At 50.4% G+C, this 141,977-nt stretch overlaps 1 protein-coding gene and 2 long non-coding RNA genes across 3 annotated transcripts; 2 read left to right on the top strand and 1 right to left on the bottom strand.

Moving 5' to 3' along the window:
* Positions 1 to 465: 465 nt before the first annotated feature.
* On the top strand, positions 466 to 5,239 carry LOC143442601 (uncharacterized). Its single transcript, XR_013110889.1, has 3 exons — positions 466 to 1,281; positions 2,568 to 2,713; positions 4,781 to 5,239. It is a non-coding gene; the product is annotated as an uncharacterized LOC143442601 (long non-coding RNA).
* A 32,069-nt stretch (positions 5,240 to 37,308) lies between these two features.
* Positions 37,309 to 102,494, top strand: Mgat5b (alpha-1,6-mannosylglycoprotein 6-beta-N-acetylglucosaminyltransferase B). The gene is made up of 18 exons (XM_034507501.2): positions 37,309 to 37,814; positions 41,520 to 41,632; positions 50,591 to 50,738; positions 61,390 to 61,505; positions 62,031 to 62,104; positions 62,999 to 63,169; positions 63,745 to 63,909; positions 64,675 to 64,844; positions 80,300 to 80,431; positions 81,763 to 81,896; positions 86,245 to 86,375; positions 87,105 to 87,110; positions 91,598 to 91,753; positions 93,477 to 93,623; positions 93,784 to 93,900; positions 99,167 to 99,241; positions 100,461 to 100,717; positions 101,023 to 102,494. The coding sequence occupies exons 1-18, from the start codon at positions 37,747 to 37,749 to the stop codon at positions 101,219 to 101,221; spliced, it is 2,379 nt and encodes a 792-aa protein (XP_034363392.1). The 5' UTR covers positions 37,309 to 37,746; the 3' UTR covers positions 101,222 to 102,494.
* LOC143442600 (uncharacterized) lies at positions 48,804 to 59,023 on the bottom strand. Its single transcript, XR_013110880.1, has 4 exons — positions 58,978 to 59,023; positions 54,182 to 54,280; positions 50,508 to 50,728; positions 48,804 to 50,068 (listed from the first exon to the last, which is right to left on the bottom strand). It is a non-coding gene; the product is annotated as an uncharacterized LOC143442600 (long non-coding RNA).
* Positions 102,495 to 141,977: the final 39,483 nt, after the last annotated feature.

Raw genomic sequence — 141,977 nt, 5'->3', positions numbered from 1 at the left:
AGCCTGTCTCCCATTAACCAGAGCTCAGTAGCTCCTGAGGCCTGTCACAGAGATTTCTCGGATTTGCATTAACCCACACACTTCATATTTCCACTGGTGTATTTAAAAAGTGCCTCAGGCTTTAATGACGGCGCTTACCTTTAATCCCAGTGCTCAGGAGGCAGAGGCAGGAAGAATTCTGGGTTTGAGGCCAGCCTGGTCTACAGAGCAAGTTCCAATGGATATACAGGGCTATACAGAGAAACCTGTCTGGAAAACAAAACAAAAAAGAAACATTAAAACATCTCTCTTGGCTGGGCGGTGGTGGTGCACGCCTTTAATCCCAGCACTTGGGAGGCAGAGGCAGGCGGATTTCTGAGTTTGAACGCAGCCTGGTCTACAGAGTGAGTTCCAGGACAGCCAGGGCTACACAGAAAAACCCTGTCTCAAAAAAAAAAAAAAACAAAAAAAACAAAAAAAAAAAAACAAAAAAAAAAACAAAAACAAAAAACAAACCAAAAAAAAAAAAAACCACAAGAAAAAACAAAACACAAAACAAAAAAAAAATCTCTCTTATAAATAACATTTTGTTATTCATATTATTGCTGTTAACACTGGAGGTGAAATCCAAGACCTGAGGCATGCTTTAAAAAAATACTGTACCACTGAACACTACCTCTAGCCAGTAATACTAAATAATTTACTTACGTATGTGGTGGAAGGCACGTGCCACAGTGTATGTCTAGAGGTCAAAGGTCAGCCTGTAGGACTTGGTCTCTCCTGCTCTGCTCTATGGGTCCCTAGGTCCCCTAACTTGGCAGCAGACACCTTTATCTATGGAGCCATCACACTGGCCCCTACAGTTTATTGTTTAGTTATAGTTGGTGTGTGTGCATGTCTGCATGTGTGATCAAGTACCTGGCGAGGTCCGGATCAGACCCTCTGGAGTTGGGCTCCTCACATAGGAGCTGGGCATTGAACCCAGGTACTTTGGAAGAGCATCGAGTTCTCTTAACCACTGAGCCATCTGTCCAGCCTCCCACACACACACGTCCCAGCTCATTCAATGGTAGGAAGTGTGTGGAGTCCTGGCGGCTGGCCCCACTTGGCTTTCTCTTCGGCTCTGCTGCAGGTCGTTGCGTACACCTCCCTGTGCATGAGGTGGTGGCGCCTGCCTGGCTTCCTTGGTTTTTCTGAGCTAGTTTTAGGTCTGGAAGGTCTGATGTTCCTGTCAGAACCAGTTCTGCCCAGTTCTGTGTGAACCAAGCCAGAGAATTTCAAGCACTGATTGGGAGCTAGAAGGTATTAGAGGTTCACCTGTGCCTCTCCCTTAGTTTCTACTTCGTCTCTATTCAAAGGTCCCTTTTCCTCCTGAAATCCTGAAATTTCCTCCTGAAAATCAGCTCCCCTCATCCTTCAGTCTTTTTTGTTTACACTCTCGGGCGGGCGGATTGATTGCCTTTTTCTTTTTTATTGGATTAGTTCTCAGGGTTTTGCATTTGAACGAGCTCTGCTGGGACACTTGTCACACCAGCTGAAAGCCAAGTCTCAGTGACTTATTTTAGATGGAGTGGGAGAATGGGAGCATGTGGAGTCAAAACAGGTGTGTGTGTGTGTGTGTGTGTGTGTGTGTGTGTGTGTTTTCTCTTGGTTCTCATTTCTGTGAACAAATAACTCAAAAGCAACTCAAGGGAACAAGGGTACATTTTGGCTCACGGTTTTAGGTTTAGCTTGGCCTTTGGGAGGCGCTCTCAGGCGTGCATGTGCTTGCTTACAGCCGGTGGATGGGGGTCAGGAGGCAGTGAAGACCATTTGTCCACTCTGGCTTTCTCCCCTCCCCCACCCTTGGGACCACCCTGCCCACACTCAGTTTGTCTTCTCTGGAAGTGTTTTCACTGAGACACCCACAGTCCTGTCTCGCTAAGTAAATACAGGCCTGGGGCATTTACTGATTCAGTCAGCTTGACAAATTAACTGTCAAACGTGGGGTGTCAGGAGACATTCACAGGGTCTCTGTTATCATGGCGGTTCACACTGTGCGTGCACACTGTGTCAGGCCTGGGCCTGCTCCCGTGCAGAGTTTGTACTAGGGCTGTACTGGGCTCGGGTGTGCACGCTTGGGGGGGCAGTTTGTTTGGGGTCAGAGTGCGTTTAGCGAAGGCTGTCCTTGTGGCTCTGGCTGACCTTTCACTTAGAGAGCATTTGGCTCATCCGTTAGCTTGTAGGATTGTCTTGGGGTTGTGGGCCGTTCAGTTTCTTTGGTTAGTGAGTTGGTTAGCTGGTTGTTGTTGTTGTTGTGTCTTTTCTGTGTGTGTGTGTGTGTGTGTGAGAGAGAGAGAGAGAGAGAGAGCGCACGTGCACATGTGTACCAGTGTGTTTGTGTATGTAGATCTAGGTCAAAGGTTAACCCTGGGTGTTACATAAGTGTCATCCACCTTGTTTTTAATAAACCCCTTTTCTGTCTCTCGACCACATTTTTTGGATACATACATACAAATGGAAACATACAAATAATACATTTATTTTATGTTTTACTTATTTTGAAAAAAATAATCTTTCTGAAATTTCTTTGTTTGTGTTTTTTCAAGACAGGTTTCCTCTCTGTGGTCCTGGCTGTCTGGAATTTGCTGTGTGGACCAGACTGGCCTTGAACTCTCCTCCCGAGTGCTTAGATTAAAGGGATACACCACCACATTTCCCACCTGCCTCTGCCTCCCAAGTGCTGGGATTAAAGGTGTGTGGCACCACCCCCTGACTTGAAATTTTATTTTTATTAGGTACACTTAGTTTACGGGTATGAGTATGAAGGTGCACCATGTTCGTTCATTGCCCACATGGGTCAGAAGAGGGCATTGGATCCCCTGGACTGGAGTTATGGATAGTTATGAGCCACCATGTGGGTGCTGGGGAATGAATCCCAGTCCTCTGCAAGAGCAACAAGTGTTCTTAACTGCTGAGCCACCTCTCCAGCCCTATTTATTTGCTTGTTTGTTTGTTTGTTTGTTTGTTTGTTTTTTCTCTTCAAGACAGGGTTTCTCTGTGTAGCCCTGGCTGTCCTGGAACTCACTCTGTAGACCAGGCTGGCCTTGAACTCAGAAATCTGCCTGCCTCTGCCTCCCAAGTGCTGGGATTAAAGGCGTGCGCCGCTACTGCCTGGTTATTTATTTTTGAACAGGGTCTTACTCTGTGTCTCTGTCTAGCCTGGAACTTGCTTTGTAGACCAGACTGGCCTTGAACTCTGCTACTGAGTGCTTAGATTAAAGGGATACACCACCACATTTCTTTCTTTCTTTCTTTCTTTCTTTCTTTCTTTCTTTCTTTCTTTCTTTCTTTGTTTTTGAGTCAGGGTCTCAGGTAACCAGGCTGGCCTTGAATTGTTTTTGTACTCTTGGAGTTCACTGAGCTTCTGAGCCTCCTGCCTCCACCTCCCTAGTGCTGGAATTATAGGCATATTCCGCCGTGCCTGGTTTTAGGCAGTGCTGGGGATAAACCCAGTGCTTCGTGGATGCTAGGAAACCCCTCTGCCTACACAGCTCCAGCCCAGCCCTCCTACTGTCTTTATGAAAGGGAGAAAGTGGGTCAGAAAGAGAGGAAATTTGACATTGGTGGCAAAGATCAGAGACGGGTAGAGAAGACAGAGACGTGACTGAGGACTGAAAGAGAGGACCTTCCAGCTTTGAAGATGAAGGCTCCATGAACAAATGCGTGCAGGTGGCCCGTAGAAGTCAAGGAAGCAGAGCCCCTGAGCCTCTAGAGGCACAGTCCGCTGCCTCGGTGTTAGCACAGAGAAGCCTACCCTGGTGTCTGAACCATACACATGTAAGAAGGTATATAATTTTTTAGACAAGATAATTTTCTCAGTAACCCTGGCTGGCCTGGAGCTCTGTGTAGTTCAGTACAGCCTTGACTCTCAGCAACCCTCCTGCCTCAATCTCCTCGGTGCTGGGATGAAGACAGGTTATACCCCACCTAACCATTTTATGTTGTTTCAAGCTTTTAGGAGTTTTGTGGTAGTTTGATACAGCAGTCACAGATTCATACAGTGCCTCTGTGTGCATATGGGTTCCTTTTAAAGACGAGGTCTCATTATGTAGCTCTGACTGGCTTTAAATTCACATGTAAACAAACCAAGCTGGCCTGGAACTCAGAGAGAGCCACCTGCCTCTGCCTCCCAAGTACTGGATTAAAGACATATACCACCGATGCCTAGATGAAGGAAGTCTTCTTAAAACCCATGGCAATGCCGGGCAGTGGTGGCGCACGCCTTTAATCTCAGCACTTGGGAGGCAGAAGCAGGCAGAATTTCTTGAGTTCAAGGCCAACCTGATCTACAAAGTGAGTTCCAGGACAGCCAGGGCTACACAGAGAAACCCTGTCTCAAAAACAAAACAAAACAAACAAACAAACAAACAAACCCGTGGCAAACATTGCCCATGAGCCAGATTGCTGGCTCAGAGGATAAAGGTGCTGCCGCACAAGCCCGGCAGCCTGGGTCCGGCTTCCTGAACTCACACACAGATGGAGAACAAACAATATACACATTTGGCCTTCACACACGCCACGGTACAGATACCCAATAATATTTAATTTTTTAGATTTATTCATGCATGCATTTCATTTATATGAGTGATCTGTCTTTGTGTACACCAGAAAAAGCAATCAGATCTTATTACAGATATGAGCCACCATGAGGATGCTGGGAATTGAACTTATGACCTCTGGAAAGCAGTCAAGTGCTCTTAACCACTGAGCCATCTCTCAACAAGCCCATATTTAAAATTTTATTTTATGTGTGTTTTAGTTCTGTGCACCACATGCATACCTGATGCCTACCGGGAACAGAAGAGGTTATCAGCTACCCTGGAACTGGAATAACAGATAACTCTGAGTGACCACGGATGCTGGGAATTGAACCCTGGTCCTCTGGAGGAGCAAATCAGTCCTCTCAGGTGCTGAGCTATCTCTCCAGCCCATAAATAAAACTGCAAAAGAAAGAAAAGAGCTGTTCCTGTCAGACCAGAACTAGGATGACCAAGATGCCCCCTGTCTTGTACTCTGAAATGTGGTGGGCATGCCTGTCCTGTAAGGTCTCCATGCACTTTGAGACCCCTTTTTTCTGGACTGACCCTGCAAGTCGATGGATCTAGATACCCAAGATAGTCTCGAATCCGGGCTGCAGAGTGCTTGCCTAATAGGCTCAGATCCCGGGTTCCAATCCCCAGTGCTATAAAAATTAAAAATAAAAATAAAATAAAATTGGGCATTGTGGCACATAATTCTAGTCCTTCACTTAGGAGTCAGAAGCAGGACGATCAGGAATCCAAGGTCAACCTTGGCTATGCAGCCAATTTGAGGCCAGCCTGGGCTATAGACTCCAACTCATATCCAATTTATTTTAAATGTCGGGGGGGGGGGGGGGGGGGGGGGGGGGGGGGGGGGGGAGGGGAGTCTCAGCCAGGGCTGTCCAGCTCTTGAATCCTCACAGAGTGCAGAAACCAGTTCTTGGTACAGAGGCTGGGTGCATAACCTTCCATGCCCAGCAGAGGGCAACCGACTCGAGATTTTTTTTTTTTTTTTTTTTTTTTTTTAAGGTATGGACCCAGGCTGAGACTGAACTCCAGGCCTGGGATGCAAGAAGTGTGGAGCCTGCATAGTAAATACAGATATAAACCTTGGTTTGAGGAAAACCTCTGGTGTACTTCAGTTTCCCACGCTTAGGTCTCCAAGGTGTGGCTGTCCTATGTGTTCTGTCGTTCTGACATGAATCTCTGAGTTTATTTGTTGACTTTCTGAAAGAAAAGCTAGTGAAATGGCTCAGTGGGGATTGTCCTGAAACCCTGTGTGTGTGTGTGTTGTGTGGAGGGGGAGTGGGGTGCAGCGTTCTGGGGGATTCCTGGCAACCTTTGACTCTGCTCAGACACAATTGAAGACTTAGGCTCCTTCACCCTGAACTCCTCCATCTTCGTGTACAGGGAACCTACTGCCCTCAGTGCCTCTCCAGTGGCACTGGAGTTTGGGTGGGGGGCGGAGGGGCCCAGGAGAGGAGGGGACCGGGTGAGGTGGGGAGAAGAGGAAGGTGACTGATCCTCTGAAAGGTAATACAGGAGACCTTGGCTGGCCTCAGCAGGCTGCTAAGGAACTCGAGGCTCTGCAGGTGAGTTGGATCGCTTGCCGGCTGTCTGCTTTTGAAGTTTCTGTTCCCCTTGGAGCACAGGGTGGGAGGTGCAGCAGAGGGGTGGTTACTCAGATCTACCTACTTCTGTAACAAACTGAGCACCTGCCTCAGGCTGGCTAGGGCCCAGGTGGGCATCAAGTTTACTGCAGCTCAGTTCTTCCAAAGTCTGAGGGTTTTTTTTTTCTCCCTCTGAGACGCTGTCTCTCCCATCTCTGTGTGGGCTGGACTTTGGTTTTATGTAGGTAGTGGTTGAACCAGGGCCACTGAGTGGTTGAACAAGCACTCTGCCACTAAGCCACACCCACAGTCTAAAGGCAAGTGGATAGTTGTTATTTGTTGTTGTCGGGCATGTTGGCACACAACTTTAATTCCAGTACTTGGGAGACAAAGGATGACAGATCTGTGAGTTCAAGGTTGGCCTGGTCTGCATAGCAAATTTCAAGTCTTCCATGAATGCAGTGAGACCCTTCCTCAACACAAAAGATATTCTTTGACAGTTTCATATGTGTGCACAGTGTAACAAAATACTTACTGAACCACATCCTCCCCCAAAATCCAAAATCCCCTTACTTTCCTGTGGTGTGTGTGTGTGTGTGTGTGTGTGTGAGAGAGAGAGAGAGAGAGAGAGAGAGAGAGAGAGAGAGGAGAGAGAGAGAGATGCTGCTGCTGCTGTTGGGAGCCGGGGTTTCGGCCCTTACCCAGAAGAAAAGTGAGCACCCACTCAGAACTGCAGACACAATGATCCTCTCCCCTGTGGTTGGAATGGGGACTTGGGGACAGATAAACTCTGGTTCACGTTACAACCTGTCGCTCCTCGGGTGTCATTGTGGATGAGAGTTCTTAACAGTCCTGGGGCTCACTTTCATCAAGTTAGAGTCTGGGAGAGATGTCTTGGTGACAGAGTCCTTCTGCCCCTCACTTCAGGGAACTCCGACCATCATGGGGCACCAAAGACATGGGCACAGAGGAAGCTGTGCTCAGTGAGTGGACACTTCATCTCGCCTCCTGAGCGGAGGGTCCCACTGACCAGTGTCCACCCAGATGGAAGTGCTGTACATCCTGGGTCCCAGGAGAGTCATGAAGAGAGCTGGGCTCAAGGCAGGAACAGTGGGAGGGGGTGTCTGCTGGTCCAAACCTCTGCATCTGCACCCACCCCATCCTTAGATCTACAGTGCAACCAAGCAACAGGGCGGAGTAATCTGGTTCATCTCCTGCGTCTGCAGGTGCAAGCTCTTGCTGGTGATATAGATGGAGCTCTGAGGTGGGGAAAGGGAGGTGGAGCCTTGCTTCCCTGAGGTGTGGACCTAGGTGTCAGAATGAGGCAGAGGGGAAGGAAATGGTGGGGGGAGTTCAGGACACTCACTTCAAGGCCTTCCTGGGGCAGGTGCATCTCTGTTTTCATGACCTCAACTTCCACTCTGCCCCAGTAACATCTAGGGTAAAGAAAAGTGAATTTGCATACAAGGGGCAGTAAATGGAGAGGGACAGGAAGCCAGGCTTCTCTGAGGGGACCCAGGACTGCTGTCAAGCCAGGTCCAAACCTCTGTGTTGTTTGCACTGCTTGGATATAGTGGATTCTTACTGTTCGTAGATATTAGTTTTGTAGATGTGAAGAAAATACTCAATTTTCAAGATTTCTCTGCAACAAAACATTACAGCTGTGCTGAATGCCACTGGACTGCAGGCATCACAGAGACACTCGAGAGGGTATGGGCCAACTCACCCTTTTCTCGTTCTTGCCTGACTCAGCCTCTCCTCCTCCTCCCTCCATCTAATTTACCGTCTCTTCCCATGATCCCTGCACCCTGAGCGGCCAGTACACGTGGCCCTCCCTCACAGTCCTGGGTTCAGCAGCCTTTGACTGGCCAGAGACCCCTCTCCTGACATTCGTCATCAGCCACGAGTGGAAGAGTCAGGCCGGCTTGATCAGACTTATGTGTGCCAAGTAACCTTTCTGCAAATGAGCTCTCATTCACAAGATCTGCAATGTGGACATGGGTTGTTTTTTTTTATGGGGGGGGGGTGTTCTTATTGATATAGTACAGGGGAAGGCAGGTATGTACTGGGGTGCAGCTTGAGTTTCTTAGCTGTATCCCCTCTGGGCCCCTTTGTCCTTTGTGTGTGTGTGTTTGTGTGTATGTGTGTCTATCTGTCTATTAGTATGTATGTATGCATGTATGTATGTGTCTCTCTATAGGTGTGTGTGTCTGTATCTCTGTAGGTGTGTATATGTATCTGTCTCTCTGTGTATGTGTCTTTCTGTAGGAGTGTGTGTCTGACTGTGTCTCTCTGTAGGTGTGTATGTGTGTCTGTCTCTATGTATGTGTCTCTCTGTAGGAGTGTGTCTGTCTGTCTGTCTCTCTGTGTATGCGTCTCTCTGTAGGTGTATATGTATGTTTGTCTCTCTATGTATGTGTCTCTCTGTAGGAGTGTATGTCTGTCTGACTGTCTCTCTGTGTATGTGTCTCTCTGTAGGGGTGTGTGTGTGTGTATCTGTCTGTGTCTATCTGTAGATGTGTGTCTGTGTGTGTGTTACTGGAGATGGGACACAAGACTTCACATATATTAGGCAAGCAATCTATTGTTAGCATGTGTGTGACGGGTGTGTCGTGCCATGGTGCACATCTGGTTGTTAGCACGTGTGTGATGGGTGTGCTGTGCACATCTGGGAGCAAAGAGGATAACCTTAGGTGGGACAAACTCAGATCATCAGGCTTGACAAGCACCCTGACCTGCGGAGCCGTCTACTGGACCCTTTGCTTGGTTTTAAATTTTGAGATAAAGTTGCCTAGGCTGACACTGGACTCAATCCTCCTGTCTCAGCCTCCAGAGTAGGTGGTAATCTAGGCCTCTGCCACCAGGGACAGATATCTCTAAAACACGGGGTGACTGTCTTCTCTTGGCCGCAGCCCTCCCACACACCTATACTCTCCCCCTCCAGCACCTGCTCACTTTATAAGCCCCTAAAGCAGACTCTTCCTAGAACCCCATCCAACCATCTTCCTTAGCTCTAGAACTGGCCAGGCGAGCAAGATCCTCCTTTGATGCTCTAGCCTGAGGCTCCCCCTATACTGTGGGCCACTGGTCTTTGAGCATGTCTTCATAGGGATGGCCTGGCCATTCAGGTGCTGTAGAGCGCTATTCTGGCTATCCCTTACTGACTTCTGCGTGATGAGCAGTCTTTCCCAGCTGGAGCGCACGAGTATCTCATCTGGGCAGTGTGGTAACTGAGGCGGGTTCCCCTTCTCTGAGTCCCTTGCTGTACTTTGAGGAGACCAAGGGAAGGTTGCAAGGACAGAGCATCCACTGGGGCTTAGTTGCAGGATTGGGGTAGCCATTTCTTCCTCACTACCCAGGATCCAGGCCTCAGGTACCTGTTTGTGTGGCTGATTTTTTTAAATTTTACTATGAATGTGGGCCTGCATGTCCGTCTGTCTGTGCACCATGTGCATGCCTGGTGCCCACAGAGGCCAGAAGAGGGATCCATCTGGTGTTTCAGATAGTAGTGGGCCTCAGTGTGGTTGCTGGGAATTGAACCTGGGCCCTCTGGAAGAGCAGCCAGTGTTGCTCTTTCTGGTACATGGTGAGTGGTACCATCTTTCACCTTGCAGGCAAGCAGGATAATCCTTTTCTCCATGTTCTGCTCTGAGGAGGGGAGGTGGGGCAGGGCCTCAGTCTGAGCCTTTCTCAGCCCTGGTCTGCTTGCTCAGTCCAGGCCTCATCTTTTTTTAGATGCTGAAATCTCCATTAGCAGGCAGTTCGCACCCGGCTGGAGACTCTGGTTAACGAGGTGCTCATACCTGCAGAGGCCAGGCTGGAGAGAGTGTGCATATCTGCTGCTGGAATTCTATGTGGATTAATTAAAACTGTAGAGAGCATTTCTCCTGAATTATTTACAACTTCATGGAGACCAAACAGCTACCATGGAGTCTAGTTACAAATGCATGTACCTTTCCTTGGTGGGGGTACAAGGCAGGCTCCAAGGCTAGGGTTGGGGAAGCAAGGGGAGCCTTCCTTCCAGGGCTTTGAATGGCTTCATTTCAGGAAGCCACAGGAGCCGTGATGTCCATCATGCGGGAAGCCAGCTTCAGAACGGTTTAGAAAGTTCTACCCACAGAGAAGCCAGAGCGCATCACCTTTAAATTTTCTTTCCCTTTTATCCCAGGAGTAAGGCTCCTGTCTTCAGAAAGGTCCCAGGAGATTCGTTTTCTGTCCCAGCCTTGCTCCAGGCTCTGGCCTGTCTGGGCCCTGCTGTGGCAGATCTGGGGCATGTGTTATTCTTTGTGTGCACCCCCTGGGGGTGTTTGTTGTGCTTTTCTGCTACAGATGAGGGAGCTGCCATTAGGCCAGAGTTGGACCAACCCCTCTGGACGTGGTACCCACCATAAAGGCAATGAGGAGCAAGGATGCTGGTCTGAATTGCCAGGAGAGCCTGCAGCCCCTTTGCTGGTGCCTAGACAAGGGGGTCCCCCTCCCCCAAAGGTGATCCTGGATCCATACTCTCTTGTACCTTCTTGATTTGGACAAAAACTCCAAGTTTTCCCTCCCAGAGTTCTTGGTCTCCTATCTCTGAGCATAAAGTCCAAACTACACTGCCAGGTTTTCCTTTTCAATGATGGGCGTCACTGTAGCCCAGGCTGCCCTTGAACCTGCTAGGAAGACAAGGATGACCTTGAACATCTGATCCCACTGCATTCTCTTCAGAGGACTGGAATTACAGCGTGTGCCACCATATTCTGTGTATGTAGTACTGTGTGTTACAGAAGCAGTCTCCCACCTCAGCTACATTCCTGGTGGATGCCCTTCTTTTTCTTCTTATTTTTTTTTTTTTTAAGATTTATTTTATTTTATGTGTGTGGGTATTTTGCCTGCATGCATATGCATGTGTGCCACGTGTGTGCCTGGTGCCAGGGATCCCCAGAGTTACTGACAGATGTAAGTTGCCGTGTGAACCTGGGTCCTCTAGAGGAATTCCCAGTGCTCCTAATGGCTGAGCTGTTTCTCCAGCCCTGCTACTTTTATTCTTACTATCTCAGGTCAAGCCAACTTCAAAGCTGTCTCTGAGCTTCAAGATAAAGTAAGTGATGGTGTCACTGGTAGCCTCTGCCTAAGGTGCTGCTGCTTTTCCTACGCTGGGCTATGGCCTTGTTACACCGACCCCTCCCCATTCTTAAAACATACAGTAATCTCTTCTTTGTAGGCTAGGGATCTGTCAAATGGCAGTGCTAAGCTGGGTATGGTGGTACATGCTTTGAATCTCAGTCCTTAGGAAGCAGAGGCAAGAGGGTCTCTGCAAGTCCCAGGCCAGCCTGGTCTACAGAGCAAGCCCCTTTAATTGTCCGGTGGCTGTCCTGTCTGTGATGAGGGAGAAGTGTTCCAGGTCCAGGCTCCACCCACCGCTGTTTTTATGCAGGAACCAAATGAGACGTCAGCTGCCGGCTTCTTCATCTCAGTCTTGCCAAAGAAAGACTAACTGTGTTTAGTATGGTGGCTGACCTCAGTTTCCTTAATTTTCTTTCTTTCATAGAGAAAGGCACCATAGTAGGTCCCTAATTTACCAGCATTGAGACCTTCTTGGTGCGTTTAGTCATGTTTCTAGGACTCAAGCTGTATCAGAGGTCACTCCTTCCTTTTAAAGAAGCACTTTCAGGGAAATAAATATTCATCTGTATCCTGCAGAGAGGGGACCAGGTGAGACCTCGCCCGAGGGAGGGGTTGGTTCTTAGAGCCTGTAGTAACCACTTTCCACCTGGGGAAGAGCAAATGTGGCCAAGTGCCCCTGTTGACACCTGTGCCCTGAGACCAAGAGAAATCAGGCTGCATGCTGGGTAATCTGTCTGGGAGCTGAGTTTAATGAGACAGTGTCTTGTGGAGTCTCTTGTGAATCGATTCTTTGCATGTAGTTAAGACTTTCAAATTAAATGATTAGTGATATATTTTGTTTTACTTTTGACAGGGTCTCACCATAGCCCTGGCTGGCTGGGAACTCAGAGATATCTACTTGCCTCTACTGGGATTAAAGGCGTGCACCCCCATTCTCTGCTAAAGTGATTCCGAAAGGGGCTTGGATATAGTTTAGTGAGTGCATGCTTGCCTAGCACACAGGAACCCCAGCACTCTAAGGGGGAGGCAGGAGGATTAGAAAATTTGGGAACCTGTCTGGAAAAAAAAAAGTAAAGAAAGCAAACCATGATTCTTAAAAGCTTGGCTTAGAAACAATAGATTCAGACACAGTGGTACATACCTGCAATCCCAGCACTGCTTCGATAGAGGCAGGAAGGCCATCCTAGCCTACACAGTTCAACACAGCTTTTTGAAAATGAGCTGGATGCAGGATAACTTAGTGGGTAGGGCTGCTTGCTGACAAGCCTGAAGACCCAAATTCAATTCCTGGGGATGCATCATAGGCTAGAAGAAGAAATGTACTGACTCCTACAAGTTGTCCTCCTCTGACCTCCACAGTCATGTGGTGACACAGGTACATGTGCACATTAAATAAATGTAAAAAATAGATAGATAGATAGATAGATAGATAGATAGATAGATAGATAGATAGATGATAAGGATAGATAGATAGATAGATAGATAGATAGATAGATAGATAGAGCCAAACGAACTACACACTACCCAATTCAACCAAACCAACACCTTAGATGAAGGAATTGTAGCATACAATAATAATATATAATAATTGTGCAGGTGGTAACTGTCCACATCTATAGTTTACTGTCAGAAGCAAATCTTTAAGTCCAGTCCACACCAAGGGGGCGGGGCACTTAGGTCCTCCCGGAGGCTGCCTGCTGCCTCCGCCTATGCAGGCACGTATGTGTACTTTGTTTTTTGTCGGAGCAGTGAACTCTTATAGATTTATACATCAGGCGCACTCTCCTTTTGGCTCTCTGGAAGGGAGAGCCCCCTTTAATGGCCCATTAATTTTCTTGACTTGTACATTTTACAAACACTTGCTTTTGCCTCTGATGGAGCATCCTGTTGAAATCCACAAATTACGGGTTCCTGTAGCAGCAGGCAGTGGCCTACATATGAAGATGCCAGCTATAAAATGCCAGCATGCCAAGGTGTTTTGCCAATGGCTGTGAGTTTGCAGATGGGGACGCTGCCTTAAAGGTGGGTGCGCCTCTGCCATCCTGGCAGCTGGGCCAGATCTGTAGTAAGGAATGTGCACCTTCCTGCTCACCGGCAGACAGCCACGTCCTTAAGTGAAGGGTGGGGACGGGGCCTCCTCTGTGTGAGTGACGAGACAAACTGGAGTTCTGGCTAGAGTGACAGCCCCTGGGGCAGAGCACAAGTGGAGGGTGAGAGGGACCAGGTCATTGTCTGGTCCTGCACAAGAGCATACTTTATGTCGGGTAGAGTGACCTACCTCTGTCATCCCCACCCCTCAGGGATTGAGGGGGAGGGGCTAATGCAGGAAGGTTGCTGTGAGGTCAGGGCCAGACTGGACTATAGAGTGAGATTCTGTTTGAAAAAAACAAAACAAGGGGCTGGAGAGGTGGCTCAGGGGTTAAGAGCACTGGCTGCCCTTCTAGAGGAACCAGGTTCAATTCTCAGCACCCACAGGACAGCTCACAGCTGTCTGGAATTCCAATTCCAGGGAATTTAACACTCTTACACAGACATACATGCAGTCAAAATAACAAATGTACCTAAAATAAAAATAAATAAATGGAAACAAAACTGGATTGAGGGCTTGTGATGGTTTGCATATGCTGGACCCAGGGAGGGGCACTGTTAGAAGGTGTGTCCCTGTTGGAGTAGGTGTGTCACTGTGGGCGTGGGCTTAAGACCCTCACCCTGGCTGCCTGGAAGTCAGTCTTCCACTAACAGCCTTCAGATGAAGATGGAGAACTCTTAGCTCTGTCTGCACCATGCCTGCCTGGATGCTGCCATGCTCCCGCCATGATGATAATGGACTGAACCTCTGAACTTGTAAGGCAGCCCCAGTTAAATGTTGTCCTTTATTAGACTTGCTTTGGTCATGGTGTCTGTTCACAACAGTAAACCCTAACTAGGACGGGATTGAAGATGGTTCCTCCAGCCCATGAGATTGTGTTGTAACACTGCAGAAACTGTGATTGCTGCACACCTGTGATCCAGCACTTGGGAGGTGGGAAAGAAGAGACCAGAAGTTCAAAGTTATCTTTGGCTACATAGTGATTTTGCTGCTAGCCCGAGCTACACCAGACCCTTTTTTCAAATAAACAACAAGCAAGAGAAGACAAGAATAAAAACGATTCTTTGAAGCTGGGTATCGGACGCCTCTGATTTCCCCTACTCGGGAGGCAGAGGCAGGAGGATTTCTGAGTTTGAGGTCAGCCTGGTCTACAGAGTGAGTTCCAGGAAAACCAGGGCTATATAGAGAAAACCTGCCTCAAAAAACAAAACAAAGATACTTTGAGCGTGGCGGCGTACCAAGCTTACCGAGAAAACAAGACAAAGACACTTTGAGCCTTTGTACCTAGCCCCAGTGCAAGTCTTGGCATGTTATCTCATCTGTCTGTGGACATCTTCAGAGTGACCATTTTTAGTCAGGTGTCTGTTGTCAGCCTGCTATTACATCTGTATTACTTGTCTGTAAGTTCCTATCCCTTGAGGAAACCCCTCTTAGTCTGGAAGACCCCAGTACCTCTGAGCATGTAATATGATCAAAGGCACATGGCTTTGGAACAGGATGACAGGTTAGGGCAAGCTTCCCAGCCCTGAGCCCTCAGTTTCCCCTTCTGTCAACTGGGGATTGTACTGCCTACTCAGTGGGATTGAGCCCAGCCATTATAGCAGACAGTGCATGGTATCTCCCTTTCCTCCATCCCTTCTCAGACCCAAAGCCAGCTTTCCTTTCTTGTGAAGCTAGTATTTCCATACGGGTGTTTTCTTTTGGAGTATGTGCAAAGGGAAGAGCATAGAAGTCGAGGAATTAAGGGGTTCTGCTCAGGCTCACGGCAGAGCAGAAAGGCCTGCGGACATGGCTCTGCTCCACTTGCCAGCCTGAGAAAAGCAACAATGTTGCTATCGACTGGCAGGCGCTCAGTTGCAGAAGAAGCCACTCCATTGATCCAGCCCTGCCCAATAACAGCGTCAATCTATTCCTCTGTGGGAGGCTTCTTGGCCCAGCAGCTTCCTTTGTTCGCGCGCCCGTGCGTGCGTGCGTGTGTGTGTGTGTGTGTGTGTGTGTGTGTGTGTGTGTCTGTGTGTGTCTGTGTGTGTCTGTGTCTGTGTTCTGTGTGTGTGCGTGTCTCTGTGTTCTGCGTGTGCATGCGTGTGTGTGTGTGTCTGTGTTCTGCGTGCGTGTGTATGCGTGTCTCTGTGTTCTGCATGTGCATGTGCGTGTGTGTGTGTGTGCGTGTGTGTGTGTGTGTGTAATAGAAAAGGAACCTTGGATACCACCATAGACTTTATCTCTTTACTTTATCTCTTTTAAATTCATATGCAGAAATCCAACTCCAGGGCCTGGGGAGAGGAGAGGGCTCAGTCTACAGGCTTTGCTGGGCAAGCACGAAGACCTGAGTTTCCATCCCAGCAACCACATACAAAGGCAGGCTTGGTTGGTGGTGTGTACCTGTAATCCCAACACTGGGAAGCAGGGACAGTCAGAGACAGTCAGAGACAGCCAGAGACAATCAGAGACAGTCAGAGACAGTCAGAGACAGATGCACTGACCAGCTGGTCTTGCCAATTGGTGAGCTCCCGGTTCAGTGAGAGATCATGTCTCAAAACAGAAAGGTGGGGGAACCCATGAGACAGCTGAGTGTAAAGGCTCAGGTGGGGGAGGGCATGAGATGGCTCAGTGTGTAAAGGCACTTGCTGGCAAGCCTGATGATATGAGCCTCATTCCCAGGACTCCAGAGAAGCAGGAGAGACACAACAGCTACAGGTTGTCCTCTGACCTCCACACATGCATCATGGATGTACGGGGGGGGGGGGGGGGAAGGAGGGAGGGAGAGAGAGAGAGAGAGAGAGAGAGAGAGAGAGAGAGAGAGAGATGCAGTGCACACCCGCCTCAGTGGCCATCTGCAAACCAAGAAGCCTCATCGAGAACCTTGCTCTTGGACCCACCAGCTTCCTGAACTGTGAGCATCTAGTCTGCTGTTTGAGCCCCAGGCTGTGGCATTTTATGACAGCAGCTGGAGCCAGCTCATTTGGACAGCTTTCTGGACTGAGGCTTCTGTCTTCTCTGCAGCTCCAGCTGCCTGTTGTCTGTTGGGAAGATAGCTGCTTCTCTGACGGAAGAAGGGACAAGGGGACGCCTGCCGGTCTCTGCAGCTCTGGCAAGGCTCCCTGATTCCAGTAGACTGCTTTTAAGTCTCCCTTTGTACCTCAGGCTGGGGTCTGCGACATCCCTACCTTGCCATCTGGGAGCTCTGTGGACCCAGGGCCAAGCACGCCTGCAGACTGCGTCCTGGGTGTGCTTGTCTTCCTTGTCGAACGTATTTTTCTCTTGTCTGTGCCCTGAGTTAGGCTTATTTATCTCTACTGCCTGTTCTAAATCAGGAGTGGGCTGGAGACGGGGTGAAGGGCTGGTATCCGCTCATTGTATCTACAAAGTGCACATTTTCTTTGTGTGGCTGGAAAATGTCTGAGCTTTGAAAGTGCGCCTTAAATGACCCAATTGTCTGGTCTCCATCATGGCTTGGTGTCCCACATCTGGCTCCTCGTGGATTTGAATGGGAGGGGGCACTGCTAGGACACCCCTAACTTGGGGATACTTTTGGCAAACCATAGTTTGCTTCTTGGGGTCAAGTCTGTTTTCTGTAGCAGGTGCTACCTGCTGCCTCAGATCTCGAAGCCTTTGTCTCTGGCTTTGGATAGGAGACCTGCCCTGAGCTGCTGAGTTACCACCATGTCCACCACAGCCTTTGTCATACCCAGGCCAGGGTACCTCATCCAGCCCTGTCCACAGGAAAGAGAAGGGGTGCAGCTTGGACCCTGGATCCATTGAGCCCCAGGATGATGAGGACTGGGGAGTCTGGCTCAGTTGGTCGAGCGCTTGCCTAGCATTCAGGAAGCCCTGGGTTTGATCCCCAACACCATATAAAGCAGACCCGGTGATGCATGCTTATAATCTCTAAGTTTGGGAGGAGGCAGGAGCTCCCAGACAATTGTTTCAAGCTTGCTGAGTAGACCAGGCTAGACCAAAACCCAGAGATCACTTGCCTCTGCTTCCCAAGTCCTGGGATTGAAGGCATGCACCAGCATACATGGCTCCTCAAACTGACACTGGCATGGCTGTGCGGCCAGGAGAGCCATGGCTCTCACTGCCTACAATCCCACCTGTGGCTGGAGCAGACGTCAGCTTCCTGCAGCAGCAACTGATTCCATGTCCATATATCTAGCAGTCTCGGGTAGCTATTCCTATCACAAGGTTAGATATTGGCTCTACAATTCTGATTGTGTGGGCATCTTGTGTATTGAGTATTTGCTCATATATAAATCCATTGGATAGTCTTTAAGCATTAAGAGTCTTCATTCTGCAGATGACCATGAACATGGAGGGTGTTGTCTGGGGATTAGTTGAGCATCATGAGGGTGGTGGAGTTGAACCAGGGGCCATGCTTGGAGCCATGGAGTCCACGGAGCTGGCCTTCGTGACAGCTTTCCAGGGGTCCCAGGTCACGCTTCTGGCTAACTGGTGCTGTGTCAGAGCGGGGACATAGAGCACTAACATGGCGGGGGCTCCAGAACTAGCACCAGCCGAGCCATTCTAGTTCTCCCACTACATACTCCTTTGATCCCAGCACTCAGGAGGCAGAGACAGTGGATTTCTGTGAGTTCAAGACCAGCCTGATCCCAGTCTATATAGTGAGTTCCAGGACAGCTAGGGCTACACAGTAAGCCCTTGTCTCAAACAAACAACCCCCATTCCCCAAGATCTCTCTCTCTCTCTCTCTCTCTCTCTCTCTCTCTCTCTCTCTCTCTCTCTCTCTCTGTGTGTGTGTGTGTGTGTGCGTGTACCCACAGGGCCCAGAGACATCAGATCCCCTTGGAGCTGGAGTTGCACATGGTTCTGCGCTGCTGGATGTAGGTGCCATCCTTCCAAGCCCCGGCTCCCACTTCTTGTTCACTGAGCTCCTGGCTGCTCTGACCCTCTACTCCAGACTTGCAAGTTACCTTGGCTGCCCCATGGGTCCCTCCCATCTTTACATGGAATCTTCTCCTACCTCCCTGAGAGTGATTTTCTCCCACCAACCCCCAGCACAGCCCACAGTAGTTGTCTTCCCTCACCCCAGTACATGGTTTTCATGTACCCCAGGCTAGCCTCCAACTTTCTTATATAGCTAATGCTACTCCCGAACCTCTTGCCTCTGTTTCCTAAGTGCTAGTTTTATAAGTGTGCAGCACAGCACCTAGCTCCGAAGTCTTCTTTGGGGGAGGGACATGCAGTTCCTGAAATGTGGATCCCCCCAGGTGGAAGATGAGCCCCTCCAGTCCAGGACCTTGTCCTTTTTTTAAAAACAAACAAACAAACAAAAAAAAAAACAAAAACAAAAAAAACACTTGGTTTGTGTATTTGTGTGTGTGTTTGTTTGAGGCAAGGTCTTATTCTGTTGCCCAGGCTGACCTAGACCTCACCATGTAGCCCAGGATGGCCCGAAACTCATAGCAATCCTATCTCAGCCTCCAGAATGTTGATCACAGGTGTGAGCCCCGACACCTGGATCTGGACCATATTGTGTACTGTGTTCCCTGAAAATACTTGGTGTCCCTGAGTCAGGGCCCCTTTCTCTCTCCATTCTTCCGTCTTTGCCTCCTCTTTCACACAGCTCCCTTTTTTCTCTTCTGATTTTTTTTTTCTTTTTGGCTGGGGGAGGGCAGAGGAGGAAGATAAGGTAAATTCCTGAACACAGGAGGTTGGCATCATGTGGCTGTGTCCCCCAGCTGGCTGGCTGCTCCTGCTGTAGCAAGGCAGGGGACTTCTGCCTGGCTCCCTTACCTGCCTGACCCACCCCCACCAGGAGTGCCCATGGCCTCAGCTTGAGTTTATTCTTAGCCAACCACTGAGCACCTGGGCCAGAGTCCCCACTCCTCAGCACACATGCTGACAGTGTGAACCCAGACCTCCCTGCTTAGAGTCAGCAGGGTCCTGCTCAATTTAGGAGGCAGGGGAGCTGCAGCTTCTCAGCCTGACTGTAATTTCACTAATTATAGCTGAGGCCTGGAGCAGCACTTCCCCATAATCTGTTTAATTCACAGACTCCCCTAGTGCAGCCCAGTGCAGCCCAGCACACCAGGGCTTTAATCCTCCTGCTGCTGGGGAGTGGCTTTCTGTATGAGTACCTGCCTTGGATTGGATATGACCCTTCCATAGCATACAATGAAGCCTAAACTTCCAGGACCAGAGTGTGACCATATTGGAGACAGTCTTTAAAGGGGTGACCAAGTTAATCCCAGGTCTTTAGAGTAGGATCCAGAGCTGCTGTGTGCCCTGAAGGGACAGAGAGGTGGTTGCTTCAAGCCCAATGCCTGGGTTCGATTTCCGGAACCCACTTACCTCTATGACCTCCACACGTGTGCCCCCATGGCATGGGTACACTCTCCCCTCCCCATAAATTACAAATAAAAAGAAGGGGCTAGAGAGATAGCTCAGTGGTTAAGAACACTGGCTGTTCTTCCGGAGGTCCTGAGTTCAATTCCCAGCAACCACATGGTGGCTCACAACCATCTGTGATGGGGATCGGATGCCCTCTTCTGGTGTGTCTGAAGACAGCTATAGTGTACACATATGTGCATTAAATAAATAATATAAAAAAATTACAAAAAAAAAACCAAAATAAAAAGAAGCACCAGTTTTGGCTGGGCATGGTGGCTCACACCTTTAACCCCAGCATTCTGCAGGGTAAGAAAGGAGAATTCTAAGTTGGACTTATGGAGTGAGACCTTGTCTTAAATAAAAGGGGGAGGAGGAAGCAAAAAAAAGACCCCAGAGAAGATCCTAGAAGGACTTACAAGCCAATGTGGGAGTCCTCAGAAAAAATCTGCCCATGGATTGACATCAAACTCCCTGCTTTGGGAATTTTATGGAAAAACTTCATTTCTGTCCTTCAAGACACCTGGTTTGCAGTACTGTGACATGTCAATCCCATGAGTTGTGATGGCAACACCCTTGGGTGAAAAGCCTGAAGCACAGCAGGGGGCCTGTGTGCACAAGTGTCCCAGAAGAAGCCACGGAGGGGTCCTAATCCAGCATCAGCCAAAAGTCGTCAGTCCTACCTCATGAGTGTCAATTCTGTGCTGGCCTGGCCCTGGAGTGAGTGTGAGAACATTCTGGGGTACCCTAGCTGCATCCCCCATACATGTCTTGGCAGGTGATTATGAGCAGTGCTAGGTATGTAGCAGAGTGTGTTCACGTGTATGTGTGTGTGTGTACCTGTGTGTTCAAACAGGGTACCAGTGACTTCAGTGACGCACAGACTCCCACCTCAATACCACGGAGCACACACTGTGCCCATTCTGCAAGTGTGTTTCCTGAGTGTGTCTGACCCACAGTGTCTGTTCTGTGGCCAGAGGAAGAGAAACTGAGCGCATGCAGACTCATGGTGACATGCAGCCCAGCAGGCCAGGTCTGAAGGACTCTGAGTGACATGATAGCCACCCTCCTGCGCCACTCTCTGTGGGAGACCGCCTGAAGGGCATTGTTGGAGAATGTAATCTGATGAGGAGGCCATCTTCATCAGATCAGCTTGCAGGCGACTGGCTGGACCTGTTGACTGTTGCCTCAAAGAAGGAGAGGCTCATTAGACCCTCACCTGAGATTCCAGCCATTTCCTGGAGCTATGTCTACCCAATTCTGCCCTAACTACAGGTGGCCTTGGTCTTAGGGCATGATATAGGCTGGGGACAGTTACTGAGGGGAACATTACCAGGCACGATGACGAGGAAGCCATCATCATGTTGAGTGAGACTTGCCCATTGCAACAGCTACTCTGGGGTCCCCTCTGTCCTGTGAGCAACCCCCATCCTGTGCACTGGAAGTGAACCCAGGAAACTCATTTGTTGAGGTCTGCTCTGTTGCTATGTATTGTAACACTACATTCTGTATCAGAAGGTCTAGGCCTACAAGGGACTTCTCACATTTACGAGCTTCCGTTGTGCAAACCTCGTTCCTTGATTTAAAACTGTTGGTTAAATAAAATCTACTATAGCCAGTCACTGGAGGGATTAGAGGGAGGTGTGTTTTGAGTTGCCTAGTCAGGGGCGGAGGAGAGGAGAGAGGAGAGACCAGGAGGAAGAAGGAGGAAGAAAGAGAGGAGGAGGAGGCTGCCTTGAGGGGAGATGGACCCTGAATACATGGCCAGGAGAAACAGCAAGTATCTGGGGTACACTGCTGGGGAGGTAGCCAGGCCAGCAGTTAGAAAAGTAGATTAAGGGTGACCCCCAGTAATTGTCAAAGTCAAGTAAAATAACCATAGCCTGAGTCTCGTTTATCTCTAAGCTAGTTGGGGATACGTTTAAAATGGTTGTACCACACTACTCATTTGTTCCCAGGGTGCACTTGGGTGGGTTTCTCCTTTGGCTTGTTCTTAGGACCTTAGGAGGAGTGGGGAGATGTTGTTTACGTCTTCCCAGGGAAGGGATTCTCCCAGCAGTCACTGTCAAATTATCTCATCCTGAATGCTCCTGTGCCAAGGCAGGAGGCAACCTACTGACTGTGCACAGCAAAGGACTGGTCCCCTTGGAAGGAAGAACACCAAATGCACTTTGTAGAGCAGATGGAGTTGGCACCTCACCAGGAAGGCCTACTGGACAGGATGGACTCTACGGCTTGCAAATGGGTCAGGTCATCTGTCCTCCCGTCCCTTCACGGTGTAATCGATTGCTGGCTACAACAGGCGATCAGAGAAGGGCAGTGAGGTGTGAACAACCCAGGACCTCACCGGAAATGGTCATGTTAGCCATCTACACCCTGCAGCAGTCCAAAAGAACGCTCCCGGAGAAAAGCATTTTGGACCCAGGATGCCCCCGAGTTGGTTGAGTCCTTACCTGAACCATGCACAAAGTCCTGGGTTTGGTGTCCCAGCACTGATTTTCCAAACAGTGGGGGTAGGTGCTCGACCAAGTTAGGGAAAGGATCCTATAGAATTGTGTACTTCATTACCGCCGTTCATTTTACCTCAATAAAAGAAAGAAACGAGAAGAGTGTCTGCCTTGAGTCCCAGCTCAGCACTAAGTACATGGGTACAGTTGGCTCCTCTAAAGGGACAGGAGTGTTGGCTGTGCCAGCCTTGTGCATGCAGCCGTCTGCCTCCATTCTACCCAGTCAACACCTAGCTTTCCTAGATTCCAGAGACTGCGGAGGGGGGCGGGGGGGGGGGGGCTGTCAACAGCGTACACTGCCACCGTGCAAATTAAATGTGACGGCACACACCTAACCGGCAATCAAGCAAAATAGCACTTGGGGGCAAACTGCAGACAATGCCTGACAAATAACTGTGTTTTCAGAATGGCAGCCAACAGCAAGATCTGCTGTTAACCTCTGAGTTTGGTGTCTCAAGGATGTGAGGCTTGAGTGGATTGTGCTGAGGGAGGTGTCAGGTGCCCCTCCCCCCCCCGCCTCCCCCCCCCCCCCCCCCCCCCCCCCGTGAGCCAGCGGCAGGCTCACGCTTTTAGTTGGTTGTTTAGTGTGTGCAGGTACACCTATTGCCAGTGACTCCGCCTACAACTGAGGAAGAGGTCCTCCAATTACATACAGTCTACAGTATGGTGTTAGTCAGGACTCACCCAGGCCGGAGCTGTGTTCTATTCCTGTATTTACCAAGGCTGGGTCTTGATCCCAGGCCTCATTCAAAGTCTGTGCTTTTGTACTGAGTTCCGTGCTGGGCAGGCCCAGGATGCTGACCTGAAGGCTCACATTCTGCACCTGTGTACTAGTGCACACCATCATTCCTTGAGAGGCAGCAGATGAGCTGCCATCTTGGTTTTTGGTTTCAACCTCCACAGTGGTGAAAGGTGTATTCCTATTGTTGAGCCCTCCAGGTGTCTGTGGTTTGTCAGAGCAGCTGCAGCAGGCCTACATTCTGAACCTTTCTCTCAGCCTCTTCAGGCAAGCATTTGGTGTGGTTCCCAGTTTCATGTGGAGTTGTCAGCAAGGCCCAAACAGGCTTGCTGGACCAGAGCAAGCTTGAGCCATCTGGAGCCCCTAGACAGAAGCAGAGACGGAATGTGTACAAGGTACCGGAGGAGCTTAGGGGATAGCCTCCATGTGTCTGGGTGGCTCTTACCTGTATAGATCTAACTATTCCTTCAGGATAACAGCCGCAAGACATAGTTGGAGAATTACAGCATGTAAAGCCCTGAGGGCTGCCTGTGTGGAGGCCGCATTGTGAGCCAGGTGCTACCTGGGTCCAAACAGAGGACTTCTCACTGTGTTATTGGCAAATTATGCAAAATCCCTCCTGCTTTGTGAATAGACATTGAGGCAGGTCCAGGGGTTCTACCAGGAGGTAGGAGTGGTGAGCTGGCCAGAGCCCTGAGGAAGTAGGAGGAATTGGTGGGATGTTTGGAGATGGGGCCTGACCATCAGTGGGGGCTGCAAAGAAGGAAGTTGGGGAGGGGGCACCCTGGGGGTCTGTAAGTTAGGTCTGGGAGGTGTGTCCCATTAATGTTCTCTTTTAGGTTCCCTAAAAGCCCTGTCTCAGTGTCATCTTACAAAGCTGTCACTTTCCCTGCTATTCCTGAACAAGACCCAATTCATTATCAGCCTAAAAATTGATTCAGAAAAAAAACCAAGTAGCGTGTCAGCTGAAAGAAGCACCGAGCTTGCAGATGATGGATGGACACATTAGCAGGCTTCAGTTTCATACTTATCAAATTAAACCTGCAGCCGAGGGACACTTACTTAATTAAGAGACTTTTTCATCAGCCAGAGATGAGAAGATGGGGAGAAAGAGTTTCTGCCCTACCTCTAGGGAGAAAGTGCTGAGTGCTGAGTACCCCACGGGGCTCAGGAGGGTGACATGACGGCAGGAATGAGGGGCCTTGGGGTGGGGCAGGTCTTGGCTACTTCACAGTTGTTCTCTGTAAACTCTCAGTCGGAGATGCAGATTTTATTCAGTTTTAGTGCCCCCAAGGATCCCTCTTCACACATCTGCAGATACAACTCTTAGAGAAGCTGCAGAGGTGGGAGGGAGTGGGGGGAGCATCTGGGAGCCTGAGCTTGGGGAGGTAACATGACTTTCTCACTGTGGACAAGTTTCTGCATTTAAGGGGGCAGGGTGGGGGAGAGCTCAACCGGAGGCCCTGGCCTCTATTCCGGCATAAACCAGCAGAAGCTTCTAATCCCAGCAGTTGGAAGAGGGAGGCAGGAAGATCCAGGGCTGAGGGCCATCCTTGGCTATTTACTGAGATCCAGGGCTGAAGGCCATCCTTGGCTACTTACTGAGTTGGAGGATGGCTGACCCACAGTGCTACATGAGACTCAGTCTCTCAAGACAAACAAAACAGAGCGAGCACCTACCCTCCAAGCCTATCATTTTTAGTGTATTCCTGTTTTTAATGTGCATCTGATTATTCACACATCCATCCGTCCATTCCTGTCTAGTTTTACAGTGTTTCCAACACAAGATCCCATGATCCTCAGTTGTCACCCTCAGCTCTTCCCTCAGGCCCCAGTGGTCATCACCATACTTTCTGGCTCTGGGCATGTGCCTGCTCTGGACAGATCTTCCCCACTAACACACACACACACACACACACACACACACACACACACACACTCACTCACCATCCCTGCACACATATACACAGTCAACACCCTTGCACACACCATCCTTGCACGTATTCAACACCCTTGCATACATACACACTCACCACCCTTGCACACACAACTACTGCACACATACATACAATCCCTGTGGGGAGCCGACAGAAGGCGGCTATCATCCTTGCAGCCATCTTGAGCCATATACCCTGACAAGAGACTTGATTACAATAGCCTACAACAGCTGAGCACACTCTGATAACATCTTGTTTTAGATCCCCAGGATCTTCCCTTGGGTGTGTGAGACTTAAATGCATGACTTAAAGGTGTGATTTAGAAGTGAGACATATAAAAGGTGAGAGGCAGACGGAAGAGAGTACTTGAGGCTTGAGACTTGTACTCAGAACTTGTAACTGGGAAAGAGACTAGCAACTTAGAACTGGGATTAGGACCTGAGACTTGGTATTAGGAACTAGGGACTTGGACTAGGAAGAGAGACTGAAGAATATACGGGATTGAATCACACTCTGTCTGGTCTCCATTCCTCACATCCGTCCTCACTCTCTTGCTGAACCCCCGACCTGCAGACTGGAGCAGCCTGGGGCAGTGCCGGCTCTTACAGTTTAGGCCCCAAGGCTTTTGGCAGTGCGGGTTCCAACATTGATAGAGTGGTCCATGACATTTTGGCCCCCAAGCGTGGGGCAGAGCTCTCGACAACTCCCCATCCTTGAACACACCACTGCACACATACATACACTCACTACCCTTGCACACACACACACACACTCACTACCCTGCATGTACTCACACACACCTACCTTCACACACCACCCTTGACACTCACAACCTTTGTACACACAGAAGCACACATGACACCACCATGGCATACACTCACAACTTACCACCCTTGCACACACACACTACCACCCTTGCACACACACACTACCACCCTTGCACACACACACTCACCACCCTTGTACACACACACTACCACCCTTGCACACACACACTACCACCCTTGTACACACACACTCACCACCCTTGTACACACACACTCACCACCCTTGTACACACACACTACCACCCTTGCACACATGCACTACCACCCTTGCACACACGCACTACCACCCTTGCACACACACACTACCACCCTTGCACACACACACTACCACCCTTGTTGTGCTTAGGATGGACCTCAGATCCTTGCCCAAGTTCTGGATTATTGGTGTGTAAGACATGCCCAGCAGAAATCCTTTCCTTTCTAAGGTGTGTTCCCCATTAGAACATGGTTACACTTTGCAAGTCATTCCAGAGTCTTACTGCCTCTGTCCTGGTGTCCTGAGGTATTGACTTCTCCAAAAGCTATGGGAGAGAAAAAGTCTTTATCCTGGGGCCTGATCTCTCTGGGCACACGGCACACCGGTCTGTGTTTGCCCCTGTTTGGCCCTAGGACCCCTGATTAAAGTCTGAGCTCAGTGACTGAGCAGACAGGACCTGAGTTTGGAGTCCTGGCATGAATAAGCTTCTCTGTGTAATACTGTGTTTCTGGAAGCCTCAGTTTCCTCACCTGTGAGATGGGTATATAAGCCAACACTTGGAGCATGGTGTCCAGCAATGTTTGCCCTCTGAGGGCATGCTGTCAGTTTCCTGAGGCTTCTGTAATGAAGACAAAGAAGCTTGAAGCCATGGACAGTTCCCAGGTCTCCAGGGGCTGCAGCAAGGAATCTCTCCAAGACCATTTGTCTTCTGTCCCATTTTCCAGAGTTCAGAGGCTACCTGTACTTCCAAGCTCTGGGTGTCTCCCTCTATCTGCAAAGCCCACCATGACTGATGGAGGCTTCCTTTGCTGCCTCCCTGCCTCACATTCTTCTGCTTCCTTGTTCTATATAAGGACACTTGAGATTCCATCAGACCCCTCTATAGAGAGAATCTCTTATAAAAATCACCTGTCAATTAAAAAGCCAATGGCCAATGAGCAGAGGCAGGAAGTAGGAGGTGGGACACTGGCAGGAAGAGAGAGGATTCTGGGAAATAGTAAGAGATGAAAGAGTTAGGGAGAGCCATGAGAGAAGATATGGACCGGAAGGATGGACATAAGCCAGCAGGTAGATGAACTCGGGAAGATGCTGAGATGATGAGGGAGACAGGAAGGAGAAGCGGGCAGAGACTGAAGGAGAGGTAACCAGCCAATGGTAGACACAGAATCATTTAAATGGACTAAGTAAGTTATGAGCTAGTCAGAGAATGAGCCAAAGCTTATGGCCAAGGCATTTAATAATAGCTAATTAGTCTCCATCATTCCAGGAGCTGGGGCTGGAAAGGAAAAATAAATTTAAAAATTATTTTAACAGATGGCACCCACTGTGGGCCATAGAATTCAAGTTTAGTAAAGTCCTGGGTGAGAGGCAATGGGGTGGGTTATGTTGGCACTAAATGTCAGGCAACAACGTAGTCATAAATCCAAACTTGAACAGAGCAAACAAGCACTTCTAAATTTCAGAATGGTTCCTAGTCCTGTTCCTTTAAACCCAGGAACAACTGGGCACTCATGAGGCTAGATGCAGCTGCTGCGGAGGTAGAGAAAACAAAAGAGAAAAACAAAAAAACCTCCAGCATTTTAATAAAGAGCCCGAGGCATAAAAAACAGACACTTCTAAAAAGCCCAGGCTGAGTAGAAAGACAAACCCTATGGACAAGCACTTCCCAAAGCAGTTTCCTAGTCAGGTGGGAGGCCAAGAGAGAGAGGGAGGCCTGAGCTGAGGGCCTCATGCTGGAGAAACTCAATAAACTCAAGAAACTTGCTGGCAGCCCGAGGCTCAGTCTGGTGGGTTCAAGACAACTTCTCAGAGGCTGGAGGAGTCAGAACCAGAGAGAGAGAACTCAGGAATCAGACCCAGAGAGAACTCAGGAGTCAGAACCAGAGAGAACTCAGGAGTCAGAACCAGAGAGAATTCAGGAGTCAGAACCAGAGAGAGAACTCCAGGTGATGCATGGAAGGTGGAAAGGTCTCTCCTGGTGAATGAAGAGAGTCAGGAGCAGGCAAGTGACAGCTCAAGGTCTGAGAAGAGTGACAGAAAGAATACAAGGAAAAAACTCCAAAGCATTGAAGCTTCTGATCAGATAAAAAATGTTTAGAGTGAATTTGAATGTTCAAGAAGGAGGGAGACTAGATATAGAAAAATTATAGAGAGGTAAAAATAATTTAAAATTAATAAAATTAAAGGTAATAAGACAAATGAGATGGTTATTATGCTGATATTTATTACCTTAATCTTAATAACCATAATATGTTTTATACCTTCTTAAAGAGTGTTATAGAGATACAAGAAAAGGAAAAATATAAAAAAACAGATACAGGCCACAGAAGAAAAATTAGAAAACATTATACATAAAAATAAGAAAACCACTAAGATAGAGATAGAAGAAATCAGGTTAAAGCCTATGGCACTGCCATATAATAAAAATCAGAAAAGTAAACCAAAGGTTGTTAGAAAACCAACCTTAGCTTATCCTGTTAGTGTACGACACGTGCCAACAGTTAATGGTCACCTCAGGAAAAATGTAAATGGCATCCAATAGGAAGGATAGATTTAAAATATTATAAGGATGCAGCTTTAATAGTAAAAATAGTCCCTAAAGGCTTTTTTAAAAGCCAAACTTCCAAATGTTTTGACTATGGCAAGCAAGGTCATTTAAAAAGGGATTGAAGCGGGCGATGGTGGCGCACTCCTTTAATCCCGAGGCAGAGGCAGGCAGATTTCTGAGTTCGAGGCCAGCCTGGTCTACAGAGTGAGTTCCAGGACAGCCAGGGCTACTCAGAGAAACCCTGTCTCAACCCCCCCCCCCCAAAAAAAAATGGGATTGAAGGCAAGGCATTCCTAGAAACAATGTTTCCTCTATAGATGATACAAAAAGACGGTCCCACACTTCTGGGATACTTAGAAGGGTGGTAAAGGCCAGATGCTGGACTAATGAATGTAGATCAACAAGTGACAAACAAGGTAACTCCCTTGACAATAAATGAAGAGGCCCTAATATCAAATTCAAGTCCGTCATCTCAGGTCAACAGCAGAAAAAATCGTCTGCAGAACAGTCATACAGTTATACGCTGCGCTGGGTATAAACATTAAGAACCCAGATATCAAAACCAGAGCAGCTACAACAGATAAAGCAAAAAACTCAAGAGAGACAAAAGACTTGATCAGTACAGTAGCAGATATGAGAAAGAGATCTATGGGGCTGGAGAGATGGTTCAGTGGTTAAGAGCACTGGCTGCTCTTCCACAGGACCTGAGTTCAATTCCCAGCAATCACATGATGTCTTATAACCATCTATAATGGGATCTGATTCTCTCTTCTGGTATGCAGGTGTTCATGCAGATAAAGCACTCATACGAATAAAAATAAAAAACGCATAAAAATTTTTTCGAGCCTGGCAGTGGTGGCGCACGCCTTTAATCCCAGCACTTGGGAGGCAGAGGCAGGCGGATTTCTGAGTTCGAGGTCAGCCTGGTCTATTGAGTGAGTTTCAGGACAGCCAGGACTACACAGAGAAACCCTGTCTCGAAAAACCAAAAAAAAAAAAAAAAAAAAAAAAAAAAGAAAGAAAAAAATTTTTTCGAAACAGGGTTTTTCTGTATAGCCAGTAAATATTTTTTTTTTAAAAAAAAAGAAATAAAAAAGAAAGAGAGAGATGGCCAGGCAATGGTGGAGCATGCCTTTAATCCCAGCACTTGGGAGGCAGAGGTAGGCAGATTTCTGAGTTTGAGGCCAGCCTGCTCTACAGAGTGAGTTCCAGGACAGCTAGAGCTACACAGAGAAACCCTGTCTCGGGAAGAAAAAGGAAGAGAGAGAGAAAGAGAGAGAGAGAGAGAGAGACAGCGAGAGACACGTTTAACAAATAAAAAGGGATAGGAAACCTCACAGACAGATAAAAAACGTTGCATGGGGGAAAAGAATATGCTCTTGTTTCCACAAGAAAAGAAAACTATGAATCGGTACAAATTAATAAAAATCAGATTTGACAGGGGGAACCCCCTGAAGATCTTAGCTGCAGAAAGAAAGAAAGAAATCAAAAAGAAAAAAGGTAAAGTACGCACGGATCCCCCACACGAGAACAGCTTTGAGACTGGTTGAGACGAAAATGTCTCCAGTCCAGAACTTCAGCTAAGCATAGCCAATAAATCTTGTTGGCTACAAAATCCTCAGGACGTGGCACGATATTGTGGCATAGATAAATGAAGAAATGTGTATTACCTGTAAAAGCTTATATGTTCACAGAAAAAAACAAACAAACAAACAAAAAACAAAACCCAAAGGACAGCCCTGACAAGATTCCCCCCTGAGGATGCTGAGACACATATTGTTTCAGCATCCTGTCTGATGCTGCCTCAGAGTGCCTCATTCCTGTTTTATCAAAACCTGCTTCCAGGACAGTTTCACAGAAAGCCACTGACCCCAGATGACCTCAACTTATCCAGTCTTACAGACTGATCTAATCATGACTTCATTTAAGCCTGAACTTTCTCAACAGGCAGAGACTGGACAATAACTTCGACAGCTAGCTTTCTTTTTTCTTTTTCTTTTTCTTTTTCTTTTTTTTCTTTTTTTCTTTTCTTTCTTTCTTTCTTTCTTTCTTTCTTTTTTTTTTTTTTTTTTTTTTTTTTTTTTGGTTTTTCGAGACAGGGTTTCTCTGTGTAGTCCTGGCTGTCCTGGAACTCACTCAGTAGACCAGGCTGACCTCGAACTCAGAAATACACCTGCCTCTGCCTCCCAAGTGCCGGGATTAAAGGTGTTCACCACCACTGCCCAGCAGTAAAAAAAAAATTTAAGATTTATTTTTATTTTATGTACGTGAGTACACTGTAGCTGTAGCTGGGAATCAGACTCAGGTTGTCAAGGTTTGGGAATCAGACTCAGGTTGTCAGGTTTGGGAATCAGACTCAGGTTGTCAAGGTTTGAGAATCAGACTCAGGTTGTCAGGTTTGGGAATCAGACTCAGGTTGTCAGGTTTGGGAATCAGACTCAGGTTGTCAGGGTTGGCGGCAAGCACCTTCATCTACTGAGCTCTCTCACCAGCACACCGTTTATTAATACAAAAAAAATTGTGTATAAGTGTTTTGCTTGCATGTATGTCTATGCACCACTTGTGTGCCTGGTGCCTACAGAGGACAAAAGAGGGTGTCAGATCCCAGATGGATCACAGATGGTTGTGAGTTGCCATGTAGGGTGCCGGGAAGTGAACCTGGATTCTCTGGAAGAACAGACAATGTTCTTCACTACTGAGTCATCTCTCCAGCCTCAACGCCTCTGTGTTTTAAGCAATGTTGATTAGCAACTGAAATCCCACAGGCAACCTTGCTCTGATCTTGTCATGTGTGATAGCATGTTTATAGGCTCCTGGCCAGCCCACGACTGACATGCACTGACATGTACTGGTCTCTGAGGTCCCTGGGGGACTACTTAGAGCAAAAGAATTGTTCATTTTACAAGTTGCCATGCTAATGAATGTATAACTATCACACCAAAAAATATAAGGCTGGAAACACATTTAGAGTCCCTGATCATTTCCTGACAGGCTGCAAGGAGAAAATTAATGAATCTCAGACCATAGTAAATGAAATGCTTGCTTGTGTTTGCAGTGTCCAATCAGGGTTCACCCAGGAAGGGCTGTTAGTCCCCCTAGCACTCTCTCTCTCTCCCCCCACCCATACACACACTCTCTTGTCTCTGCCTCTGTCTGTCTCTGTCTCTCATTCAGGGATGAATTCATGTGTAAGTACACACACAGCTGCTACGTTCCCAGCAGAACTACCAAGGTACAGTAGCTGTGTTCTCAGCTCCCACGAGCTGTGCAGCAGAAGGGCTCTCTGACATAAATAAAAATAAACCCCAGACGCTGCTTTTCAATCGGAGGATTAGCCTACATGTTGTGAAACAGAAAGCATGAAATGTGCATTGGAGAAGCAGCCCTCCCTGATTGGTGGCCTCCTGACTGGCTCTAGGCGCAGGGTGTAGGGCTGGTTTTCCCGCCAGCCGCCGTTGATGATTTGTGTGCAGTGTCGGTAAATGCTGTTATGACATTATTAATGTTCCGCACTCCAGCAAAGGACAATGGCCTATTGCCTCGTAATGTGCTGTCTGCTGCTGCATCGTGAGCACGTGAAATGGGGATTTCAAACTCCGTAAACTGCTGGCTTCCTCCTGCCCAGCTCTATGAGCTGCAGAAGCTTCTTGAAGCCCTGGGAAGGCAGGAGAGAAGTCAAAGCTATGATGACCAGATAGAACCCTGGTATGTGTGTGTGTGTGTGTGTGTGTATGTGTGCGTGTGTGCGCATGCGTGTGTATATGTGTCTGTGTGTGTATGTATGTTTGTCTGTGTGTGTGAGTGTGTGTGCGTGCATGCGTGTCTGTGTGTATGTGTGTCTGTCTGTGTGCGTGCATGTGTATGTGTGTGTCTCTGTGTGTATGTATGTGTGTGTATGCGTGTGTGCGTGTGTGCATGTGTGTCTGTGTGTGTATGTGTGTCTCTGTGTGTGTGTCTGTGTGTGTATGTCTGTGTGTGTCTGTGTGTGTGTCTGTGTGTGCATGCGTGTATATGTGTGTGTGTCTGTCTCTGTGTGAATGGATGATGGATGGACAGGAAGCTCCAGGGAACAATTTACCCTTCGGCTTCCAGATTAAGCCCAGTACTTACATTCCTTCCTAGGCAAGATAGGGGATGTGTGTGTGTGTGTGTGTCTCTGTGTGTCTGTGTGTGTGTGTCTGTGTCTCTGTGTGTCTCTGTGTGTGTGTGTGTGTGTGTGTGTGTGTGTGTGTCTGTGTCTCTGGGCTTGAGAAGAGAAAGAGGAAGGCTTGACCCCAGGAAGCTGGCCTTGCTAAATTGGTGGGGCCACAGATCCTGTTCCGCCTCTGGGTGGTGACATTCACAGAGATTCTGTAAGGCAAGCCATCAAGTGGATTTTACTGGCCTTACACAATGTTCTAAAAATATTGAGCCTACACTTTAAAATTATGCAACTTCACAGATTTTTGGCTTTGTTTGAAGTAGCTGGGCCCATGGCCACACAACGCAGTGATTGTCTGTGCAGTCCTCAGGGGATACAGGTCCTCAGACATCTATAACCACTTTGTCCTCTTCCATGAAGTCCCTGTGAAGGGCTGGGACAGCATCTCCACTAGAACTCCCAGAAGGATTCAGCCCCTCTGATTCCGTGAGTTCAGAGTTCCTTCTTCCAGAATCCAGAGAGCACATGACTGCAGATTTAAGCTTTTCTTCTCATGCTGATGAGCTATGGTAACCTAGGCAACGATTTCAGTGGCTTTACTGGTAGGTTTTAACCACTGGTCCAAGACCCTGAATAGGGGTACCTCCCTTATTCCTTAATATTTTCCAGGGGCCTCTTATACTTTTTCCAGTCAGGCCTGCTGCTGCTGAGTCTGGATTTCTCCTGGTGCCTTTAGCCTGGGATGCCAGGGAGAGGGGCTGCAGCAAGGCAGATCTCCTGCAAGAGAAGGAAGTAACTGAGAGAAAGACAGCTCAGGTCAGAAACCCTCTTGAGCTGACACATCCTTAGATGTGCCCTCCAGCAGGCCTGCCTCAGTTTCTACTGCCTGCTCCAAGATGGCTTACATAGGGACCCTTCCCATTAACATTAAAAATGAAAGGAAGAAAGCATGGTGGTATGCACCTTTAATTCTAGTACTTGGGAGGCAGAGGCCGGCAGCCCTCAGTGTGTTCAAGGGTAGCCTGGACTACCTGGTGAGTTTCAGGCTAGCCAGGGCTTTATAGAGAGACCCTGTCTCCAAAAACATTATGATGAGTATGGTAGTTTAGGGCTGTGATCCCAGGACTTGGGGAGCTAGAGGCAGGAGGATCAGGACTTTAGAGTCAGCCCCAATATATAGAAAGTTCTTGACCGCCTTGGTGGGGAGAGGGTAGCCTGAGAGAACAGCCTCCACAGGCTCATGTGTTTGTATGCTTAGTCCTCACGTGCTGAACTGTATGGGAAGGATTAGGAGGTGTGGCCTTGCTCAAGGTGTGCCACTCACTGGGAATGGGGTTTGCTTCAAAAGTCCTGGGCAGGTCTAGTGTCCCCCTCTTTCCGACTGCTGTCTGCAGATCAAGATGTAAAGCTCTCAGCTACTGCTCCAGCTCCATGCCTGCCTGGATGCTGCCATGCTTCCCACCATGATGATAATGGACCCCCTAAAAGTGTGAGCAAGCCCCCAGCTACATTTTACAAGTTGCCTTGGTCATGGGGTCTCTTCAAAGCAATAGAACAGTAACTAAGACAGTGGGCTATATGAGACCTGGCCTCAAGAAAAAGCACAGATGTGTCCCCAGTATCACATCGGGGACCTGAATAGAATAAAGCTTTGGTCTTGCTAAGTTCCACAGCTGAATCTGCTGTGGCCCAGTGGTGAAAACTCTGGGTCCATTTGGCAAGCCTCTGGTTTGGGGGTTCTGAGACAGGGACTCAAGTGAAATAGTTTGTCTGGAAGCTGACCCCAAGAATATTGGCTGAAGAATGACAGATGTCACAGGGAAGAGAAGGTGGCTATTCCCAGGCATGTGGCACCACAATGGCCAACTCGGCAACCAGATGGCTATCTTACCAGGAGTGTATGGGGCACGTGGCTCAGAGTATCACACCTAAGTGGGACACAAGTAGGGTATCTATCTATTGCTGCAGGGTGTTTCTGGAGGCACCTCAGTCTTCCCCCTGAATGTGGTCATATCCCCACAGCCATCAGGCAAAACTGAAGGGATGTAGCTTTAGTGTGAAGAAGCAAATGTAGAGGAGATGTGGGCACCAGTGGTGCCAGCTACAGCAGACAATAACCATGGCAGGCATCCACCTAGCAACCTTGTGAAGCCAGTGCTATAAATAGCCCAAGTCACAGTGGGGGAACTGAGGCACAGAGTTCTTGTGTTCAGGGTTTCATAATGCGAGATTCATAATTTCTCTTCTACTGTGCCCAGCAAGGGGGCCATGTGCACTGAACTGCACTGTAGAGACAAGGCTGGCAAAAGCAAGCGCACGGCTAGACAACCTGTCACAGCAAGTAACCCTCACTCTTCCTCTGCATCTCCCCTGCCTGCGAGTCTGCTGCTCAGTGCAGAGACGGGCAATCCCTCTGCTGCCTGTATGGGCAGGCCCAATGGAGCAAGACCCAGAGGAAGAGGGCAGTGGGGAGCTACCTCCTTCTGAAACAGAAGGTCTCGTGTAGCCCAGGCTGGACTCAAAGTCACTGTGTAGCCAAGGCTAGACCTGAGTTCCTGATCCTTCTCCCTCTATCTCCCAAGTGCCAGCGGGCCAGATGTACACCACCACACCTAGCTGGGAGTGTCCTTTCCATCTTCTAAGCCCAAGTTTCTGGTTGAAGGAAGGCTACTTCCCCTGATGGTACACGGCAGTCATCCCTCAGGGCTGTCAAATAGGTGTAAACAAAACCCCTTGAGCGTGGTGAGATGGGAGATGACTGGTCAGAAGAAATATTTTTTTGTCATGTGTGCACGTGTGCGGTCACATGTATACCGTGATATGAGTGTGAAAGTTAGAGGATGTGAGGGAGTGGGTTCTTTTCTTCTGCCTTGTAGATCCTGAGGTCATCAGTCTGTGACAGATGCCTCTCCAGGCTGAGCCATCTCCCCGGACCACATTCAGAGTTCTTGACTTTGAAGCTGGCAGAGCCTTCATGGCCTTAAGGTACTCAGGCTGGATCAACACTACCCAGGACCAGGCAGATGTGACTGTTGCCATCAGGCTGGATCAACACAGGACCAGGCAGACGTGATTCTTGCCAAAGCCTTGCGTACTGAGTATAAAGATAGTCTGTGAAGGGGGCCACCCTCCCCAGCTCAGGAGAAAGAAAGCCCTTTGCTCTGGCTAGTTTTTTGTTGTTATTGTTGTTGACACAAGCAAGAGTTACCAGTTTAGGCAATGCCTCTATCAGATCAGCCTATAGGCAAGCCTGTGGGCATTTTCTTGATCAATAATGAAGGAGGTCCCAACCCACTGTGGCGGTGCCATCCTGGGCATGTGGTTCTGGGTGGTGTAGGAAGCAGACCCAGCAAGCTTTGGAGAGCGAGTGGGTAAGCTCCTGCCTCCAGGTTCCTGCCCGTCAGCTCCTGCCTCCAGGTTCCTGCCTTGATTTCCTGCCCTGACTTCCCTTCATGACTGATTGTGATGTGAAAGTGTTAGCCAAATAAAGCCTTTCCTCCCAAATAGCTTTTGGTCAGGGTGTTTATCTCGGCAATAGAAACCTAATTAGGACACCCCTATTCTCTTCCATCTTAACTTGGTTCCATCCAACAACCCTGGCATCCCCAGACTCTTTGCAACCTGCTCTGGCTCCCTGGAGCCTTTTCTTACCAACAGTGACTGCTTTGTCTGCGTCTCCACCAGAGTTCACCTGTCCCGAGTTCTATTTGCCTTACTTCCCGCCAATGAGAAAACGGGCGATAAATCAGTGTTGGCGAATTGATGTGTTCCCTCAGCTAGGTAGCACATTTGCATTGAGCAAGGGCAGGCTGACCGTGCCTCAGTGAAAGAGTGACGGATGGCAGAGGGAAATTTGGGCACTCCAGCCGGCTGGCTCAGGAAATGTTTGAAGGCGATGGGGTGTTTGCTGGGCCTCTAAATCATGCCTCTTGTCTGGGTGCCTCAGCTGCCACAAGCCTGGGTGATAATTTCATTCCTGGCTGTCAAGACCAAAGCCACATCAACTCTAAGAGACTAAGTGACAGGACAGCAAGAGCTTTTTGGTCACTAGTTGTATACTAGAAAGCCCATTAACTCAGTGATTAAGAGGATCCGAGGCTAGACCTCAGGCACACAGCTGACGGCTCCTGACACGAATGCCACAGCCCCAGTTTATTATAGACAAGTGAGAAGTGGGAGGACTCGGGGAGTTTCTCAGGGTGGGTGGATGTTGCCGAGAGAGAATCAGCGGGTGAGAAGCCGTAGGTACAGAAGCTCTTGGGAGGGTGGCTCGTAGGAGAGACAAGGGTCCCCTCTCCGCGCCCATCTCCCCTGTGCAGCCTCGACTCTCCCGGGCTGCTGGATGCCCTAGGAAGTTGCATGGTCCAGGGAGGGGCGCAGAGCCATGGCTCCCGCTCTCGGGTCCCCCTCCTCCTCGCACAGCCCGGGGAGGGAGCGCTGCGAGGCCGCGGCCACCAGATGGCGCCCAGGCGCCGAGGAAGCGCGAGGCCGCTCCCGGGCCGCCTCCTCAGAGGGAACAATGCGGCGCCTCGGGTTGTAGCGCCGCGCGGGACCCCCGGAGCCCGGAGCCCGGAGCGCGGGCGGCCGAGCGAGCGGCCGAGTGAGCGGCCGAGCGGGAGGGCGAAGACGAAGGCAGGCGAGCGCGCAGCTGTCCCTCCCCAAAGCCATGGGCGCGGCGCGGCGCGCGGGTGCAGAGCGGAGCGGCTGGAAGGTGCGGGGGGCCGGGGTGAGGGCCTGGGGCCGCCTCTAGCCGGCTCCGAGGGCGCGGGCCCCGGGAATGAGGGCGCCCGCCGCGGGAAGCCCGTCTGCGCGCCGCGGCGCCGTCCCGCCCAGCCAGCGAGCCTAGCAGGCAGACGCGCGGCCGGCGATCTGGGGGCGCGCCGCTTCGCCTTCCCCAAAATGTGAAGCGGGGAGGGCGGAGACGCAGAGACCGCCCGGCCTGGAGCTCTCGCCGAACCCCTGCCCTGCGCTCCCAGGCCGCGCCATCCCCGGAGAGGGGCTGCAGAGCGGCGAAGCCACCGTGCCTCGCGCACCCCCGGCGCTGCGACCCCCGGCTTCGGCCCGCAGCGGCTTCGCGGTTCCCCAGGCGGCCAGAGCCGGGCCCAGGACGGTGCGTCCGGCCTCGCCCCCGGCTTCTCGCCCAGACAAGTTTGAACAATGATCACAGTCAACCCCGATGGGAAGATAATGGTCAGAAGATGCCTGGTCACCCTGAGACCCTTTCGGTAAAGTTCTCTATGGTTGGCGCGGGGAGGTCAAGACCTCCCCAAGGGGGCTCTTGGTGGAGCTGGGCGAGGTCGGTCCCCTCAGGGGGTGCAAGTTTCGGTGGCAAAGGAGGTCTGCGAGTCTATTCTGGATGAGGGCCACAGGGATGGAGAAACTGAATTAGATGGGGTTGGGGTATGTGTATGTGTGTGTGGGGGTTGCAGGTCTGGATCTTTCTTGAGTTGACCAGGATTGGAACGATATCATTTATACAGAGGTGAACATGGAATCAGAAAACACCAAGATCAAGGTCCTGGGCTCCAAAGTGGCCCCAGCCAGCAAGTCCCTTTCCTGCCCCTTGAAGTCTTTTTCATCTCGCGTCGGTCCTATCTGAGCTGTGGAAGTTACTGTGGGGTGCCTAGGAAGCACCCCTGGTGTCCCGCCTGTCTTCTAGGTCGACCCGCCCATCCTCTGCCTAGTCCATCCCCCTTCCACCTCCCCCCACCCTGTATCTCACTCATCTTCGGGCGGGGGACAAACCTGGGTCTGACAGGAACATCCCCAAGACTGGGGCAAGGACTCCTTCTGCTGGGGAATCACTATCAACCGCGGATCTCCAACAGGCTAGACAGGCATAGCAGGTGCGAGAAACACGGACGCCTCCCTCCCTTTCCTTCCCGTGGACAGTCCTGGCTAGGTAGGGGTGCAGTTTGTGAGAGACTCACTAAGACCTGTTGGTCCTAGGAAGGGACCCCACTTCCTTCTCCCAGACTCCAGCAGAGCTAGACCCCGAGGCCAGGCTGGGGAAAACAGTGGTAGGTGTTGGGAGTGGGGTGGGGTGGGGGTGCCTGGAGTATTGTCTTGTTTGGCAACTGGGCCCCATAAGACACAGGAGAGGTGGACACCATAGTGAGGGCAGGACTCAGGACTAGGCCACAGGTGGAGTCCGGTCATAAACCTTAAGGCAGGTGCCAAGCTTTGGATTGATCCCGGTGCCTCCAGACAACCTTCTGTACCCAGCTGGGTTGGGGGTGGAGAGATGTGGCCCATCTGGCTCTTGCCATCAGCATGCTGGGCTGGTTCTGTGGGGCTGAGATGGCAGCCTCTGGGGACAGCAGCAGTCGGGTTGTCTATGTGAATGCAAAGGTCTGTAGAGCCGAGGACTGAGGGCAGGGTTTTGGAGTGTCTCAGAAATCGCTGGCCTAAGGTGCCCAGGGAAAGACTCTGGCTCTTCCAGAGATATGCTGGATTCCTGCCCCGTCGGGCAACTTGAGAGGATTCTGGCTGGTCTCAAATCCCAAGTTCCCTTTGTAGCCCGCTGGAAGCCCCGCTTCTGAAGTCGGACCTGGTGTGATGATTGCAGGCAGCGGTCTCCAGCACCACAGACAGCGCCCTCGCCCAGGCCGGGGTTTCCCAATCCTGTGGACGGGAAGACAGTATTCCCAGAGCAGTTGTAATCCCCTCCTAACCCTTCAGCTTCACCTCCTGGTTTGTTTAGGCTGGTGGAAACCCGCAGCGACCAGTCTTCTTCAGGTCCCCTCAGAACTTTAGATTGGAGGCCAGAGGCAGCTCTCTGATTACATCACCCTAACTTGGGGATGCTGTCTCTAGCAGAGCTCCTGGCAGGACCTTTATTTTGTAGATGCCCCTGAGATGTTGTCTGTGTGGATGAGACTATCGTATCTACTATAAATGACCAACCACTGCTTTTGGGGGGCCCTGGACCCCAAGTGTGGTAACTGGTAGAGAGAGATGTTAAGGAGGTCTTTGGGACCTCCAAGTCCAGGCTGAGGGTGTAGAACTTCCTCATGTCAAGCATCCTGTATCTCCAACCTGAAATACAATCTTAAGGCTGAGACAGGGTGGGAATTGAGAAACTGGAACTTGGGAAGTCCCCCCACACACACACCCTTCTTTTTTTGTCCTTAGGCTGAGAGGATAATATTGAGTCTCCCACAAGACCTCCCTGAGTGTGCTCTGAACCCCACTCTGGGCTTAGAGGGATTCAGTGAGGTACCTCTGAAGTAAGAGAAGTGTCCCTTGAACCATCTTTTCTACTGTAGGTCACCACGGTCCCCCCCACCCCCACACACAAATCAGGGGCACAGCTGTCCCTGAGGCAGATCTTGGGACCTCTGAGTCTAGGCCCTCTCTCGGTGACTCAGTTCCTAACAGCGTCCCTTAAATACAGGCCCGGAATTTGCTTTGTTTTCTTCCTTTCTTTGGCAATTATGAGTTTTCCTTAGTGGACCAAGTTTTAATTAAGCACTACTCTGTCGGCTTAAAATAATGGAGATTAAAATGTGTAACGCAAGTCTTGTAGAAAGACGACAGACGGGCACCAGGGTTGAGGACAGAGCGGAGGTGGAGCAGGTGAAAACACCTGGCATGACTTTTGGAGTCCCCTGGTTCTATATGAGGTGTGGTTCCTCACCCTGACCTGGGGGTAAGGGAGAGGGTCCCCTTTCAGCTCTGCCAGCTTATCAAGTCCTCTGATGAATTAGGGGCCTCAAACCTCCTCTGCCCCTGCCTCTCTCTGGGCTGTGCAGCCAGCTCAGTCTTGTTTGGAGCCCAGCATGGAGCACTGGGGCTGGCAGAGCTTGGGGCACGGACTCTGAGCCTGGGTTCCAGCTGTCAATTCAGGTTACTTGAGTGTCTGGCACCTCTTAGATAATGACTGTGTATTGAAAGAATGCATGATGTCATGTTTTGGCCCGCTCCCCGTCCCTGCATGACTGCAGGCACACTTGTGTGACACTCCTTACTCCTCGGTGGTGCAGGTTGACAAGTCAGGGTGTGTGTGACTGATAGAGAAGTCTGTGGGGAGAGTGGGGGGCAGAGGGGATGCCCTACCTTGAGACTGTATTGCCTAAGAGTGTTGGGGGCATGTGGCACCTTGTGAGGACAAGTGAGCTCCTGGCAGATGGCGGAGGCTGTGTGTGTAGTGCCAAGGGTGGCCGAGGTGATTGATGGGAGCCAGGTGGGTCTCACTGTTCAGTCTGAACCAGTGTTTTTCACATGTTAGTGTGGACCAGAGTCATTGGGGGGCTGGATAAAACAGATGGCCTGCCCTGTCTCAGCATCTCACCTGGGAAGGAAGACCTATAATGTCCTCTCTCCCTGCCTTCCCATCTCTCTTAATATTGACCGTGCTGGAGAGTGGATGTAGGCTCTAGTGCATGCTAGGCAAATGCTCCACTGTTGAACAATATCCTTGGCCCCGGAACACCCAGTTCTAATCGTTCTTGGGAGCCAGTGCTGATCCACGCACTGAAGTTTGGGGATTTGCTACTTCAGACGAGCTGGCCTCTATCTTGAGACTGGCCCTTGCTCAGATTTCTACCTGTGTGCAAATTCTTATTGTTTATTTTTATGTGGTCAGTTTCTTTGTCCCACCTCCTGATGGGACCTTCTGAGCCTGGGAGCTCGCTCCCCACCCCCCCACCCCTCACCCCCCCACACTTTGGTTCTTCTGTGTATCCCCAAGCTTCCTTCTCTCACTTGCTGATTCTTTGTTGGCTTGAGATCTCTCAGCCCTAGGCTGGGCTGGAACTTGCTATGTAGCTGAGGATGACCTTGAACTCCCGAGCCTCCTGAACCACCTCGCCCAGCTTGTTTGCTCAAGTTTAGGACTTTTTTTTTTTTTTTGTGCTTTTCCTAGCTGGAAATGGGCTGCTGGATTGCTGTGTGTTGTGCTGACCCACCCTGCTCCTCTCTCCCTGCAGGCTGTTTGTCCTGGGCATCGGCTTCTTCACTCTCTGTTTCCTGATGACATCTTTGGGAGGCCAGTTCTCTGCCCGGCGCCTGGGGGACTCACCCTTCACCATCCGCACAGAAGGTATCTTGAGGGCGAGGAGAGCCAACAAGAAGTATGCATGTTCTCAAGTCAGAGCGGGGGATGCCTCCAAGCTTAGCCCCTTAAGCAGGTTTTTTTTTTCTGGGACCTTGGCTTCTGAACATGCAAATATGTGAGAGAAGGGGGTCCTGAGTTTGTACTGTGATGTACACGCTGCATGGGCTCTGGTCCTACACATGCCACCAAGATTCTCAGGCCAAGAAGGAGGATCTCGAAGGGTCAGAAGGGTCCTGTGTTGTTTTCCTGTGTCTGGGTTGGTGTCTTTGAATACAGCACCTATCTCTTTGAGACCCACGTTGTGTGTTTTTCACCAGGCAAGGCTGTGGTAGAGGGCAGGCTTGCAAAGGCTCACACGGTTCCTGTCTGGGATGTTGGTCTCGCCTGGTCCTTCTCTGTCCCTGGCCTGCATGACTCTTGCTAGGTGTGGAATGGGTATACAGAATGTGGGCTTTTGGGATCAGACAGGCTGGAACCTGAATCTCTAGTTTCTAGCTGTGGACTGTTGCCAAATTCTTAAGTTACAGAGAAAGGGGGAAGGGCAGGGGAGAGAGTGAAGACCCTCTCCTATGCTGGACCAAATGGGTTGGTATGCAGAAACCACAGGCATTGTGCTGGCTGGCACACAGCTTGAAGGTAACTAGGAAACCTCAGCCCTGCCCCTCCTACGGGGCTGCTGGGAGCAGACAAATACCAGGGTTCTGCATAGTGTACCACAGGACCCCTTTGAGTCAGTAGTGTGAAGGAGGAGCATGGCATGGAGGGAAACTGAGGCAAGCGAGGCTTCTGGAGCTGTTTTTGTGAGATTTCTGCCTGTCTAGAGAGTCTCTCTTGGAAGTCACCTTCTTGAGCATGCCTGGCTCTTGGTTCCTGGTAACGAGCGCCGTAGGCATCCTGAGCGGCTCAGGTTGTCTGTTTAAGTGGGCTCCGGGTGGCACTTACTGTACCATCTGGTAGCCATCCGCCAGTGCATTCCTCGGCTTCACACACGAGTCTTAAACTCGTGAAAGCTCTCAGAAGCCAGCTCATACTTAACCACCAGCGGCCATTCCAGCCAAGCATAACTGTCTGACTTACAGAGACCCCTCAGTATCTGAGCCTTGGCTCCCCATCTGGTAAGTGGGATAGAGAACTGGCTCTACAGGGTGGCCATGAGCCGGTGTTAAGACACCTGGAGAGGAGATCCTGTGCTGGGACCGCAGAGGGAAGCTTCCATGCACACTTAGTGCATGTGCTGTGTGGGGGAGGGAAGCTGCTTCAGAAAGGGGGAGAGAGTGGACAAGGAGGACCCATGAGGTGTGTGGGTCTCTACCCAGGAGATGCTCAGGGGTTGAGGTTAGAAAAGGGGTGGGGCAGTTGTGAAGGCTCTCAGGGTTAGATGGCTGGGGGCTCAGGACACAGAAGGATGGGAGGCTCGCTGGGAATGTCCTTAGATGTTGGTTATGTCTGTCTAGGTTTCAGGAACCCAGACCTGCAGGAGTCTGACGGGGAGAATAAAGACATTGCAGAAAGAGACTGTGCCTGGGCTCTGGGTCCTCCGCTCATCCCCCTGAAGGGTTCTGGGCCACCTCACCTCCTGTCTTGGCTTTAGGAAGGGTCTGGCTCAAACCCTAGATCCTGTACCATAGAAGGAAGAGAACCTAAGTCACACATATAGTTACAACAGAGATGTGTGTGTGTGTGTGTGTGTGTGTGTGTGTGTGTGTGTGTGTACATGCATGCAGGTGCTCAACTTTCTTTCTTTCTCTCTTTCTCTTCCTTCTCTTTCATGTATGTGGGTACACTATAACTGTCTTCAGACACACCAGAAGAGGGCATTGGATCCCATCACAGATGGTTGTGAGCCACCATGTGGTTGACCTCTCTGGAAGAGCAGTTAGTTCTCTTAACCACTGAGCCATCTCTCCAGCAGTAGGTGCTTAACTTTTTTTTTTTTTTTTTTTTTTTTTTTTTTTTGAGACAGGGTTTCTCTGAGTAGCCCTGGCTGTCCTGGAACTCACTCTGTAGACCAGGCTGGCCTCGAACTCAGAAATCCACCTGCCTCTGCCTCCCAAGTGCTGGGATTAAAGGCGTGCGCCACCACTGCCCTGCTGGTGCTTAACATTTTAAAACTAAAGTTAAGATACAGAGCACATCCCCAGTCCATGCAGCTAGACCAGGAGCGACATGCTGTTTCCAGAACTCATCATGTGTCTTTCCAGTCTCTGCAGTCTCTGGTGTGGCTGTGGGGGCACCTTCCCCCAGCCAGTTTATTCTTCAGGACAAAGTGCTCTAGTATGGGACACAGAGACAACTCCCCTGAGATTTAGACACAAGTTGCTGAATGGGAGGGAGTCACCTGGCTAAGGTGGGACTCTGGTTTGGGAGGGAAGAGCCTTTGGCGGCCCTACTCAGCAAGGCCCAGCCCAGTTCCTCCTGACAAGGTTCTTGCTTGCTCCTCACGGAGTCAGACCTGAGCAGGTTGGTGGGAGCAGGTTGCCTCGCAGATGTTGGTTCAGCTGCTTGTGTCTGCCCTGAGATGATCATTGTATCCTGGCTCTGCTGGACCACCCAGGCCCCAGGCCAGAGATTGGGTGGAGGATGCTCCAGGTTCTGTGAACATCTCTTGGAGACTGGCCATTTGGGGAAGAGCGATAACAGGTAGAGGAAAAGCTCCATTTGACCTGCTAGAGCCTGCCCTGGTCTCTGCGGCCCAGAACCACAGTTTTGCCTCAGCTGGGTCTGCAGCGTCTTCCCTGTACAGGAACTGAGTTTTCCAGCTCTCCACATACCCGGTCCCAACCTCCTCTGCAAGATCCAGGGAGGGCTCTCTTCTCTGGCAGGTGGGGCTTGCTCAAAATAAAGGGTAGGGATGGGAATATGAGAAACAGAGCCACAGAGAGGGTGTCTGGGGAGGAGACAGACTATCTGGCCTCAGGGGGTAATAAAAACACCCATCTCTAAATGTGGGGTCCATTCATATCTGTAGCATCCCAGGCTTCCTCATTTATATGGAAATCAGTGGGGAGCATGTGTTAGCTCCCAGACTTACTGCTGGGGCCTCAGAGTAAGTACATTTCAATTCAGTCGATGCCAAGAACGGGAAGTGACTGGGGGAAGATGTGTCAGCTTGCTTTGCTGATAGTCTTGGGGCCAGTGGTGGCATCTGAGCATGAGTCACTTGGGGAGGGCCTACCTCCTGGCCCTCTCCCCTCTTTGGTGGCTGGCTTTATCCTTAGGTATCTCCTGGTCAAAACAAATGAGCTTCTCAGGCAGGGTGGAGCGACTCCTTTGGTCTTTTGTGGAAGGATGGAGCCCTGGAGACAGGAGGATGAGGTCTGCCCCTCAATCAAAGCCATAATGAAATCTGGGCAGTGGCCACTTGCATGCCCTAAGTCCTCCAGTTTTGGGGTCACACCTCCCACTGACAAAAAATATTCCACAAGAAAACCTTATTAATTCCTGCTGTGAAGAGCGGCCTCCACCCCCAGATGTCTTCAGAGACTCTTGTGTGTGGGGTGACCTATATTTCCCTGGTCATCTCTTCCTCTGATTTCTTTCTTCAGCAAAGGAACCAGCTTATGTCTCCTCTCCTGACTCCCCCATCTCTCTGGCCCTGGCTTGGTGGGGGAAAGGACACTTTATTCTTATAAAGTCCCTGACCAAAAAGCCTGTTGTGTGTGTGGCCAGCTACATGGGGACAAAGAGCGGGAGCCATGGGACAGGGGCTTCAGACCACTGCCAGGCACAGCAGATTCCTCCGTTGGTGGCAGGAAGAAACACACACACACACACACACACACACACACACACACACACACACACACATTGTTGTTCCTGCATCAGGTTCTCCTTGTGTCCTTCTTAAACCCTCTACCCTTTCTCTAGATTTCCTTCCTCCAGTCTTCCAGGCTGTGCCAGGAAATTGTCTTCCTGTGTCACTATGCAGAGTCACTACCTCTCTCTGCTTAGAGGACCTGCTGTGCCCAGGCCCACCCAGGGGAACAAGGTGACATGACCCTTGATAGGTTCCGATGCCAGCCTGGGGCTCATCCTACTCCCTCTTTTCTAGTTTTGGGGGACCCATCTGTTTTCCCTCCCTTTCTATGTCCTTCTTCTCTCCTCTCCCCTTCTCCTTTATTTCCTGTGACCCCAATTTTTACAGGAAATGTGGAGGAGACAAAAGGATTTTTAAAAAATCACAAAATTCAACTACTACAGACCCCGCTCCCCATTTTACCCAAGGGGAAACTGAGGCCAAGAGAGGGAATCAAACTGTTCCCATGTGTCAGTGGCAGAACAGGTCTGGCATCAAAGCTTTGATTTTTCCTGCAGCCTGGGCCAGGCCCCTGTGTTACTCCTCAGACTCTACTTAGCTGCTGGCTTGGTCTCCCAGTGGCCCCTGGGATATGATGGGGCCTGTGATGAGCAGTGAAGGCAGTGAGGAGAGGCAAGGAAGCCTGGCCAGGGAGAAGAGCTGGTGATTTTCTCCAGGAAGCAGAGCACCACCAGGGAAGTCAAGGTGCAGACTTGTGGACTTGCGCCTGCTGAACTGCAAAGCCAGCACTGGGCTGAGCGTAGAGGGTGGGGGTTGGGGTGGAGCTTCAGGCCTGAGTGCTCTGGCCTGTGCAGCTAAGCAAGTCCCAGTTCTGGGTAATTTCTTTTCTTTCTTTCTTTCTTTCTTTCTTTTTTTTTTTTTTTTAACTCTGATCCTTTGGGGAAGGGAGTCCCACAGGTGAAGCTTTGAACTGTGGCTCACCAGGCGGCCCAGGAAGGCCGAGCAGGCCATTGCACAAGACACCACCCACCAGCTATCTACAATACAGATGGTTCCCTGGGGTTTTGCAGTAGCCAGGTCAAAACTTGCATTGTCCGCTCTCTCATGAATTAGAGCGATGCCCCCTGCCTCTTCTTTCTCTCTGGTGCACCAAGTACTACTTGGGTGCTGGGTGCTGGGTGCTGGGTTTAGAGGGTAGGCACTGTCAACGTGGAGACATGTTTGAGTGACAGCTGCCCTGAGCTCTGTGAGCCTGGGAGAAGGGCTGCTGCCTCTGTCTTGTTGGAGCTACTGTCTGACCAACTTACAGACTGCATCCGAGTGGCAGCTGATCAGCACAGGTTGACTTATCTGAGGCTGTTGTGAGACATCTCCAGGCTCCGGGGACTCTGGTTCAGTGGTAGGTCACTTGCCTACCATGCTTAAGGCTCTGGTCTCAGTCTCTTAACACCACAAGAAAAAACAGAACAAGGTCACCTTCTTGGGATTGGGAGACCTTTTGCTGTTTCTCTTACTGAGGGGCAGGAGAAACCACACAATCCCTCCCTCCTGCCCTCCCCACTTCCTCCCTCCTCTCTCCCTCTCTTCTTCCCCTCCTCTCCTTCCTTCCTTCTTTCCCTCTTTCCTTTGCCCCACTCCCCACCCATCTCTACCATCCCATGTGACTCCTAGGACATCTCTGTTTCCTTTCTCATCTTCCTCTGCTCCCTCCTTCTTGTTCCTTCTCTTTCCATTGGTTTTCATTCAGAGCTAGGGATACACCTCCAAAGGACACAGGTCCTCTGGCTCTGATGCTGCACTGAGTCACTGTCTTCTGAGCCAAGCAACCGTCATCTTGGAATGTTCAGCTGTAGCAACTTGCAGGCTTGTCCCCATCTGGGCTTGTTGGCAGTTTCCACCATGGAGGGGTGAGGAAGGTCGTGAGACCCTTAACTGAGTACCCAGCCTCTCCCTACTGCCTGTTGTGTGCCGTTCTGCCTTGAGAGGGAACTAGAGTTGACAGGAGGAGAAACAAAGGGGGCTGTATCTGTGCAGTTTCTGGGAAGTCTTCATCTCTGTCGGGTAAAGGGTTTTCAGGAGTGCCCTCTGTGGAAGGACACCTGCACTCCAGTTAGTAACCCCTCACCTGTGCTCTATGAGGAAGCCCAAAGAACTGATTGTTTCCCCCCTCCCCCAAATCTCCCAGTGTGAGATTTGGTGGAATTGTTCTTCAGTCTGTGACTGGGACCTTAAAAGAAAGGGCAGATATTGTTTTAGTCTCCTTCTTGGGGGGATCTTTAGCAACAGATGCCTGGCTGCTCACTCGTTCCTAGGCGAGGCTGTGAGAGATCCCTCCTGGCTCCTGAGGCCTCCCTTTGAGTTCAGGCAGGCTCTGCTGCTGGTGGAGCCCAGCCAGAGGGACCTTGTGTCATGTGGGGAAGCAGGCAGTGTCTGATCCCGGCAGAATAATCATGGAGAGGGGTGTGAGTCCTGAGTAGCTCTTGTGACACAGGCCACACTGCTCTGTTTCCTCTGCTGGCTTGTCACCATTGGCCCCATCTCTCTTCTGTCTCTCTCCTCTGCTCTCTCCCCTCAGTGGCTCTTGCTGCCTGTGCAGGATGCTGGGCTGCAGACAGGTCGTGACAGTCTTCTCTTGAGTTAGGGATGTTGAGGCCGAGAGCAGAAGGTTGATGTCCCCTCTGCTCATACAGGGTTTGGTAGCAGAAGCAGACACTCCATGTATCTCCTCCACTGTACTGCCTCTCCCCTGGAGGCCGCGGTGGATGGGTGGGGCATTCTGGAACCTTCTTTCTGAGAAGCAGTTGCTGTTTGTCTCTCTGCATTTTCATACGCATGGGCCAGACTTGCAGCTGTCAGCACCTGGGACAGATGGAACATGCCAGAACACAGCCAGCACCCAGTAACTGACAGACCATAATTGCCATAGCTCCTGGTGTCCCAGGTTCCCACCCAGGATTGCCCAGGAGTGCCCCACATCCCTCTGTCTCCCAGGTAGGGCCAGGCTGTGGTAGTGCAAGATAGCAATGGGTTCTTTCCTTCCCACCTCTTCCTCATTTCCTTAATGGGCTCTCTTGAGCCCAAGAGTTGATAGCACTTGGCTAGGTAGTCGGGAAGCATGCAGTTAGTGTCTTGCTGGACTCTACTCATTGGTTGAGAACTTAACTTTGGAAGTTTGGAGGGAGTGGAACGAATGGGTCACTTCAATGCCTGGAGCAGAGCAGCTTGGGGCCTGTGTTGTCAGGGCCCGAGCAAAATGTTGAGGCCCGGGCTGCCCCGTGTTTGGCGGCCACTGTATCCCGGCCCAAGCTGCCGCTCCGGTCCGCATGTCGGGGTTCAGCAAGAGAGAGAGTGAGGACAGACTCGAAGAATGGAGACCAGATAGAGTGTGATTCAATCCCGTTTATTCTTCAGTCTCTCTTCCTAGTCCAAGTCCCAAGTCTTGAGTTCCTAGTTCCTAGTTGTACTCCCTGAAGTGTCTGATTCTCTCTCTCTCTTCTGTTTGCCTCTCGCCTTTATATGTCTCACTTCTAAGCCATGCCTTTTGGTCACACCTTTAATCATGCCCTTAGGTCTTGTCTCTAAATCTGATCTCTACACTTCTAAATCACACTCTTAAGTCACACACCTTTAATCTCACACACCTTTAATCTCACACACCTTTAATCCCAAGGTATCTAAACCAAGATTATCGGAGTGTTCTCAGCTGTTGTAGGCTATTGTAATCCAAGTCTCATGTCAGGGTATATGGCTCAAGATGGCTGCAAAGCTGATAGCCGCTTTCTGCTAAAAGTCGGCCCCCAACACTGTGTGGCTGTCTAGAATGTTCAGCCACACAGAATTGGAAAGACAAGTGTTGATTCCCAAAGGTGGGAGGAGAAAGACCACTGACCCAAATCATGGCAAAATGAATTAAAGCAAGCAATTAACTAACAGAAGCTGTGTGTGTGTGTGTGTATGCATGGACTGCCTCCCTGCCTCCCTCTAAGGCAGGGTTCTAGGTCAGCAATGAATGTGAGAAAGACAAGGTATCTATAGCTCAGGGGTAGGCGGATTTCCAAATGAGGGACTTGGAGGGCAAACAGGCGGGGTTACAGGAGCAGAACACAAGCAGAACACGTTAGTCCTAACAGCCCCCTGAAACAGACAAGTTGCAAGGTGGTCACAACAAGGTAGTCATAACAGGGGGAAGTCATAAGGAGGTCAGGGGTAGTCAAAATAACCTTTTGAAACAAAGGTAGGGTTGCAAGATGTTATTACACTTTTGTAACAAAGACACGATTGCCATTCCTGGGACAGGCGGTACAGAACCATTTGTAGTTAAGGTCACAGGTAGAGCCCAGCCCAATCCTTTGGAAACAGATGTTTAGTCATAAAGGAGAATAATCGTAGTTTGTCTTTACTATGAGGTGGCTGTCCAGCCTAAGGTGGAGCAGGCTGGTTCGTCATTAGCAGGGGGGCCTCACACGGGAGCATGCACGGCTGACAGTGGGGGGATCAGAAAGGAGATGCTGGAGGACTTGGGTGCTTCTGGGACCCCAGTGGGTGTGCCTCGTCTTCTCTAGCTTCATCTTCGCAGAGTCTCCAGCAGGGGTAGAGGGATTGAAAGAGGTTGAGCAACTCACCATGAAGGGGCCTGTGGCTCAGGACAAGAGCACTGTCATTTTCTAGAGAGGTTCAAGGAAGTGAGATGGGAACACAGGGCTTAGAGGCTGGGCGTGCCTGAAACAGCCTACGGGACCCCAGAGCACAGGCTGAGCCAGTGTCATACAGGAAGCTAGCACAGAGAAGGTTCGAGAGCCCCTATCAGTGGATAAAGCCTATGGAAACTTGACTGGGGGTTCCTGGCTCACACAAGTCACTCAGGTTCTATGCCTCCCCTTCTACTGGGGCCTTTCCAGCCCTCACAGACCCTTGATGCTCAGGACACCCCAGAGGTTACCCCTGTACAGCCCACAAATCAGAAGCCAGAGAGCTAGCAAAAGCCCCTCAGGTCATGCAGCAGGGAAGGAGCAGGCTAGCCCAACAGATTAGTGTCTTCCTCAGACAATGGAAAGGGGTCCTGTCCTGCAGGGTATGAATGGGTAGGAGAGACACTCTGCTTACCCCTCCTGTGAGGTGGCCTGGGAAGATGGAGGTGGGGCAGGGAGCATGACCTCCCCTGACAAATGCTCACACTCTGCCTACAGTGCCAGGCGGCCCCGAGTCCCGCGGCGCCCTTCGCAAGATGAGCGACCTGCTAGAGTTGATGATGAAACGCATGGACATGCTGGCCAGGCTGGAGAATAGCAGCGAGCTGCACCGGACTGCCAGTGTTGCCCAGTTAGCTGCGGACAGGTGAGGAGAGGTGGGGGGAGGGCACAGAGCTAGGGGTGCCCCTGGGGTGCTGGGGTCCAGCATAGCCTCAGATGCACCTTTAGAGCTCAGCCAAAGTCCCTTTTTCTGGTAAAGTAGAAAAACTTTAAAACTGCACAAAATCAGGGCTGGGGAGATGGCTCAGTGTGTAAAAACACTTGCTGTTCAAGCAAGAGGGCCTGAGTTCAAATCCCAGCACCCATCTAAACCCAGTACAGTGTGCTGCTGCGGAAAGCAGAAGCAGGAAGATCACTGGGGCTCCAGCCGCGCTCTGGATTCCGTGAGAGACCCTGTCTCCAGGGAACAAGACCGAGAGGGAGAGAGACAGAGCAGGTCTTCTGGCTCTGCACAGCATACCGACATCTGTGCTCTCTCATTCCCCCCACCCCCACCTCTGCCCTCACCCCACCCCCACCCGCATAAAAAGGTGTAAAATTACATCCAGGCTCCTCCCTCCCAGGCTCAACAACCATTAACATTTTGTCTCCTCGCAGACTGTCTTTTGTCCTCATTAAATAAGGTACTTCAGGTGAAAACTGAAGGGCCCTCTAACTGCTTCTCCCTGGAGGCAAGCAGCTCACACCCAGCACTAAGTTTTCGACATTCTAGGTTTTTTTTTTTTACACACACTTATCATACTCATTAGACAGGCACAGTGTGCACACCTGCCCCCACCCCTGCTGTGTATGTGAGTGCTTGTGTGCACGCATGTGTGCATGTGTGTGAGTACCTATGTGTGTCTGTGGTGTGTATGTCTGTGCGCACACGCGTGTGTGTGTGTGTGTGTGTGTGCCTGTGTCTGTGTGTATGTGAGTGCCTGTGTATGTGTGCATGTGAGTGTGTGCACACATGTGTTTGTGTGCGTGCGCATGTGTGCATGTATGAGTGCCTGTGTGTGTCTCTGTGTGTCTGTGTGTTGATGTGCTGTCTGGCCCAGATGACCCAGATGGCCTTGAACTTACAATCTTCCTGCTTCAGCCTACTGAGTGCTGGAGTGGGGAGTTGTTAGTGGGACCCTGTGTGAGTGAAGTGGGGCACAGTGTGCTTCTTTGGATTGGTATGGGGCTCCCTGCCATTTGGCTTGTCTGTTCTGGATTGCTGGTCATGGGTCACCCCCAAACTGGCCTAGCCAGTTGAGCCAATGCCCTGAGCACCCAGATGGAGATCCTTAGCCCATGTCAAGGGGATTTAACTGTACAGCACTGAATATCTGATGCCCTTCTCATGGAGTCACCTCTAGGACAGTTGCACAGCAACCCACAACCACTATACAGCCTGTGTTCATCTCCGCAGAGGGGGAAACTGAGGCACAGTTGTTCAGAAGCAGCCGAAGTTATACCACTGGGAGGCACTAGGCCTGGCCTGTGGCTCACCTTCAGAACCACGACACTCCTGTCAGCAGCCATGTGAGGCTTAGGACAGTTTGTTCGATCACCAGGGACTGAAGATTTTCCTTATTTTCTTGTGCGTGTGCACACATGCATGTCATGGCACACATGTGGAGGTCAGAGGGCAACTTGTAGGAGTCAGTTCTGTCCTTTCCACCCATGGGTCTTGGGGATCCAGCTCCAGCCATTAGGTTGGAAGCAAATACTCTTGTCCACTGAGTCACCTTCATCCTCTGTGGGACTTTTCAGACTTGGGAATTTACAAACCAGGCAAGAAACCCTTTGTTAGTTTGTACTCTGCTTTGAGAGGTTTCTCCTTCTTTTTTTTTTCCTCTCTCTCTTTCTTCCTTTTTTAAAGACATGGTCTTATGTAGCCCAGGCTAGCCTTAAACTCACTCCCTAGTCAAGGATGATCCTGAACTTCTCCTTCTCCATCTACTCCCTAGGTCTTGGGGTTATAAACATGCACCACTACACCTGGTTGCTATGGTGCTGGGGATGGAACCCAGCGCTTTGCGCATGCTGGGCAAGCACTGTACTACCTGAGCCACTCCCTGGCCCCGGGCTCCGGTTCAGAGGATGTCCGTACTAACATTACTGTGCTGGGACTAGGCTTCTGGCGGGCATCCTATGCAGTGCCTGCCACAGAGTTATTTTACAAAGGGAGCCCTTCCCTCCTCCCCCACTACAGCAAGCTCTGCCTCCTTGGTACTGGTTTCCTACTTAGAGCTGATGCCACTAGTCTAACCAGCCAGCCTGCCTCAGGGACCTGTTTCTGCCTCCCCGGTGCTGGCATTACAGGTGGTCGCTACACCTGCCTGGGCTCTACATAGGTTCTGGGGACCCAACTCTGGGCCCCATGGATGTGATGTAAGTGCTTTCTCTACTGAGTCAACTCCCCAGCCCATAGTATTGGAGTCTTGAGACAGGGTCTCAGGTAGTCCAGGGTAGCCTTAAATCAGATATGGACCAGAGAACGTCTGAGCCCGAGCCCTTTGAGTATGGGGACTATGGGTATGTGCCATCAGGCCTCACTGGATTTATTTTTAGTGTGTGTGTGTGTGTGTGTGTGTGTGTGTGTGTGTACAGCTGCCATGGCATGTGTGAAGGTCAGAGGACAGTTTGTGGGACCAGTTCTCTCCTTTCACCAGGTCCAGGGATCTAAGTAATTCAGGCTGTCAGGGCTGGTGGCAGGCATCTTTGCCTGCCGGGCCCTCTCACCAGCCAAAGTTTCAAATTTAAATTTAATTTTTGTAAGTGTGTGCTAAGATGCAGGGTTGAATGGATTTATTTAAAAATATATCTCTGACTGCTGTGTAAAACATGGATTATTCATTGGCAAGGGCAGAAGCAGAGAGGCTGCTGGGAAGGAGAAGGCGAGGGGGCTAAGGTGCCCGGTTTCCTTGGGCTCCACAACATGAGGCAGTTTTCTGTGTGGACTCCATCACCTTTTGTGTCCCCTCAGGACCCCCGTCCCTGCCTTGTGGCTCAGCTCCATCTTCTGTCTAGGCCCAGGAACAACCACAGGCCACAGGTGTTTTTCAGGGGTCAGACCCCTCCCCCATAGTCCCTGGTTAATGAGCGGCACAGCCATCGGTCCAGGGACCCAGTTTGGCGGCAGACTGCACATTCACTGCCTGGCTTCTTCCAGAGCTGGCCTACCCCTCCCTCCACTCCTTGCCCTTCATCTGCTCCCGGGAAAGGAGGGAGCCCTGCGGGTGGGGGAGCACGATCCACCTCCAGGCTCTATCTCGGGGAAATAGCAGCCATCCATCATGACCAGCGGAGCCCATCAAACTCCACAGGCAGAGCTATAAATTGCAGGGACACTGTGGCTTCGGGACCCAGGGAGAGAGGTGGGGGTGCGCCAGGGCTCGTGGGAGTCTGTGTTCACATACGCCAGCCCCTTCCCACCCCGGCCACCTGGGGTTAACCATGATTAACCAGGCAGAGCTTCAGGGGGGCACCCCGTGGAAGCCCTCCCACCCCTGCTAGCCAACTTTGCCACCTGCCCTTGGATACTCGCTTCAGAATTACCTGGGACTGCCCTCCTTCTGCCCTTCTGGAAGCTTCTTAGTGTCTTGCTTTCCGCGGTGGCTGCTATGTCCTTGGGGAGAGCGAATTTGCTATTTTAGCCTAGGAAAACATAATTAGGATGGCGGCTTTGAGGCAAACGCCACTGTAATCTGCATCCTACAGCCAAACAGCTATGATCTTTGAATTTCCCATCAGGCTTCAGCGGTGGCGGGCGGCAGCTCTGAAGTCGGCGGCCGGCCGCCTTCAAGTACATCTGCCTCTTAACTGGGTCTGCGGAATCCGGGCTGGGGACTCCAGAGCGGGGGATGGGTACCCAAGAAGCAGTGAGGGACTGGATGGGGAGTAATTACAAACAGCAGCTCCTGTGCCTGACCTGGCCAAGGGCCGTGAGGTGTGGCGCCTGAGCCTGAGCCTGAGCCAGCTGCGCACCCGGGATGACCCTATGGGAAGGAGCTGCCTGCTTGGCACGTGGAAAAGACGGTTTTAAGGGTTACAGGTGTGTGCATCTGTGCCTGGCCCTCAACGCGAGTGTTATAGTGAGTGTTAAAGTGGGGAACTGCGGTTATAAATAGAGCCATAGCATAAGTGTGGAGAATTCTGCTTAAAGTGCAGCCATATTCTCGTTTTCGGGAAATAAAACTTTTTTTTTTTTCCTGTGTTGGTGGCTATGTGGGGGCTGGGGTTCAGGAACAGCAGGCACAGGGAGGTTAGTCTCCTGGGGTCTCTGTGTGAGTGCAAGGTGGGGGTGTTTCAATCTCAACTTTACAAGATGGGTCCCATTCTTCTCAAGTCCTGTGCTGGCAGAGGCTCTGGGTTTGACCTGAGGCTCACTGACAGAAAAACATTTTGATAAACCACCCAAAGTTGGTCTTCGTGCCTGGAGGGACTACGAGATAATGCTGATGTCAGCAACCAGCTAGACCACCTGAGGAACCCCCTCAGTGGGTCAGGGCGAGGACAGGCCAAGTTCAAGGTAACCTTCAAGGGGCCAAAGCCAGGGAAGGACCAGGTGACCAAGGCCCTGGGGCCAGCAGGCAGCAGAGGCGTGGGGTTGGGCCTGGCAGCCCAGGCGGCTCTGGGTTTTTCCTGCTGTGTCTTCTAGTTTGTGCTGAGGCCGGAAGTCTGCAGAGCAGAACCTAACAGTGGCCAACACTCACCCATCATATTAGTCACTGCTACAACAATGTACCCAACAAAAGCAACTCAAGGAGGGGCTTTTTGTGGCTCTCAGTTTGAGGGTACTATCCCTCACGGAGGAGAAGGCGTGGCCTCAGGAGGGTAGGGCTGCCGGCCAGGTTGAGTCCGCAGTCAGGTAGCAGAGAGAGGGTTGCTGGTGCTCACTGTGCTTTCTTTCTTCAGGAAGGATCCCAGCCCATATGATGGGCTACCTCAGTTAACCCAGTCTAAAAGCTCCCTCTATGACATGTCTACAAGTTTGTCTCCTAGGTGACTCTAGAGTCTGTCAAGTTAAAAAGCTTATTTTAGGCTTTTGGGATAAATTATCCTTTCTCCTCCTACTGAGAAAGGGACAGGTCAGTCTCACACCATCTGTTTGCAACCTCCAGACTCACCTCAACAGGGGCTGAGGCTGGGGTGCATAGAGACGAGAGGTAGAAAGGTCACACTACCAGGGATGTCTCATGTCCCATATCGTGTGTGAGATGCAAGGAAACACACAGAGCATCCATTTCCCACGATGTGTGTGTGTGTGTGTGTGTGTGTCTGTGTGTGTGTCTGTGTGTTGCTGTATGATTCTGCAGGCACCTAGCTATGTAGGTTGCTGTGTTTTGAAAACACTTTGTTTCATAATAAGATTATTCCCAGTGAGCTTGCTGGCCAGCTGCAGGGAGGCCGATGCTCCTGTTAATTGAACATAACCACAGAGCAACTTGGAATTAAACCTCCTTCTCCAGGCAGCCTTGTGTGACACCTCTGGGGTAAGGGGACTGGCCTGGAATTAATGACGACCTTGTGAGGCTGTGCCCTCGGGGGCCTTGTTGGGGACAGGCCTGGAAGGAGTCGAGGGTGGTCTGGTGACTGCAGATGTCAGGATTCCCTGCTTGGTTCTGGAAGTTGTAGAGAACAGTATATACCCTGAACTGGGGTTCCCCAGAGCACCTTGGGGTGACAGGCCTGTGAGGTTACCTGTCTACTGGGGTACCCTAGAGTAGGTCTCAGTATGAGCTTTGGCAATCAAGGAGGTTGGTGTCAGCCTGTGCCAGCTTTCTCTACTTCCTGAATGAGGCCTGGTTGTTGGGTGTAGGGACTGGCATGTAGGAACAGAGGAAGGTGTAGCCTCCCTGTATCTGGTAGATGGCAGAGAGAAGCAGCCAGGACTGGTGCAGGGCAACGTCCTCCTGACGTCCCCCATCCCTAGCCTGATGTGTGAACCCAGGGAAGTCTCTTTATCAGCTGTGGGACATTTCCCAGTCCAAGCTAGAAAATAAAGAGTCAGCTGGCAGACTTGGGGGAGCCTGTCCTAGGACTTTGGGCCCTGAGCAGTCTCTTGAGCCCACAGGGGGAACTCTGTAACAAGTTTGGATGTCCCGATCAGTCTTGGTGTATCTGGGCCATTTCCATTCAGGACCACGTGTGTGGGCCTGAGTCACAGTAGCATGTTGTGGACCAGGCTGGGTTCACAACCTTCTCCATGCAAACACCTCGAGAGGAGAAGAGAAGGAAAGGAAATATGCTATTATCAGGGTCAAAGGGCTCGGGGGCCACTGCTCCAGCTGGAGGAAGTCCTGCTGATGGCCCTGTGGGGACAGCAGGGTTGTTTCCAAGGAAACTCTTTAGAACAGTTTTGGCTTTTGCTGCCTGCATTGGGGGTGGTTGTATCTCTAGGGTTTCAATCCTGAACCAGCTGGCCTTTTCTTCAGTCCTGGCTTTACTGAGTGTGGCCTCTGCTGAGTGAGGTGGTACATTCCTGCCTGTCTCAAATCTGTTTTGTGGCGCCTCCTGCTTGGAGGGATGAGAAGTTCTGTCTGTCTGTCCATCTGTCTCCGTTCCATTTATCCCAGTTCTATCTATATAGCTGAAGATGGCTTTGAACTTCTTTTATCGTTTGTTTGTTTTAATTTTATTTATTTAATGTATGAGTGCTCTGCTGCATATACATCCGCCTGCCTGAAGAGGGCAGCAGATCCTCCTATAGATGGTTGTGAGCCACCATGTGGGTGCTGGGAATTGAACTCAGGACCTCTGGAAGAGCAGCCAGTGCTCTTAGCCGCTGAGCCATCTCTCCAGCCCCTGACTTTAAACTTCTGATCCTCCTGCCTCCACCTCCTAAGTGTTAGGGTTCCAGCATGCCCCTGTGCCCAGTTGATGTGGGGATCAAACCCAGGGTTTGTGCACAGGAGGGGAGCCCTCTGCCAATTGTACTCTGGCCCTCTCTTTTCTCTTCAACCCCGGTATTTTCCAAGTCACAAATCTGGGCTCAGAGGCCTCAGACCCTGCTTCACTGTCATTTGTGGAAAAGTGGCTCAGCGTGGGGAGCCTAAGCGTCTGTTATTTGAAAATAGAAAGTGCTGTGTGAATGTTAAGTCCAGTTAATAATAGTGACACCAAGTGATTTTGTTTGGAATGACTGGAGCTTGTTAAGTCCGACAGACGCCATGGTACTATTTAAAGCCCATGCTGGCATTATGTTTTATGAAAAAAAAAAAAAACCCAAAAAACAAAACAACAACAAAAAACCAAAAAAAAAAAAAAAAAAACCAAAAAAAAAAAAACAAAAAAAAAAAAAAAAACCAAAACAAACAAAAAAACCCCGCTTATTGCAGGAGAGTTACTGAATCCTCCAAAAAAGAGTTCAGTGTTTTTCTCCGTGGCTGAGCCTTCACTACCTCCTCTGAGGGATAGGGTGTCTGCTTAAGTAGGGAGGAGAAGTACATTGAGAGGGCTGGGGAGGTTGGTACAGTGCGGAGCGCTTGCCTAGCATTCGCGAGGCCACAGGTTCAATCCTTAGTAAGTGCCCACTCTCTAAGGGGATACTGCCATTCTGCCTCAGCTTGAATTCTCGAAGGAGCTTTGGTTTTGATTCCTGTGTTTGATTCCTTTTGTTTTGAATCCTGTGGATTCTCACCTGCGTGTGTGTCTCCCGCCCTTCCCATCTAAAACTGCCTATGCTGCTAAGCTGGAGCGTCCGTCCCTCTCCGGGGCGGGGTGGGGGTGGGGGTGGGGGGAGGAGTTTACGTTTGCAGGGGTTATGTAACCCAACTGGCCAGAGTCACTCTGCTGGAACTGGGGAGCCAGGCTTTACCCCTAGGCCCTCAGGCTCTCTGCTTCACTGTTCCCATTAATCTAAATAATGTGTCCAGGCTTGAAGGTCAGCTGATCCTGCTGTCCTCCAATGAGAGCTGTAGCGTGAAAGATAAAAAAAAGTGCAATCTACATTATCTTATCACCGGCACGAGCGGGCCTTGTTCTCATCTCAGCAGACTCTCTGACCGGGACCTCCAAACTCTCTCCACCCAGCTCTCTAAGTTCCCATGACCGGTCGCTGCCACGCCAGCCCCACGCTTCCAAATTCCCATGGCTGGCTGGGGTGCCCCGCCACCGCACCTTTCTCTCTGGAACCCAGTTGAGTCACTAACTTGAAGGAAAACACCACACAAACTTAGTTCAGAATTGACAGGTAACACAATCGGTGGGCGCAGCAACTAGCATCCTAGATCTTGTAAGCCATTCTAAGTAAAATCCTCCGGTAGCCGATCCCAACAGATCTGCCACCTGGACCGGGAGTCTCTCCTACCAACATATTGATGCTATCGTCCTTCCCGTCCAAAAATAATTACCTTCCTCCTGCGTCCTCTCTTCCTCTCTCCGACCTGGAAGTCCCGCCTACTCCTCGCCCAGTGATTGGTCCCCTGATCTTTATTCATTAGGAGAAGGTTCTGTCACAGCCACTGAGGCTGTAGGACAATGCTTGAGTTTAGTCAGATGAATCAGCTAGAAAGAGAACTTCCCAACCACTGGAGTCTGACGCATTGAAGGAGCGAAAGCAACTTTCATTGTTCGGCAAATGGCGGTTGGCTTAAGTTGTAGAGAAGCTACAAGTCACATGGCGGAAAATAGCTGACATTTCACAGTTATTTCCCTCCCAATTCTGGGTCTGATGTCTGAAGCCAGGGTGTCCTCCAGGACTCTGGGTGGATCCTAGCACAGCAGATCAGAGCTGACCTTGGCATTTCCTGGCCTGTATCACTTTCCTGCCCGCTTGTCCCTTGGCTTCTGCCGAGACACATGCAGAAAACCTATTTAACAGAGCACCCACAGAGCAAGGAAGTCTGTCCAACCCAACATGACGCTACGCACAGGAGGACCAGCATCACTGAAGAAGCCCACATCAGCATGGGTGACACAAAAACTACATCTCTGGAGGCCCTAACCTTCCTCATCCGCGGCCATGCCCGACTGGGAGGGTCAGGAACAAGTGAAAGGCTAGGGTCTCCGGTGAGGGGCTGATACAGCCCCTCGTAGGAGGAAATGTTAAAAGGATGGTTGTGTAAGTCTTGTGCTGTAGGTCCCAATGGCTCAGGATGACACCATGCCATACCTGGAGGACAGCATTCCTGTACCTTGTCCACATAGCCTCTTGACAAGGACCCGGTTATTGGATTTAGTGTTACCCCTAATCTGGCAAGATCTCATCTTCCCTAATCTCAAAAGACGCCATTCCCAAATAGGGCCTTTGGAACCTTTTATTTCTCCATCGCTATCTGTGCTCCTCATTAGGTGGAGAGAAGAGAAGATGGTGGTCCTGACGTGGCAGTTTGCTACCCAGGACCACTACTTCTCTGGCAGGCAGCTCACCCAGCTTGTGAGAGTGAGGTTTGCATGCCTAGGTGGGACATAGGTTAGAAAGACCTTTTATACGTTTGCCATGCCAGGTATCCGTGCAGACCAAGTACTTGAACAGGAATAAGCAGAGCTTACACAGCAGAAGCAGCAGTGTGTGTGTGGACATGTGTGTGTGTGCTTGTGTCAGTATGTGTGTCTGTGTATGCCTCTGTGTGTGCCTCTGTGTAGCTGTTTGTATGTGTTTGTGTGTGTCTGTATGTTCACGTGTGTGTGTATATGTGTGTGTCTATGCTTGTGTGTCCGTGTTTATGTGTGTGTGTGTATGCGTCTCTGTGTGTATGTGTCTATGTGTGTATATGTGTTTGTGTCTGTATTTGTGTGCATGTCTCTCTCTGTATGTGTGTGTCTGTCTGTGTCTGTGCTTGCATGTCTGTGTGTGTCTATGTCTGTATGTGTGTCTGGTTTTATGTGTATATATGTCTCTTGTGTATGTGTGTATACATGTTTGTGCCTGAATTTGTGTGAGTGTATGTCTCTGTCTCTGTGTGTGTGTGCGTGCGTGCGTGCGTGCGTGCGTGTGTGTGTGTGTGTGTGTGTGTGTAAAACTGTGAAGGCAGAAAGCGAGGTGAGAATCAAAGCAAGTGGCTTCCTGGAGAAGGCCTGGGGGCTGTGCTTGACAGGAAGATAAGGCCAGGAGAGTGGGAGCCGTGTCAATAGCAGCTTGTGCCGTGAGATAAATACTTCATCTAACAACTAATACGATTCCCAGAGCACTGGCCGGTAATCAACAAGGAAATAAATCCTCCAAAAACCAAGGTGGCCCCATACTGATGGAGAAAAATAGAGGGTTTAATGTCTGTGGCCAGGGCTCTTTCAAGATCCGGAGGAGTGGGCTGGGGTTGTGGCTTAGTCGGTAGAATGGCTGCTTAGCCCTGGGTTTCGTCCCCAGCACCACGTGGAGCAGACACAGTGGTGCTCACTGTAATGCCAGCATTTGGGACGGGAAAGCAGGAGGATCAGAAGTTCAAGGTCATCTTCTGCTGCATAGTGAGTTTGCTGGTGTGTGAACTTGTCTTGGTGTGAACAGACTCAGATGACTGAGCAAAAGGCCTCTGTCATCTGGGGGTTCCTGGGCTCATCCATTCAGGGTCTTGGCAGGAAGACAGAAGTTTCTTTGTCTGCTTCAGTCCCAGGTGCTGTGTCTGACAGACTGAACAGAAAACACAGCAGACTCCTGCAGAAGTGTGCTTTCCTGCTGTGTCCAAGGTGTGAGTCGGGTGGAGGCAAGCTCAGCTTGACTTCCACCTGGTTTCCACTGTGGCCTCTGCTTACTGGCCATGGGAAGGCCATGGGAAGGCCACACGGCCTGTTCATGGATTCATCTCTGGCTTTCCCCTTCCCTCTAGGCTCACCCCTGGGGCCAGCCTCATTGAAAGGATCCAGGCCATTGCCCAGAACGTGTCTGACATCGCCGTGAAGGTAGACCAGATCCTGCGGCACAGCCTGATTCTGCATAGCAAGGGTGCGTCACAGCCAGGACATTGCCCTGTGTTTCCAGAGGCCAGTGCCCTGCTGGATAGGGCAGAGCCTCCAGGAAGTCCCATTTCTCTGGTAATGCTTGCCTAGTTCTTGGGGGTCCTACTTGAGGCTCTGAGTAGGGGGACCTGGTCTATCCCACCCTGGCCTGCTTGAGAGTGTGGAGGAGAGTGGACGGATGTAGTTCATTTTGGTTTAAGAAAAGCTGGAGACCTCTGTCCATCTGCTATTCTCAGGACAAGCAAGGGTAATTTGTGGGGAGCTTGGAGTGTGTCCATTCGGGAGGCTACTCTGTAGTTGTTTACAAGAGCTTGCTGCTGATCCTGGAGGAGGCTGAACCAATGGAGTAGGGTAGTTCAGACTCCAGAACTGTGGGGCGGGAGAAACCTCAGGTGAGGGGGCAGGAGGGGTGACCACTGTTCTGTCCTACCACAGGACTCTTCTCCTTGCCCTCCCTCTTCAGCTACCTTCAGGCCCCAGTGTCTCAGTAAGCAATCTTCTGTTTTTGCAGTATCTGAAGGACGGAGGGATCAGTGTGAAGCACCCAGTGACCCCAAGTTCCCTGACTGCTCGGGGAAAGTGGAGGTGAGGCCTAGGGGGACTTCCCTCAGGGAAGATACAGGGTGGAGATCAGACGGGTGGGAGGCTTCTCCTCAGGGCTCTGTCCAGGCCAGCTCAGCTCTGGATTTCTGTCCCAGCTGGACCCTGTTGACTAGGTACCTCTAACCCAGCACAAGCTAGGGGAGACCAAGCTCAGAGAAATGTTTCCTCCACTGGGGCTACCATGGTGATCAGCCTGAAGCTCTTTGGGGCCTGTCACCTTCAGGGGCTTTGGCCACCAAGAGACCTATTCTGACATCTTGACAGAAATGGGCTTGAGTCTGGTCTTGGTCCTCCTTGTCAAGCTCATGGCTTGTTGGACCTAGGGCCCCTCCTGCCCACCTCCAGGGCCACTTTTGTCTGCACAGTGTCCTTGCATGGCAGAGAACAGATCCATAGCCTCTCTGACTCTGAACCTTTGAGGGATAGGCTATGGGGCAAAGACCCCTTCCTTAGAGGCCACATGGAGTCCCTGTGGAAAGAACTCCCCTGGCCCTGGTCTCCATAGAGGGTTCCTTAAGACCCTGCCTCTAATTAAGATGACGAGACAAGGGGGCTGCTGAACCTCCTGGGCCTTTGTGTTGGTGCTTGGCCTCTTTATGTCCACCAAGTCTCAGGTCCGAGCCCCTCCTCTGTGAGGCGTCGGGGAAGGTGACTGACCTACTTTTCTGGTCCTCAGTGGTAGAGGGCTGGCTGATCTTGGACCAGCCTCCCTAGCCCGGTTGTTTATCTCTACACTTCGGCTGCATCTTTAGGTTGGGGGGTATGCTTCACAGCTATGTCCTGACTGGGGAGATCTTGGGGACCCTGTGGCTGGGGGAGTCTGTGAGGTGCTGTGTGGGCTGCTGGCTGCCTACCCAGGCCTGACGTTTTTCATAGTGGATGCGTGCCCGCTGGACCTCTGATCCCTGCTACGCCTTCTTTGGAGTAGACGGCACCGAGTGCTCATTCCTCATCTACCTCAGTGAGGTTGAGTGGTTCTGTCCCCGGCTGCCTTGGAGGAACCAGACAGCTGCCCGGACAGCCCCCAAGTCCCTTCCCAGAGTCCAGGTAGGCCTAGACTGGCTATCCTCAGGGACAGTGGGAGGGAACCTCACTCCGCCCCCCCACAAACCCCATGGAATGGGGCTCCCAGCTCTGCTAGTGGAGGATCCCCAGATCACCTTCTGTGGAATCCAGTACAGGGAACTTGCTTGGGAGGCAAGTTGAAGTCCTGGAGAAGTCCCTTAATAGGTTAGAATAACGGCAATAATGGCTGTCATGTACCAAGGGCTTTCTGAGTGCTTGGCACTGTATTTGTCTTTCTGTGGGTATATTTAATGGGTGAAGATTCACGGGCTTAGAGAGTTAACAGGTTCAAGGCACCAATGACCTTGTCACCACTCAAAGGCAGCCCATCCCTGGTGACTCAGAGATGATTGGCTCCCCCCTCCCCTGGAGGGCTCGGTGGGTGGTTAACTGAGGAAGGGAGGGGGGGTGAGTACTGGGAGGTGCAAGAAGAACCTCCCACCCTAATGTTGGGCCAGGCACCCAGCTTAGAGTAGGTGGCAGTTTCTGTCCTGGAAAGCCAGAGATGGGATGGATGGTCAGGAACTGAGGGATCTGGCCTGTTGTCCCCAATTTAGGCTGTGTTCCGGAGCAACCTGTCCCACCTTCTGGAGCTGATGGGCAGTGGGAAGGAGTCCCTCATCTTCATGAAGAAGCGAACCAGGCGGTTCACCGCACAGTGGACCAAGGCTTCCAAGTACCTGGCACAGAAACTGGGGGACGTCCGGAGGGACCAGAAGCAAGTATGTTATCCTTTCAGGGAGTACTTGGACAATGTGCTTACAGCACTGGGGCTTCAGTTGGGCATGGGGTACCAGGTGGAACTCTAGGTGGGCATGGAGCTCCAGGTGGGCATGGGGCTCCAGGTGGGCATAGGGCTCCACGTGGGGGTTCCCATGAGGGTCCAAGTAGACACAGTTCCAGATGAGCCTATGGTTCCAAACGGGCACACAGTTTTAGGTCATCACAGGTAGACAAGGAGTTCTGGCTGGGCATAGTGCATAGCCTTGAACCCGTGGCATTAGATTCTTTTAACTCGATGCAGTCACAGGACTTGAGGGTGACAGGGTCAGGATGGATGGTTGAACCCCTGGTCCCTTCTCAGGCTGGGCCAGGATGATCAGCCCCTGGGGGTCATGTATCCTTGGGACATTTTCATCCTGTCAGGCAGACAAGTTATAGGAGTCTGGGAATAACAGACTGAGGAAGGATTGTTGGCCCATCTGTCTATCCATCTGTCCGTCTGTCTACCCATCCTTTTATTCATGGAATAGAGAACTGCATGCATATTTTCTACTCTTTCATCTGCAAAGTAAGCCCCATGAGGCAATCACATAACAGCCAACACCTACAGCCCCAAAGTTCTGTGTCTAAAACCAGCCGACCAGGCCTGGCCTGGAGACCCTGTGCGCTGTGAATGATCTCTAGGGTGATTCTGGGGGTGGTGTGTAAGACCTGAGAGCTACTGCTCCCCTCTGACCCCGCCCCTCTATGTCCTGCTCACCCAGATCCTTGTCCACATCGGCTTCCTGACTGAGGAGTCTGGGGACGTGTTCAGCCCAAGGGTGCTGAAGGGCGGGCCTCTGGGAGAGATGGTGCAGTGGGCAGACATTCTGGCTGCTCTCTACGTGCTGGGCCACAGCCTGCGGATCACAGTCTCCCTGAAGGAGCTGCAGAGGTGAGTGCCAGAGAGCCATTCACATCCTGGTGGGGTAGGGAGGGGATGAAAGTCAGCCTGGCCACCCAGCTGATGCTCTGCCTTCGGGGGTCCACAGCCTGGAGGTGGCCCTTTGTCAGGTGCTGGTCCTCCCTGGTTCCCTCCTCCACCTGCTTATGTGCTTCCCGCTCCGTCTTCCATGCAGATGCCTGTTTGTATTTAGAACCCACAGAGGAAGTGTGTTTGCAAAGCAGCAGTATGAGAGCTCTTGGCCTTTGCCAAGACACTAGGGTCTGGGTTTGTGCTCACAGGCTAATGCATAATGTCTTGAGAGAGGAGTCACCATATGCACATGAGGTACCCCCACCCCCTGCCTGTCTTCCTGGTAGGGTGAGCATAGTCTTCAGGGTGTGTTTTTGGAGCTGGGCTCCTCGGACATCCCATGAGGGCACTAAGTAACAGGTGATGCTGACTGCCAGTTCTGGGCTTGTTGAGGTTCAGCACAGATACACCCCCACCCTGTGCTTGGTGGTGAAGAGAGTCTAAAAGATTGTTTGTGTGTGAGAATGTGTGTCAGGGAGTATGGAGAGTAAGAACAAGTAGAATACAAAGGAATTGGAGTGTGTGTGTGTGTGAGAGAGAGAGAGAGAGAGAGAGAGAGAGAGAGAGAGAGAGACAGACAGACAGACAGACAGACAGGCAGACAGACAAAAAATCAGATAGGCAGTCAGACAGACAGAGGAGTACTGAAGGATAGGTGTGTGTGTGTGTGGTGTGTGAGAGACACAGAGACAGACAGAGAGAGAGACAGAGACAGAGAGAAAGAGACAGACAGATAGACAGACAAAGTCAGATTGGCAGTCAGACAGAAAGACAGAGGGATACTGAAAGATAGGAGTGTGTGTGTGTATGTGTGTTTTTGTGTATGTTTGTGTGTATGTTGCTTGTATGTGTGTGCTGTTTGTGTGTGTACACTGTGTGCGTGTGTGTTCACGTTCTTTGTGTGTGTGTCTTGTCTAGTGTCTAGATGGGGTAATATTTTTTTATCGCTCATCTGTCAGATGCAGACATAAACTTTTCCTTACTTATTTCTCAGGTGGCATTGGATACACACAGGGTACATCTTTTAGATGCCCTTCTGGCTGTGAACTAATGCAGTTATGAGGCACGGGAATAAAACGGCCCACCGTGCTATGGCCATCCAGAGCCATTCTCTTAAGACAGAGAATAATACCAAGGACATGTGTCCAGCTATACCTGCTCTCAGCCACCCACTACCCATTCCCACGGGAAACCTGTAACTTGAATTTTGTCTCGTGGGCCAGCCTCATTGAGTCGGGGAATGAGGAAGTGGGGGTGAGTTGTGTCGTTGAGAGAGGCATTAAAATGAGCAGGGCTTTGGGGTATTCATCCCTGTGGCCTGAGTCATTCTTCATGATAATGCTCTTATTGTGGGCACAGTAAAGGTTAAAAGGTGTCTCTAGAGCAAGTGACAGGGACCTGCTTTGAAGGGGAGGGGGATGATGGGGACCAGGGTGGTTCTGCATACCTACAGTACTGACAGGAAGCACCTGAAGTGGGCTGCTGCCAGCTGAGAAGTAACTCCAATGCCTTCAAACACCAAAGAACCAGGAACTAAAAGAACCCAGTGGGGAGTCGACCCCCCCCAGCACTGGTTCCGAACTCACAGACCACCTCCTGGATGCAGGGAGGCAGACCGCAGTCTCTTACTCAGGCATCATGTGTGCTCAATTGCATGGGCCACCTCAGTGCTGAGATTGCCTGCCCTGTACCGTGCCCACCAGTACCCCTGCCTGTCCTGCGTGGTGCCCACTTTGCTCCCTCAGGCACAGTTCAGGAGGTGTGCTGATCAGGGTGCTTTGACTACAACTGACTTTTGCAGATAATCACGTGGACCTTTCCCTGGCCAGGAGGTTTCCTATAGGAAAGTCACGTGACTCGTGGAGAAAGGAGGACCACGGACCCAGGGCCAGAGTCTCAGGTCTGATGGCATGAGCAATGTGGTGCAAATTCAGACACCCAAGGTTGCAATAGGACCAATCTCACGGGTGCCGAGAGACTCTTATCCTAGGCTATGGTCTCTAAAGGCCCTTGGGAGCAGAGGACATTCTGTCGGGTTTACCCACATCTCCCCTTCTCAGGTGGACTCCCACTTACTAGACAGAGCACTCAGCCTGATTCTTCTTCTCTGACCCCAAGATCCCTGCCAGAGATGTGAGCTGTCCTTCTCACCTTACTCCCGGGAAAAAAAGGAAGAGTTTCTTCCATTTACCCATCACCAAACCATCAGTAGACCATCCTGCCGGAGGAGCAGAGAGACTGCAGGTCTTCCCGAGGGGCAGGTGTTTGGTTCGGTCGCTCTGTTCTAGCCCACACCAGGACTCTCCTCTCCCACCTCTCACACCCGAGTCCTGCCCTGCCCAGCTCCTCTGTCCACTTCAGAAATGGGATGCTGAGTCTAAGGCCGGTGCCCACTGCTATTGCCTATCCATGGCCAGAGCAGCAACTGTGGGCTTCCTGGGCATGGAAAGGACTGGTAACAACTGACCCAGTTGAAAGCCACTCACCTGTAGCCATTGTCTTGCTACATACACACACTTGTCTGTGCACACACAACATGAACTTACAGTATGTAACACATGCGTGCATATCATAAACGTATGTGTGTAACCCCCACATGCACACACACAAATTTATGCTTGTAACACACACATATGTATGAACTTACATAACACCCACATGCATACACATATATGAACTTATGCATGGAATATACATGAATGTGTGTATCATCCACACTCATGTACATGTGTGAACTTGTGCATCTGACAGCCACTTTTACACACATGAACTTATTGTGTATGTAACACTAACATGCATAAATGTGAATGTTCTCGCACACACACAGTGCACACTATCCTCACTCATGCAAATATGTACCACTGCATGAAGACACACACATACCCACTTATATGGATATGAACACACTCACACCTACTTGCACACATGTACACACATGTCCAAATAGCCTCTGTTCTCATGTGCATACATATGTTATATACTAAGGCATGCTCACTTGTATGCGTATGCGTGTTCAACACACACACACACACACACACACACACACACACACACACACACCCTAACAGCATCTCACCAGAGACTCAGTCCTTTCTTTCCCTCAGGCTTCAATTCCTGACAGGCTTTTGTGGATCCCAATCCCAGGAAGGGCCTCATCGCTTCTCAGAACTCAAGAATTCAAGCTCAAGAAGTTGGTAGGCCTGGCTGTGCCTGAAAGCCCTGACCTTGGTCCCCTGAGGGATTAAGTGGGAACTATCTTGCTTTGACTGGGCAGACGGGTGCAAACAGCCCAACCTCTCCTGCAGTCTCCTCAGGGAGATGCTTTCAAAATCTGTTGCCAGATACAATTGGAAACAACTAGCAGTCAAAACAAAAGCAAACCCTCCTTCCCAAGGGCGGGGCCCACTCCAAGATTAACAGCACCAGCCATGCTGGGTTTGTGCTCAGGGTGAGGACCCTAGCCCCAGCTGCAGCAGACACCTGCTTGTCTTGCACAGACCAGCACAAGGACCCCACTCTTGGCACCCTGGCTGAGTGAATCTCAACCATGCTCATGAACATTCAGGTCAAGATGCCACAACGCTCAGAGCTGTGGCCTTTCTCGGCGGCCTTCCTAAGTGCAGCCTTGGGGTTGCAAGAAAACCATAGAATAGGGCTGGCTTCCCCTGGCTTGTGCCAAAGGGCTGTCTTCTCCGTGTACGTAGGACAGGGCCAGAGCATGGGCTAGGGCCTGGAATGGAGCTTAGCCTTGGCAGGTTTGTCGGAGTGTGAGGGCCCCTCCTGAGGCCCTCTCATGGCTGGAAGTGCTCAGGATCCCCTTGACTGCAGGGGCTGAGAGAAGGGTGGGGCCCCGAGTGGGAGGTTTAGACAAGGAAGGGCCCACTGAGCTAGTTAATTTTGTTAGCTTGATATGACCTGTAGTAACCTGAGAAGAAGGAACATCCACTGAGAAATTACCAAGATTAGATCTGCCTGTGACTATGGTTGTGAGAAACTGTCTTGATTGGAAATTGATGTGGGAGGGGCTAAGTCCACTGTGAGCAGTGCCATCCCTAGGCTCGTGGACCTGGAGTGTGTGTGTGCATGAGTGTGTGTGTGTGTGTGTGTGTGTGTGTGTGTGTGTGTTTGTGGTCTCATACTTTGTTGGATATGAAGACCTTTTCTCCCCCCACTGCAATTGTAAGATTGACAGGTGTAAAACCCAGTGGACGCTGAGCTATGGTCCTCAGTACACACCCTGTCCCTCTGGCACTATAGAAACGCAGGCTTTTCATGGCGAAGGACAGTTGGAATGTGCTGGGTTTCTCTCGGGTTGTGGCAACAAAGGCATCATGGCTAGGTGGCTTAAACAAGAGGCTCTTCCTCATGGCCCTGGAGGCCAGCAGTCTGAGATCTGCTGTTACAGGCGAGTTTTCCTGAGGCGTCAGGAAAGGTCCATTATGGGGTGCTCCTCAGCAGGTGTATACATCAGACTTATCCCTGCCTCCCTCTGCTTGGCCTCTTCCCTGCCTGTGTGTCAGGATCTAAACTTCACCCATTACAAGGACTTGGTCCTAGCTGGATATGGTGGTTCACATCTGTGACCCTAGCACTCAGGATCCTGAACTGAAACGGGAGAGTTATCATGAGTTTGAGACCAGCTTTGACTACAAAATAAGAGACCCTGTGATGGTTGGTTGTAATTTTCAACATGATACAACCTAGAATCTCGATGAGGGTGTATCTATAAAAGCTTGGCACGTCTGTGGGAAGAGGTTGTCTTGATTACTTTAATGGATGTGAGAAGACCCAGCCCACTGTGGGCAGCACCATTCCCTAGGCCAGGAGTCCTGGACTGTTTGGGAACAGAAAGAGCTGGCAGAGAATGAAGCCTGTGTGCACTCATTCTCTCTGCCTTTGATTTATGTGCACAGCTGCTGTAAGCTTCTGCCCTGACTTCCCCCACAAGGATGGACTATAACTAGAATGGCAGGCAAATCAAGCCTTTCACCATAACTGCCTTTTGTCGGGATATTTTATGACAAACAGAAACGCGACTAGGACTGACCCTAGTTCATAAAATAAAATTGAGAAATGTGTCACAGTCACATGAGGGAGGGCCCAGGCGACCGACCCAAGTTTCTTTTTAAAAATAACTTTTTTTTATGTATATGGTATTCTTTCTGCACATATGTCTGTACACCACATGTGTGCCTGGTACCTTTGGAGGCCAGAGGTCCCTCTGGAACTGGAGTTACAGATGGGTATGAACTTCCATATGAATGCTGGGAATTGAACATGGGTTCTCTGTAAGAAAGGTCAGTGCTCTTAATCACTGGGCTATCTCCACACCCTTCATTTTAGAGACACTGTTTCCAAATGAAGATACATGCAGAGAAACTGGTGGGAGAAGGAGACAGTCAGTATGCCACATGTGAACATTGTGGGGTGGGGAACAAGGCACTCTGTAACAGTATAGTCAGCTTGGATAGGCCTGGACAGACACCATGGAAGGATAGGCTTGGAGGCATGGTCACCTGTCAGCCCAGCAGCAGCAGAGGATGGGGACTTGAGGGCCATTGCATTCTGAAAGCGCCCTTGTCTGCAACCAGACCCTGTGTGGGCAGGCACGGGACAAAGACACGGCATGTACACTGGTTGTAGCTCATTCACAGATGTTCCTGCCAGGTGTCTCGTCCATCCGCTGACTAACAAGAAGTCTGGATGGATGAGCCAGGTTTTCTCTCTTCCTCATGTTTTGGCATTTTAATTAATCGGCTCGCTGGAGGGATGTCTGGGGCAGTGTGCAGAATCCACGTTTGGCTCTGGTGCATCAAGACGTTTTAGAGGAGGGAGGTGGTGTGTGAGAACAATGCCACCTGTGAGGGAAGTGTGCAATGAGGTGGTGTCAGACACCCACGCCTTGCTCCCGCTGCCTGTGCACAGGGAAGGTGATATAAAGCCAGGGCCCCTGTCCCTGGAGCATCCCGAGCCGTCCTCTTGAAGGCCTGTCTCCACAGTGGGTGTTGGAGAAGGAAGTCTTGTCCTTTCTGCCTGCAGAGAATTGGCAGTGCTCACCAGTTTTATCTGCATAATTTCAAGTGTTAACAGTACATGGCATGAGAGAAAACGATGGCCTCTTCATCCATGAGTGAAATTGGGTTTAGTAGAAAATTAGTTGACTTAACTGGTAAATGATGGAAGCCTGAGAGGGACGCGTCTCCACAAGGAAGCCGAGGAGGGAGAACTCCTTGGCTGTCAGTGTGCAGTCAGGCAGGGAATCAGACTCCAACCCAGGGACATTTGCTCAAGGGTCCCACCCCGGGAATGTCAGAAGCGGGAACCACATCTTGTTTGCCTGGTGCGCTTTGCTTGGCCAGCTGTGGCAGTCAGATCTCTCTTTCCCTGTGACAGATACTCCAGAGTGACACTTTAAAAGGAGGGATGATTTATTTTTAGCTCATGCTGTATAAGGATCCAGTCCAAGCTCCTCTGGATCCATTGATCTGAGCATGAGATCAGGCAGAGAGAACACCGTGGCGGTGCATAGTCAAGGCAGGGGCATGAGGTGAGGCGGAACGTCGTGGTAATGGGAGCATATGGCCGAGGCTGCTCATGTCAAGGCTTCCAGAAAGCAGAGAACAAGACCGGAAGGGGTTGGGGAGAGGCTCAGTGGGTAGAGTACTTGCAGCGTAAGCGTGTGAACCAGAGTTGGATCCCCAGAGTCCAGAGCCAGGGAGCCTGTCTGTGATCCTGGTGCTCATGAGGTGGAAACTTGATCCCTGGGAGAAGCTGGCTAGCAAAGCTGGCTGTGGTGTTGAGTTCCAGCTTCTGGAGAGTATGCCAGGCATTGAGGCACGTGCCTTTAATCCCAGCACTCTGGAGGCAGAGGCAGGCAGATCTCTTGGGTTTGAGGCCAGCCTGGTCTACGGAGTGAGTTCTAGGACAGCCAGGGCTACACAGAGAACCACTGTCTTCAAAAACAAAGACATAAAATACAAAGTGGAAAGTAATGAAGAAGACTCCTGATACCAACCAGCTTCCACACGTGTGTGTACATGTGCATGTGTACCCACACGTGTGTGAAAACACACACATAAAGTAATGGCAGGAAGGGAGGGAACAAGACACCCTTCACAGCATGCTGCCAATGACCTCCTTTTCCCAGCCAGACTCTGCCTCCTAAACATTCTACCATCTCCCAAAATGGTACCACCATCGAAGGACCAACCCTTCAGATAAGAGTCTGTGGGAGACACTTCCTATTAAACTGTAGCACCAACTGAGACAGGTTCTGGGGTTTGAACCTGTGCAGATCTGGCTGTTCTCAGCCAATGGGATGTGGCCCAGCTGTTTCTCAGGAGATAGTACCAGAGCTGGGCAGTTGACAATGGTGACTGGGTGGAACTACTGCCATTCTCTGAGGGGTGCTGTGGTTTGTCATCTTGACATAATCTTGAATCACCTGGGAAAGGAGTTTCAGTGAGGGATTATCTAGATTAAGTTAGCCCGTGGGCATGGATGTGGCAGACAATCTTGATTATGCCCACTGTGGGCAGCATCATTCCCTAGGCTAAGGATTTCACACTAAGAGTGCAGAAAGCAAGGTGAGCACCAGCATGCATGCATAGATTCATTGCCCTCTGCTCTTGACTGTGAATGTGATGACTAACGGCTTCAAGTTCCTGACTTGACTTCCCCACAGTGATGGACTGTAACCTGGAATTGCAAGCCTACTAAGCCCTTTCTCCTTTAAGCTGCTTTTGTCAGGGCAGGGTATTTTATCACAGAAACAGAGATGGGACTAAGATGGAGGGTGTCCTTAGAATTTTTGTGTAGGAGACTTGCTCTCCACAGTTATGTGAGTGGCATTTGGAAGTGGGATCTTAAGGATGTAATCAGGGTTAGGTGGGTCCCCAGCATGACATTAGTGACTTGGTAAGAAAGGAAAAGAAACCAGAGTTTGCTGTCTCACTAGATAGCACCCATGAAAAAAAAAAAAAAAAAAAGCCAGGTGTGGCCATACTTATGGCCACCAGCCTCACTCTAGGTTCACTGAGAGACTACTGTCTCAAGGGAATAAGGCAGAGGATAGAGATGACACCTCCTCTGGCTACCACATGTACACAGGCCCGTGCACTTGTGGGTGGGTGTGTGTGTGTCTGTGTGTGTGTCCACGCATGCATCACACACATGCACACACAGCCAGAAAGAAACCAGACGAGGGATATACACCTCTAAAACCACTTCTTGCTGGTCTTGTTTCTGCTTCTTTCAGCCCTGTGGGGAGTCTTGCTTTGGGCTTGGAAGCAGAGCCCTGTCACCTTTGTGTCTCCCAAGAACTCCAAACAGACTGGTCCTTTGTGAGGTTTTGTGGAACTGCTCTGGCTAGTGAGAGCCCCTAGGATGTGATGCTCACCTGATTAAAAAGAAAAAAATTCCAATGCCAGACCCTACCTGAGAGAGGGCCCCTAGGGGCCAGCGTGGGCATCAAAAGCTGAAATGGGTCACCCTTAGGGATGATGACCACTGAGGGCTGCTGAGACTGTCTGTCCTGGTTCTGGCAATGTGGTGTGGGTGAGAGAGGCTGAGCCTGGCCTAGCATTAGCATAGCCAGGTTATATAAACCTGACACTCCTAGCTTCTTCACACCAGCGGTTCGGTAGCTGGAAGGGTGAGCGTATGGTTTCCTGGACTCTCCTGGGAGACCCACAGTCCTATTCTTAGCCTTGAGCTTGCTTACTAGCAAAGAACACTGGGAAAGATGGTGTTAGCCTTAGACAACCCACCTGCGTTGTCTGCCCAGCACTGAGAGAGCTCGCTTCCTCAGTTTCCCTTTTCCGTCCCATGGTCCATGGCCACCGTGGATATCTCTGAAGCTATCTCTGTGCTTTGTTTCCTCTGAGCCACTCCTGTGGGACCTGATAGTTATCCTTGGCTTCAGGTCAGGACCCTTTAAGAGCGCCCATGCATGCCAGGCTGGAGGTATCTGAGGACACCTACCCTCCCAGGAGGTGGAAACCGAGGGTGAGCTCTCTAGGACAGTATCAAAGGCCCAATATTGGACAAAGCATGGGCAGCCATGCTGGGAGGAGACTGTAATTCTCTTTTAGTAATGTCCCTGCTTTCTAAACCGTTTCACAGATGCCCAGGTAGGTCTCTGGGTTCCTCCTGTATGCCACTTGATGTTCTGGGATGGGTACAATGACCTGCAGTAGTGAGGGCTCATGGGAGACGGAAGGGCAATGCCAGTGATGCTAAGGAAATAGGCAGACCTCAGAAGAGACAGAGCATCCAAGGCTACCTGGTCACATGTTCCCAGCAGTGCGACACATTTGGGGAGCCCAGAATCCCTGGGTAGCCTTTAGCTCTGGAGCCAAAGGTATTTGAGCAATTTTAGGAAATCTTTTTAATTAAGTCCCTGCTACACAGACACACACACACACAGACACACACACACAGACACACACACACAGACACACACACACAGACACACACACAGACACACACACACAGACACACACACACACAGACACACACACAGACACACACAGACACACACACACACAGACACACACAGACACACACACACACAGACACACACACACAGACACACACACACACACACACAGACACACACACACACACACACACAGACACACACACAGACACACACACAGACACACACACACAGACACACACACAGACACACACACAGACACACACACACACAGAGGGAGAGAGAGAGACAGACATATATATATATACTCACACAGAGAGAGACAGACAGACATAGACATGGATACACGCACACAAAGACAGACAGAGACAGACAAATACACAGAGACAGACAGCGAAACATAGACACTAACATATATACACATACAGAGAGAGAGGAGAGAGGAAGAGAAGAGAAGAGAAGAGGAGAGAATAGCTTTTCCCCAAATGTGAGCAGTATCTGGAGATTATTTCTAGCTGTGGACCAAAGGCATAGAGAGAAATAAAGTGGAGGAGTGGAGGAGTTTCCGCGGAGGAGAGACAGTGGAGATGCATCTGAGCAAGATGGCACAGAGGCGGGGGTGGACAGCAGGGGAGTGCTGGGTCTTGCACAAGGCCACCCGGCACCTCATGTCCACAGAGGGTTTTCTCTATAGCAGAACTCAGCAGACTGCTTCCTACCCTGCCCCATCCTACTCTGGTCTTCTAGCGAGAGAGAGGGCTGATTCTTGCCCTGTGCCATCTGCAACCAGCAAGGACTCCCAGGCAGGATGGGACCCGGTGCCTCTGGGATACAGAATGCTGGGTTCTGGGCATATGGAGGGGTGGCTGCTTTAATGATTGCAAAATGCACATCACATGAAATATGTCATCTTAACCATTTTACAGGGTACAGTCTGATGGCTTTAAGTACATTCCGTTTAGTATGCAGCTGCAGCTCTCGGCCGTTTTCAGATCTCTTCTTGCAAAATTAAGACTGTCCCCACTATGCTGTAGATCTGTTTCTCCCTTCCCCAGAAGCTAGCTGTGTGTGCTTACGTGTGTGTGTGTGTGTGTGTGTGTGTGTGTGTGTGTGTGTGTGTTTAATACAGGGTTTCTCTGTGTAGCCCTGGCTGTGCTGTCCTGGAAGTTGCTCTGTAGACCAGGTTGGACTTGAACTCAGAGATCCACTTGACTCTGCCTCCCAAGTCCTGGGATTAAAAGTGTGTACCACCACCACCACCACCACCAGGCTCACACCATGCGTTTAAATGGGTGCTAGGATTACAAATTCAGGTTCTCACATTTGCTCGGCAAGTGATTTTCCACAGAGCCATCTCCAAACTAGTAGTTTGTTAAGAAGCATATCTCCCTGGGACCTGGGGTTAACTGCTTAGGCTAGGCTGTCTGGCTAGAGAGGCCAGCACTGAGATTATACATGCATACTGCCACCTCCAGCATTTTACATAGGTGCTAGGGAATGGACTCAGTTTTGCCTGCTTTCAAGGCAAGCACTTTATTAAATGGCCACCTCTGTAGTTGGGACCCTGGCTTTTCTGTGTGGGCTGATTTGTATTGAGCAGAGAGGTGGAGGGACTCAGGTGACCTGTGTGAGTGTCCATGTCCTTGAGCCACTGCCCTATCCATCCCTACCTCTGTATTAAATTACTTTTTTATTTGTGTGTGTGCATGTCTCTCTCTCTCTCTCTCTCTCTCTCTCTCTCTCTCTCTCTCTCTCTCTCTGTGTGTGTGTGTGTGTGTGTGTGTGTGTGTGTGTGTGTGTGTGTAAGTTGGTTTTCTACCACCTCACCCATTCTGAGGATCAAACTCAGGTCATCAGCCTTAATAACAAGTACTTTTACCTGTGAAGCCATCTCACTTAGCCTCTGCATGTTTAGTTTCCACCCAAGTGGTCCAGGGAGCATCCCTCAGGCCACCAGGTTTAGCAGTTCTAAAAACTGCATCTTTTCAGTGGGGCAACCTTTCCTTGAGAAGCTCTGAAATCTTATTCTATGACTCAGGGTCCATGGAATAAGAGCTGGTACTTGAGATGCAGAAGCATCATCAGGAGAGTGTTCCAGCTGGAGACTGTGCAGCCCGGGAGCCACCTCTGGCTGGGACTGTGCAGAGGGAGCCACCTCTGGCTGGAGACTGTCAGGCTGGTGTTTTTTTCAATTCAAGAGGCAGCTGCAGCCAACCACTTAGTGTCAGATGGCCCATAAAAGTGTACTTGAATTACAGGCTGTAAACCTAGCCAGCCCCCTGAGTAGCTGACCTTTCTGCTCCCTGGTACTCAGGTGCCTTTGGGAGCAATGAAGCTCTGCCTGCCTTCCCTCAGGGAATCAGCAGAAAGTGAAAACCTGGTCCCTCGGGCAAGGTGGCTGCAGCTTCTCACTTCCTCCTTCCCAGGAAAGACACAGGGGACCAGCTTGGAGGCTCCCCCACCCCCACTCCCATCCCTCTGCAGAGTTTCTCCAGCTGTACACAGGGCCCTGGTGTCCTAGGGCTGAGGGACAACCAGTTGCCTGCAGAAGCTTGGGCTCCATTCGATGCTGCTTTCCCTGGGTGAAACAGAATATTCTGGATGAAGCTCCCACGCCCAGACCTACCCTCCCAGGATCTCTACAACCAATGCCTCTTTTTTTTCAGTCTGGAAAGAGTCCTCTCACTGACGACATTATTGGGCAAGATCCTGAACTCAGTCCTGAAATTTCTTTTTTTTTTTTTTTTTAATTTTTTTAAATTTTTTTTTAAATTTTTTTTTTAAGTCATGAAATTTCAAAGCTAGCCTGCTCTCCAGGAGCCTTTAGTTCAGACAAGATGATTGGGGGTAGCCATTAGGTAAGTCTCTCAGTGCAGATGACACAAAAGAGAGAGGCAGCTGGAGATTTGGCTCCAAAGTTGTCACTGTGACCAAAACAACAGACAGAGTTGAGGGGCCTTCTGATACCAAGGATTCTGTCAGGAGATGCAGCTAATTATATGTATAAGAACCTGGAGCAATAACTAGTACCTTTCTAGAGAAATGGCAACCCTATTGAATGCTGTTTGGAGTGCACTGGGGGCCGTGGTTTAGTTTAAACAGAACATGAGTTTGTATCCTAGCACCCAATGTAAGAACTGATGCTTGGTAGCCGGGCAGTGCTGGCACACACCTCCAGTCCCAACACTTGGGAGGCAGATGGATGGATCTCTGTGAGTTAGTTCAAGGTTAGCAGTTCCACAAATCACGCTTCAGGTTTCCAGAGATGTGTTTCCACGGTGGCTCTAAATCCAGTCAAGGTAACAATAAAGACTAGCCTAAGAAGTCAGACATGGAATCATCATACATCTTAAACTCAGCACTGGGAAGGCAGAGACAGGTGGGTCCCTGGGAATTCAAGGTTAGTCCGGTCAGAGTTTCAGGCCAGCCAAGGCTACTACCTACGTACTGAGACCCTGTCTCAACCAAACCAAACCAAGGAAATCCAGGGACAGGGGCACACATGTTTCCTGGAAGCAATCAGAAAGATGTGAGGAGACATGCCACTTCAAAGGTATAGGTAGCTGAACCCAGACACATTGATTTATATTTTCTCAGCACCAGATTCCCATAGGGAGAAGCAGTGGCTACCCACTTCCTTGAATCTGCCAAGAGAGGGCGAGAGCAAGGGTCCCTGGGTCCCTTCGTCTGTGGTTCTCAGCTGAGTGAGATCAAGAGGAGGACCAGCACCTGCCTTCTTCTCCCCGGTGCTGTGCAGCTCAGCATCACTAAGGCTCCTACAGGGGTGTTGGCCTTACTAGAGGAGTTTGGGGCTGGGGAGAAGGACACAGGAGAGATGCCCTACATAGCAGAGGTGTTGATTTAACACTGAAAAATACCGCCAAATATTTCATGGACTCTCTGGCTGGGAACTGCTTTAGGGTGCTACAGATCATGGGCTCTCTGCCCGTTCTCCATCACTGGCTGGCCCAGGAGGCATCCTTGCCTTAGAATCCTGTGTTCTGTGATACCTGGGGGGTCGTAGGAAAATGGACCCCACAGAGCAAAAGGCCCAGGGCAGAGGCCGTGTGACAAGATTAAAGGTTTTATATATAAGGAATGAGGTCATTAGGGCCTTGCTTGCCTGGCTCCACAGCAGTGTCTGGCATTGGGGGCACATGGTTGAGAGATAGCTCAGCAAGGCAGGTTGCTGGCCTGGCTTTCCCTGTCATCATGCTCTGTAGGGACCCTGATACCACCATATCCATCCCCAGCCCTAGTCCCGGCATCTTTTCTTTGCAGTCTTGTGGGACAGTGCATCTGTATCACCAAAAAGCGGCCATAGTGGATGGTTTGTTCAGAACACAGTGTGCACTGGCCCCTCCCCCAGCCTGGGCCAGGATGTGCTGAGCATGCACAAACCGTACAGTGGATGCTGGGCTGGTACTTTTCCACCTGGCTTGAATTATTTCAGAGAGCCTGAGACACAACCAGGCAATGGATCAGTCATGGTCCTGTGTCTTTAATGAGTCTGTCCTTGTCAGAACCCATCACCTCCCTGGCCCAAGGTTGCTTGTGGTATGGGCTCCCAGGAGACCTTGGGGCCTCTTCCAGCACTCTCTTGCATCTGAGGTACAACCAAAAGAGGTTTTGTCCTGTTCCTTCAAGCAGCCAATGGCCTAAGGCAAAAAGCGGGACACCCAGCTCAATAAAAGGCCACTTTGGACCCCCGAGAGCCAAGAGTTTCGGAAAGACAAGGACTCTTTGCATTCTAGGCCTGCTTGGACATGGTCTTCCTTGCTCTCAAAATCTAATCAGCTCCCAACAGCTGGACCTGATGCCTGCTCTGTCTGTCCCTATGCCCTGTTCCTCCCCGGGCCACTCACACTTCCTGGGGCCTTCATAATCTAGGGACCACAGGGCTCCTGGGGGATAGGGCCTGGCACCCCATAATATCCTACAAAATGTGTATTAAAAGGAAGGACACAAGGGACTCATCACTGTCCTCCATGTTATTTTGACCCTGGGCTTTCTACTCTATCCTGGTATAAGGAGAAGGGGGAGGGGGCCATGGGCAGCAGAGGCTCACTCCAAAGTATGAAGGGGAGAAGCCAGGGGGCTTCCCAGTCATTTCCTCAGGGGCCTAGTGGGAGGTGATGGTTTCACCGACAGAGAGTTGGGTGCTTTATAGTGCTGAAGTTAAAGTGTGGCGGCTGTGCCAAGGCTTAGAGCTTTCTCTAGGGAGATCCCCAACCAGATGGCTGTTCTAGAAGAATCTGCAAAGCTATGGCCATGTCCTTCAGGCTCCCATGATGGCCGACAGTCAGCCTCCTGTCAAACAACAGAGGATCTCCACTTGTTTCTGACCCAGCCATAGCTTCCGGGTCACTGGAGGCAGCTGGGGGTGGGGGGGATGGGGAACCCAAACCTTTGTGTTTGTGAAGTGCCAGGCACAGGCAGGCCCCGGGTCCCAGGGGCCTCAGTGCTATGGCTGGCTGGAGCAGGGAGGAGCTCCCTAGAAGTCTGCAAGAGCTGGGTCAGCGGTGACATTTGGAATCCTTGGCACTGAGTGGGCGCTGAAGGGACTCAGAGGGCTTTGGTTCCCATTCACGCTACTCTGAAAACCAGACTTGTTTTCTGAGCAAACGCAGGCCTGCAGGAAATGCAGAAGTCTCCTTCCTCCTGGCAGGTGAACCAGGCCAGGTGCACTGCTTGGCAAAGCAGCCTGGGTGGATTTAGGTCCCCCTGCCCCTAGGTGGATGCCCATGTGCAGTGAAGTCATACAACTGCATAGGGCCGTCCCATTTGATTCATCTCTGAGAGTGGGCTCTCACCGCCCCGTCCTCGGGCAGTCTCCCCTTGCTTCCCGCCCTGGACTGTGGGAACTGGGTGGGTGCAGGGCTGGGTGGGAAGGTGGGTGTCTCCCAGCTCAGACTCTGATGGGCTCTTCTCTCAGTAACTTAGGGGTGCCGCCAGGCCGGGGGAACTGCCCGCTCACCGTACCCCTGCCTTTCGACCTCATCTACACGGACTATCATGGCCTGCAGCAGATGAAACAGCACATGGGGCTGTCCTTCAAGAAGTACCGGTGAGAGGCCCAGAGACTGCTGGGACCACAGCTCCTCCCCCATGCCTTTCTTCCTGCCAGCTAGCCCAGGGTAGACCCAGACCCAGGGACTTCTTGGCCCACAGCTCCTTCCCCAGGCCTTTCCTTTCACCAGCTATCCCAGGGTGAAACACTGCATGGCCCTCTTCTTCCTGTCTCAGCCCTCCCTTCTCTCTCCAAACCATTCCCATCCCAAACAGATCACTGGCACCCCTTTAGAGCCACCCATGCCCCTGCTGGATGGGGGCTGAAGCCTGGTGGAATGGGAGGTGACCTGGATGGAGGGCCCGAGACATCCCGAGAGTGAGGAGGGTGGGAAAGAACTCCTCTGTGGTCAAGATCTCCACCATGGAGCCTGAAGTGAGGGTACCAGCCCATACCCTTTCCCTGGTGACTTCCCAGGATCTAAGGCAAACATGTTAAAGCCAGCAGCACGGGGTTCACTCAGCATCAGGAGCCCCACTGTTCATTCCTCTGGCCCTAATGCCATCAACGATGTGATTTCATTAGAGGGAGGTGACGGCCGGTGTTATTGCTTTTGTTATTAATGTGCACTGTGTGCACATTGACATCTTGCCCGCCCCACCCCCTCTCCGTGGGAATCAGGAATCCTGCCGACCGCAGCACTCTGCAAAAATTCTGGGTCACCCAGAAGAATGCTGGGCCCTGGCAGCTTTGTGTGGGGCAGTGTGTGTCTAAGTGTCAGCACCTTTCTTCAGGAGCCACTCAGGGTATGGTGGGTGGGTAGGGTTTCTGGAGGCACAGTCTCAGTCTCAGAGTGACCTGGCCCTAGGTTAGCTAATCCTATAGAAACACTGGGGTTTAGACTACAAGCTTTGGAAGAGGGGAAACAGTGGAGGAGGGAAGCCAGGGGTCAGAACTTCTTTTGAGCCCTGAGAGCTCCCCCCACCTCCCCACCTTGCAGAGAAGGTTTAGGGCAGTCTCCTAAGCTCAGGTCCCCAGAACCCCACCCATGAACACTGTTCTTCCCAACAAAGTACAACTTACAAATGACTCTGGACAATGGAGTGACCACACCTCCTTTAGACACCGCCTCTCTTCCTAGCCTTATTTCAGTGGAGGTGGTGGTTTGGCTTCTGGGTACCAGTCAGAGGCCCTGCAGGCTTCAAAAGTGGCCACTGCTATTCCCATTGGGGAAGTTGGCACTGAGAGGGTGAAGCACCACTGTGGCTGCACAGTGAGGTGGGGTCTAGGTGAAGTCCTTGTCAAGTACTGTATTCCCCTGACCTAGCCACAGGGGCACACAGAATGTGTGTATGGCCTCAGTCCTGGTTCACTCTTGGGGAGGACAGGTGCAGAATCCGAGTCATCGACACCTTTGGGACGGAACCAGCATACAACCATGAAGAGTATGCCACACTGCATGGCTACCGGACCAACTGGGGTTACTGGAACCTCAATCCCAAGCAGTTCATGACCATGTTCCGTGAGTGTTACTGGGAGAGAGGGGGTACCCTGGTATATGCAGGGGCAGGTCTCCCCATGTGTGCAGGTGTGGGTCTCCCCATGTGTTCAAGGGTGGGTCTCCCCTTGTATGCAGGGGAGAGTCTCCCCATATGTGCAGGGGTAGGTCTCCCCATGTTTAGGGGTGGGTATCCCCATATGTGCAGGGGAGGGTCTCCCATGTGTGCAGGGGCAGCTCTCCTTCCTCCTGGGCCAGAGGAATGGACTTAACAAGCACCTACCATCCCCTTGAGTAGAGAGAAGCAGGCATCACAGAGATTCTAGAAGCTGTGTCCAGGGCTGGTAATGCCTCCAGGCTGGGAGCTCTCAGAAGCACATGGCTCAGAGCAGGGGTCCAGTGGCCTTCCAGAAGTTTCCAGAACCAACCAGAGAAACTGAAAGTAGGCTGGGGCAAAGAAATGTGGGCCTTTCTACACAAAGGGATGATAACTAAGCAGATGGATGAGCCGGAAGGTTCTGGAAATGCGGGAGCTTAGTTAGGTGCCAACACAGGAGTGACCCTGAAGGAAGGGAACTCCTCAAGAGCAGTGTCAGCCATTTGTAGCCTGGTTTTTATTTCTAGAGCTGAGGATCACACCCGGGGCCTGTGCACGTTAGCTACAACCCCAGCCTACCCCACTTCAAAAACTTTGACAAGGCTCTCAATATATACCTGAGTCTGGCTTTGAACTCCTGCCTCGGCCTAAGGGCTGGGATTTCAACCGTATGCGGTTCTTGGTTAAGGGTCTATCTGGTATCACTGAAGATACCTTTTATTGTGTGTATTCATTTGTGTGCATGGGGGCATGGCAGTGGCGTGCACACATGTCATGGCAAGTGTGGGGAGTCAGGGGACAACTTGCTGGAATCAGTTCTTTCCTTCTGTCATGTGATTCTCTATGATTGAACTCGAGTTGTCAAGCTTGGTGGCAGGCACCTCCTCCACCCTGAGCCGCCTCACTGGCCCTCAGCTATGAGCTGAAGCATCATAAGCATCTAATTTGTGGTACTTCAGAGACTCTGGGCCAGAAAGCCAGATAAGCCACCTTGTTAGGACCGTGTCTAAATTAAGAGCAGAGTGGTTCTGCACAGTTCCCAGAGACTTGCAGAGGATATGATCTTTATTCAAGGCGTCAAACTCGACATTTCTGTCAGCAGCTTAGGTTCCGGCTGCGCCGGGCAGAGATGAGACATCAGAGTCACTGAGTGATGGCTTTATTAGCTCCCAGAGGGGTGGGACAATTCCTGCAGCCCACGGAGTCTGGAGGAGGAAACTGAGGTCCAGAGAGTTACTGCAACCTGTCTAGGGACACACAGCTCTGTGGAAATCACTCTTTTCTGGGGAGCCCATTTGGAAGTTCTGTGACGCCCAGAAGAGAGTGTAGTTCCGATATATGTGTCACAGGGGAAGTCTAGAGGGAAAAGGTATCAAGGGAGGGCAGGGGACCTGGGGTAGAGAAATGAAAGCTGTAGACTTTGAGTCTTGGGTAATGACCTACTTAGAAAGGAATTTCAGATATGACAAGAGAGGCCTAGGGGACCAGGTATGTGTCGATGTGTCTGGCTCGAGAAGAAACTTAGCAGGCAGAGTGTATTAGCTGACTGCAGATGGCCAAAGGCGTGGAGATCAGTGTGCAGACAGAAGATGGGTTAAGAGGCTTCTGCAAGAACCTAATAAGTGCTTGGGGGCAGAGGCAGGGGGATCTCTGTGAGTTTGAGGCTATCTTGGTCTACAGAGCGAGTTCCAGGACAGCCAGGGCTACACAGAGAAACCCTGTCTCGAAGAAAGAAGGGCTTCCTAACAAGGGCCATCAAGATAAATCACCAAGTAAAGGAGCTTGCCACCAGCCTAATCTCCTGAGTCTGATCCCTGGGCCCCACAGCATGGAAGGAAAGAACTAACTCCCACCAACTGACCTACACACACACACACACACACACACACACACACACACACACCGTTTATTAATTCATGCTATAAAATATATTTTAAAAATCTCCATGAGAAAAGTAAGACTTGTCCTAGGGTAGAGCTTATTGAGTATGAAGTTACAGATGTGGCAAACTCCTACTCACCCTCCTGAACCCTAATCAAATGTTTCTTCTCTTTTCCCCATTACATATACTCTTCCCTCATCTTTCAAACAGTGTGCTTCCTTGCCTTATAATTATTCTGTTCTTTTTAGTGTTTTGAGACAGAGTCTTAGCCCAGGCTGGCTCTTTTTCCCTCTCCTGGCCTAACCTTCACCTGCCCTGAGCCCTTTGTCTAATTGTCCCTGTTATTTTAATTGGCCACTACCCTTCCTTGTCGATTCACACTGACTGATTCAGCTAATTATTTTCTAAATCTGTTCCTTCTGGCAGAGAGCAAGGCAGGCCCGATGTGTCCTCAGCTGCTGAGGAAAGGGAGGCCACCGGAAGAGGGAGGCAGCCAGCCCAGCTGGGGGTGGACAGGAGGGAGGCATCCAGGCATCCATCCATCTATCCATCCATCCATCCATCCATCCATCCATCCATCCATCCATCCATCCATAGGCTCTGGCTGCCTCTGTGCTGTGGGGATGCCTGGGAGACAGTAGAATTATTGTCTGTCCTGAGTATCCACACAGAGAGAGCTCTGGGCCTCAGGGCCGGACTCTGTCTCACCTCCTGAAGCCAAGAGCAGGAAGCCTGGGTCAATCCTGCAGCCAGCCTAGGCCCATGAGCGTCCACGAGCGTTCCCAGGCATTGTGATGGGAGGCGTGGGGCCTGGGCGTGGGGCTCAGTTGGCAGAGTGTTTGCCTAGCACACACAAGACCCTGGTTTCAAGGGGCACATAAACAGGGCACATTGGTACACACCTATAATCCCAGCAGTTAGGTGGAGGCAGAGAAATCAGAATTTTGGGGTTACATTCAGATACATGGGAGGAGTGTTGAAGCCAGCCCAAGGTACACCAGATGTAGACTGGAATGTCTTGTGGGACTCCCCATGTGCCCTTCAAGGAGAGAGTGGGGAGGCCACACTGTGTTTGATTAGGTCCCCTGAGGGAGCTCCTGTCCCTGCCAAGGGAGGTCAAGGTGTGGATCACAAGCATCTGGGTGAGAAATAGGGTGACAGAAATTTGGGGTGTCCCAGGAGCCTGAGAGCACCTTGCTTGCAGCCAGCACTCACCAGGGTTCCGCCCACCCAGGAAGGCAGTGGGCTCTGCAGACCCTTGAATCCAGGTCCTAGAATTTCCCAGGACAGCTGTCCAAGCCAGTCAGGCCCGAGGCAGAAGAACTAGAGAGGAGACGGGAGACTAGTTCTCCCGTGGGCGGGTTTACCCTCACCTGACCCGTGGCTGTGTTCCGTGCCACAGCCTGGCTGTTGCAGGATGAAAAATCTCCTCGTTAACTTAAAAAAAAAGTTAAATTTTAAAAAGCATTAATTGAATAAGGAGAGAACCCCCTTTTCATTATATAATCTCTGGAGCAAATCATATGCATTGGGTCATCTTTTAATAAGAATGCAATAATGATGCTTTTCTGAAAAATCTAAGCAAAAAAAAAATAATAAATTATTAAAAAGAGATAAAACTCACTTTGTCCCTGAGGGACAGAGAGGAAGTCTGCCCAGCCTTGGGTGGGTTCTGGAAGAGAATTAGATCTTTATCTAATTCTCTGTTGTGTTCTCTACAGAGAAGCAGCGGTGGTTGGGTGGGTGGGGGGCAAACCCAAGGAAGGCTGGAGGACCCCAGAGAGGTTCATGGGGACAGATGATGAAGTTGGGGGCCATGTGGGACTTTATCTCTCAGGAAAAGGAGGACAGAGGCATAGCAGCTGGAAGGTTAGCAGGTGTGAGAGTAATGGTGCCCTGGTTGGGGACACTGAGGCAAACTGGGGACAGAGTGAGTAAGTAGCCTGTGGGGTCTTGGGCAGGTCTAGAAACCTGATGGGACCCAAGTGACAAAGGACTGTTCTAGAGAAAAGAGTCTGCCAAGAGAGCTTTGGAAACAGCTGTCAGTTTGCTGCGGGGCAGAGGGCTGAGCTAGGTGGAGGAGACCCATCTGCAGTGGCATGTGTCTGTGAGAGAGAGGAGCCTAGACAGAGACAGTGCACTAGAGCAGGGACTGAGCAGACAGGAGTTCTGGCTGGGTCACCCAGAGTCAAGCCATCTGGAGACATACTGGGGAACCAAGTGGCCCTGGAGGTTGCCTGCTCAGAGCTCTGTGGCACTCTCTAGTCCAGGCCAGCCCACCCATGGGTGCTCTCCCCACCTGTTCAGTTGAGACTCCTGGGAGAGGCATATCAAGGAAGCTTCTGCTTGGATGTTTGATAACCCCCTTCTCCCCCTTTGCGGCTGGGCTGTAGCTCACACCCCAGACAACTCCTTCATGGGCTTCGTGTCCGAGGAGCTCAATGAGACCGAGAAGCAGCTCATCAAAAATGGCAAGGCCAGCAACATGGCGGTGGTGTATGGCAAGGAGGCGAGTATCTGGAAGGTGAGCCCCGGCAAGCCCACTGCCAGCCACGCCGGCTCCAATGCAGGCCGTACCCACCGCACTTGCTGAGTGTGGGCCACACCCATGCCAGTGCTGGACATATTCCCTGTACCTGTCGTGCCTACACAAGGACAGGTCACAGCCATTCTGTCACAAGCCGTGTCCACTGCATTGCCCCCACCACCTAAACATAGACCACACAGATCATATGCATGCCAGTGCTGGGTACGTCTACCGCACCTGGTTCTGGTGTTGATCACATCCTTAACCATCAAGTCCCCAGGCACACAATGACAGGGCTTATCTAGCCAAGCCTGTGTCTCTGCAGTCCACACCTGAAGCTGCAGGCACAGGTGCAGGATCCAAACTGCAGCTCCCATCGGCTGCACTGAAGCCTAGGGGAGAGACTGTATTATTGCAAATGGCTCCACGTAGTCCCTAATGAGACAGCGACTGTCCCCCTTCAGCCCCTGCACTGTTCCCAGCGACCTGGACAGTTGCTCTGTGGAGAACTCTCATATGAAACCCTCCAGCGCCACCTCTAGGAACCCCACAGGCAGGCTTAGGAGAGTAGAACTTGGTGGGATGACAGGCAGGGGTGGGGTTTAGAAATTAGGACTCCACCTTCCAGCTTGGGTCCTCCATCCTGGGAAACTTCTGAGGGGTGGTGCCTGCTGCTGGTCACTAACCTGTTCTCTCTGTTCCCTATGCTCCGTGGCGATGAGGCAGCTCCAGGTACGGACCGGAAGCCTCCGTGTGCGTGCCTTTGTCTTACTGCAGCAGTGGCTGCCCTGTGGGGTCTTCCTGATGATGTGCTCTTGACTCTAACACTAGCTCTGTAGAGGTACCAGGGGGAGGAGAGGAGGGCGAGGGGACAGCAGGGTCCATGGAGCCATCTTCCCTGGTCCCTCCCTGTGAGCGTTCCTGGGTAGGACCACAGACAAGGTGGAGGGTGGGCGGACAGAAGACGGGCACAACAGAAGGTAGGGTTGGGCTGGAGAGTGCAGCTCAGTTGGTAGAGTGCTTGCCTGTCCTTCACAAAGCCAGGGTTCAGGCCTGAGTACCCCATAAGCAGTGTGACTGGAACAGTAATCTCAGAATTCAGGAGGTAGGGATGGGAGGATGACAAGTTCAAGGTCATCCAGGTATGCAGCCAGTGTCCTGAGTCAAGCTTTTGACATGGTTGTCTTATTTGAAAATTCTCATGCCGTATTTGGTAGGATTAGATCAGATGTCACAGGATGGCAGTGACTGGACAAGACTTTCACAGTCTCAGGAAGTGGCCAGGTCGAGGTACATGATCCCATGGTAACATGATGCTTAGTCTTCACCCCGTGTCTGCCACAGGCTCAGGCTGGCCGCAAACATCTGGTTCTCAGAGACATACATCAGTAAGGAGGGAGGAGGGTGGCCAAGGCGGTCTTCTGTGTAGCCCAGTGGCTGTGTCTTTGGCTCATGGCTCTACCCAGTTTCAAGGGACACAAGACATGGCTTTATTGCAAGCCGCTGGGGTTGCCTCAGGTCTGTGTTCCTGCTGAGGAAGGAGAAGAAAGTGTTGGGCAGTATCTGGTCTAGCACACTGAAGGTAATACCAGAGGCTGGCCTTTATGCTGTTAACTCCGAGTGCTGCTGAGGGCTCACAGGTGCTGTCTCTCCTGGGTGGAGGATGGCATGCTATCAGGCCTATTTTATAGATGGGGAAAGTAGGGCCCAGCAGTCTATAGGGTGAGCTCACATCTAGTCAGTGGCTGAGAGAGCACCTCAGCCACAACCTAGCTGAGCCCTGAGCTGAGCTGCTAACCCCCAACTCTGCACTGCCTTCCCAGAACAACAGGGGCTTGTGGAGGGGCAGTGGAGAGCTTCAGAAGGTCCAAGATCCCCACTGAGATGTCTGGGAACAGAGAGAAGGCTCAGAGGCAGAACTGGCTGAGGCCACCAGGGGCATCAAGCCAACCCTGGGAAAGGACGAAGGAGGAATAGGAGACTGAAGTCTGGGCAGATGAAAGTCCAGCTTTGGAAACAGCCTAGATCAACCCTATTCAGCCAGACACCTTAAAAAATAAAATAAAATTAAAAAAGCATTTGTCCAGCGTCTGCAATTGAGGCAGGTGCCAGGGAAAGCCCAGGGCTGCCAGGTGTCTGGGATTTCTCATGCACATGTGCGTGTGTGTGTGTGTGTGTGTGTGTGTGTGTGTGTGTGTATTGTGAGTGTGTATATATGTGTTAGTATGTGTGAGTGTGTGTGCGTGTGTGTGGTGTGAGTGTGAGTGTGTGTGTGTGAATGTGCAGAGGTCAGAGGACAACTTTCAGGAATCAGATCCTGTGTGTCCCAGAACTGAACTCAAGTCACCCAGACTTGACTTCAAGCACCTTTACCCACTGAACTCTATCTTGCTGCCCAGTGTTGACTTAACACCTATGTCTTAGGTATTCAATGTCTATATTAACACGTATATTTTAACACCTCCCTTGTCTTCTCTGACTTTCACCTGTGGTTCCAAAGAAAACAGCCTGCGTCCTTGCCTGACTGGGCCCAATATAAGTGAACACTTTTTCTTGGATGACAAGAGACCAGAGTCCCAGGACTTGAACTCAGGTCAACTATGGTTGTCAGGTTTGGCGGCAAGTGCCTTTACCTACTGAGCCATCTTGCCAGCCCCTCCGTCACCTGTGTTCCTGGAGGGCATTTTTGCTGTGCACAGAATCCCAGCTTGGTGTCTTCTCCTCATCGACGTAAAGACCTTCTGCTCTCTCCCCCATGCCTTTTGTTTCTGCTCACAAGCAACTGTAAAGCTTGGCACCGCCCGCTGTGGACAGTTTGCCTGCCTTTTCTCTCTGTCTGCTTAAACTCGGCATGTTTGACTCTCAGCCATTTCCCTTGGATTCCCTTTGCTATGACTTTCTTTTTGACTTACATCAAGTTCATAGATCTTTTTGAACCTTGTTGTTTAATCCCTCACAAACTTTTGAAAATGTCCACTTGTTACCTCTTTACATATTGCTTCAGGTTAGGTGTGGCCTCAAAAAATAAATTAGAGGCTGGAGAGATGGCTGAGAGATTCAGAGCACTGACTGCTCTTCCACAGGACCCGGGTTCAATTCCCAGCGACCACATGACAGCTCACAGCTGTCTGTAACTCCAGTTCCAGAGGATCTGACACCCTCATACAGACACACATGCAAGCAAAACCCCAAGGCACATAAAAAATAAAAAAGGAAACACACACACACACACAAACCAACCCATAACAAAAATAAATATTTCTTCGGCCCCACTGGATTCTATTCACAAATATATTGGATGGTTGCTGCTTCCTTCTCTCGTCTCTCTCTTTTTCACATTAGTCTTTTTTGTTGTTATTTTTTAGACACAATCTCACAGTCCTGGCTGTCTCAGGGCTCCCTAAGCAAACCAGGCTGGTCTTGAACTCACAGAGATCCGCCTGCCTCTGTCTCCCAGGTGCTGGGATTAAAGGCGTGCGCCACCAGGTCTGATTCTTTTTGCTTTAGTTTGAGTGGAAGTTTACGCAGAACAAACATTTTTGCTTTGTCGGTTTTTCTGAGGATGGAGTCTTGCCATGTAGCCCAAGGGTCCTTGAACTTACTATGTAGCTCAGGCTATCCTTGTGGCAATTCTCCTGCCTCAGCCTCCAGAGTATGGGGATTACAGGAGTGCACCACTCCTGGCTAAGCCTTGATTTTAGTCAAAATCGAAAGCTGTCTTTTGCAGACTGTGCCTCCAGCGCCGTACCGGGTTTATCCCGAAGCCACCGCTTTTTCTGGCACCTCTGCTGGTTCCAATAGTTTTAGTTTTTGACCTTGAGTCTATGATCCATTTTGAGTTAACACTGCAATGTAATGGGATGTGCAGATTCACATTCTCACAACTCCATGTTGCCCCACTGGGCCCCAGGCTCGACGCCCTCTTCCTTGCTTTGCATGTAGAGGACAAATGCCCTGGACTGTTTATTGAAAAGGTCATTCTTCCTGCTCTGAGCCATGTTCCCTTTTCAGCAGTGAGGACTGTGGGTGTGGGATCTGTCTGGACTCAGATGCTCCGTCCTGATGATCTGTGTCATCCTGATGTCACCACCACACTGTCCCCACCCCTTCTGCCACACATAGACCCGGGGTCAGGTGCTCTGTCTGCTGATGCTGTTTCGTTCATTCTAGGTCCTCAGTATTTCCAAATGGGTTTTAGCCTCATCCTGTCCATTTCTGTAGCAAGGCCTTCTGGGTTTTCAGGAGAATTCTTTGTGTGTGTGTGTGTGTGTGTGTGTGTGTGTGTGTGTTCTGGAAAATGAATATGAAAAAAATAATAGAAATAATTTGAAGTCAAACCTGATGCCATTTTCTTCCAGCGAGGATTAGATTTGAGTCCTGGCTTGTAGCTGGGTTCCTAACAATCCCAGGTCACCTTAATCAATCATAGCAAGTGGCATAACTCAAGTCAGAAGTGAGTGCTGCTCTGGTCACTGACTTCCTTCAGCGAACACCCTATGTCTGCAATCCAGAACTTCTTCCACTTTCCTCCTTCCTGGGCAAGAGGAAGGGTGCATGGATGAGTGGATGGAAGGACAGATTGACAGGGAACGGACAGACATGTGGGTAGAGACATAGATGGATAAGTGGATGAGAGATGAGTAGGTTGGCAAATGGATGAGTGTGTGGGAAGATGGGTGTGTGGGTAAATGGATGGAAAGGTGAATAGACAAGTAAGTGGGTTGGTATACTTATGTGTGGATGGGTGGGTAGAAGGATGGATTAATGGATGGACAGATGGATAGATGATGGATGGTTGGATGGATGGATGGACAAAGAGTGTACGTAGACAGGTGAATGGTTAGCTTGACAGGAGGGTGAGTACATATGTGAGGGAGTTAGAGAGAAATCCACGGGTCCTCGGGGCATCCACGTTCACAGATGAATTTAAGGATTAAGTCTCCTTGGCTTTCTTTGGGAAACTTGGGTTCCATGGCTAGAACCAACCCTACCCTAACACCTCAGGTTTAGTTCAAGCCCTGAAACTCACAAATGAAAAGTCTGAGGGACAGAGAGGTGAGAGACTCTGCCCAAGTCTACACAGCAAGTTAATAATCACCCCAAAATGAGACCCTGTCTTCTGAGCCCAGAGCAGGGTGCCTGACCTACCAGCTCTGCCTTCTGAGTGTGAGGGGAGGGTCCGTCATCATCTCCTCTTCTTCCTTCTCCTCCTTCTGCAGGGCAAGGAGAAGTTCCTGGCCATCCTCAACAAGTACATGGAGATCCATGGCACCGTGTACTATGAGAGCCAGCGGCCACCTGAGGTCCCTGCCTTTGTGAAGAACCACGGCCTTCTGCCACAGCCTGAGTTCCAGCAGCTGCTGCGTAAGGCCAAGGTGAGGCTCTGGATACTGTCCTGGCCACGGGCCGCAGCCTTGGATGACAGGCATCCACCAGGCCAGACATCTATCTCCATGTGCTCTGCCGCCCAGAATCCTGGTAGACACTCGGTCCAGAACCCGGGAGGCCCTCCACTGGGACGGACTAGGGGAGAGGGAACATTCCCCTTTCTGTCTCAGCAGAGTCCTTGGGCTGGCCAGACTGTAAAAGCTGCTCAGGGCAGTCACACAGGCTGAGGGTATCCTGGCTGGGTCTCCATAGGCCCATTAGTCCCCATCAGCTGCTTCTGTAAGCACCCAGAGTTAGATCTCTGCAGCCACAGCCGCCACACTGGGAGTGACCCTGTGGCTGGCCCTGGAATATCATCTCAGGCCAAAGCTCCCACTAGCATCTCTGGTCTTTCCTAGGTCTCTTAGATGTGTGTGTGTGTGTGTGTGTGTGTGTGTGTGTGTGTGTGTGTGTTGAGAGCGGCCTCATGCTCAAAATGACTCATTAAGAACCTTCCTGGAACCAGTTTATCGTTTCGTTATGGGATGAATATTAAGGCAGCTTGAGTGAAGGTCCTGTTAGGATCCTGGGATAACCAAGGTGGGAACGTGTTCCTCCCTTCCCTCCCCAGAAGCATTGCTTAATAGAGCAAAGAGAGGCCATTTATAAAACCTAATCAGACCGCTCCTTTCACAATGGGGAGACTGAGGCCCAGGGAGGAGAAAAGCTGTTCACGGCCCACAGTAGCCTGTCTACACTGCCCCTGCGGCCTATGATTGCTGAGGCAATCCTTACCTCTGGCTTCTGGAATCCGGGGCTGAAGCGGCCCAGCCGCCCTGACCATTGGCCCACCCCACCCCATCCAGTTTTTGTTTTAACATTTGTTTTGGTGGGGAACTGGGGTCCCATGTGTGTACTGCAAAGTCAGAGAACAACTTCTGGGAGTCGGTTCTCTTCTCGCCGTGTGGATTCTGGGAGTTCTAAGTGAGTCTGGGGTCCCAAGAAAATGACCACACAGTCCAAAGTATTTCATGAAAGGCGATCAGTTTTACTTCTGCATGAGGGGGCGGGGCCATGGAAGGAGCGCCCTGGGGGCGGAGCCATGGAAGGAGTGCTCTGGGGGCGGAGCCATGGAAGGAGTGCTCTGGGGGCGGAGCATGGAAGAAGTGCCCTGGGGGCGGAGCCATGGAAGGAGCGCCCTGGGGGCGGGGCCATGGAAGGAGTGCCCTGGGGGCGGGGCCATGGAAGGAGTGCCCTGGGGGCGGGGCCATGGAAGGAGCGCCCTGGGGGCGGGGCCATGGAAGGAGCGCCCTGGGGGCGGGGCCATGGAAGGAGTGCCCTGGGGGCGGGGCCATGGATGGAAGGAGCGCCCTGGGCGTCAGACACAAAGGGGTCCTGTGCCTCAGTCCCAGCAGTCAGGGCTCAGCCTCACATTCTTACCTGCTTGGCTAACCCCGCGCAGCTGGTCAGCAAAGTGTGACTTTTGAGAGCAGGATGCGATCCTCAACACAAAATCTTCGAAGACATTGCCTGGAGGAGGGACTTTTGCCACACCGTGTCTTCGCGAATTTCTTTCCTTGTATAACTTTCTTCACTTCATTTAACCCACTGATAAAAGGGGGAAAAAATCTCGCGTATTTCTTTTACGTTTCCCACATGGACGTTGGGTTACCAGGCATGGTGGCAAGCGCCTCTACCCATTGAGCCATCCTGCCTGTCTTCTGCTTCCAGCTCTTTATTGGGTTCGGATTCCCCTACGAGGGCCCAGCACCGCTGGAGGCCATCGCCAATGGCTGCATCTTCCTGCAGTCTCGCTTCAGCCCACCCCACAGCTCCCTCAACCATGAGTTCTTCCGGGGCAAGCCTACTTCCAGGGAGGTGAGCAGAAGGGCCCTGGCCCAGATCTGAGAGTCTTGAGTGCTTACAGGTCCCAGAAGGGGGAACTGAGCCTCGGGGTGTAGAGAGGGAAGGGACCTGGGTGGGTGCGTCAGCCCATCCCAGCTGCAGGCTGAAGCAGCCATCTCTTGGTCCCCGGCAGGTGTTCTCCCAGCATCCGTATGCAGAGAACTTTATTGGCAAGCCGCACGTGTGGACCGTGGACTATAACAACTCCGACGAGTTTGAAGCAGCCATTAAGGCCATCATGAACACCCAGGTGAGACTCTGACCCATCATCCTGTGGGTCACACAGGTGAGACTCTGACCTGTCATCCCGTGGGTCACCCAGGTGAGACTCTGACCTGTCATACTGTGAATCTTGCCTACACTTAGAAGAAACTTCCTAGAGAACCCACTCAGACATGCAGGGCTGGTTTGGAAAGGCATTGGCCCACATGGACTATGGGTCCCCACTTCCCAGCTTGGTGTGTGGGTGCCTCTCTGCAAGGAGCGACCTGTACTCCCTGATCTGGCAACTGAGATCAGAAATCATTCTCTAAGCACCTAGAGGGCCAGGCCCTAAGAGCACTCTTGGCACAAGGGAGGAAGTAAGCAGGCAGGGTGAGCCCCACCGCAGGTGTGGGGAGGAGGCAGTCGGGAGCTGTAACTGCATACAGCTGTTCTGGGGACACTGGCTTGCTTGCAAGTTCTAGCTCAGTGAGCCTGGCTGTGGCTCAGCCCAGGTGTCTGGCATTGCTGTCCACAGCACTGGTCCACGAACTACCTACTGAATACCAAGAGCAGAACACCGCTCCCTTAGTGAGCGTGGGAGGCCTGGTGTGTGCCTATGAGAGATGTGGGGGTGCTGTACCCGGGTTGCAGATACCGTCATAGCTTCCAGTCACTCCGTTATAGCTTCTGGTCACTCCTCAAGCTCAGCACTTCATTCCAAGAAAGCTTATTCTTTTGGGCTTTCAAAAAAGTATTTATTTTATTATTTGTATTTTTAGGTGTGTGTGTGTGCGCGCATGTGTGTCTGTGTATATGTATTTCTCTCTGTGTGTGTGCACGTGTGTGTCTGTGTGTGTATTTCTCTCTCACTCTGTGTGTATTTCTCTCTGTGTCTGTGTGTGTTCGTGTGTGTATGTGCACGTGTGTGCATGTGTATTTCTGTGTGTGTGTGCGTGCATGTGCCCACATGTGTGCGTGTGCGTGTGTGTGTGTGTGCGTTTTCAGAGGCCTGAAGAGGGTGTCAGACACCCTGGAGCTGGAGTTAGAGGCAGTTGTCAGCCGCTGATATGTGTGCTGTGAACCAAACCCAGGATTTCTGCGAGAGCATCACTTTTGAAAACGTTTTGTTTCTCTATTTTATGTGTATTAATGTTTTGCCTGCATGTATGTCTGAGCTTCAGGTGTGTGTCTGGTGCCCACAAAGATCCCTGGAACTGGAGTTGCCGACAGTCGTGAACCTCCTAAAAGACTAGCCAGTGTCCTTAACCACTGAGCCATCTCTCCACCTTCCCTGAGAGAACTTATTTCATAATGTATTGGGCTGAGTGTCTGGGGACGCCCCCTCCCCGACCCTGTCCATCTCGGTGGGAGGGTTTGGCAGAGGGGAGCAGATCAGGAAAGGACAGGAAACAGCAAGCGAGAGTGTCTGCTCCCTGATGCTCTCCCCCATCCCCCCCACCTTTCATTCCATCTGGGCCCAGCCCATCAGGTGACTGTGGGAGGACCCAGTATAGAAGTCACTTCTTTCTGCTGGTGACTCCTGGCCGTGGGCAGTGTCAATAGGAGGGGACGTCTTATTATTCACCCCTTGGGCCTAGTTTTTTTTTTTTTTTTTTTTTTTTTTTTTTTAATATGAACATATGTTCAATTTTGTTAGTTAATTAAGAGAGAGAGAACGAGAGAGAGAGAGAGAGAGAGCACAAAGATGAAAGAACCAGTAGGTATTGTTCATCCAAAGGGGACCCCAAAACAGCCAGAGGCCCCAGCCTCAGCCTCCATCTTCCCCTGTAGCCCAGAGGGACTTTAATATCAGTCCCACTGTCTTGGGAAGCTAAGGCAGGAACATTGGGAATTCCAGGCCATCCTGGGCTACACAGAGAGACTGTTTCATGACCAAACCAAACCATCAGGTGAGCCTGGAGTGTGTGGGAGGTGGGGGGAGTAGAGAAGAAATAGAATCAGGATGTGGAGCTCACAGCACAGGGCCCCTGCTGTTGCCTGTGGCCCTGAAGTCTGCATTTCAGACACACACCCTGGGTAACTCTGGCTGTCCTGTTTCAGAAAATAGGCTTAATAGCAGCTGGCTGGGTCCTGAGGGAATGTGGTGGCCACGAGAAATAAATGGTCCCAAGTGTGGGTCTTTCAGACTTTAGCAAGGAGCCAGGAGACTGGCCAAGGAGATGGAGGCCTTCCAGGCCAGCACACCTCACCCTGGAGAAAACAAAAGACCTGGGCTGTGGACCCTGCCTGTGGACACACGGGCCAGATGGGCCTATTCCCGATGAAAGGACAGGAGGTGATGTGCTACCTCTGTGTGACCCCCCCCAGCACCCAATTTCTGCAGGACCAGTACTTGACCTTGTCAGACAGATGACAGCATTCCTGAAGTTTGATCCAGTGGGGTCGTTTTCAGCTGCTGCTCCCAGGCAGAAGCTTCCAGCAGGCAGACTGAACTGCCTGCGGATGCCCCCACACAGGAAACCTTTGACTTGCTCTGGGAGCTGTTTGCTGACCCTGTAGAGCAGAGGAGCCTCATGTGGAGAGAAATCGCTCTCCTCAGGCTGGTTCTTTAAAACCCTATTTCCTACAAGCCCTGAGAGGCATCTGAGGCCATCAGCTCAGAAAGCAGAGCAGACTGGAGCAGGACTGTGGGAAGTGTAAGTCTGAGAAGGCAGTGCCTGTGGGTGGGGTGACATGGCAGTGATGTGGCCTCGGGATGAGGGAACACACCCCTACTGGGACAGGTTAAAACAGTGATATGTTGCTCTAGAGTCGGAAGTAGCAGAACCTGGGTCAGAGAGCAGTGGCTGCCTCGTCTTGGGGTTGCTTGGATATTGTTGACACAAAACACGACTCTCTCAAGGACATTGTTTATTCTGGAACCAAATATGAGTGGCCTTGGCCCAAGAACAGAGATTCAAATTACCCCAAAGACCAAGCTCCTAGGTGATAACAGTCCCATGAAGTTTCTGTAATAACAGCAAAGAAAATCATGGATCAACGCACTTCGGGTGGGCAGGTCCTCGAAAAGCAGGAGTTGGAGCACCAACTGATGCTGTTCTTACCTTTTGGGTTGGTGGGAATTTAGGGTCTCTTTTGAGACATGCAATCCAAAAGCTTCCATGTCACAGTCACAAGGATGTTAGGAAACACACAGGCAGATGATGATTGGCTTCCAGGGAGACAAAAGATAGCTCAAGGTGATTTGACTGCATCCACCCCAGCTCTCCATAACTACAGAATTCCTCAGTAATGGAGAAGCTAATTAGTTAATCAGCCTGGTAGGATCTTGACAGTACTTGTGGCTTTTTCCTTCTGGGAGTTTCATAGTGTCAGGAGTGGACCTTAGCCCTAGGAGGCAGAGCCTAGCCTGGTCCTGCAACGTGTTCTAAAGTCACCTGTCCTGCTGAGAAGGAAGGGCAGAGGCTCAGGCGACGCTGTCCAGTTTTACCACTGTTAACATGGTCAGCGGGAGGTGGTGTCGACAGGAGCCAGTCTGGTCCAGCACAGTGATCGTGATAGCCAGGGTCGGACAAGCCCAGACTGCTACACCTTTCCTCTGATTCCAAGCTGGGTCAGTCTAGTGGCTGGACACTGCCCTTCCTGACATGTGCCCTTCTGGGCTGGTGGCGTCCTCCAAGGTGGCTCTATGCTGGGCCGGAGGAAGCAGATAGAGCAGCAAGGGTTGAGCCAGTAGAAGCAAGGAGGTGGCAGGCACCCGCTGACGTCCCCACTTCTCTGTTTTGATGGCTTCTTTATCAGGTGTGTGTGTGTGTGTGTGTGTGTGTGTGTGTGCGCGCGTGCGCACTTATTGCATATGTCATGTGTTTATTATGTATATGTTGTGTGTGTTGTACACCTTGATGTATAGTATATGTTGCATATTTTGTGCATTTTGTGTATATGGTGTGTGGGTTATATGTATGGTATGGATACATTGTATGTGTAGCTGTATGATGTATGTATGCGTGCACATGTGTGTGTGGAGGTCCAAGGTCAGCATCATGCATCTTTCCTATTTTTTTGCTTTGTTTTGTTTTGTTTCGATACAGGTTTTCTCCATGTAGCCCTGTCTGTCCTGGAACTCACTTTGTAAAGCAAGCTGGTCTCAAACTCAGAGCTCTGCCCGCCTCTGCCTCCTGAGAGCTGGGATTGACGTGGCCACTACATATGGCCATCTTTCCCCTCTTAATCTCCACCTTTGTTTTTTGAAATAAAATCATTTTTATATTTACTTTTTAATATTTATTTTGTATGTGTGAGTGTTTGTATATTTGTGTACCACATACATGCCTGGTACCTACAGATATCAGAAGAGGGTGTTTGGCTCCCCCAGAAACTGTAGCTAGGGATGGTTGTGAGCCATCATGTGGGTCTGACCCATGTCCTGTGCAAGACAGCAAGTGTTCTTGGCCACTGAGCCATCGCTCCAGCCCCCACCTTCATTTTTCAGACCCTGAGGCTCATCCATGTGGCCAGGCTGGCCGGTGAGCTCCAGGGACCCCTGCTTCTTGCTCCACACAAAAGCTGGGTTTATAGGAGCCCACCACCATGCCGGGCTTTTCTGCTAGCTCTCCGTGCCCTGGTTACTCCTCCCATCTGCTCGGGCTAGGTTGCGGTGTGGCTTCTAGACACTTACACAGAATCTGTAGAGCCTTTCTTTGGGGATGTGCATCTTATGTAGCCATGTGCCTGGGCAGGATGTGTGACAAGATTCATCTTGTTCTATCCAACTGTGATGTGTGAATACCCTGGGATCCTCTGTATGACTGCTCTGCCTCTTCCATGGGATACAGGGGAGGGTGGGTGCTTCTGCACGCATGACTGTCTCCTGAACACCTGCTACATGCCAGGTACCGTGACAGACCAGAGGGGCTCAGTAGTGGACAAGCCATGGTTCCCACCTTCAGTGACTTGACAGGCTCATGCAGGAGACGGGGAATGGACAAGAAGTGTCAACCCAGGAACTAGCCTGTGCTAGGACCTCCTAGCCAATGCTAGGGTTCTGAAAGCCACTGAGAACACTTTCCTCATCCAAGGATGGGTAGGCTCAGGATGGCTCAAGGGTAGGTGATACCTGAGAGGCTTTGCAAAGGGAGAGGAATGGGGCAGCAGAGAGAGATGAGGCCTGGATATAAGTGGAGCCTGAGGACCAGACAGTGTGGATCCTAAACCAACACCCCTAAGGGTATCCTTGGGAACATGCAGTGTGAGCTAGTGGAGGGGCTTGGTGGACAGTCGGTTGGCTTGCTGGGCAGAGATTACCAACCTGATCTGATGTTGAGCTTGGGTATGGCCCGTGTCTTCCACAGGTAGACCCGTATCTGCCCTATGAGTATACCTGTTCAGGGATGCTGGAACGGATCAATGCCTACATCCAACACCAGGTGGGTCACCCTGTGTCCTCTGACCCCGGGGCTGTCACTCCAAAGCCTTTCACTTCAGAGTTGGGGCCATGCTGGTGCCGGGGTCTATGTAGACTGAAGCAGCTACAGGCAAACCATCCAGCCATTCAGCTCTGCATCCCACAGTGGGGGTTGGGGTCGGGGTCAAGAAATCATGGGTATCAGTCCTGATCCTACCTCACAGACCTGGAGAACATACACGCTAGTTTTTTAAAAAATCATTTCTGGGTTTGATAACTGAGCTAAGAGAACTGGAACCGATGTTGGCCCCCTGCTCACCACCCCACAAGGAGTGAGGGAGACGGGGGGGGGTTAGTGTAGAGGTCTGCCCAGAGAAGTGGGGGAGAGGGGGCCTGCTCTTCGGTAGGCTCAGCCATGCCATACAGCCCCAGTGGGCAAGCAGCAGACAGACTCTGACAGGCAGCCATCTTCCCAACCCACTCAGAATGCACTGAAGCTAGCCAGTGAAGCACAGGTCAGGAGACCTGCCTGCTTGGATCCTCCATGGGGTCCAGCTCAGACCCCACGATCTGAGCTGCCTCAAGCTGCAGGTGGCCTGGATCGTGTTCTGTCAGACTTCAGGTATAAGAGGAAGCCAGCCGATGCTGTAGAGCTCAGGCCTCTGGGGACAACTGCTGTGTATGTTTTTGAACCTTGGCCGGCCACAGGGTTGAGCATTAGGACCCAGCGATTGGTTCCGAACTGTTCCTCTATGGATGGGAATCTGAGACCCAGAAGGACCCGGTGGGGATCAAAACATCAGGGGCTCAAGGCCAGAGCTACTAAACTGGGGCTCCCCACTCACATCTCACCACAAAAGCTTGGATGTCCTCCAAGCTCACAGAAGCATTACGTGCCAGGACCTAGGGCCCCAAAAAAGAACATCAGAAGCCTCCAGATCAAGTCCTGAGTCTGACCCCAGAGGTGAGGTCATGAAGGACAGACAGCTCTCAAACAAGAAAGTTCAAAGCTCACCTCTGCCATCCAGTTGTGAGTTCCTGGCATATGTCCTCGATTCAGCCTCTACTCTGTGCAATAATTAACATCCATCCATTCTACGGGCCGCTTGGTATTGTGGGAATAATACCTGAGGCCATGTGACATTCAGAAAGTGCCCAGTAGTGGCTCTTACTGAAAGTGTAGTGTCAGGCACTCTAGAGAAAACCCGTTCCCATCGCTAACACCTCTCTTTTCTTGACAGGACTTCTGTGCAGGTCCAAGCCCCGTTCCACCGGGGGCAAGCACTGCCCAGAGTCCATTTGTCTTAGCCCCTAATGCAACTCATCTCGAGTGGGCCCAGAACATCAGCTCAGTTCCGGGAGCCTGGCCCCCTACCCACTCTCTGCGGGCCTGGCTGGCAGCCCCTGGAAGGGCCTGCACGGACGCCTGCCTGGACCATGGGCTTGTCTGCGAGCCTTCGTTCTTCCCCTTCCTCAACAGCCAGGATGCGTTTCTCAAGTGAGTCGGGCCTGCCTGTATCCCCACCCTGCCCCCTGCCTGGCTTCCCTGTAGATGTGGGTTTAATGCTTTTGAATCAGCATAAGGGGACATCCCTCTGGCCTGGCCCTCTTCCACCTCTTGTGGCCCCTGCCCAGCCTGTGTGAGCATCTCTCCAGCCCCACCAGGCCCATCGCTTCTCTGAGCTCTGACAGATGGGATTGAAAACTGTCCTCTCTGATCCAGGGAGGGGGTGGGCCACGCCAAGTTTGGGACAGCTATCACCTGCTCACCAACGAGTGACAATGCTGATGTCACCTTTGCAGGCTGCAAGTGCCCTGTGACAGCACAGAGTGGGAGATGCATCACTTGTATCCCGCCTTTGCCCAACCCGGCCAAGAGTGCTACCTACAGAAAGAGCCGCTGCTCTTCAGCTGTGCCGGTGCCAGTACCAAGTACCAGAGGCTCTGCCCCTGCCGTGACTTCCGCAAGGGCCAGGTGGCCTTGTGCCAGGGCTGCCTGTGAGGCCAGAGCCACCCTGCCCAGAACCTGCCCACCTGCGGTTGGCAAGCACCAGCACTTTCTGAGCTCCAGCCACACTCACTGCGTGTCTCCTGGCTGCAGCCTCCCCTAGCCGAGGGCGGGAAGAGGAAGCTGAGGAGACAGCAGCTCCAAGCTTGCAGCTCCTTCCTAGGGGGCTCCTTGCCTCGCTGAAGGACCTCAGGCCAAGCAGTTGGGCTGACCTACCTGTCCGGTGTGCCCAGGAGCATGTGGGTGGAGGTCCCTGGCTTTCTGAGGTCTGGACCAGCTGGAGACATGGCCTTGGCCGTTCTTGGGCCCAGCATAGGCCTTCTGATCCACAAGGCTGGGAACATGGCCATGCTGCCCCCAAGTTCACCAGCGGTCTCAAGGGAAAGAGAACAGGTCACAGCCACACTTGCTGTGAGGGCCACACCCTCACATGAGAGAACAGTTCATGCAGAGCCAGTATGGCCTCCTCCTCAGTTGTTTGGGGTGGACAAAGGGACAGAGAGCTCAGGGAGGCCAGGGGAGTGACTCTGCCCTCCTCCTAATCCATCTCCCTGTTGCTCAATTCTGCTTCCTCCAGTGGACTCCCCTCTGGGCCTCTTCTGACATCTAGTTCTGGCATGACCTGTGACTGGTCCATAGCCTCCATCTCTGCCCCTCCAGTGGCCATCTCCACCCTAGCTTCTGACAACAGGTCCCAGACACCACCAGGGCATCCTCTGCATACTCTGATACCACTCCCAACTTTCGAGCATCTCATGCAGACCAGGCTGGGAGGAAGTTTCACCCATGGTAAACACTAGGCTGGTTTCAATACACAGGTTCGCCAGACCTCCCTTGGCTCCAACCCATCTAGGCCCCATATTTGCCCATCCCTTCTGTTTCCTCCAGCCTCGGGCCACTTCAGTACACTCAGACTTCAGTACCCATCTCTATGTGGCATGCCCACCTCCAGTCCAGGGTAACCCTTCCCTCTCCCACCCCCAGGGCCAGCCAGGCTCCCAGGAACACTGCCATTGCACATATATGGCCCGCTCCCAGGACCCCTGGGCCCAGACAGTTGTAGGAAGAAACCGTCCTGCATGGGACTTGCCAGTGCCCCCTGGCCTGGTTGGCCCCTGTGACAGCAGAACCCAGAGCAGCAAGAGACCAGTGGCTCCAAGGTTCTGCCCGTTGGGGGAAAGCAATAGAGACACTCTCCTCTCTCTCTTTCTCTTTTTTTTTTTTTTAAAGATTTATTTCTTGAAATAAATATTTTATTGGGATGTGAGATGATGAAGAAGTTGGGTTTTTTGTCTTCTGGAACCCCCAGGGCTCACCCAGCATTGAGGGGACTGGGTAGGATCCCCAGACGCTGCTCTGTGTTGATGAAACATGGCACTAGGGTCTGGAAAATGAGGAATTGCCTCTACCCAGAAGTCCTCACAGCTCTGACCACAGGTGCCCCTTTGCTATACCCACCTGCAGAGTGTAGAGGTGTGAAACCAGAGCATCAACCCACTGTGGAAGAGCTTGAGGTCACCTGCCAGAGATGTGCTGGTGCTTCTCGGGGTTCACTGTGTTTGCTCTGGACCGGGACCGCGATGTCGCAGATGCTGCCCTGCTCTCTTGTTACAAATGAGCAGAGGCACAGATAGTAACACCCTAGGTCACGTGGCTTGTGACATCAGGACCATTTCAAAGCTGCCGTGAGGACCTGGGTCTGGGTTTTCTATGTGGCTCAAATACATGAAAACATTCCAGTCAGGGATTCTCCACAGGGGTGGTTTTATTCCCAGAAACTGTCAAAACATGTTACACCCTGAGTTGTGGGGATGGCCAAGTAGGCAGCCAGGAGCTATAAGCAGAGAATGCAGGCTATGTAGGTCAGCTTCCTGTAGCTCCTAAGAACCCCCTACCTCACCCTAACCCCCGACCCCTTCACAGAGAAAGGTCTGACCCATGATCCCAGCAACAACAAGGTGAACCATCCCTACTCTAGGCCAGTGGGTCTCATTCAGGCATGTCTTAGTCACCACCATCCCAGTTTCTAAAGCTTAGCCGCCCTGACTCTAACAGGTCTGAGTGGCAGGAGGCCCTTGAGTCTTTGATAGGCTCCTAGGAGCTGCTGCTGCTGCCCACCACTGCCACCCTGGGCCTGAACTTTGAGAATGACTGTACCAAGTAGGTACAGGGGATGTTTCTAATATGGTAATGACTATCCTACTTATGTACTTAGTGTGTGTGTGTGTGTGTGTGTGTGTGTGTGTGTGTGTGTCAGGGTGTTTATTCTGTTACATTGTATTCACAGTGGAGCTCAGTGATTAGGCAGTAGAAGAGGAGGTGGAGCTGGGAGAAGAGAGGAAGGGGAGGGGAGAAAGAGACTATCAACCATGGAGAACCACAGATGGTTCGAAAACTGACCTGGGTAGCAACTTCTATCAAAAGGGTAACAACTCTAATTGTTTGAGCATCTTGTTGATTGAGCAGTTCTAAATATATAAATCCTTTAGATAACCATTAGGCTTTAAGAGTCTCATTTCTACCGGGTACTGAGAGGATGGTAGATATTGTCTGGGGTTCACCCGAGCTTCGTGGATGCAGCGTGGGGGATTGGCAGAGCCATCACTCACACTGGTGTCTCGTGGGTGCCAGGGCCTGCACATCTAGCTAGCCAGAGCCTCTGTCAGAGCTGAGGAGCAGCAGAAACATGGTGGCTGCCAGGGAACAAGCCAGAGCAGGCGCTCTGTGTGTGTGTGTGTGTGTGTGTGTGTGTGTGTGTATTTTCCACAATGGGGCCTTACACCTTACATAGCCCAGGCTAGATTCAAACTCCCTATATAGCAAAGGATAGACCTTGGAGCTCTCATCCTTTTGCCTTCACCTCCTGACAGGATTACAGGTGTATAACACTGCCCTTGGTTTTATTCAATGTCTGGGGGATCAAAACCAGGGTTTCATGTGTGCCAGGTGAGCATTCCACTAACAGAGTCACACCCCAAGCCTGGACAGAGTCTCCCATGGGTTCACAGGGGTGGTTGTGAGATTTGGGGGAGTTTGGCAAGCCATGTGTTAGAAGGGCAGCATCTTCGCACTGGCCATGGTGGTCACATTAAAGCGTAGAAGCTTGCTTCACTTTGGCCCCTCCCAATCCAGGCCCAGGGCTAGCCTCACTGGAGCCTATATGGGAAGGAATTCGAGTGTCAGAATCCCATGTGTTTGTCCCAGCCTTTGACAGCAATGTGAGCTCTCAGGGCTGAGCAGGGCCCTGCCTCCCACTTGCCTAGCTCCGGGAAATAATTAATAATAATGAATGAAAAACTGAATTTATTGAGAACCATTTACTACAAAAGGCCTCAGGGCACACTGCGCTCCGCTGTAATTAGAAGTGGCATCTTTTAAGCTTTGGTTTGGAATAGAAGCCAGCACCGCTGCCCAGCATCCTCTCTGGCCTCTCTGCCTCCAGTGCTGTGGAGGAGACCTGCCTTAGAGGGTCAGGGAGGATCTGGTGGAGTCTCAAGGTCAGAATGAGCCTCTGAGATGCCACAGCTGGGCCCACAACAGGAAACTGGGAAGGCTGGCAGCAGGGGCCACCCTCATCAAGGAGCAAGCCATAGCTACTGGTGGCGGCCCTTGCTTGACCCTTGAGGTGGTGGCTATTTCTGGGTTCATCCTCAGCTTGTGAGAGCCCCGTGTAACTCACCCCAAATGGAAAGGTGTGTAGATGGCTCTGAAGGGCAGGGAAGAGGGTCCAGGCCCAAAGTTACAGCACTCTGAGGGCCGCTCTCCAGAGAAGGATGAGCTAGCAGGTACAGGTTGGTGAGAAACCTTGGAGAAAACCACAGAGGTATCCAGGCAGCACACGGGCAGCTGCTCGCAGCTCTAGATCCTGACTCCTGAGTCTCTGAAAACTGAAGCCTGCATTGGGGTGACTTGGGGGACCCATGACTCGGGCTAGATGAGTATTTTCACCTCTGAGAGCGAACCCGGCCATTTCCACAGGGGCCAGGCTGATTAGCCACCGGCCTGGGCTACAAACCCCAGCCTCTGTTTCCCTGTCCATCAGCCCCTGCAGGGCCCAGATGGTTCTGATGGCATAAGAACCCCCTTTTGGGGACTGGAAAGATGGCTCAGTGACTAACAGCAATGCTCTTAAAGAAGACCCAAGTTCAATCCCAGCACCCACATTGGCTGCTCACAACTGCCCCATAACTCCAGCGTCAGGAGATCTGCCCTTCTCTACTCTCTGTGGGCACCCATACTCACCAGCACATATTCACACAGAGAAACATAACTTAAGATAAAATGTATATTAAAGTATATTAAAGTAAAGCGTCCTAGCTGGGCATGGTGGCGCACACCTTTAATCCCAGCACTTGGAAAGCAGAGACAGGCAGATCTCTGAGTTCAAGGCCAGCCTGGTCTACACAGTGAGTTCCAGGACAGGTAGTAAGAATGTGTCTCAAAAGAACCCACCTTTTGGATAAGGCTGGAAGCCAGCAGGTAAGCTCTGGGTAGAAGGCAGCCTGGAGGGGCAGGAAATAAGAAGAGATCACATTCTCAAGGAATGGCTAAACTCTAGAAATCCTGAACATTCCATTCATTTTAATGAACACCAAACTGAAGCCATGCTAGGGTGTGGTGGCCTTTGTCTGTAATCCCAGCACGGAGCACATGGAATGTAGCCGCCCGCGGCCACAAGTCAACTGGATTCACCTGAAAGGGGGGCTGGGAATGAAGGGGGAAGGAGGGCGAGAAGAGATGAGGCCAAGACAAAGTTCTCTGATCAAGGCCCAAAGCTTTAATGTTCGGCTCTCAATTTAAAGGGGAAGACCCAACCCACAACCCCTCCTGGTTTCAGCTGGGTGGGATAATCCATAGTCCATGCCAGGTCACGGCCGGAGATGTCTCAGGGCAAGCCCAGGGGCAGGAGGAGCACATAGAATCAGGAGAAGCAGGGGTTTAGGTTTATCCTCAGCCACACAGCAGGCTGGAAGTCAGCCTAGACTATGTGAGGATCTGCAAAAGACCAAAATCGACACAGCCCAGAGGGAATGGAGTCAGCTTTAATTCTGGAAACTTCCAAACAGCTGTCTTGGCCTTGGAAGTGCTGTTTCTGTCTGCCCATTCATTCATCCATTCATCAATTAAAAAGCAATTTCTGAGCACATAGCCCAGCTGGCCCAGTGTTAAAGCTGGAGAAGTGCTCTCAATCCTTCTCCCCCCCCCCCCCCCCCAGCAGAGCCAGGGTGGGGGTGGGGGAATGACGTATTCAATCATGATGAAAATATTAATTTCCTGTTTTAATTATTCAGGAGAAATTAATGAAAATCTAAGAGGAATCTCTGATGTGGGGTGACTAGTCAGTAAGGGGGCCAGGAAGGAGCAGAAAGGCAGGTACAGCCCCCTCCTCTGTCAGGCCAACATGGGGTTTCCCAGCAAGTGATGGGAATGCACCAGTTCACTCAGTCAGCAGGGTCTCGAGAGCGGGGACGAGGATTCAAAACAAGGAGAGGTAATTAGACAATTCTATACCACGACTCCAGCAAATGCTGAAGCAAGTTTCATTTTTTCCAGTCTGCTTTTTTTTTTTTTTTAAAGATTTATTTATTTTTATACTGTAGCAGTCTTCAGACACACACCAGAAGAGTGCATTGGATCCCGTTACAGACTGTTGTGAGCCACCATGTGGTTGCTGGGAGTTAAACTCAGGACCCCTGGCAGAGCAGTCAATGCCCTTAACTGCTGAGCCATCTCTCAGCCCTCCAGTCTGCTTTTATATCATTCTAGGTACATGCAAAGAATAGGGCTATTTCTAAGACATAAACAAAGTAGTCAAGGAACAAACAGGGCGCACACAAAGGTCCCGTGGTATTCAGGGACTTATCAAGATGATTGAGATCCCGAGCCTACATCCTTGTCCTAGACCAATGTCTAGTTTTTTCCGTTATACTTGAAGCAGCCCCAAGAGCTCTCCACACACCAGTCTGTATCAGGAGCCAATGCAGGAGAGGTAGCAGCACCCAGGGCTGACATTAGAGAACCCACAGGGGACAGACCACCCCACTGAAGGATAAAACCACGGTGAGAATGATCCACTATGGATCTGCAGTCGGGAGGAGGCTCCTGAAGTAGTTGGTGTAGCTTCACCTGTTGCTATGACAGATAACCATAATACCCAGGGCAGAAAAGGTTTATGTGAATTTCCAAGTCACAATCCATCGCTGACAGTAGTCAGGGTAGGACCTGGAGCAGGAGCAGGAAGGCAGGCCTATTCCACACAGCACACCTCTGACTGAGAGGATGGATCTGAGTGTGTGCTAACTCAGTCGATCAGCACCGGGCAGCCAGGCCCACAGCTGTCTGCAAATTCATCTCAGCACATTTGCAAATTGATTTGACATCCCCAGCTGATGACATACCGGTTTCCAGAATTCGCCTTTGAACACTGGGTTCCAACACCTTGTCTTCTCCCTCACAAATTAACAAGTTACGTCACACCTCCTGTTCCCCTTTCATTTTCTCTTTGATGGAGCTGTAATTTTACCTTTATAAAAATGACCATTCAGTAATGTCTTCCAGCCCTCAGTGTAGGAACTCTCAGATCCCCTCACGATGCAGAGTGAGAACACAGAAAGGTCCAGGAGTTGTACCAAATCATGCAGCCAGGCGTGTCAGGGCCTGTTTTGAAGCCTGGGATGTCCAGTACGCTGACCTTGCCCTGCTGCTATGAAGATGTGTGACCTCTGACATCTCACCTTAGCTGAACTCAGGGCCCACACTGTACATAATCACATTAAGGATGGGTGAGAAAAAAAGAAAGGGTAGCAGCTCGTAGGAAGGAGCTGGTGGATGTCACCCTTCAGAAGGAACACTGTTAGGATGGAGTCACATGACCCTCAGACAGTTGGAGTCCAAGAGGTGGGAGGAAGTAGGAGAAATGGCTGCCATGTATGACACCCTGAAGGGAGAGGCAGACTTTTTAGTTCTAGAGAATAAAGAGAGTTTTGACTTTTTTTCAGGGAGATGGGCAAACGTCATAGCATTGTCAACTGGATGCGACATAGAGCCATCTGAAAAAAAGAATCTCAGTTGAGAAAATGCCTTCATAAGTTTGGCCTGTGGGCAAGCCTGTAGAACATTTTCCTGGATGGTTGAAGCGGGATGGGGGCCCAGCCCACAGTGGGCTGTGTAACCTCTGGGCAGGTGGTCCCAGAATAAAAAACAAACTGAGCCAGCCGTGGGGGAGGAAGCCAGTAAGCAGCACCCTCCATGCCCTCTGCATCAGCTCCTGTCTCCAGGCTCCTGCCTTGAGTTCTGGCCCTGACTTCCCTCTGTAAAGGGCCTGTTACAGAGGCCTGTAAACCTGAGCTGCTTTGGTCATGGTGTTCATTACGGCAACAGAAAGTGAAGTAAAACAGCACATGACCTAGTTTAGCCCAGCCTGCAGAGGCAGATGCTAGGTGGGATCATAAGTCTATCCTGGAGCTGCTAAGGGGGGGAGGGGGGGAGGCCCTGCAGGGCCATAGCTTCATCTCTCCTCTGTGGGGAGCCAGGAGGGGGCTGATCTGATTTCTAGGAGAGGGAAGCTCTGACCCTAACAAGAGCCCCAGCGAGGTCAAGGAGCTGTTGCAAGCTCACACTTGATGCAACAGGCTGGCTGTGTGGGGAGGTGGTGGCCGGGTGGGCAGCAGAACTAGTGGACGTGCCCAAGAAACCTGGCAGCTTAGATCAAGAACTTTCTTTTCAAAATGTCTTATTTATTTATTGTAGTGTGTGTGTGTGTCTGTGTGTGTGTCTATGTGTGTGCCTGTGTGTGTCTATGTGTTTGTGTGTCTATGTGTGTGTATGTGTGTGTCTATGTGTGTTTGTGTGTCTATGTGTGTGTGTCTATGTGTGTGCCTGTGTGTGTCTATGTGTTTGTGTGTCTATGTGTGTGTCTATGTGTGTGTATGTCTATGTGTGTGTGTCTATGTGTTTGTGTGTCTATGTGTGTCTATGTGTGTCTATGTGTGTGTGTCTATGTGTATGTGTGTGTCTATGTGTGTGTGTATGTGTGTGTGTGTCTATGTGTGTTTGTGTGTCTATGTGTGTGTGTTGATATATGTGCGTGTCTATATGTGTGTGTGTCTATGTGTGTGTCTCTGTGTGTGTGTGTGTGTGTGTGTGTGTGCACGCGTAGAGGTCAAAGGACAACTTTTTGGAGTTAGTTCTCTCTTACATGGGGGTTCTGGGATGGAAATTAAGCTGTCTTATCTGGCCTTGTCCTTCCTTCCTCCTCTCCCTCCTCCCCTCCCTCCTCTCTTCATGCACATGTACATACACATCACAGCAGGTGGACACACATCCTTGCTCTCCTCCCCTCCCTCCTCCTCTCCCTCTTCCTACCACCTCCCCTCCCCTTCCCCTCCCTCTTCTCCCTCCTCCCCTCCCCCTTCCCCTCCCTCCTCCTCTCCCTCCTCCTACCCTCTCCCTCCTCCTTTCCCTCTTCCTCTCCCTCCTCCCCTCCCTCCCTTCCTTTTTTTCATCTTTCATTTTCAGGGTGTTAGGGTTTAGCTGCAGAAGAAGTACCTTGGCAGATGGGGCCAAAGAATACTAAAACGTCAAGCCATGCAACAGGCGTGAGAGATTTATTGGGGGGAGGGGAGAAGAAGAGAGACAGACAAAGTGAGAGACAGAGAGACAGACATCGAGAGAGTGGGTAGTGGTGGTGGGTCCGCATTCAGCAGCTCTGCTGCTGTGGCCGCTGGTGCTGGGTCACTGAAGATAGGCTGTGTGGTCCTTGGTTTAGCAGCTGAGTCCTGCATATCAGAGCTGGTCTTGAACTCACTCTGTAGCCGAAGAAGACCTTGAGCTCCTGATCCTCCTGGCTTCTCCTCCCAAGTGTTGAGATTACAGGCGGGTGCTCTCGTGCCAGGGTAATTCAGTGCAGCTGATGGACCCAGTGATTGCCACAGGCCACACGGAACAGTAGGTGTCATACGGGGAGGACATCGATGCTCCTTCTATCCCCTACCACACAGGGGAGACTGAGGTAGACTGAGGCTTCCCCTAGAGTCTCTCTCTTCCTCTTGCTCTCTCTTCCTCTGGCTCCATAGGCCCGTGTGCCTTTACCAGTCCGTGCAGGATGCTGCCTTAAATCCAGGGTGGATGTGGCCCAGGGTGGCGGCGTCGCTCCTGCCGCCTCCACCCTCCCCTGACTTGTGAAGGCAATAGTGATGGGCACAGTTGGACTCGCAAGCCTGACGCGGCACCGGAGTGGAAATCAGCTCACGACCAGTAGGAACAGGGTGCCGTCTCTCCAGGCTTTCAGCAGAGTTCTTTGTGGGGTTGGGGAACCAGGGCTGAGGTGCCCACCCGGCCTCCTACTGCTTTCCCGGTACCCGTTAGGCTAATTGAAATGTGCTGAGTGGCTTCCGGGGTTGTGAGTCTCCCGACCGACCGCGGTGTCGGTGAGGTGTTAGCCCGGGAGTGCGGAGCAGCTGCCTTCATTTGCAAGGGAAATGATTTGAAGGCCTCATTTGCAAGCTCTGGGCCCTCATTTGCAAGCTCTGGGCCGGAGGTTTTGATTAGCTTTGGAGGAAAAGGTCTCTCTGTTTTATGCATGAGGCTTGGAGCCTGGGGACCCCCTTCTAAACACACCCCAACCCTTGCCAGCTCCTTCTTTCAGATGGGATGGTGGGGAGGGTTCTAGGTGAGGGTCCCCCGAGGGCTGGATTGATCACAAAGCTCAAGATCACCCCTTGTGGTGAGAATGGGAAATGCTTTCGTGCAGTGGAGGGGATGGAACCCAGGGTTTCACGCTCGCTGGGCAAACATTCTACCACTGAGCTACATTTTTGTCCCGAGAACATTAATTTTTTGCAAAAATCCGCGCCCCCCCTCAGCCATACAGTGGTACCCAAAATCCCTTCTGAAGATTGAGAGAATCAGAATAAGCTCAAGTAAGCTAGACATCACTAGCAGGGGCTTTTCTGGCTCCAGGCCCCGCCCAGGGTTCCATGACCCCCCCCCCCCATCCCCTGCACACCGGGACACTTTCTGTGCATAGCACCCTCCCCGTGGGCACCCTGACGCAAGCACTCAAGATCCCCTTCCTCAGCACAGCCGTCAACCTGAAGGGAGACCCTACTTAAATGCCTCTGTGATGTAGTTCTCCGCCTCTATTTTGGTGACAACCTCCCTCCCCCTCCCCCCTCCCCCCTCCCCCACCTTAGAAATCAGACAACACATCCTATGCGTCTCACCTGGACTCCCGGAAGTTTCTGTGTCCATCTTCCCTCAGGCAGCATTTCCCAGGCAGCCAGCTCTGGGAGTGTGTCTGAGGCAGTGTGATTAACTCCTGCACCAAACCGTCCTCCCTACTGCGGGCCCCTGCTGGACGCCTGCATTCCGGCTGGGCCCCTTCGGCTGGGCCAGGAAGCATTGGACCCAGGCTCAGGCCACAGCCAGCTTTGTGGCTACTTTCCCCAGACTGTGGTAAAGGAGCAGTAACTAGAGTTCAACCATCCCCGCCCCACCCCCAGTTCCCAAGAGCCACATGACCCAGTAGTCTTGGTAATACTGAGGCAGGAGGACTCTTGAGGTCAGAGGTCAAGCTGGGGATTGAGTTTCCCTCTAGTGGCACTGGGCTGTGATGTTGGTGGGATCCCTGGAGCTTCTCAAGGAACATCTGTCACAAAAGGCTTTTGGACCTGAGGTTACAATTCAGCTCTGCCAGTTGCCAGCTGGACAGTCTTAAGAAAGTTTCTCCAATTCTGAGGCTCAGAAGAGCAGAGGAAAGAATGCTGGGGACGGACGGGGGTGGGGTGGGGGGGGGTGTTAAGGGGGGGAGGGGAACCTGTGGCTCTTGTCCTTGCCTCAGGGAGCTTCCCATGCATAGTCACATAACTGGATACTCAGATACTCAGCTCAGGTGAGGGAGCAGGATGGCTCTGCTATAGGCTTGGGCACCCCAGAGCCACCCCATCCATGAAGGTCCTTCTGTGGCTTCTGTAGCTGGAGTCAAAGTTCAGTTGGCAGACCCTAACCATAGCATGGTTCAGTCCCCATTACAGCAAGGACAGGGAGCTACAGCTCAATTGGTAAAGTGCCTGCCTTGCAAGGGTAAGAACCCAGAGTTTGATCTCCTGAATCCTTATTTTTAAAAAAAAAAATATTTTTTTTTTCAGTCCTGGGCAGGAGGAGGCAGGCAGATGCCTGGCTTGCTGGCTTGTCAGCTTAGTCCAATTCACAAGTTCCAGGTCAGTGAGAGATCCTGTCTTAAAGAACAAGGTGGATGGCTCCTGTGGACACTGTAGAGTGAAAAATTATAAAGGCCATTTTATGAAATATCTGTAGATTTTTCGCCTTAGACCTGAGCAGAAAAGTGCAGAGTCCAGAACGAGGAACTGAAAATAAGATTACAGGCCTTCACTTCCCCGGAGCACATTCCAGATGGGAGAACATTATTCCCTGAATCAAGCCTCAAACAATAGGCCCACCTATGGGTGAGAGGCCCAAGGGAGGAAGACACATTCCTGATTACCGATAAAGATACTGCCACCTAGGTGGGGCTATAGCTGGAAAAAGTAAAGATAGTTTATCTGAAATGGCAGGATAGGACACAATGACATGGTAAAAACCACATTTTTGAGAAGAATGAGTGTGCAGAGTGATTTTCACATGACTCTAGATCATTTGGGCTGGATTCCTCTGAAATGTTCCACTGTTCTTAGTTACCCCTCCCTCCCTTGGTCTTCCCAGTGCTATGTTCAAAATTTGTAAAACAACCAATCATGTGTAGCCACGAGAAAGTGCAACCAATCACATGTAGCCGTGCAAAAGTGCAACCAATCATATGTAACCGCACCAAATTCCCCCCCCCCCCCCGCTCTCCCCAACCCCTACCCATAAATATCCCAAGTTTCCTGGGTTCTGGGTCGGAACCTCTATCTCCTGGAGGGAACCCCAGGGCCTGCAGGGACAGCTTCAGCTGCCTGATGTGGACTTTGGCGACTCCTGAGAGCCTTGACTATGGTGGTTCTGGAAGCCACCAAACACTGCTGGGTGTTTTGTGTCTGGATTTCATGTCACCTAAGCAGGGCTTAAAACTGCCTGTTTTTAACTCGCTATGTGTCTTGGAGCAAGTTTCTTAATGTAAAATGGGTGTAAGAACACTGAGATGGAAACAAAATCAATGCCGGGTGGTGGTGGCGCACGACTTTAATCCCAGCACTTGGGAGGCAGAGGCAGGCAGATTTCTGAGTTCGAGGCCAGCCTGGTCTACAGAGTGAGTGCCAGGACAGCCAGGGCTACACAGAGAAACCCTGTCGCAGAAAAAAAAAAAAGAAAGAAAAGAAAAGAAGCGAAATCAAGCAAAAAAAAAAAACCCAGTCTTATCTGTGTCATGAGAGCCTGGGCTCACTTTACTCTTGGGGCAACCCTTCCTTTGGAGGTCTATGCATATGGAGACTGCTGGAGAGTTGGCTCAGTGGTTACAAGCACTGGCTGCTCTTGTAGAGGACCCAGGCTCAGTCCTAGCACCTACAGAAAGGCTCACAGCCACCTATAACTGCAGCGCCAGAGGGTCCAGAAGCCTCTTCTGTGTGCTGTGGGTCCCACAGTCATACACATACATTCAGGCAAAACTACACACAATTTTTTGTTTTGGTTTGGGTTTTTTGAGACAGGGTTGCTCTCAGAAGTTGATGCAACTTGAATTAAGGGTTTCATGAATTCGAGTTAAACAAGGCTCCAAAAGACACAGCAAGATCCGGCCCCAGCAGGAACTGAGGGAGACAGAGGCTGAGGTGGAGAAGGAGAAGGGTGGAGGGAAAGGGAAGGGGGTGAACTCTCAGGATTCCCCCTGTGAAGCCAATAGCTTTCAGCTAAAATTGAAAAACAAAGAATACAGGGCATTCTCTAGAATTTCCAGATAACCACCAGATAGACACAAATCAGAAGTGGTTGGAAGGGGATCCCTCCAGGGGATGCAGGAAAGGGGAAGTCAGGAGAAGAGGCTCCTTTGGTCTAAGGGCTCCAAACAGTGGTGTCTCTGACAAGGCAGAGATGCAAAGCAGACTAATGAACACAAACACCGGTTAGGTCACCGATCTTACCACCCTCTGGCCACCTCCTCAAAGGATCCCTGCTGTGGTAATGACTGCACTTAGGCCTGCTTTTAAGGAAGGGAAAAGCAAGCTGCCCTGGCAGCCTGGACTCAGCTGGCCTGGCCTACAGTGTCAAGAGCTCTTGGGAAGGAGCAAGAACCTTGCAGAATATATAATCTTCTTCTCCTTTTTTTCAGTTGGGCCCAGAGAGACGGCAAAGCCCTTAAGAGTGTGTACTGCTCTTTCAGAGGACCAGAGTAGAGTTCCTGTTACCCACACTTGGCAGCGTACAGCTGCCAGCTCCAGGACATCCATGTCCTCTCCACACACACATATACACATAATAAATAAAAATGATTATTATTTTCAGTGGTCCTAAGGATAGAACCCAGACCTTTACACACGCTAGCTGTGATGGTTAGTTCTGAATGTCAGCTTGACTGAATCTAGAGTCAACCAAGAGGCAAGCCTTTGGGCACCCCTGTGAGGGGTTTTCTTGGTTAGGTTATTAGAAGATCCACCCTAATCATAGATGGCACTTTCTACACAGGAAGGAAATATATGTGTGTGTGTGTGTGTGTATGTATACATATATATGTTCATGTATATTGTATATATACATATACATTTTTTTAAATCTCAAAAATAAAAATCAGATCTATATGGGACTCACACACCACAGCTGGCATATTTTAAGTCTGTCTATATGGGATGGTGGTGGTCATGGTATATGTTCTTGTTAGTGTGGGTATGTTCACACATGTGTGCAAGTGCCTTGGGTTTTGGAGTGCAGAGACTGAGCTGGGTGTGTCTCTTCAGTTACATGCCACCTTTCTTTCTTCGCATGTATCTGTGGTGTCTTCAGGTGTGGTGTCTGATGTGGGGAGCAGAGAACACAGGTGTTCTTCTCCAACACTCTCCACATTGGTCCTTTGAGACTGGGTCTCTCACATCCCACAATACACTGGAATTACATGCTTGCGTGAAGCCAGCCCTGGCTTTGTATGTAGGTGCTAAGAGTCACACTCAGGGTCCCCTGATGGGAAAGCGAGTGGTCTGCCTACTGAGCCCCCCACCCCCCACTTGTTTTTGAGACAGGGCCTCTCTTTGAATCTGAAGCTCATCAAGGCTAGCTAATAAACTTTAGGGACCTGCCTGTTTTTACCCGCCCCCCAACCCCCTCAGCTCCGGGGTTATCACACTTGACTTACATGCAGATGCTGGAGATTAAAACTCATACTTACATGGCAGCAGTCTAATGACTGGGCTTTCTCCCCACCTCCTAAGTCTCTCTTAACTCATGAATTTTGTCGGCATCCTTTTTATCTTTGTGTTGATTTACTGAACAAAACCAGGCTTTGTCTGGGAAATACATTGATTTGGTTTTGAATAGTCTGTTTTTTTTTTTCTCTGACTATACATTATGTGTAGTCAGCAAGGGATTTCTAGGCTCGCACAGAGAGAATAAATTTGATCCCCAAATATGAGACACTGCTGGGATGGAGGCCCTAACGGCCTTCCCCCTCATTCTGTTCTTGCTGCCATTTGGATGTGGTTGGCTGAAGTCTCTCACTAAACATGGACATTGCTTTCTGAACCCGCAAACACCCTGTTCCCCTCTGTTTTCTTATTATCTTGTGGCTTTGGCCATGTGAACCCTCAGAACACTAAGCTGACGTATTTCTGCTGGTATCTCTTTAGTGGCAGGTCTGATGTGTTTATAAAATGATAAAGAGAGGGGGTATGTTCTGTGGAGGAGTAGTCAGGCATGGGGAGGGTGCCTCTGCAGGCCCATGCTGAGGAGACCAGCCACACAACCGTATAGTACAGAATAGAGTTTATTAAGGGCATGGGGAGGGGAGTTAAGAGGGTAGTAGAGGCAGAGAAAGGCGGGGGGGGGGAAGAGGAGAGAGAGAGAGAGAGAGAGAGAGAGGAAGAAGAAGAAGAAGAGGAGGAGGAGGAGGAGGAGGAAGAGGAGAGGAGAGGAGAGGAGAGGAGAGGAGAGGAGAGGAGAGGAGAGGAGAGGAGAGGAGAGAAGTAGAGTAGAAGCCAGCCATGAGCGTGTGGAAAAAGAGGGGAGAAGGGAACAGGGAGAGGGCAGGAGCAGGAAGGGAAGGGAGAGCAAGAACAAGAGAGCAAGGAGGAGGCGAGCGAGCAGCCCCTTTTATAGTGGGTCAGGCTTATCTGGCTGTTGCCAGGTAACTGTGGGGTGTAGCTTAGACAGAATGCTAACAAGGTCTCCATTTCTGAAGACCCTCAAATAGATGGGTCTTCAGAGACCCCCCCTCATCAGCAGAGAAGACACAGAGGTGTATTGGTGTGCATGATGACAGGTTCCACCAAAGACCTGGACTTTGAGACTTTGATGGCATAGGGTCTCTAAAATTAGGAGGTTAGGGGAATGAAAGCATGTTCACAGAATGGTCCTGTAACTGGCTAACATCAACTGTATTGGCATTTCCAGCACCCACATCAGGCTGCTCTGGCGCCCTCTTCTGGCCTCCTTAGGCACCTGCACTCACATGCATATACCCTCTCTTGCACACATATATACATAACTAAAAAATTTAAATACTATATAGACCCTGTCTCAAAAAAGAGAGAGAGAAAGAGAGAGAGAAAAAAAACAAAAAGGGAAAGAAAAAATTTGAACAATAAAATCTTCACAAAGGTGACCTGTTTTTTCACATCTTATTCTAGGCCCAAGTTCAGGGTCCTGCTCTCCCCTGGTTTTTTACCCATGATTCCATCTTTAAGCAGCCCCAGGATTTGAGCAAACGCAGCATCTTCTGGAGCCAGAGCATATAAACATTAAATCCTACTCTTCTCTGCATCTAACTGCTCTCGTTTATTGAAACGAATAAAATCTCATGAGCAGAAATAGAAAATTCTGCAAAAATATATGCCCATTAATATAATAGTGGAAATTCCCCAAGGCTTTATGCAATAGGAGGAGGATGTCTGTCTCAGGGACTCTGCCTCGGAGTGGCCGGCTAGAAAGATGGAAACAGCCTCTGCCTCCTAAGAGGGCTTCTAAGCATGGGGAGGAATAGCAGCACAGAGAAGGGTCTCAGAGAAAAAAAGGGAAGGGGTAGTGGAGGGGTGTTCTAAACTGAGATCCCTTTCTATTTGGTACCCCCAAGGGTGCTGGCTCTATGTTTAAAAAGGAAAATTTAGGTGTGACAGAAATCCATTATTATGCAAATCAGTTTCTCTCTTTCCTTTCTTGGTGACTCTATGGTGACTCAGCTTTTCACTGGGGGTGGGGGGGGGGTGGGGGGAGGGGGAAAGACTAGAAAGCCTGCAAGAGGGATTTCTTTGGGAGGTTCTACCTGCATCTACAGGATCTTCAGGACCTGTGGAGAATGAGGTATCCTTTGCATTCATGCAGAAGATCTGAAAGTGCTTTGAGACCTCCTGGTCACACCCCTCACCCCCAGGTCAGGGACCAGCTGGTTTCTTCACAGAAGTGACTTTACCTGATCCAGTAGATTCCTCTCTCTGGGTCTTCACCCAGTCCCTTCCCTTCTTTCCGAACCAGGTTTCTTCCTCCATCCAAGAGTGGTCCACCCCACCAAACAGACATCCTGTAAAACTCTGAGCTGCTGTTAGACCGAGCTAGAGGGATGTCTGGACCCACTGAGTGAGGACCCTTCAAGCCTGCACTCACTTAGGACCCCAGATGTAAAGTGTGTTTCTGCAGGAAGATCTCCCAGACCATCCTCCTTTCTGATCAACCAGCTACAAATTTGAGGTTATCTCCTTTTTTAGATTCAAGATGCTCCCCCCAAGTGGCAGTGCTGGTGACAACATCCCAAACACAAGGACTCTGACCAGGAAAACAAGAGGATCCTTGCAGGGTAAACTGAAGCCTGAATTCAGCACTCCTCACTCTGGGTTGTTGGCTAGGAAGCTTCTTTACTCTTCCCCCAATGGTCAATAACCTCTGGCAAGGGTATCTAGTTCTCAGTCAGAAAGGCCTGTATCAGCTCACAGAAATGTATGACCCACTTGTGTCAAGGGTTGGGTCAAGAAGGGTTTTTTGAGCAAAAACCCATTTGCTTTCCTGACATTTTGCTTCTCTACCCCGCCCCCCATGGGTTGATCTCCAATAAACCTTTCTTCATGGAATGGTCCTGTTCGATGGTTTTGAGACACCCCCCCACCTCCCCACCCCCCGTTTACATTCCTAATGTCCAATCATCAGAAGGCATGACAGAACCAGCTTCAGAGGGAGACCAGATGTCTTTCAGGTGTGGTCCGTCCTCTTTCCTGCCCCTCACTCCCCCACTCTAGCAGCCCGTGATGACACAGAGTCAGGTCCCTATTGTTATCATGTGTACAAAGCCTCTCTTTGGTGGAAGGTGCTGTTTTCACAGGGACTAAAATGTGGGTTTCTTCAGGGTTGATTCTGAAGAATGAAAAATTATAAAAGTCATTTTATAGAATATATACATATATAGATGCTTTTTAAGTTCTTTTAGGGACATGGAAACTTTTCTCTGAAACAAACCAGACCAGTTCCAGGAACTGGCTGTAAAGAATGAAAGTCATTCAGGTGGTAAAAACACAATGACAGGGCTGTGGCTTTCCAGCTGGAGCTAGTGAGAAAAAGTTAATAGATAGTTGACAGGGTAGAGCAGTGATATGGTTGGTAAAAACCATTTTTGAGAAAAATGATTGTACTGAGTAATTTCCATGGCTATTAACCTTTTAGGGTGGGTTTCTCTGGAATGTTTCACTATTCTTATGTTATGTATCCTTGGCAACCCCTCACCCCCTCCCCACTCCCCTGGTTTGTGGTTTTGCTCTTTAAAAGACCCCTAACTCATCACTCAGTGCCAAACCTTGCTCTTGCGAGAGAGCTTGTGGTTTGACCACCGGCCTATTTCCCTAATAAAGCCTCTGCCATTTGCATCCAGGTACGGTGTCTTGTGAGAGTTCTTGGGTGGCCGCGATTTCCCGAGACTTGAGTGAGGGTCTCCCTAATTTGGGGATCTTCAATTCCACCCACCACCCATCCCCTCTTACCCTCTCTCTACCTCACCCCACACCTACCACCACACCCTAAGCCTGCTACCCTGTGACTTTCCTGACCCCTGATTCCAGATTTACTGGTTCTGTGTAGAGAGGTAGCTGTGTCTCCCTGGCATGCTGGGACACTAAGTCTTGAACACCAGGATTTGCCATTGGAGGAAGCTAAAACCACAACTCTGTCTCAGGATCAGTGACTTGGACAGAGCTGCCTAAGATGGCAGGTCACTGTCACCGGCTGGACTCTGGTGTGGGAGGGAAAGGACTTGGTCCTCTGTTGCCCTCCTCTCCTCTCTCCTGCACCTGACCACACACAGGACCTGCATGGATCAACGTGGGACACAAGATTAGCCATCCTGTTAGCACTGCTGTTGCTGAGACAGACCAGACCCTCACCTTTGATGTCTGTCTCCTGCTTTGTTCAAGGCCCAGGCTGCCATCTGCAGCTGCACAGGGGTTTGTAATACAAAAGTCCAGGTCAGAAGGCAAGGTGGAGAAGCAGTGGAGCCCAGGCTTTCTTCTCCCTTAGGGAGCCCGTTCACAATGCTGCAACAGCCCACAGAGGGCACACTTTTCTTTTCTTTTCTTTTCTTTTTTTTTTGGGGGGGGGGGGTTTCGAGACAGGGTTTCTCTGTGTAGCTCTGGCTGCCCTGGACTCACTCTGTAGACCAGGCTGGCCTCAAACTCAGAAATCCACCTGCCTCTGCCTCCCAAGTGCTGGGATTAAAGGCATGTGCCACCACTGCCCAGCGAGGGCACACTTTTCAAATCTGCCCCAGGTACCCTAAGAGTTAAAGGACACCCCGACATCCTCCATGCGAGACACAAGGAGGCCAGAAAAGTGAAGTAATACATTCAACATTATACAGGTGTTCAGCCGTAACCAGGACTCACACCAGGACTCACACCAGGACTCACACCAGGCCTTTCCGGCTTGTACCATGGCCTGGAGCAAAATTCTCTTTAACAGACACCCAGACAGGTTACATGTTTAAAGATAGGTGTCTGGCTGCCAGTGGCCTTGTCCGCTTCAATCTTGGGCACCATGGAAAACCACACTTTGAAGTCCCAGATCAGTGTCTGAATCATCACTGGGTCACTTCTTGGCTGTCTGCCATTGGCAGACAATCCACATCTCTGAGCCTCAGTTTCTCCCATGTCAGAGTGGAGTGTTACCCTGAGCTAGGTGAGAAGTGGGCGGGGCCAGCGCAGTACTCAGCTGAGAGGCACCTTAGGCTGAGGGTGGGACTCTGCCACCTAAGAAGACCAGGAGGACAAAGACAAGTGAGCCAAAATTGGGGTGCAAGAGGCGGCTCTGCCAGGACACCTCATGCTGCTCAGAGACTCAGGGTACCCCCCAGGCCTGTTGACCTCTGTTTGCAGGTTGGAGAACTGTGTGGCTTTGCATTGAACCCAGGCTAGGTTTTACAGAACATTGGAAATGCATCTCTGCCTGCACTTCCCTGCATTGGGGGGATGAGGGGAGAGCCAACAGAAAGCAGCTATCATCCTTGCAGCCATCTTGAGCCATATACCCTGACAAGAGGCTTGTACAACAGCCTACAATAGCTGAGCACACTCTGATAACATCTTGCTTTAGATACCCAGGATTTTCCCTTGGGTGTGTGAGACTTAAAGGCGTGTGACTTAAGGGCGTGACTTAGAGATCAGATTTAGAGACAAGACCTAAGGGCATGATTAAAGACATGACTTAGAGGCATGGCTTAGAAGTGAGACATATAAAAGGTGAGAGGCAGACAGAAGAGTCGAGTACAACTTGGAACTAGGAATGAGGTTAGAGAATACAACTTGGAGTTACTTATTAGGCATGAGGTAAAAGACACTTGGACTAGAGAACTCGGAAGAAGAATTATTAGGTAGTAGGCACTTGGAGGAAAAACTTGGAATTAGACATTAGGCACTTAGCACTTGGAAGAAGTAACTTGGAACTTGGAGGCACTAGGGACTAGGAACTAGGGACTGGGAACTCAAGACTTGGGACTTGGAGAGAAGAAGAGAGACTGAAGAATAAACTGGATTGAATCACACTCTGGTCTCCATTCTTCGAGTTCGTCCTCACTCTCTCTCTCGCTGAACCCCAACCTGTGGACCTGAGCAGTTTGGGGCAACGCAGGTTCTAACAATTTAGCCCCCAAGGCTTTTGGCAGTGCGGGTCCAACATTGACAGAACGGTCTGAGACATTTTGGCCCCCAAACGTGGGGTAGAGCGGTTCTCAACATTTTTGGCCCCCAAACGTGGGGTAGAGCGGTTCTCAACATTTTTGGCCCCCAAACGTGGGGTAGCTTGGGCCTCAACATTTTTGGCGCCCAACGTGGGGCAGCTTGGGCTGCAACAGTGTGTGTGTGTGTGTGTGTGTGTGTGTGTGTGTGTGTGTGTGAAGAGACCCTCCCCCACCCCCAACTCTCACCCTTAAACCCTGCCTCCAGTTGTTTTCTTCTCCAGGAGACTTTGGATTTGTTGATATTATTTTTTTATTATTGATTATTTTTTTTGAGAGAGAGCCTCGTGTATCCCATGGCTAGGCTGGCCTCAATCTGGACATCGAGCCAAGAATGACCTTAACTCCTGATCCTTTGCCAGTACATACAGCCTTGTGACGCTTACGCGATGCCGAGGATTGAACCCAGAACTTCATGAACACTAGACAAGCACTCTAGCAGCTAAGCACTTGGATTAAATGTACAGCCCTCACGGGGTACACCCTCAGGAAAGTGTGGGACCCAGATGAATCTCGCAAACTATTTGGAGAGCAGCCTGAGCACACAGCACAGCGGGAGCCGCGGTGAGGGGTGTCTGAGGTAATATTCTGCATTTGTACTGACCACATAAGCTCCCTCGGCCTCCATTAAAATGTGACAAATAATGGTCACTGTAATCTCAGGCTTCCTGCCAGGGGGTCAGCGACATCCTTCATTGTTCTTGTAGAAATTAATAGCGTGGCCCACCCCTGGTCACTATGACAACAGTCCTCCCCTCCCCCGCACTTTTGTGAGCATGAAATGAAATTTATCGGAAACGCTTTCTAGCGAACTCCAGATAAGCAGAACCGAGAGCGAAATTACCAGAATCCTCAGCACCTCTGAGGGAGGGCCTTTGTTTTTAGACTGGTTCAGTCAGTCCCATGAGAGACCCAGAAGCCACCACAGAAAAAGACAGAGCTAATTAAGGAAGGCTGCAGAAGTCTCCCTGGCACAGCGGGTCTCACTCACAGCTCTTGACACCTTGATCAGCCCAGAGCTTTCCAGAAATGTCAAAAACAATGAGGTTTTCTTTTTCTCTTACTCCCCCAGCATCTCCAGGTTCCCACTTCAAACTGCCTTTCTGCAGCTCCTGACTCAGAGGGGTACAGAACAGGCCTAGCTGCAAAGCAGCGAACCCAGGGCTCCCCGAACTGGAGGCTACTGTCAAGGGGCTCATAGAGAGGCCTGCTGCAGACAGGAGCGTGGCGTCCACCAGCGCCAAGGGAGACGAGCCGACACTACGGAAAGGAAGGTGTGTTTGTGTTCCAGTCAGACCCGTGCCTGCCAAAAAAACAAAAACAAAACAAAACAAAAATAAAATAAACAAAACCATAAAAATAAAGTACACTTTTCCCAATTATGTAAGTAACTCAGATTTAGAAATTGTAGAAAATTTGGCGTGGGTGTTGTACTCAAGAGCTCTGAGGCTGAGCAGCACAGGACAGGAGGAGGGGGTCACGAAGCTCCACCCTCCCCCAGGGACTATTGGAAGTTAAGAGTTATTGGGGAGGGGCTACTTTCTTCAGTGATGCAGTACTGAGCTGTTGCCCTCGCTCCTCCAATCTTCTGCCTGCTTTGGCAAAAAGTCTAAACTCTGGGTCCCACACGCACAAGAAGACATGGAAGTGGGAAGGGGTGTGTTCTAGTATAAGAAGCATAGAAGGGAGAGTCAGAGAGGCGTGACTGAAATTCATCATAAAAACCTATGAAATTGTCAAATAATTTAGAAAAAAAAATAAAGTCACAGGGAACGCAATAAAGCCAATTAAAACCCTGCACTCAATCCAAATTGCCACTACTTCGGGGGTACATTAGTCCCTTTTGTGTTACTAAAACGAAATGCCTGCTGCGGTCTAAGACACATTTGGAGGCTGTAAGTAAACGCCATGGCGGGCGGTAATGGCTGGAGCGGGTGTGGGAGAGGGCGAGCGTCCTGTGGGGAGGGGTTTGGGGTGGAGTCACAGTGTCTGGAGATGGTTATTCTCAGATTCCAAAGCCCAACACCCCAAACTAGCTACTCACCCTTTTCCGGACAGGACCCCGAGGGCTTCCCCTGAGGTTCTGCCCTTCAAGGGCTCCAGGTTACCCCGTGCTGCCCTGGGTCAAGCTTCCAGCACAGGAAACTCAGGGATACCCACACATGGAAAGCAAAGCCCCAAAGCAGCGGGCACAGCCTCTCTCTGCCTTGCTCTTCCCCGATGGATCCTCTCCTGTCCACAACACAGCACCGCTTTGATTATTGTCTTAAGGGGACAGATCTGAGTCCCCATCTGAAGATGGTTCAGGTGTAATATTACAGCAGTGAAATGAGGGGAAATCGCTTTTGGAACTTGGGTCTTTTCTGGGGCTGGTGATGCGTCTCTGGATGCCGTCACGATCCTAAGCCCCAGCTTCCAACCAACTATGCCAGCTGAGTGCCAATGAAGGGACATTATCCCATATGAAGCGACAGTATCCCATAAGATCAGGTGTTCCATTCACGATCCTCTATACTCAGCGTTAATGTAACTTAACAGAATCTGGAATTACTGCGGGGGTGTGAGTGGGGATGGGGGGGGGTGTAGCTCTGGGCATGCCTGTGGGGGGATATTTCAATTCTATTAATGGGACCGTGGGAAGGTCCATCTTACAGTTGTAGGCAGGACCCATTCTTGCCTGGGATCCCAGACTGTATAAAGGTGAGCCGAGCCACCGCATGTGTTCACCTCTCTCTGCTTCCTAATTGTCAGTGTGCTGTGAGCACCTGCTCCAAGCTCTGTCGCCTTGATCTCCCCACAGTGACAGACTGAACCTTGAACTGTGAGCTGAAATAAAAACTCTTTCCCCTTTACATCTCTTTTGTCAGAGTGTTTTATTACAGTAACAAGAAAAGAAACTTAGCCAGTATTTTCATTTTACAATGTGTTTGTTCAGTGGGACTCAACTCCATCGAAAGTGGAGTACTCTGGCACAGAGAAGAATCTGAGGTCTTTATCAGTTAGTTCTCTCAGTACTGTGACAAAATAACAGACAAAAGCTACTTCACAGTTGCTTCCTTCAGGATGCAGAGGCCACAGCCACAGGTTTGTGGGGCAGCCTATGGTATACTCAGAATCAGAAGGTGAGGGGATGCTGGTCACATGGTGTCCTCAGTCAGGAAGCAGAGAGGTGGATGCTGGTCACATCACATCCTCAGTCAGGAAGCAGAGAGAGATGCATGCTGGTCACATTGCATCCTTAGGAAGCAAAAAGGGGGCGGGGATCCTAGTAACATGGTGTCCTCAGTCAGGAAGCAGAGAGGTGAATGTGGATGCCCATTTCCAGTCATCTTTTTTATTCAATCCAGGACCCCAGGGGACAGTGCCATCCACATTCAGGCTGTGTCTCTTTCCTCTCACCCTCCCTGAAGACACCTCACAGGGTCTAGAGAGTTTCACTAATGCCCTAGGCTGATCTTACTCCAGTTGCCAGTCCAAATAAAGCATCCCAGATTTGAGTGGACAGGGAGGTCCAGCAGCTGCCCTTCAGGCTACTCCCTCATCCCCCAAAACCAGAACCCCTAAAAGCAGGGCTTCTAGAAGCACAGGTGGCATGATGGGGTGGTCACCCCCACACTGTTCTTTTCTTTAGGGTCCCCTCTGAGCCCACTGTCATGTGCCAGCATTCTCTTCAGCTCTGAGCCTGGGACTCCAGCATCATCTGCTTCTTCGGTGTGCCTCAGTTTGTCTGAATATGAGGCCAGACAGAACCAGACAACTGGCCTAGTCACTGTGCTTTTAAACTTCCTAGGTGGCACACGAATTATAGTCATTCCCTCATCTGACAAGTGAGCTGAGAGACATCTTGGAATATGTCCCTGTGGGTAAGGGGACACAGCTGTGACCTTGTATGGTGCTCCCCTTGCTGTTTAACTATGGATTTGTGAGCATGGAGAAAGCATGAAGCTAAGGAGCCTAGGAGCTCCAGCTTCTAGAGATAAGAGTGGGGACCAGTGTGTGACAACTGATGTATGTGTTGAGAAAGGTGGCTTTAGGTCAATCATACTCCATCTTATGGGGTTTTTTTGTTTTTGTTTTTGTTTGTTGTTGTTGTTTTGTTTTTGTTTTTTGAGACAGGGTTTCTCTGTGTAGCCCTGGCTGTCCTAGAACTCACTCTGTAGACCAGGCTGGCCTCGAACTCAGAAATCCACCTGCCTCTGCCTCCCAAGTGCTGGGATTAAAGGCGTGGGGCACCACTGCCTGGCTCCATCTTATGTTTTGACACAGAGTCTCTCACTGGACCATGGGGCTCGCTGCTAAACCTAGGCTTCCCCAGGGTTGGGGTTAGAGCCACACACTACTGTACCTGGCTTTTTATATGGGTACTGAAGATCCAAACTTGGGTTCTAACTTTACCATCTCCCCAAACCCAGAGAAGCTTTGCTTTAAAAAAAATTTTTTTATTTATATATGAGTATTTTGCTTACTTGTAAAGCTCTATACCATTTGTGTGGCTGGTACCCTTGGAGGCCGGAAGAAGGGGTTGGATTCTGTGAAACTGAAGTTACAGATGCTACATGGGTGGTTAAGAGCTGCCACGCCGGGCAGTGGTGGTGCACGCCTTTAATCCCAGCACTTGGGAGGCAGAGGCAGGCGGATTTCTGAGTTCGAGGCCAGCCTGGTCTACAGAGTGAGTTCCAAGACAGCCAGGGCTACACAGAGAAACCCTGTCTCAAAAAAAAAAAAAAAAAAAAAAAAACCCAAAAAAAAAGCTGCCACGTGGGTGCTGGGAGTTGAACCTGGGTCTTCTGGAAGAGCATGCAGAGTTCTTGACCTCAGAGCCCTCTCTCCAGCCACAAGCTTTTTTTTTTTTTTTTTTTTTTTTTTAAAAAAAAACATTCTCAAATGGTGTAATTTCCCCAACCACTAGGCTCCACCCCAAGTTCGTCCCCTACAAGAACTGAAATCTGAGGCACAGGCTGCTCCTAGAACAGAGCAGAGACAGCTAATAGCTTTGACAGGGCCTGGATTTCATTACCTTACCCTTCCCAAGCAGAACCCCCTCATCCATGCAGTTCCCAGCTTGGAGCCAGCATTCCATCTGAGTTCAATGGCTGGAGACCACAATTATGGGATGGTGGGATGAAGGGCGGGCGGAGGGTGGGGGAGCTGCAATCCTCATTTACATATAGATTTCCCAGGGCAAGAGCTGCCTGCTCTCTCCCTGCTGGGGGGAAAACATGCTAGATTTTTTTTTCTGATTACGCAGCCCTTGGCTTGAAGAGACGGGTGCTGCTTGCTAGATTTCTGAGTTGGGGAGTGGGTGGAGATTTAACAGCAGAAGGTGCTGCATTTATGGGGATCCCTTCCAAAAGCTAAGCTGCAATAAATCAACGCACACACCTTTTAGAACTGAAAGAAAATAGTCTTCATTTCTTTCCCGCCACTAGCTCGTGAGTTGCAATTTCTGGTAAGCTCGCTCACCCTCCTCGATTTCATTCCCGTCCTATTTCTGCCCTTCTGGCTAATTTTGCATTTCTTGTGGAGGCCCGGCTGGGCTGGCTTAATGAGCCTCCTCACATGCCAGCAGATAAATGGCGTGCCATTAGCCGCCTGTTTAACACCCATATTTCTTCCTCAGGATAAGGGCTCAATACCTCTTACATGAAATATGGCCTGAAGAGCCCCTCCTCTCCGTCCCGAACGTGAAGTACTGAGTAATTACACAGTGTGATTCCACAGCCGTGGCAGCTCGAGACAGCTGCCTCTTCCGGCTCATCTCCTAGGTTGGGAGGAAATGGAGACCAGGCAAGCATCAGTTTCCCTAAGATTGATGTCTTCTCCCTGACTCCCTTTCCCTGACTTTGGCTGTCTGTGAAGCTTAGCCTCCAGCATCTTTACTGCAACCTTAGTCCTCCCTTCCCCTTCCCCTCCCCCTCCACCCACCCACTACCTCCGTGAGAGTCAAGGAAGGTCTGCCTCTCAAATCACACCCCACCCCACGCTACCAAGGAAAGTAGGTTATTCTCTGATCCTAAACCGGATATCCTGAAATCGGGCCTAGAGGCCCACCCGAAGACAACCGAGCAGTGATTCCTGCCGCATCACACAGCCAGCTCTGCATTGTGAGTCCTGCCTGCTTCGCACTTGGCCTGCTCTTCACAAGGGTTCTTTGAAATGTGCCTGCATTTGTGTTAGACAGTTGGGTGCCTGTGAAGTAGGCTCCCACCAAGATGGCAACCAAAGGAACTAGCAATTCATTACAGTGGGCTCAAATCTTACGGCCTGCAAAGCTACAAGCAAGCGCAGCTGAGAGGTAGGTAGGCAGAGACTTGTACTCCCGAGTATGCTCAGTTGACGGAGGAGAGTTGGCAGAACCGTGCGCAAAGCTGAGCTGGGAGTCGTAGACGCCATGTTGGAAAAGTTAAAACGGTGGAGAGGAACTCTTCTCCACACACATTTCTTGTAAACATGGAAGAGGAATGCGTCTGGAAATACTTAGTCTCAAGGCTGGAGAGATGGTTCAGTGCTTAAGAGCATTGGCTGCTCCTCCGGGGGTCTGAGTTCAAGTCCTAGCAACCAAATGGCGGCTCACAACCATCTATGAGATCTGATCCCTTCTTCTGGCACACAGGTATATATACAGATACAATAATCACATACATAGTCTTTTTATTCTCTCTCTCTCTCTCTCTCTCTCTCTCTCTCTCTCTCTCTCTCTCTCTCTCTGTGTGTGTGTTTTGAGATGGAACTCGCTCTGTAGACCAAGCTGGCCTTGAACTCAGAGTTCTGCCTACCTCGGCTTCCCAAGTACTGGGAATAAAGGTGTGTACCGCCACACCCCATCCCCATAAAAAAAATCTTTTAAAAAAGAAATATTTACTCTCTTTTTCCCCCAAAATGGTTTTAGTTGCAGCCAAAAGAAAGGACACCTTGAAGTTACCGTAATATACCCGTTTGCCCTGTAAGGGCGCCTGCCTCTCGTAGGCTCTAACAGACCCAGGTTTTCCTCACCTCTCTTTAAAGTTGAGCAAATCAAAACATAACATTCAGTCAAAATAGTCCCATTCCAAAGAAAGAAAGGGATCAGATGTAGTGGTGCATGCTGCTAAACCCGTACTTGGAAGGCTGAGGCAGGAGGATTGCTCTTCTTCACTGGCTCTCAACTGTCTAACACAAATACAGACATGTTTTCAAAGGACCTTTGTGAAGAGCAGGCCAGGTGCAATGGGCTATGCCGAGAGATCCTGTCTCAAAAAGGGAGGAGGAAAGCGGGGGGGGGGGGGGGGGAAGAGGAGGGGGGAGGAGGAAGTGAAAGGAGAGGGGAAGGAGGAGGGGGAGGGAGAGAGGGAGGAGGAGGGGTAGAAAGAGAGGGAGGAGAAGGGGTAGAAAGAGAGGGAGGAGGAGGGGTAGAAAGAGAGAAGGAGGAAAATTAGGAAGAGAAGGAAGGGGGGAAGGAAGAAGGGGATGAAGGAGTGTGGGAGAAAGAAGAGGGGAGGAAGGGAAGGGGGAGAAGGGGAAAGAGGAGGAGGGGAAGAGGGGAAAGGAGGGGGACAGGCGGGGGAGAGGAAGAAGGGAAAGAGGAAGGGGAGGAGGAGGGGCAGGAGTAGAGGAGAAGAAAGAGGGGAATGAGAGGAAGAGGGGGAGGAGGGAGAGGAGAAGGAGGAGAAGAGGAGGAGGGAAGCATCAAAACCTCAGGTCTATGCCAAAAATAGAACCAGGGCACAGTGTGATTTTCCGTGCAGTGAGAGAGGTTGAGAAGGCGATTCATGAAGGTCCATGAAACCGCCCAGAGCCATTTATCTCCTGAGCCTCCAGAGAAGCAGACATGAAATTGTTCCACAGAGACAGTTTTACAAACTATGGACACGCTGCACCCTTGCAGGGCAGGGCAAACACTTTTAATATAGACTCCCAACCAGAAACAGAACACAGACACTCACAACAGTAAGCCACCGTGGAGGAAGAATCGGGAGAAATAATGAAAGGAAACCAGGTTCCCAGTCATTGAAGCCAACAGAACATCTGAGCTGTGGCCTTAAGACATTGGACATTTGCATGTTTATATGTGTCTGCACATGCATGACATGCTTGCTGGTGGGGTCGGAGGACAACTTGTGAGTGCTGGCTCTCTTTCTTCAGCTCAGTATGTCAAACCTCGTGGCCAGCACCTTTAGAAGCTGAGTCGTGAAGCCAGCCTCCAAGCATGGGCATCTAAATGATGCAGAAGTCAAGGGAGGGGCTCGAGTCCTGGAGAAAGAACTGAGCGCTTTGCAATGAGTTAATGAGGAAACAACGGAGAAAAAACAATACAAACATAGAGAAAAACCCCAACAACCTAACAGTCGCGTTTTAACTGTCTCCGTGACACATCTAGATTCTAGAATCACAGGGAGTCAGCCTCAATTTGAGATTGACCAAATCAGGTTAGCTTATGGGCCTATCTATGTCAGGGATTGTCTTGTCTTGATTATGGAAGTGGGAGGGCCCGGCCTAAATGCGGGCAGCGCCGTTTACTGGGTTTGAGGCTGAGAATGGCGATAGGAGAAGGCAAGCCGAGCTCAAGCACGCATGCGCATGCGTTCATTCTCTGCTCTTGACTGTGGATGTAGCAGACGCTTCCGGATCGACTGCCCAGATTTTCCCACAGCGATGGACTGTAGCCCGAAATGGTGAAGCCAGATAAACCCCTCTCCTGTCTGAGTTGCTTCCTCCGATATTTTATCTCAGCAACAGGAAATGAGACTGAGACCATCTCCTTCTGAGGGTTGCAATGTCTTCACTGAGCTGGGAATGTGGCTCATTCTTGTAATCCCAGCACTCGGGAGGTGGAGGCAGAAGGATTAGAAATTTAAGGTTATCCTTGGCTGCATAGTGTTTGAGTCAATGAAACCCATCTTAAAAAAAAAATATTGGGATGATAAATTAAGTCTATGAGACAACAAAGAATTAGAAAAATAGAGGAAAACATCCAAAATGCAGCATAGAGACAAAAAATTTTTAAAAATTGGGGATTTAAGAGGGATGGCTCAGTGGTAAAGAACACTGGCTGCTCTTCCATAGGACCCTTGTTTAATTCCCAGTACCCATATGGTGACTTACAACTGTGTGTAACTCCAGTCCCAGGGATGTGATGCCTTCTTCTGGCCTCTCTGGGAACCAGGGATGTTTGTGGTCTATAGATGTACATGCAGCTAAAATACCCATACACATAAAATAAATTTAAAAATGAGAATAAGCAAATACATAAGTATGATAAAGAAATCTGGAAGGCAGGTGAAGTGGTTTGAACGCTGACAGATCTAGAAGAGAATAAAGACCATTGGGGGGGGGGAAGTCTGATGACCCAAGTTCGATTTCTGAGGCCCACACAATGAAGGCAAGAAATGACTCGGGCAGGTGTCCTCTGACCTCCACAGGCGTGCTGTGATGTGTGTATGTATACCCTCACAACATTAATTAGTTACTTTAACCCAATAAAGGCAATGCAGGAGAGGCAACCATGACCAGAGCTTTCTACAACGAAGAAATGAGACATCAGAGTAAGGATTCTACATTATCCAGACACCAGACATAAAAGCATAGATGCACACCCAGACACTGGAGAAACCTCTAAAGCCAGAGATCTTAAATGTCACCAAAGAGCTAAGGGTCTGTCTTAGCCAGGGTTTCTACAATGGAACACCATGACTAGAAAGCAGGTTGGAGATGAGAGGGTTTATTCAGCTTACACGTCTACATTGCTGTTCATCACCAAAGGAAGTCAGGACAGGAACTCAAGCAGGACAGGAACCTGGAGGCAGGAGCTGATGCAGAGGCCACAGAGGGAGCTGCTTACTGGCTTGCTTCCCACGGTTTGTTCAGCCTGCTTTTTTATAGAACCCAGGACTACCAGCCCAAGGACGGCACCACCCACCGTGAGCTGGGCCCTCCACCACTGATCACTAATTGAGAAAATGCCTTACAGCTGGATCTCATCAAAGCATTTCCTGAACTGAAGCTCCTTCCTCTCAGATGGTTCCAATTTGTGTCAATTTGACACATTAAAGCAGTGAATACAGGATCCCTAAAAAGAAATGACAATTTAATTAGCAGAATTCCCGGCATCACTGATGGTTGCCAGAGGCAATGCTTTGAAGTACTGAGGGAGTACATCTGTTAGCTCAGAATTTTATACCTAGCTAAACTGTGAATCCAGAATCAGGTGTGATGGGGGCACTTCAGACAGCCACTGAGACTTTCCTACTCATGACTCCTCACTGAAAAGATGTAAGAGATTTCCTTGAGTTGTCCTGGAAATTAAATCTGAAGTCTATAAATAATAGTAATATTGATGATGATGATGATGAATCCGAGCAGTTAAACTAAAGAATTAAAATACTGACCAGGAATAACATGCAAAATGAGAGGAAAACGCTATTAAAAAGCAATCAGAATCCATCAGATATAATTCCAGATATGCCAGTTAAGTCCAAATATATCGATATTTTCTCTTTTTTTTTTTTTTTTTTTTTTTTGTTTTTCGAGACAGGGTTTCTCTGTGTAGTTCTGGCTGTCCTGGAACTCACTCTGTAGACCAGGCTGGCCTCGAACTCAGAAATCCGCCTGCCTCTGCCTCCCAAGTGCTGGGATTAAAAGCGTGTGCCACCACCGCCCGGCCGGTATTTTCAATCATTATAAATGTCCTAAGCTGGGCTGGAGAGATGGTTATAGAGCACTGACTGCTCTTCCAGAGGTCCTGAGTTCAATTCCCAGCACCCACCCGGTGGCTCACAACCATCTGTAATGGGATCTGATGCCCTCTTCTGGTGTGTCTGAAGACAGCTACAGTATACTCATATACATAAAATAAATACATCTTAAATTAATAAATAAATGTCCTAAGCTTATCTACTAATTGTCAGTCTAAGAAGAAAAAGGCCTATGACCTAGTTTGGTTTCTGTTGCTGAAAAAAACACTGTGGTGGTTTGACTATGCTTGGTCCATAGGAAGTAGTACTGTTAGGAGGCGTGGTCCTGTTGGAATAGGTGTGGCCTTATTGGAGGAGGTGTGTCAATGTGTAGGCAGGTTTTGAGAGCTCCTCCTGCTCAGGCTCCACCCACTGTGGAAGAGAGTCTCCTCCTGGCTGCATTTGGATCAAGATGTAGAACTTTTGGCTCCTTCAGCACCAAGTTTGCCTGCATGATGCCGTGTTTCCTACCATCACGATAATGAACTGAACATCTGGAACTATAAGCCAGCCCAGTTAAATGTTTGCCTTTATAAGAGTCGCCTTGCCCCTTTACAGTAATGAAACCCTGACTAAGACAAACACCATGTCCAAAAGCAACTTAGGGAATAAAGGGCTTATTTGGCATGTAGGTTACAGTCTGTCTTTAAAGAAGAGAGTTGGAGCAGGACCTCAAGTTTCTATTTCAGGAACCTGGAACAGAAACTTTGCTTACTGGCTTACCTCTAGCTACCTTGTGTATACTGCCCAGGCCCACTGACCTAGGGATGGCACTACCCACAGTGGGTTTGGCCCTCCTATGTGGCAGAAATTTCCCTACCCAATCTATTTTATTATTTATTTATTTATTTATTTATTTATTTATTTTTTGGTTTTTCGAGACAGGGTTTCTCTGTGTAGTCCTGGCTGTCCTGAAACTCACTCTGTAGACCAGGCTGGCCTCGAACTCAGAAATCCGCCTGCCTCTGTCTCCCAAGTGCTGGGATTAAAGGCGCGCGCCACCACCGCCGGGCTTCAATCTATTTTAAATATTTGTGCAGCAGGAGGCCTGTGATTGGATAGGAAAAGAGGGGCGGAGCTGAGAGTGGGAGAGAGAAGCAGGAAGAGAGAGAGGGGAAAGTGAAAACGGAAGCCAATGATGTAAACCAGTGTGGCTTTAACCAGCTATAGCTAGATATGAAACCAAAAGGTTCGGATAAATGGAAATGAGATAATTTTGTCTAATCTGTGTTGGCATCTTAGCATTATCAATTGGCCTTGAAATTATTGTGTGGGTATTTTGGGATTTGAGTATTTGATGATATATAAGTCTGATTGGTTAACTATAAATGTTAAGAGTTTTGATTTACCGGGTTACTGGGTATTGCGATATATAACCACAAGGATGGCGGTTATTGCATGGGGCTAAGGCTAGCACCGTGGAGGCGGCAAAGTTAGCGGGCAGAGGCAGCAGCCATGCCAGCGTCTGGGTGGGAGAGGAGGCTGGTGCCACCGAGACCGCCAGCTGGTGTTGAGCTTAGTGAGGGAACAGGCGGCAGACGTAGAGCTAGCCGGTCCTCTCTTTAATACCTCCCACTACACTCCTATATCAATCAACAGTTGAAAAAAATACTCCACAGACAAGTTCATAGTCCAGTCTGATGGTGACACTTCCTCGGTTGAGGTACCCTCTCTTCAGGTGTGTCAAGTTGACAGCTGAATTGAGGCAACAAGAAACAAAAAAAGGCTGTGCTCCGGGAAAGATATGCTCCTGGAAAGATGCTACAGGCTGTCAAGACCAGACAAAGGTGTTACTGAGGTAAACGTGGGGATGGAGAGAGAGTTCAGTCACCTCGAAAGACGCGTGTGAAAATAAACATTTTCTTCTCATCGTTGGCCATCGCAGTCATTTGTCTTGGTGATGGAAAGCTGACTCACACAGCCTACGAAGAGAGTTTCAGCAAACACCAGAGAATCCTCCTGAGGAAGACTCCCTCCTCCGGCCTGAATAATAAACTAGGGAATCCACATACTTGGAAGGCTGAACGAGTGCTTCTAAGTCGTTCGGAAGATGAATCATAATTTTTAAAACGTCAAACATTTTGAAGTAAATGGGAAAAGTGTATATCAAGCACGGGGTAAACCTAACATAGCAATCTGGTAATGAAAACACTCACTGGTCAGACACAGCGGCAGACAACTGTAATTCCGGCAGTCAAGAGGCAGGGGCAGACAGATCTCTGTGATGCTGAGGACAGCCTGGTCTACATAGTGAGTTCCAGGCCAGCAGAGGTTACAAAGTGAGACCCTGTCTTAAAAATAACAAAATAGGGCTGGAGCGATGGCTCAGCGATTAAGAGCACTGACTGACTGCTCTTCCAGAGGTCCTGAATTCAATTCCCAGCAACCACATGGTGGCTCACAACCATCTGTGATGGGATCTGATGCCCTCTTCTGGTGTGTCTGAAGACAGAGACAGTGTGCTCACATATATAAGTCTTTTAAAAAATTAGATATAGATATAGATACAATTTTTATAATTTTTAAAAGTTATATATAACATATATATTGTATATTGTATATTATATATTAATTCTATATTATATATAGAATTTTAAAGACACACACACATATATATATAATTAAATAAATAAATAAGCTGCTGACTTAGTAAAGTTAAAGTACTCGTCATCAGAAATGAGGGAGAACAGGAACGCAGCTCTAACTGAAGGGGAGAAATGATTTACTAAGGACAGAGATGAGTAAGACAGAAAACAAGAGATCGGACTGACTGGAGAGATGCCGGGGGCTAAGATGCTGTTGCAGGTTCCAGAGAGCCCAGGGTTGGTTCCAGCACTCACACAGTAGAGGTCACGCCAATCGTTTCATTCAGCTCCCGGTATCCAACACTCTCCTATGCTGACAGAACAGAAATGTCGGGCTGAAGAGATAACTCAACAGATAAACTGTTTACCTCAATCTAGTCCCAAAACCCAAGATTTAAAAAAAAAAAAAAAAGTTTTTTGGGTGCTAGGAACTGAATTGCCTAGAACTCCGGTTCTAGGGGATCTGACACCCTCTCCTTCCCTCCAAGGTCTCCTGAATTTAAATAGCATGCAAACACACACATAAAATAAAAATAAATGAATACATAAATACATTTTAAAAAGGCAAAACTTTGTCAGGCTGTAGTGGCACACACCTTTAATCCCAGAACTTGGAGGGCAGAGGCAGACTGACCTCTGTGAGTTCAAGGCCAGTCTAGTCTAAAAAGTGAATTCCAAGACAGCCAGGGCTACACATTGAAACCTTATCAAAAAAAAAAAAAAAAAAAGGCAAAATTTAAAAAAGCATTTAAATTTTTTCAGCAGATATATGAGACTCATTCACATTAACATAGAGAATTAAGATTCAGAAACCACAAATTATACAGAAACGAGATAAATCTAGTTTAACCATGGAAAAATAAAAAACTTTTAAACCAAAGAGAGAGCATAACACAGAGAGCAGACAAACTGCACAGGAGATCTTTCCAAAGCACTGCATTGGTCCAGAGATTGCCGCCACGCCTGACAACCCAAGTTAGACCCCGGAGCCCATATGGTAGGTGAGAACCAACTCTCACAAGGTGTCCTCTGATTCTTCCCCACAATCAATTAATGTAAAAAATAAAATAAAATATAAAATAAAAGCCAAGCTTAATCCTAGCTCTTGGGAGTCAGAGGCAGGCAAATTTCCGAGTTTGAGGCCAGCCTGGTCTACTGAACCAGTTCCAGGACAGCTAGAGCTGCACCGAGAAACCCTGTCTCGAAAATAAAAATAGAAGCCCATCATATCGTTTGGTAGCTACTGGGTGAACAGGTAGGGGGTGGTTGGGAAGGAGCGTAACAGGTAAATGGATAAGGGGATGGCAAACAGATGGATGAGTGGGCGGGTTGAATGAATGGAAGCCTGAGAGACCGGTGGGGATAGATGGTTAGCTGGGTGCATAGACTGGTGGATGGATGGGGACTAGTGAGTGGGGGGAAGTGGGTGAGGGGATGGACAAATGATGGATGGATGGATGGATGGGTGGATGGATGGATGGATGGATGGATGGATAGACGGACTAATGGGTGGATGGACTAATGGGTAGATGGATGGATGGACATACGGACAAATGGATGGATGGATGAATGGATGGACTGATGGATAGGTGGATAGATGGACTGATGAATGGATGGATGGATAGACTAATAGGAATGGATGGATGGAAGGATTCATGATAAGGAAAAGTGGGTATATGAATGGATGGATAGACAATGAAGATGAGTAGGTGAATGGATTATGGAGGGATGACAGATGGATGGATAGAGTACATAAAAAGAAAGGCATGCAACATCCCACCACACACACTCACACCCATCCTGGAGATAGGCAAAGGCTGGATGTTTGTTACTGCTTTAAAATGATGCATTAATATAAAATTTGAAGTCAGGACCCACCTGACCTCAAGCCTGACATCCAGCCTTAGACCCAGGAGATGACTGCCATTGGAAAAGCTAGCTTTTACCCAGTTTACAGAGAGGAGACATGTACACCATGGGGTGGGAGTGGGGACACACTGGGGAAGCAGAGGGGTCACTAGGCAGGGCTAGATGAGAGAATTACAAGTGAGAGCCTTTACTGAGGCTCCTGAAGGAAGGATGGAGCAAGCCGGGGGGCAGGAGGCTTACTCTTGTGATCTGAACCACTTCTGTGTGTGCTGGGGCATCATGGTGACCTGGACACCCCACTTATCCAGTTCCTAGCCCCAGGGTGGCCAGGGCAGGGTAGATAGTGATCCAGGCTGAGTCCAGGGGAGGTTATAGTTGGGGTACAGGCTCTGTTGGAGTTGTTGGTGCTTAAGAATCCTGCCCTAGGAGAAGGGCTCCTTTCAAATCAGAGGAGTCGGTGTGTGATGAAACCAGGGGAGACAGGAGTCCAAGGTAAAGTGAGCTAAGCAATCACGTGTTTTTTTTTTTAAAACAGGGCGTGTCTGGGTCTAATATTTGCAGCTACAGGACAGATGTTAAAGCACTGGGTTCACAGACCCTGACACGTGGCTGATCCAATTCCTCAGTGTCTGTCCCTCCACTCTGCTCCCTGTTTTAATTACCCTTTCTTGGTAAACAGCCTCCTCCTTCTGGAACCTCAGGAGACAGAGATGACATTAAACTGCCAGAAGCAAGAATTTATTTTTGTGTGTACCCTACTTTTAGTACTCAAGGCCCATCGGAGTCTCTGTAAACCCTGGGTTCTTAGCCATCACCTGCTTTGTCAGACAGAAGGACCAGGCTGGAGAAGGGACTCAGCATGCACACACTTGGCAAGCGTTCTTCCTCTGAGCTGCAGCCTTGCTCGCCGAGTAACCCTGAAGCAATGGTTTCAGGCTATCCAAACACCAGCCCAGCTGTTCCATTCTTCACCAGGAGAGGAACTCTGAGCTAGATACTTCCCACCCACAGCACAGAGCAACCAGACCAGCAGACAAACCTGATTTCTCCAGCAGCTGCTGGGTGAGGAGCTGCCTCAAGCCAGCAGGTGCCTTCTCCCAACTTTGAATCAGAAAGAGTCCCCAGGAATGGTACCCAGCCTCCGTTGCCTGGGAAACACTTGGGCTGTGTTCAGGAGTTCCTGTTATAGAGTGAGTACCTTCAGGCATCCAAGCTGTAACTAAGCATAAGTCCCTGTGCTCTGAGGCCTGAGTGCTAGGCTTTGAATGTGACGTGTCCCCCAAAAGTGAGAGTGTTGCTCCGTCTCCAGCAGACTGTGCTGTGTGGGAAGATGATTGACATTCTAGGAGGTGGGGCTAGAGGCACCGAAGATTGCACCTGGTTCCCTTGTGGCATCTCTGGTTCCTGCCTGCCTTGTGGTGTGCAGTCTCTGTCACACACTCCCAGGTCATGTGGTTTCCCTGGAGCGATGTGAACAGGGGTCTATTCTCCAACAACAGACCAAAGCAATCATGCCTGCTGGGGCTGACATGCGCAGGCTTGGACCAGCCTGCTTAGGTGCCGGTCACTGGGACCAGGAAGCAAAGCCGGTTGACTTTGGCCCAGGATACTTCTGGGTGACTAGACTGAGGGGAGGCTATGGCCGTGGAAATGGAACCATCTGGAAACTAGGGAGCTTACTGGTACTTTGGTCCCTTCATGGGGGAAGCGGGGGTTTCTTTGAACCCCGAGACACAGGCTACTCCTTTGAGCTGGAATCAAGCTAGCAACCTAAGGACGGTCCACAGATGGGTATGGTCATCTGAGAGGAGCAAGGGACAATGGGTTTCTAAGCCTACCCTGCTCGCTGGGAGCCATTACAGAGAGCATAATTGTTTCAAGAGCTTCAAGGCATCGATTCCTATCCGGGCTGGCTCACCGCCCAGCGCATGCTTACAAGGCTGCACAGTGGCCTCCCTTATCCTCTGGCTCATTCTCACAAGCTCCACCCCCATCTCCTCCGCACGTTCCCTCCTGGGGACAACTCTCACCGACCCTCGCCGGCATTTGTCCGCTGTGGCTGGTAGTCCCTAGCGTTTGGTGAAGGAAGAGGTGCCCTCTAGTGGACTGTGCCCGGAGACCGCAGGCTAGCTGTTCAAGTGTTGGCTAATAACCGCTCATGGCTGACTGGAGGCTTCCAGAGCTCAGATGCCAGTGGAGGGTGCAGATTAATCCAGGGTCCCTACTAGGAAGCCTCCGTGTGCCCAGAAACCACGTTCTGTTTCTCATAGGAGCTGCTGTCTGGGCACCAGTTGGTTAAGGTTGTCCTAGGCCAGTCCCTGCCTGGGGCAGCACACGTTCTGATGTCAGTGTGCATTCTCCTCTGGAATGAACGTTCTGGAAAATGAGAAAGGAAAAGAGAAGAAAAGAAACCAACCAAATCTGAGCCCCAGCTAAGCAAATTCTGATATTGCAGTAAAACGATTAAAAATTGGGATCTGAGCGAACCGCCGGTGGCTCGGCCCTTAAGGCTCCCGCCCGCAGAGGGCGCCCCGTCTCTTGGTGCGCCGGTTCGAGTCCCGCCGTCTGTCTTCTCCCGATTGTGTCTCCCGCGTCATCTCGTGGGGAAAAAAAAAAAAAAAAAAAAAAAAAAAAATTGGGATCTGAGCTGAAGGTGTAGCTCAGCTGACAGGGTGCTCCAGTGCACCCACAAGGCCCTGGGGTCAATTCCCATGGCACAAACCTGGTGGGATGGTGCATTTCTGTAATCCCGGTGTTTAGGTGAGGGCAGGAGAATCAGAGTTCAAGGTTATTCTTAACTACCTAGGGAATTTGGGGCTAGCCTGGGCTACATGTGGATCTCTCTCTCTCTCTCTCTCTCTCTCTCTCTCTCTCTCACACACACACACACACACAATCTAAATATGCAGACAATGAGCAAATGCAGGGGTTTTTAGATAAAATAAAGTATACTATGCACTTACCTCCATGCCAGGCACTTGCAGCCACCAGCATCCCTTATTTTTAAAGTATGTAAATGTACATCGTTCTAAATTACAGAAGTCTAAAGTACGGGAAAGGCACCAAGCAATCAATGCTAATTAGGTTCTTATCTTGGTTAATGAAAATAAATATTGAATTTGTAGGAGAAGTCTGGAAGTGGGCCCTGCATGCAGAAAAGGCTGGGACTTTCTTCAACCCACAGAAGCCTCTTATGACCGACCTGACTGTGGGCGCTCCCAAGTTGACTCCTATTTAAGCATCCTCAGCCTCCCTTCCTGTGCTCTCCGGGACTGGGTCCCTGTACTTGGGCCCAATGATGTCCAGAGGACACCAGCCACCTTCAGAGTCCGGGGCTCACTGTATTCTATTTCCCCACAGGCCCTGCGCTCTGGGCTGTGAGCCTGGTCTGCCCTGGATGAACACATCAGAGCTGCTGGGAGATGGGACAAGAGACTGGAGTAGCCACCGCATAGTCCCACAGACTAGGGCTTGCCGTATACCAGCAAGGCATGTTCTCAGTCTGGAAGCCAGATGTTCAAGGTTAGAGTCTAGCAGACTTAGTCTGGTAAGGGTTTGACCCTTCTCTCTATGGCCTCATGGGAGTGAAGGGCATCTGGAGCTCACTGGGACCTCTTTGGTAAGAGTGCTCATTCCGCTCACAGAGTTCTGCCCTTTGTCTCGTCACCTCCCACGGTCTTGTGTGTCCCAGTTCCATCCCCTTGGATCTTGATTTCACCACAGCTGGGTCTAGCGTGCAAGGCTGGCTCACACGTGATCACATTGTCAAGATCACGTGTGAGCCAGCAACGCCCAAGCTGGCTGCTCCAGGGTGTGCTGGGGTGACCCTCCTAGGCAGCATGACAAACTTCACAACAGAGCCCTGGGGGCGTTGGCTCACACAGGCCTTCTCGTGTCCACTCTAGGCCACAGGCAGCCCAGACAGGCATTGGAGGCCAGGTCCTGCAGGGCACTGAGTCCCATCCGTCTGTCTGAGGATGGCACCTTCAGACTGCCCCTTGACAGGACATTCAGATGCCCCTAGGAGGCCTGAGAAACTGGCACAGAGGGATGACTCAGGCTCAGATGGTGGCTCTGCCCTTGGGTCAGCTGAGAGGCCCCAGCCACTCACCCTGCATGAAGCTTCAGACACCTTCAGTAGGTAGGAGCTGGAGTGACACCTCAGACAGACAAAACAAATATATGTGTGTGTCCCCATTTAAAGCCTCTGGGCAGGAGCCACGGCGACTTGTTCCCTGTGAGCTTTGGTTATTGAAGTCACTACTGGGCTTCAGCAGGCGTGCGGTGCCTGGGGGCCGACGCATAATAGGAAGAGAAGGAGGCAGGAAGAGCGAATGAATGGGGTCACGTTAGTAAGAGATGGGCGGATGAATGATGAATAGGCCCCTAAGAATCTTTTAGGCGCAACTTCTATGGGGCCAGGAGCTGCTCTAACAAAGCTAATATTTATTTGTTTGCTTTATGTGTGTGTATATTAAAGATTTATATTATTGTTTTTATTTAAGTCTGTATACCCCATGCTCTCAGTGCCTGTAGAGGTCAGAAGCAGGTTTCCTATCCTGTGGAGCGGGTGATATGAGCCGCCTGACCTGAGGTCTGGGAACTGAACTCAGGTCTTCTAGAACAGCAACTGCTCTTAGCTCAGGAGCCCCTACCTCTACAGCCCTCTCTTACATATACATTTTGAGACAGGGTTCTACATAGCCCAGGCTAGCCCTAAACTCATCACTTTGTATTTCTGGTCCTCCTGCCTCCACCTCCTGAGATTACAGATGTGTCCCGCCATGCCTGGTCTCTGCAGCCGTGTGTATGACGCCTGGAGCTCTGTGCATGCAAGGCAAGTATGCTACCAAAGGAACTCTTCTCCCAGGCGCTAAATTTACCAGACTGACTCAGCAAATGCTTATAGTCACCTTGTGATTCAAACCCTGTATAATACCCACTTTGCAGATAGGAAAACTAAGGCTCAGACTGTTTTTTCAAGGTTCCACGGCTCACAGGAGGGCAGAAGCCAGGACCTAACTCAAGCTGTCAGGGACCTAACTCAGGGCCACTAGTACTTTCTACAACTCGAACATTCAGATCAAGTCTCTTCTCTTCACAGGCAAAGTGGGAACAGTGGGGGGCTGAGGTACTGGGCAGGGTAAAGGTCAGAGGAATCCTCCACTGAGGAGTGAAGCCACTCACCCTCTCCCCTGGAAGTTAGGTGTAGAGTGAAGACATCATTATATTCCTGGCGTTTGGAG

Source organism: Arvicanthis niloticus, chromosome 6 (genome assembly GCF_011762505.2).
Source record: "Arvicanthis niloticus isolate mArvNil1 chromosome 6, mArvNil1.pat.X, whole genome shotgun sequence".
Taxonomy (NCBI): Eukaryota; Metazoa; Chordata; class Mammalia; order Rodentia; family Muridae; genus Arvicanthis; species Arvicanthis niloticus.
Note: the sequence above shows the minus strand (reverse complement) of the source record. Positions and strands in the feature narration are given on the sequence as shown.

Bases quoted from the DNA above. Each gene is read 5' to 3' on its own strand.
- Mgat5b (XM_034507501.2), top strand. From the start codon at position 37,747: ATGATCACAGTCAACCCCGATGGGAAGATAATGGTCAGAAGATGCCTG. The intron at 64,845-80,299 runs GTGAGTGCCAGA...CTCTTCTCTCAG, and splicing joins TCCCTGAAGGAGCTGCAGAG to TAACTTAGGGGTGCCGCCAG. The intron at 93,901-99,166 runs GTGAGACTCTGA...TGTCTTCCACAG, and splicing joins AGGCCATCATGAACACCCAG to GTAGACCCGTATCTGCCCTA.